This window comes from Crocodylus siamensis, chromosome 8 (genome assembly GCF_052110815.1).
Source record: "Crocodylus siamensis isolate JL-2025a chromosome 8, ASM5211081v1, whole genome shotgun sequence".
Classification (NCBI taxonomy): domain Eukaryota; kingdom Metazoa; phylum Chordata; order Crocodylia; family Crocodylidae; genus Crocodylus; species Crocodylus siamensis.
Genome location: NC_143402.1, coordinates 54,922,856 through 55,065,496, shown reverse-complemented (window position 1 = coordinate 55,065,496; position 142,641 = coordinate 54,922,856). Strand labels below are relative to the sequence as shown.

Sequence of the window (142,641 nt, the reverse complement as noted above, 5' to 3'; positions counted from 1 at the left end):
GATGACACTGACTGGCTCCTGGGACCCGGTTCCCCCCTGGCGCGCTCGTCCGAGCCGCTCCCGCGGCCGGTGCCCCTGCTCGGACCCGGGCGACGGGCTCTCGCCGGGCCCTGCCCACGGGCCGACCGCGCTCTCGTGCCTACAGCGCGGCCCCCGAGGGAAATCGGGGAACAGGAGGATCCAGGGCCCAGGCCTCCGCCCCGGACAGAGCCCTTGGGGGAAGCAGCGGCAGAGCCGCGCTGCCTGCGGGCACGGCCGGAACGGCCCCGTCGGGCGCGGGCACAGTCAAGCCCGGGGCTGCGGGGGCGCTGCCCTCAGGCCTGGGGGAGCGCGGGCAGCCGCCATCTTGGGCCCCTCACCGCCACCGCCACCCTCACCCTCACCTGAGTAGCTCATGATGGCGGCACCGCACCCACACCCTCTCCCCACCACGACCTCCTGCACCAGACGCTAACGGCGTCGCACCAGCCCCGCCTCCCAACCGCATTGGCCGCCAGGGCACGCCCCCTCTTGCTCGCCATTGGTGGCTGGGCCAGCTCGCCCCGCCCTCCCGAGTCCTCTGCCCTCGACCCCCGGGGATGAGACTTCTGCAGGTGTTCGTGCTTTGTTGGAGGAGAGCGGCCGTCAATCAAGGCCGCTCTGGCTTTCCATAGGAAGCGGCGTCCATCCGTCTAAAGTTCCCCCCCCCCATGCCAATGGCGGAACGGGATGTCAATAAGACCAGGTTTGATGTCTATTGGTTGAAATAAGGATCGCTAACCTCAATCCTGGAGACAGGAGAGGCTATTGGCCGATGAGTCTGTCAATTATGTAGTGGGTGTCGCCAGCACTCTCTTGCCTTCTGATTGGTCAAAAGGGACTAGGTGGTTCCCAACGGCTTGGCGGAACCATCGGCGTCAACGCCGTACTTACCTACGGCAGTGCAGCAGGGCCATAGTTGAAAAGCCGCTGGTGTAGGCGCCCCTGGAGGCAGGAGGAGGCGGGTCCGCTGCCCCACCCTGCTGGCTCGCCATTGGCTGCGGGTCCGGCTGCCGAGATCCCAGGCTCGGCCCCGACCCCAGCTCCCCGGGGGTCACCATAGCAACGGCGCAGCCGTAAAGCGAACCCGTGTTCGAGGGGCTCCTGCGCGCCAGATCGTCATGGCAACGCCCAGGCGTCGTCAACCTCTCGATTCGAGGACGAGCCCCCGGCACTCAGGAGGGAGCTACAGGGGGCAGGCTGCAGTCGGGGTTGTGCTGCTAGTACTCCTCTCTGGCTAGGGGGCCAGGCAAAGTGAGGCAAGGCAAGGCGCTGCTAGAGCATCCCTGGCCCCGTGCGGGTGGCAGTAGAGACAGCAGCGTTGGGGACACACCTAGGGCAGGGGAGCTCAGGCACCGGCCTGCGGAGCCCCGTGGTCCAACTGTTAGAAATATTATTAGAAACGCATAATGAATAGAGTGTTGTTAGAACTGCACAGTTTGCATCTCGAACCTGATAAGAAGCAACACCACCAAGGATATTCCTCCCCCCCTTTTGGCCAATTTGCTAGTTTTTCTTATACTAAATCACTCTCTACCCCACACTCCCCCTGACAATTCACATACAGATTACAGAAGCTGGAATTCAACTGACTGTGTCCTTGAAAGGGGGCGGGATTTCAACTCTTGGTGACCTAGAGAGCTTTCTGAGCGTGCGCAATTAGCTGATGCATATATGCCTATCCGCCCCGCATGCTTAAGTAGTTAATTATAATACACATGTGACGGATGAAGTGACATAATCACATATATGTTTGTATGAACCAGAAATGAGCTGTAAGAGTTCCTGTTTTTGCACACGTGCCCAGGAGAGATAGTATATAGTGCCTGCTGCGGGTTTCCTCGGCGGCGGAGCAATCTGAGATTTTCTATCTCTGCTCTGACCCTATTTGCAAATACACCTTTTGTGCTGCTAATAGTGTGTGCCTGAGAATTATTATTATTTGCGAGCCTCCAAAAGAAACAAACCGCAATTTTTGCATCATAACCATGAGGCTACCCACAGGTCTGGAAGCCTCCTCCTGCCCCTGGGTCAGAGACAGGCAGTAGGGGACAACAGGGCCAGATCCTGCCTGGCAGCGCTGGGGCTGGGCAGTTGGCCTGATCCCACACAGGTTGGTATGTGGGACCAGGACCCAATTCAGCATGCATGGGATTGGGCCCATCCCCTATGCACCAGTCCACGCCCACAGTGGATCCAGCCCACAGAGCCACCCCACAACAACCACTCATTCCATAGAGCAACAAGGTTAGGCACCGCTCGCTTAGATGTTGGACAGCCCCAAGTTGGAGGGTGAGGCAGCGTCATTCACCGTATTAACCTGAAGCCAAGGAGAGGGTACAGTTACGCCTTAGAGACTAACCAAAGTAGGTAGATAGATACGTATATCTATGGCAGCTCTGCATGTGCTTGGTCAGAAGCCGAGCACATGGCAAGCAGCAGCAAGCACTGTACTTAAAGATCCACCTGGATCCAGTCCAGAGCTCCTGGGGTGATACAAAGGTGGGGGAGGGGGAGGCACAGCCCAGGGCCAAGGTACTACTCTCCCTTGTCCCAGCCTGCAGCTTCAGGGAGGGCAGGGGCAGCTCCCTCACGTCTGAGGGGATGTTTGGAGGAGGAAAGAGGCAAGAGGGGTGCCACTGAGGGTGGCTCTGTCAGCCACCAGTTTGGACCCCACCCCAATCTCTGACACAGACAGCCAGGTCTCTGTGCCGAAACAGTGGATGATATCCAAGGAGCCAGTGCTCTAACAGCCCACACGAGAGGAGGAAAGACTCTCCCTCCTTCCCCCCAGGCTCTGCTCTCCAGTCCTTGGTACCCCCTGCCCATGGGCAGATCTAGCATTTTGAAGAGGGGGGTGCAGATGGTAACATGCATCACCACATGGAACACAACACATCACATTTTTTCCAGCTAAATGAAACTAGAAGCTTTACTAGTACATTAAAGGCCTAGGGTTATATGACTCAGTTTAAGTTTGAAGCAAAAAACAAATATAACTTCTTTGGAAACAGTTAAAAATAGTCTGCAAGACTGTAATATAAGAGCTTTGTGATCAGGAACAGCTACAGACTGCAAAATTGCAAAACGAAAGCTAGCTTGATTGGCGGAATATCAAGGCCATTAAAAAGGAAGAGAAGGTCATTAACGTGTGGAATGAAGAGTTTCAAAGGGATCAGGTAGATGATCATGATCCATGAAGTCAAGCAACAAATTCAGCACTTCCTGACTAGAAATGCTGCTGCCACTTCCAGGCCATTCATTTTAAGCTTTGGGTGGAGCAGCTGCACCAGTGCACTCACCCTGAATCAACCCGTGCCCCACCAGTCCAGGGCACCAAAATTCTTAGTTACGCCACTTGGAAGTGGCACCATTTGGTAAGTGCTGTTCAGAGACGCATAGAACAGCCCCTTATGGCCTTGAAACCTGGAATGAGGAATGGCCAGGCTCAGACTTTCAGAATTCACAAGGAATATAAAAACAATAAACTTGGGAAAGTTCTAGTGTTCAAGCCTCTGGGGAGCGAGGCTGCGTTTCCCAGCTGCTCTCTGCAAGCCACAAAGGCTGTTTAAAAATAATCACACCAAGATTCTCACAAAATAACATGGTTCTAGGAGTTGGGACTTTAAGCAGAACAGTAAAGGCAGGGAGATGCACAGTAAACATGGCAGGACTTTGCACCATGCTCTGATTCCACTGGAACTCTACTGAGGGGAAGCAGAAGGAGAGGATGCTGTACTCACTGGAAATCCACTGGCTGTGCTGAGGGGAAGCAGAAGGAGAGGATGCTGTACCCAGGTCACCAGAATTGAGTGGAAGAACAGATCTGAAAAGTAAATACCTAGGACCCAAGAAAGGGAGGAATTACAGGCCCCAGGATAAATTGCATTGGCACTGCACTGCTTGTTCTTTAATCGGCATCTACATACCCACCACCCTTCACCACCTTTGACAGCCTCAGGATTCCTGACCCTTAACACATTGCTACACCACAGTGCCCCTGTTTATTCCCTCACCGTACCTGTCCTGCATCACTCTTGGAAGTGCCACAGGGGTGTCAACATTTTTTTGGCATGGGACAACCCCAGCTGCCTTGAATTTGTCTCTAGTAAGAAAAGAAGCTGAAATTTACACCAAAGAACCTGCATATACACCAAAGAACAAGCCTACTCCTACTCACATGCTGTATCTTCAAGGTCAAAGTTAACTAACAGCCTTGATAAAACCCACAAAGGATCTGGCTAATTCCATGCACAGTAAGCCCTTCAGGCTCTTGCTTTTGCAATGCCATGCTTTTGTACATTGACTCAAAGGCCCCGTGATGCCAGGATGTATGATGATGATCATTAAGTGTTGATGATGCATCACCTAGAGGGTCCATGTGAGGTCAGCCCTGGTCCTGTCCCCGCCCCCGGGTTCATACCAGAGGGTTGGTCTTAACTGGGATGGGAGGTATTTTTGATAGACAATATCCACACTTGAAAGCTGTACTGTAAGCCCTCAATACTCACTACAAGGCCAAGCTGAAGCCTGTGGGAACACTGTGAATGTTAGAAAGCTTCAATACCACAACTTCACATCTCAGCCAGGGCACACCTAGAAGGAAAGAGATGTCTGCACATCTGCTTTGCAATGGATTTGAAGAATTGGCCTGACCTCTCAACCTTCTTAGACTCCAATCCGTCCCCATTAGCTTCCATGCCCCACCTCTGAAAATGCCAGTTCTTTGCCTTCGCTTTTTTTTCCTGGACTATGGAAAAATACTAGAACAATCCTGTTACAAAAAACTCAGACTCCAGCAGGTCCAAATGTCTGTGACACTGGATTCCTACTCAAAAAATCTGGGTTGATCTAGTCTAGTGAGTCGTGTAGGTGTTTGCATGCCTAATGCAGCATTACTGTACAGCACCTTTACAGGCATGACACCCTCCTTGCGAATCATAGCCTTCACTACTCCATGCCATGGGAGCAAGTCTCCTGCCACACATGCTCCTGTCCACACTGTGTTACAGCTGGAATGTGTGGGAAGCACAGGAGGGGCAAGAATTGGGCAGACTGATTCCTGGAAGTACAGGATAGTCTTTCTAGGAAACGCAACCACTACATCTTTCATTCTAGTCTTAAGAAGGCCCCAGGACACATGGGGACAGGTCTGCAAATTCAGCCCAGGTTGGCTGGGACTTGGAACTGTGCATGTTTCTAAAGCGTATGTCAAAGTAGCTTTGCTCACATCTCCTGAGGTCCCAAGAAGAACTTTTATGGGACCACAGATGAAGAACCAAAATCAATCCCAGCAGGATGCAGACAAACACACCCAGAGCTGTTGTTATAAGATGGGACTCTAGGCTGCATGGGTAAGACAGAGTAGGTTTTATTTCAGATGGAATGAGATCGTAATACCACAGGAAATGGGATATTAAAGACCAATACAAGCAACCAGAGTAGGAAGAGCAAGATCTGGGCATCAAGACTGTTGCATGCCAACTCAATATTGTCCCACTTCTTCCTGTGATTCATCAGCCTCTTAAAGCAATAGCTTGTGATGTGTGGTCTGACCTAGTGGTTACAGCCAAACCACATGTGTGGTCAGACGTGTGGTCTGACCTAGTGGTTACAGCCAAACCATGGGCTGAATCAGGGGCAGGAATCAGAGAGCAAGTTACCAGATACAGAAGGAAATCCAGAGACAAGTCCAAAATGCAGGCCAGGTGACCAGAGACAGATACCAGGTTGCCACATCCAAGGGGAAATCCAAAAAGCCAGAGTCCAGGAACAGAGCTGAGCAGGAGGACAAAGCCAGGAGTACAGGATCAGAGAGGCTTACCAGAGCAGTCCTTCAGAGGAACTGTTAGCTGGAGTCTGCTCCCACAGCTGGAACTGAACGGGGACCCTGCTCTCCCAGCAGCCAACCAGGAGTCCTTACCAGTGGTCAGCTGGAATCATTAGCTGGGTTAGAGCTACCAGCCAGGGCCCCAGGCAGGTGTGGCCTACTAGGGAATTACCCCAGGCTGGGCTGCCTGTTAGGGCTTCTGACATAGCTAAACATGAGACTGAAAGGGAGTGGGGAGCAGGGGAAAAAAGAGTAAGAGATCCGCTAGTAGGAAACAAAGAGCCTGTGCCCCTCCCCTCTTTGGGTGTGTAGAGGTTCAGCCTGTCCATGGAGCGTTATATAGAATCATAGAAAATAAGGGTTGGAAGGGACCTCAGGGGGTCATCTAGTCCAACCCCTGCTCCAAGCAGGACCATCTCCAACTAGATCATCCAGCCAAGGCTTTGTCTACCTGGATATTGAAGCCTTCAAGGATGGAGACTCCACAACCTCTCTGGGTAACCTGTTCCAGTGGCTTACTACCCTCCTGGTAAGAAAGTTTTTTCTAATATCTAACCTAATTTTCCTTTTCTACAACTTGAGACCATTGCTCTTTGTTCTGTCATCTACCACCACTGAGAACAGTCTAGTGTCCCTTCAGTCTGCTAATGCCCAATGAACTTTGTCACACAGGAGGCCAGGGAAGCACATATGACTTGCCAAGACCTCCATGAAGGCCCAGTAAGGTACAAGTCACTGCAGGACAGGCACTCTTTTAACAAGCACTTGGGAATTTGTTACCTTGATGGACGGACCTTGCTGCTGCTACAGATCTGGGTTCTCTACCTTTGCTGCAGTTCCACGCATCTTAAGTCCTGTTGGCTTGTCTGGGCATCCTCTGAACTAAACGCCATCGCTAGCAAATGGAAAAAGGAAAAGAACCTCACTGAAATCCATCTCCATTGGGGGTAGGAGAAAAGACCTGCTGCCAGTGCTTTCGTCCATTGAAACTGGATGGCCACATATGCACGCATGCACGCACGCACACGTCTTTGAGCTGCATATAGGGCAATTAGTGTCTCCTGCCACATGGGGGTGACTTTGGGGAACTTTACAGCTCCAGGACCAGCAAAGCACCTAGACCCTTGTTTTACAGCGTTGGCTATAATGTCACCTGCCTCACTGACATGCAGGAAAGAACTACTCTAAGCACAGAGGCCAGCCACTGGCTAGCAAAGTAGGCCACATCATGTCACTTTTGCCCAGTATAAGCTGAACACCAGCCCTGGAGGGGGCTGGTCAAATGGCATGTGGGGCAGGTCCTTCTACCAGGAATCCCTGCAGGCAACTCAAGAACCGACTTCCCTGCAGTCACAGACCTCCTGCTCCCAGAGCTGCTGCTCTAGAGCACCCGGTACAGCCCAAACCAATCCTGTGGTAGGGCCTCTCATGGGCCAACGCTCCAGGGCATGCTAGGGTGGTACAGTACAACACCGCCACCTGGTGGCAGCCTCCATAACCATAATGGGCAAGGATGACTCAGTTACCCCTGAAGCTGAAAACAGATCTTGCCTTTGTACCACAATAAAAATTTCTATGGCAGCACAAAGGCCAAGGACACAGACCTTCATGCCCCTTGTCATACCATAAATGCCCAGAATTTGTGGGCATGACATTTGTGGTATAAGTTTGTTCTGCTATTTTTCAGTGGACATCTGTTTGCTTCATAGTAGGAGAGCGCAGGCAACCCAGACCTGCCCATGCTCTCCAGCTGACTCCAGCCAGGTGCTCCTGGGTCTTCAGGAGCCCAATCCTGCATACCCTGGGAATTCCCAGTCCTGGGGTGTGCAGGATCAGAGCGCTGAAGTGTCTGCTTTTGGGTTCCCCCATTTGCAGAGGTTCTTCCTGGGAAGCCCCACAGCAGGGGATTCCCTGGGCGCAGGAATCACATTGTTGCACCCTGACTTTGGGCATGCCCCTGCAGGTAGGGAAACATGGGATTTCCCCATTTGGAGTGATGTGCCCTATGTCAGATTCTCCAGAAGTGCATTGCTGCAAGCAGGAAAAATTTGCCCCCTCCCCTCATTTGCAGAGGAGCACCCTAAGTGCTGTCCTGCAGGACTGGGACTCAGCTGCTCCCAGGAGGCAGGGGCCTGACCCTGCAAGACAATGGGTGGCAACTGCTTTGCCCAGTGAAGCTTCATTTGGCAACATCTATTTATAACCTGAAAGTTGCCAGTTTTACCTCAATACTTGTATGACCCAAAATAACAAGCCCTGCGTAAGAGCCATCTGCAGACTTTGAAACAGCAGTTTCTCTTTAAACTATGTAATATTTAAACTAGCAATTCTATCACAGAATATTTTCTCCTACTGCCCACTCTCCCCGCCCCCCATGAATCAGTTTGAATCCCAAGCATTTCTTCACTGGCACTGACTGTTACTGGATTCTTTAAGGGTTGTATAGAGAGTCACCTTTGCTTCCCCTGGATGACCCACTGGTTAAACACCCAAACCAATGAGAGCAGGGTTCAGCCCATGCTTCAATTCCATGCTACGCCAGGCAGGGACACTCTAGTTGTTTGACGTTGGTATGTCCCTAAGGCCTTAATCCATTTTGGGTGCTACTACAACATTAATCCTTATGGAGGATAAACAAATCTTGTCAAAACACTGATCCTGCTACAAGGGGTTGGTGATATCTGCTCACAGAACTGTTTCAGTGGAACAGCAGCATTCTCTTTTGGTCCAGCATCCCTGACAGTCCCTAGCCCTTCCTTTGGATAGTTAGTCCTCACTACCTGCTCCCCCACATTACTCCAGACAGAACTTGTGTCCACTGCCCCTTTCTGTCCACCACTCATCCCATCCAAAAGAAGGTCAAAAGAGCTAGGGTTATTTCATCTGGAGAAGAGAAGGCTGCAGGGTCCCCCAAATCCCTAGCCTGGGAACAGCTAATTTCTGACTGCGGGCCCACTGGACAAGCACACAGTTTAAAAAGGCCTGCCAAAGGAAAAAAGCCCCAGACAGGCTCCAGCAGCGGCATGAGGCACGTGAGTGCAAGCCCGCTGTGCCCTGCTCCTCCAAAGCCCCCCAGTGACCCCCAACTGCCGTGGAGCACCCCCGTCAACCCCCAGCAGCAGTCGGAGGTAAACGGGGCCCATGGTGGGAGGGACCCTAGCCCCTGCCTAGCCACGGGGAGGTGGCTAAGCCAGAGCTGAAGAGGGTCTTGCCCCGCCCCAGCCCGCCACGGGACCGGAGCCTTGTGAACAGGCTGCACAAACAGGTGCGCTTGTCTGCCCGGTGCGTGAGTTAGTGCAGAGTTTGCACAGGAGGGCCCAAGGCCCCGACTGTAAGCCCCCTTATAGTTTCATAGTTAGTAAGGTCGGAAGGGACCTGAGCAGATCATCAAGTCCGACCCCCTGCCATGGCAGGAAAGAGCGCTGGGGTCAAATGACCCCAACAAGGTGATTGTCAAGCCTTGTCTTAAAGACCCCCAGGGTAGGAGCCAGCACCACTTCGCTTGGAAGTTGGTTCCAGATCCTAGCCGCCCTGACAGTGCAGTAGCGCCTCCTGATGTCTAGTCTGAATCTACCCTCTGACTGTTATTTCTAGTCATTCCAGGTAGTGCTCGGGGGAACAGGGACTCCCCCAGTGCCTGCTGGTCCCCTCTGACTAGTTTGTAACAGGCCACAAGATCCCCCCTCAGCCTTCTCTTGTGGAGGCTGAACAGGTTCAGGTCCCGTAGCCTCTCCTTGTAGGACCTGCCCTCCTGCCCCCTGATCATGCAAGTGGCCTCCTCTGGACCCTCTCCATGTTGTCCACATCCCTCCTGAAGTGCGGCGCCCAGAACTGGACGCAATACTCCAGCTGTGGCCCGACCAGTGCCGCATATAGCGGGAGGATCACCTCCTGGACCTGCTTGAGATGCATCTGTGGATGCATGCCAAGGTACGGCTGGCCTTCCTGACTGCATCCCCACGCTGCCGGCCCATGTTCATCTTGGCAACAATAATGACTCCAAGATCCTTTTCTGCCTCTGCACTGACTAGAAGGGAGTTCCCCAGCCTGTAGGTATGGTGCTGGTTCTTCCTCCCCTCCTTCCTTCCAGCACCTTGCACTTGTCAGTGCTGAATCCCATCCTGTTCTCATCTGCTCACCCCTGTAACCTGTCTAGGTCTGATCGCAGCCTATTCCTCCCTTCTAGTGTGCCCACATCCCCCCACATCTTAGTGTCATCAGCAAATTTGAACAGGGTGCTTTTTACCCCCTTGTCCAAGTCACTGATGAAGATGTTGAACAGCGCGGGCCCGAGGACCGAGCCCTGGGGGACCCCACTGCACACATCCCTCCAGGTGGGATAAGAACCGTCCACCATCACTCTCTGGGTCCGGCCCTTCAGCCAGTTAGTGACCCATCTGACTGTATAGGTATCGATGCCACAGTCTCCTAGTTTTCTGGTGAGAACGGGGTGAGAGACAGTGTCGAGGGCCTTCCTAAAGTCTAGAAAGACTACACCCACTGTTACCTGGTCATAGAAGGGCACCAGGTTGGTCTGACAGGACCTGCCTGTAATGAACCTGTGTTGGTTGCCCCTAAGCATAACCTCCCCTGCTGGCCCCTCGTGGACATGTGCCAGGATAATTCTCTCAAAAACCTTGCCCAGGATCAAGGTAAGACTAACTGGCCTATAGTTTCCCAGGTCCTCCATCCTCCCTTTTTTTGAAAATGGGAACCACATTAGCATAGGCATTCCCAACCATAGCCGGCCCACCAGTGGCATGCCACGGATGGGCACATGCCGCACCCGAGGGTCCCCTTGGGACCTGTGGCCTCCCCCTCTTGCACCTCAGAGGTCTCCACCCAGACGAGCCCATGGTTCCATGCAGATGGAGCTTCTGGCTCTCGGCTGCGGGGGCTGCCTGTCCCTTTTTCAGGCTCAGGGGCCCAGGAGCATGGCCACCTCCCCTTGTGCAGTCTGCTCCCTTTTGGGGTCTCTGGCACACCAGCTGGAGGAGCTCCAGGCTGCAGTCCAGAGACTGCATGCCATCAAGGACTGTGAGCAGGAGATCGACTCTTACTGCCAGGCCCTTCTCCCCTGGGAGACGGAGGGTAGACCAGTCTCCCTCCAGGACAAGGGAAGACTCGAGGACCTCCCATTCTGTCCAGCCAAGGGGTTGGACCAAGATAGCCAAGGGCCCCAAGGCCTGCCGCACCAAGGTCCCTGCCCCGCTGGAGCTTTGCAACAGGTACTAACCTCTTGCAGCCCCAGCAGAGCCTGCTGAGTTGCCAGCTCCCGTAGGTAACACCTTCAGCTGCCTGCCACCCCATGTCAGGGAGCTGGGGGATCCCTAGCAACTCAAGGGCAGTGGGGGGTAGTCTTCACCTGCCCACAACCACATTCTTCCACTGCTCTTCCTGCACTCCCAACGCGGGAGTGCATCAGCCACCAGAGCTTGCCATTTTCCAGCCCACTGACCACTACCCCATGCTCCTTATCCATGTGGGCACAAATGACATGGCATGAAGCGCTCCCAGTGGGGTCATAAGGCACTACAGGGATTTGAGAGCAGGGCTTCAGGGGTTGGGAGCGCAGGTGGTGTTCTCTTTGATCCTCCCAGTCTTGGGCTACGGGCTGAGGAGGGAGAGGAGGATTGAGGTAGTGAACAAAAGACTGCAGCGCTGGTGTCATCGGGAAGGCTTTGGCTTCCATGACCACAGTCCGTTCTTTGGTGAGCGAGGCAGCAAGCTGCTGGGAAGAGAGGGCCTCCACCTCTCTCTGCTAGGGAGTAGGCTTTTCCCAGCCCAACTAGCTGACCTGCTCTACTGGGCTTTAAACTAAGCCCGCTAGGGGACAGGAGGACTACTGCCACTGCTGGCCTGCTGAGCAACCCTTGCAAAGCCAGCAGGCCAAGGCACTTAAGGGAGCCCACCCCTGCCCCAGCCCTGGTACAGTCTGTGGGCAAAGCAAAGGCCCCCAAAGGGACACTTGCCTGCCTGTACACAAATGCCAGGAGCTTGGGGAATAAACAGGAGGAACTCGTCCTCCTGCTAAATGCAAATGATTACAATGTCATAGGGATAATGGAGACCTGGTGGGACTCTGCCCATGACTGGACAATGGGTAGATGGCTATACCCTGTACAGGAGAGATCACGTGGACAGAAGGGGTGGGGTTGTAGCTCTCTCTGTCGAGGAAAGCTACACGTCCCTGCAAGTCGATATTGGCACCCAGGATGGACTTGAGACTTTCTGGGTTAAAACCTGTGGGAAGATGGCACAGGGGACATTATGGTGGGAGTCTACTACAAACCCCCTACCCAGGATCAAGACCTTGACCAGGAGTTTGCCAGGGAATTGGCTGAGGCCGCACGCCCCCGATGCATGGTTGTCATGGGAGACTTCAACTACCCTGACATCTCGTGGGGAGAGCGCTTGGCCAAATTCGAACAATTGTAAAGCTTTCTCATGTGTGAATGAGATCTGACACAAGAAGTCTGTGGGCCAATGAGAGGTAAAGCACTGCTCGACCTGGTAGTGGCAACCTGGGATGACCTAATCAGCAACCTAATGATCAAAGGGAAGCTGGGTGGAGTGGAAGCAGTGGAAGAATGTGGTTGTGGGCAGGTGAAGACCCCTCTCTCCCCCCTCTCCCCCACAAGTTGCTAGGGATCCCCATGTCAAGGAGCTGGGGGCGACAGGCAGCTGAGGGTGGGAGGGAAGCAGAGGAAGCAGGACTGTCCGTGTCAGCTCCTGTACAGTAAGATGGAGGACTGAGGGGCTGGCAGGGGAGGGTTTCCCAGTGTGGAGTTAGAGCCTCACTTCTTTGGGGTTGATGAACCCACAACCCTGCATGGGGCAGAGACTGCCTGGGAGCCATGTGTTAGGTGTCTGAGCAGTAGCAGTCTTAGGGGAGGGCAAACTGGGCAACCGCCTGGGGCCTCACTTTCTAAAAATAAAAATTAATGATACTGAATATTTGTATTATCAATATTGTATTAAGATACTTTCATTAGGATAGCCAAAATGAAATCGAAATCGAACATGTCCGACTTGCTTATAGGTCATCAAAAATAAGCCTCTAAGGGACCTTCAGAGTGGAGGGATGCCTGGCAGGTGTGCATGGTGGGCCATGGCTGGGCCACTTGCTAACATGGGGGTTAGAGTGAGCACAGATGCAGGGAGAGACTGGGATCAGAGAGCCATGAGCCCCCCCGTCACCGTCTGCTGGCAGCCACAAGCCTAAAACAGGATCCAATGCCAATTCCCAGGCACAGCAGTCCCCCAGGAGCGCTGGCCCTGCCCTCACGAATGGCTTCTGAGCCAGCTGGATTTGGCTGCTCACCTGCATGGGGCCCATTTGGGGTCTCTCCTATAGAGTGGTGAAGCTGAAGGACATTGCTTCTTCTTCTGTTCCTACCACAAGGGTCATCTCCAGGTTGGGCCACAGGACTTCTGTTCACAAGAAAGAGCTGTCAAACATGCATGTCCATGGCCCTAGGAACACTTCAGGATAGAAGCCTTCCCCCTCCCCGTATTGGTCAGAGCTGAGCCAGGGCACAGACTTCCTCCTCTTTCACCTGCCACATCTTGATGTCAAGAGTCAGTAGATTTGGGAGGCTGCCTTCAGATACCATGAGTTTGGCTTTCAGTGCCTCTCCCCATCCCCCCCCCATCATTAGGATGCCAGTGATGAGTGTATCTGGAGCAGGGCTCTCACTTTTGCCTGGGCTCCCTGGTCCAATCTCTCTCTCACTCATCTGGACCTGCTAGACCTTCCAGGTGGCAGCTTCTCTCCCTAGCCTTTATCCCCAGCTGCCTATCAGGTCCCCTCCCCTGACACAGCTTTATCTGGGTCTTAGTTCCCCACAATATTGAGTGGCTCCAAGGCACTTTCCCCACTACCCCTTCTATTTCTGGTCACCTTGTTCATAGCCTCAGCCTCACCTGTGCCTGAGCATCAGGCCCTGGGTATCAGACACAGGCTTCTCTAGGCCTCCTCCTGATGTCCATCCCAGAACAGTTACCATTTGGGGCACCTACCCCTCCAGGCCCTTACACCCATGCCTAAACCTTGGTCTTCTCAACCTAGCTCATTCTCTTCTGCCCCTTTGCAGAGCTCAAAACGCAGAGTGCCCCAGGCACCCTGCTATGTGGACTCCAAACCTTCCATACAGCCACAACCCAGTCCTCTGGTGTAACACAAACCCCAAACAGCAACAGAAACAAAAGTCCTACCTTCTCTCCCCATGTAGCATCTGCAGAGCACATTTTTGGTATTAGGATCTGAGTCTTGAACCTCTGATTAGGGCTTATATGGCCTTTTCTCCTGCCCTGCCTTACTGCTATTAAGACCCAGCTGCTGCTTGTCCATCTTCAGCTACCAAGCGTCCTACTGTTTGCAACCTAAAGCCCCAGTAGCAGAAGGTGCAGGTTGCATAGCTCTTTGCAGCTGGTCTCCTTGCAAGCTGCACTTGCTCTGAGGAACAGAGGAACAATCCGCACAAGGCCACTTTTCTCAGCACAGTGCTGACCTGCCCTGCAAACCGAGAACAAGCTCTCACTCTAAGACTGGTGAGGTCCATCTGTGCTAGTCAGTGACTGCTCTGGCTCACCAAGCTTGACAGCCAGCTATCTACCATGTAAATACCACGATTCACTGATAGGTGAAGGAGCCTTCTTATACCACACCATTACAGGAGTGTGACCTGTTACAGCAGTTCTTGCACAGGCTGTTGAGCCCAAATGGGTTTGTACAAGGCTTCCAGCACATGTTAGCTACAAAAGCCCCATCTTGCCTTGCTGTCTGTGACCTCCAGACAGAGGGAAAAGCCTTAGGGGAAGGAGAGGGCAGCAGGAGGCTGAGGCCTGCAGAGACGGCATCAGGAACCACTAACACAAGGATTTTAGGCCAGCTGTTCTTAACACTTTCAGGCTCCAGGCCCTCTCAGAAATCACCAGCTCCTGGCCACACCACGGCCCTGCTCCAGCTCATGTGAGCGTGCCCTGTCTCCCAACAGCCTGGAGGCATCCGGGGCCCAGGTTTTTTAGTGGGGTTGAGCAACCACAGGCAGAGGAAGTCTTTGAACCTGGGTCTCTTTGTGCCCTGGGCCAGGGGTCAGCAGGCTTTCCAGAAGGCAGGCATGGCCAAGGAGCCTAGCTCTGCCAATCCAGTGGCTCCATGGGCCATGGGTTACTAAACTCTGCTCTGGACAACTGCTCCAGCCACTGAAGGCAGGCCTTCAGGATGGTGTTGCTTCCAGCCCCTTTGTAAAGGGACTGCAACTCTGCCACAGCACAACCGGAGTAGGCAGGAGCTTGACTCCAACCCAGAGGTGGGGCTTCAGGCCCCCAGTCCGGATTGTGCCCTCCGGACTGGGCAGCTTCCTGCTGGGTGTGCTACTTGGCAGGTGCCCTGCTCCCCAGCCTGGCACAGCTGCAGGTGGGTCCCTGCTCCCTCTTAGTGGTCTGTAGGAACAGAGTCAAAGTCAAGGCCCTATGCTGCCAAACCCTAGACCCTGTACTCCCCCTGCAGCTTTGGGGAGATGGGAACAGAGGGACGACCTGTGTGCTGCCCTGTGGGGCAGCTGGGGATGAGTTTATAGTGAAAGGAACAGGAACCCACTGAGCTGCATCTGGAGCATGGGGCCACACTGTGCACCTCGGGGCCGGCTGTAGGGCCTGGACTGTGCACCATCTGTCCCATGTGCTCCCAATCCCTGGTGCTGCAGCCAGGACTCATACACAGAGCAAGGGGTGGGGTGTGGGGTGAGCCTGGCAGCTCTGTGCTCAGAGCTGATCTGAGCCATGGAGGACACAAAGCTTGAGTCTCTCTACCCTCCACCCATCCTCCAGCTGGTGCCCAGGATTGGGTGTTGCAATAGCACCTCAGGCAGCCACATGCTGCCTTTTGCATGCACCCCCCCCAGCATCATCTGCATCATCATCACTAATTACCTGTGCTGAGCTCTGTTCCAGGCCCAACCTGCCCCCCAGGCTGCTTCCAGTCCCAGCTGCTCCCCCCCCGCTAGGTCTTTGCACCAAGAACTTTCTCCCAGGGCCCAGGGGGCATGGGCAACTTTGCCTGGGGCAGGGGTCCCAGTGCCCTACCCAGCAGTTGTATCATTGGCCCCCATTCACAGCCATGTTGAGGGCAGCTGTTTGCAGGATCAGCTAAATACCCCTCTGGGCACTGCAGCCTGTGCCACGGGACTGGCACAGCTCCAACCCCCAAGCTGGCCCAGTGGGGCCTGGGCCAACAATCCTGCCTCAGTATGCAAGGTGTTTCAGTTGCTAAGACCGCCTGTTTCTCCCCTCTAGCGCAGAAGTAGCAAACAGGCTGGCATAGTGCAGACAGGGCTGATCCCCCTGGAACCAGGGCAGCATAAGGTGACCTTAGGGTAGTAGGTCTCAACATTTTCAGACTGCAGACCTCTCTTCATAGACCCATGGCCCTCTCAGGAAATGCCAGCTCTTACTTTTTGCTTGTTTTCTGACTGTGTAAATGCACCGGAACCTTTCTTTCATTGCAGAGAGCTCAAGTGAACCCTGGTGAGGCAGGATGGGGTTGGCACCCTGGGTTCTTAACTGAAATCTCTGGATTGATCTTGTGAAGTGTGTTTGCTCACCTCATGGTGTGTGGCACTCTGGGACAGATCTCAAGGCACCCCAGGAGCCATGACAACCCCTAGTTGAGAATCACTGCTGTAAGAGGTCCTTTCCAACCCTATTTTCCTAAAATCCCATGTGATCCCTGGAGATGGGTCATTTGCAGGAGTCCTCTAGCCAGACAATCCTCTCCGGATCCATCCAGCAGGGCTTCTTGCCCCATTAACATGAACGTTTCAGCTGCCAGAGCACGGCCAGCACCTGGGCATTGCCAAACATTGTGCACAGATGCCTGGCTTGACTCCCAAAACAAGTGCTCTATCCTCATCTTAGTTATGGCCTGCAAGTGGCAGGCCCTAATCTGTGTGGCTGGGAGGGAGCTTCCCTGCAGCGGGGACAGCTCCCCCCCCATGCAGATAGGGGCTTATCCTGGCAGCAGTTGTGGCACTCTCTGCTGCTTGAGATGAGTAGGAGCAAGTTACTCCTGATCCGGGTCTACACATGTGCTTCAGCACATTAGTTAATGTGTGGTTTTTCTAGTACCTGTATGTATTGGTACTAGCCAACAGTGCATTAGACTAACTGAATGCGTAGTAACTGACATGCATGTGTAGACAGTGATGCTTTACTGCACATTAGTCAAATGCACAGTAAAGTGCCCTGTGTAGATGCACTTAGTGTCTCTGTGCTGCTGTTCCTCAATGCTTCTATTGCAGCAAAGAAAAAAGGAAAATCAGCTTCTCTGCTTAAGACATACCCCAGTTTTGAAAACATGATATTTTGAGGTGGGGGAAGTGTGCATGGTATGAGGGAATATGGTAACCGCCAGAGTCAAGCTAAAACCAACACAGAATTGATGTGCCAGCATCACACTTTGATACTCCCAACCCAGTACCAGCAGCTCTCCCTGCCCAACCCTCCAGGCTCCCCACCCCTTGCCAGTCACTCCCTGTCTGGTCCCCCATGCAGGCCCACTGAAGCATGCACATGGAAAGCCAGGTGATGCACAGAACAGATGGAGCTGGCTGACAGTGTTGGTAACGGAGCCCAAAACATTTCCTTCCAGACTTCTAGAGCCCCTGCCCCCGAAGCCAGGTCAGCAGAACTCTGAGTCTGTCCCAGACACAGGGACACCAGGGGCCATGTGCAGCTGCTCAGCAGAACAGGAGCAATTGCCACATTCCCCTGTGCTGTGAGCAGTGACATGGAAAGAGCAGTGAGGCAAAGCCACATCTGAGCTGGGCCCCTTCAGCATGCTTCTGTGTGTATGCAGAGTGCAGTCACTGCCCAGCCAGGGGTCTGGGCCCAACTCCAGGAGGCTTGTGAGTAGGGGTATGGGATTGGGGTGAGGAGGAGACAGGAGGCTATGGAAAGGGGCTCAAGGTCTGCAGGGGGTGGTGCAGGGTGGCATGGGCATGGCTGTGTGCCTGGGGGCAAGAGCAGCTGCCATGTTATGAGGGCACAATGGCAGCAGGGCCTGACCCTGGTCCTTGGAGGTTGGTGAGAGGGGACCTAGACTCTTCTGGGCAATTGCCCCTCCCTGCTTCTGGCACAGGCCGTGGTCTGGATGTCAGCTTCTCAGCTGTCTTGGGACTGGCTGCAGAGGCACAGAGCAGGGAGGTGAGTACTGCCCAGAGCCAGGCACAGCTGCTGAGCCCTAGGGAATCCTAGCCTTTGGCTCTGGAACAGCCTTTGGCAGCAGTCTGCACCTTCTCCTACCTCCAGCTGCCACCAGAGGGGGCAGGGAGCCTACTCTGCTCCTAGCTAGCTGTCTCAGCAGGCCCTATATCCTCTCACCCTGGCTTTGCTCCCCACACCCCTCCTGGGGCAGTGAGTGGCTGCAAGTGTGTTCCTGTGGCACCTCTGGAGATTGACTGTGGAAGCAGAGCACTCAGCGCCAGCTCTAGCACCCCTGCCCTAGCACCGCGGCTCCACTCCAGCTGGGATGTTCTCCTGGCTCAGGGGGAGGGGGCTGGAGGCAAGGCACTTAAACCCTTGCCTGTCCCATGAGACATGCTCATCAGGCCCCTGCAGGCTCCTGGTGTGTGGGGGAGAGGGGGAGCAGCTGGGATCAGGGCTGCAGCACTGGTGGGGGTAGAGGAACAGCAACAGGAACCCAGTCACAAACTTCCAGCATGGCCTGGGAAGGAGGGGTGATGAGATGAGTGGTGTCCTGACTACAGTGGGCCAGAAACTCCACAGGAGACAAAATAGCAAGGCAGCTCTGGGGCCTGGGACCTGGCTGGCAAAAGGAGACACAAAAGGACCTTGGAGGACAGTCTTAAAGGGGGACACAGCTCCCAGGTACGAAGCTGGCCTGTCAACAAGCTTGGCTGACTGGGCACAGCTGGGCCTTAAGGAGAGCAAGAGTCCTGGGGATGTGGATTTAGCTCAGTCTGCGCCACTACAGACTGAGGCAGAGATGCCTTACAGTGGGCGGCTAAAGGCAGAAAGTCTTGGAGCTTTGGTGGAACCTGGGAACCAGGAGCATGGGTAGGACATGAAGCAGGTTGTTAGGCACACACAGGGTTTCTGGACAGGCCCTTCGTTCCCCTCCCTTCACTTGCCCACAGTACATACCTGTCTGTGCTGCTCCATGACAGCTTCACACCCTGCTGCTCCCTCCCCAGGTGCAAGGGCAGATGATTCCTGAGCTCAGAGCATCTCAAGCTGTTCCACCCCCACCTTCCTTCACAGAGGCTCTTGCTGGCTCTGGGTCTGCACCAGGCAGCTGGTGCATCTGCAAAGGCAGAGCTAGGATTCATGGCCTGGTTCCAGCCAGCAAATGCTGGGGTGGAGACAGCTTGGCCTCTGGTCCAAGGTCACTGGCTGTGCAGTGGGGGGGCAGCCCAGGCTGGGACCAGCTGCACTACGGGCCAGGGGTGGCTTGAACCCCCCAAGGAGGCCTCATGTTGGCATGGCAGCCGTCCCACTTCCCATCCCCGCCCCCAGGACACCCCTCTGCTCTCAGACCCAACCAAGCCAGCACCAGCACCAGCACCAGCATCAGCACCAGCACAGCTGTCTGAGCCCTGTGGCCCTAGTGTCCACATCTAGCACAGAGCCACAGCTTCCAGCCAGTTGCTGTAGGAAAGAATGAGCCTTCTGCAGCCCAGCTGCTCAGAGCCCAGGGGTGGTACCAAGATGAACCATGTGGCTTGTGAACCCTGCCTGGGACCTCTGGAGGGCTCCACTCCCTCATGGTACTTTGGGGAACAGGGTCAGGTGTTAATGAGATGGGGATGGCACTGCCAGAGCCCCTCTGCCTGAGCAGAAAGGACAAGGACAGCTTTAGGGAGCAGCAACAAGGGGATGGTAGGGTGCAGCAAGGACAAGACCATGGCCCCTGCAACAGGTGCCAAGCTGAGACCAAGCTACCCCAATGCAGGAGGCATCTCAGGCCCTTAGTGTGCTGGCACCACGCAGCACCCAAGAAAATGGTGTGCATGAAGCTAAGGAGCCCCAGGACCACCCACCCACACTGGGTCGGGGGGGGGAGGAGGAAAACACAAGCAACTTTTGACACATTTCTAATGCACCAGGGGTTTCTGCCATGGGACATGTGTCCAGCTCTTACGGCACTTGGGCTGGAGTATACCATGGCTGTGGTGGCCACCTTTTAGGGAGCTGCAGGGAGTAGTGGCTTTGTTTTTCTGCAGGGAAGGGAGGTACATAGAAGAGAAGGGTAGAGCACTGGAGCAGAGATAAGCAGGGGCCGACACTCCAACCTCAACACCCCGCCCCCCCAAATTTTTCTCCCCCTCTTAGCAGAGCAAAGGGAGAGGGGTCAGGCAGGAGAACCCAGGTCTGGCAGTGGCAGGGCCCCAGCAGCAGCTCTCCTTCCTGGTGTGGATGGGAGGTGCAAGGGCAGGAGAGGAGCACTGTGGGATTCTGGAGGACCCAGACATCCCATCCCCATGTAGGTGTAAATGTGTCCAGCCAGCCCTCTGAAACCTTTCAGCTATTACTGTCTGTCCCTGCATGCACCTTCCCCCCTCCTCACACTTTTTACTCTGGCGTGCACCCTTCTGGACATGGCAGTAGCTTAGGGCATCAGTTTTGCTTATGTCCATGCCGCACCCCCAGCAGGAAGTACCCTGGCTTGAGTCTCAGCCTTTGCCCATCAGAGGAAGAGCCCAGGAAGAAACCATGGGCCTCTGCCAGCATGTTGCTGGCCTGCTCCCTGAAAGATAGACGTGGACCAGCTCAGCCCCAAGAGGAGGCTGGGAACAGGCCTGGGCCCTGGGGAAGCTGTGGGAGGTGGACACAGCATCATTAGCTTTGGGCCATGGATAGCATGGGCTTCTCTTTGCTCCGTGTTGATGGGTCAGTGAGGAACATCACCACTGGCTGGGCTGTGCACTCAGGATGACATCATCCCCAGCCCCCATAGCTAACCACAGGCAGGCACAGCCCTCCCTTGGGTGTCTACTCACCAGCCTCTGGGCCCTTCAGTGGAGAAGCAGAACTCCTGGTCACAGTATGTTTCTGATCTGCAGCCACTCCACATGTTCCTAATGGTGCAATTCCTGGAAAATACCTATAGGGATGTGGAAAGAGGACTCCCCTGCTGCCCCACCATGGGAGCAAAGAGGTCACGAATCTCCCTTGGGAACTCTTCTTGGATTATTCCAGACAGAGCCTCAAGCCTCCCCAGCCCAGGCTTTTCAGGACAAACCAGCCCCTTTTTCCTGTGTTTGAGACTGGCTGGGACACAGGCAAGCACTCAGAGACACCAGGGGTTTGTTTTCAGAAGAGAAGTTTAATCTAATTTACATATTCCTAGGTACATTAATAACCAGAATAGGCCCAATGAAAAAAGTTAAAAGGTAAATTCCCTCCAAGCTCTGCTCAGCTTGGGACTCCAAATAAAAATGGATGCTTGTTGTTTCTACACAAAACTAGAGTTAAAAAATTTGAGGTTCTATGCAGCTAGACATAAAAAGCAACTGCGAGTGTGGCCGCAAGGGGAGCCCAGGCTGTGTTGCATGGGGGCCAGATGCTCCCACTGCTGCCATGGGGGGAAGCCAAGTTGGCAGGAGACGTGTTAGTAGCACCGGATGCCTCCCCAGAGACTCCTGCGCTCACCATCACGCCACCTGGAGCTGAGCCAACTCTGTATGCACCTGATGCTGGTCAGGAGCCTCCGTGCCTGGCCTGAGAGGCTGCACGGCAGAGACCTTGAGACATGCCATGACCCATGGCAAAGTGAGGGTGGAAAGAGGGGTGCACCCTGTGCCAGCTATGGCACCCTCTGTAATGGTGCGCGAGCTGGGTGGGACAACACATGGACGCCGAGGGGGCGGGGGAGGGAGGATGAACGGACGCAGACGGGCAGAGCAATGAACCCATGACTTGCCGTTTAATGTGTGTGATAGGGGAGGTGGGGGTGCCATTGGGGGTGCGGGGGAGAGGAACATGCAGCGCAACCCGGTAAGAACGGACTCCGACATCTACACGGACTACACGTGTTGCCTACGCAATCGAATATACAGGAACCCGCGGCCACATACACAATCCAGTGGCAGCAGCCGGCAGTGTCGCCCTCCAGCCCACCCTCCGTGCTGGCCCCATGCTCACGGCCTGGGCCCAAGCCTGAGCCTGAGCGGCCCGCGGGGCAGACACACTGCCCTCGCTGGAGCTGCAGAGTCTTTGGACTAACTGGTGTTCATGATGGGGAGAGAAGCCCCCTCCCCATGGCTCAGGGACAAGTCCCCTGGGTGGGGGCGCAGCCCAGTGCTTCCCAGGGATCCTCTAGGGTCCTGTCTCTGAGCTGAGGGCTGCACCCCGGACTGCTCTGTTCCATGTAGTGCTTGAGGCTGGCTCCCCTGCTCTTGGTGAGTCGTTCTGGGGGAGCTGGGCCTTGGGGGCTGCTGAGCCCAGTGCTCAGAGGGCAGCTGCCCCTCTCCGGGAGTGACTGCAGCAGCGGTGTTGTGCTGGCTCCGGGGCAAGCGTCTGCATCCAAAAGGGGGCAGCAGGCAGTGCTCCCGGAAGGGCTCCGTCACTGAGCCTCGGCCACAGCCTGGGCCTCGGGTGCCACGGCCTCGCTGCGCAGGGGATCAACTTTGGAGAAATTCATTTCCAGGATGTGGCGCTGGAGATGCCGCACCCACTCCTCCTGGATGGAGAGCGGGCCCTGGAACTCCACCTCGCAGAACCTGCCCAGGAGAGGCCAGCGCATGAACCCCCGGCTCGGACTGCCGCGGGCGCCGGCTGCTGTGGCTCCGGCGGGGCCCCGCAGTGCTGGGCACTGCACAAACACAAGAGAGACAACCCCAGCCCCGGAGGGCTCGATCTCACGGTGCAGACATAGGAGGGGGGGCAGGGAGTGAGAGGGGCTGGCCTCACCAAGCCAGGCTGGGGGGTGACCAACATGGCAGCAGCACCCACGGGCTGCCAGAAGGTGGCTGAACCTGGGCATGAGCTGGAGGCACAAACAGCCCTTTTGAGAGCCAAACTCAGGCCAGAGTAGGGGACAGAGGTGCTGAATGAAGCCAGGCCTGAAGCAGGCCTGGAGTTCTGTGCAGCTTGTTTCACAGGACATGTAGGGGTTCAAGAACACCCTGCTGGTCAAGGGGTGATGGGGGGGGAGGGGTTCCTCATGCACTGGGCAGGGGCGCCACTGGAAGGAGTGCAGACCCCTCCAGGGAAAGGGACTGGGGACTCTGGCCAGGGTCCCATGGCCTGGGTGGGGTAAGTCAGCATCTCCCCTACCCCCACCAGACAAACCTGCACTTGAGGGTGTACATGTTGCCCACAAACTTCACCAGGGACGTCTGCGGTGGCCGGGGTACCAGTGAGGGCACTGGCCGCATGCGGGGTGGGGGCTGGCGCGCCTCTTCCATCTTCTGCTGGAAGTCACCGGCCTCCTCCTCACGGGATGCTGGGGCCTCCGGGGGCCGGGCCTGTCTCCGTTCAAACTCTAGGGTGGAAGAGGAAAATTCAGACCTGGGTGGCACAGTGAGATGTGCCCCACAGGACCATTGCAGGCCTAGTTTGACCCCCCGCCACGTTGCCCTGCCTCCTGGGGGCCTGACTAGCTGCATAGGGCCATACAACCAACCGATCTCCCTTCCATGCCTGCAGGAACACATGACTGTGCAGCTGACTGCTCAGAGAGGGAGGGGGGTGGGATGAATAGAGGCTTGCCTTGGAGGAGCTTGCAGTCTGTCTGTGGTCTCCCCCCCACCTCATTCCCATACTGCTAGAGAGAAGGGTCCAGGGTTGAGCCCCCAGCCTGGCTTGGCCTGGCCTGCCCGGGGTAGCTCTGACTCACTGTTGATGTTCTGGCGCTGGTGCTCTTCCACCTTGACCAGGGACAGGGGTGAGGTGATCATGGGCCGTTCACTGGCACCACCCCCATCCAGCAGCTTCCCAGGCTCGCCGTGCACCAACTCGCTTGCCAGGCTTTTGCCCACCAGGGCCATTCCACCAGGCTGCAAGCTGAGGGGTAGGCGCTTGGCTGTGACTTCCTGCTCCCGGGCATGGGAGGCATTGCGAAATTTCTTGGTGAAGGGGCGACCACCCTGGATGTAGCTGCGGTAGGCGCCGGCTTTCTGTGGCCGGTGCTTGATCCACTCGCTCAGGGTCTCAATGGGCGAGCCATTCACGCACCACTCGGTCACACCAAACTGGCGCAGATGGGCTCGGGCATGGCTGGCCAGTGCCTTGCGGTTCTCAAAGTAGAGCCCACAGAGCTCACAGCAGGCTTCACTGGCTGCGGGGAGGGGGGGAGACAAACAAGATGAGAGCTCACAGGGATGGGGCGGGGTGGCAAGGGGGGGACTTCCCCCTTCCCACCTGTCCTTCCCTCCCTGCCCCAGGCTATGGGGCACTACAGTAGCCTTGGAGCCTGACTACCCAACCCCAACCCCTGGAGTCCCTGTGGGATCAGTGGTCTGCATCCAGCTGGAGAGACCCACCCCCCATGAGGACACGGCAGGCTTTGGGCACCTGCTGGCTGCTCTGCAGGGCATGCACCACTACCTGGGACACCCAGCATCACAAACTGTGCTCACTTGGCGTCAACAGACTGCTTTGCTTAGGCTGCAGAGAGCTCTGGGATCCAGGTTGGGCAGGGAGGAGACTGAGTCCAGCCCAGATGTTCAGGCTGGTCCCTTTCACATAACCACAGTTAAAGTCAGGCAGGCAGAGCCCTCTGGAGATCGCATCTAATCCAACCCCCTGCCTGATGCAGGATCAGCCCCATCCAAACCATCCAATGCAAATTCTTCTCTCACCTACTACTGAAACTACACAGTCAACACTACTACACAACCACAAGGCAGAGCACCCACACCTGCCACAGGTAAAGCAGGGGAAGCAAGGGCTGCCAGTGCCCTGCTGTGAGGGTTACTAAAATATGCCTGAGAGATGCCAGGCAAAGGCCACACTCCTTGCAACAAAGGAAGGCAAAAACCACCCCCAGTCCATATTGGTTTGACAATGGATTAAAATTTCCTCTTGACCCCCACCACCCCCTCCAATGCGATGTTCAATCTGACCCTAAGTGGAGAGGCACGACTCTAACCAGGAATCTTTGGGGTTGAGTCCCAGCAGGAACACTCAGCCCAGTGACCATTCCCAGCCTGGGCTGCAGCTAACACCCAGTGCCTCTGAGGGAGACTCCTTCCCAGCAGCAACAGCCCCAGTGCCCTCTAGCATTTGGCTGCAGCCAGCCAGCCAGTTCTCTCTGGGGTATGGCCTGATTCCTCTGGACTCTCCACCACCCCCACTATGGACAGTGCCCAGTGTTGTAGCTGGGGCCTCAGCCCAGATCCCCAACACCCCCATCCCCACTTACATGTGTGCGCAGGCTTGTCGTGGACAGACTTGGTCTTGAAGGGCAGCTCAGTCTGGATGTAGGCCTTCTGCTTCATCTCCGTGTGCCCACCCAGACGGTCGTCTTGCAGGGGCCGCTTGGTGGGAAGCGGTGTCAGGAAGCCACCTGGGGACTTGCTGGTGAGCGGCGTGAGCGAGAGCTCACGACCCAGGCTGGAGCCACCTGGGCCAGGCTTCCCTGGTCGCCCACCCAGCGGAGACAGTGCCATGGCGTGCAGAACCTTCCCAGGGGACTTGGGGTCAATCCCATCCTCACCCAGCAGCTTGGGGGGCTCAATGCTGGAGGCATGTGGCTCCTTCTTGATGATGCACGGCTTGGACTTCTTCTTGAGGATCTCACGGAGGGTGTCAATAGGGGAACCATTGACAGACCACTCGGTCACTCCCATCTGCCGTAGGTGGGACCGGGCATGGCTGGACAGGCCCTTGCGGTTCTCAAAGAACTCGCCACAGAACTCACAGCGGATGTCCCGCACAGGGTCAGCTCGTGAAGCTGTTGGGAGTGGAGAGTGGTATCAGTGGAAGGAGACTGTGCCCTATGACTGGGCATGTCCCTTCGCCATCCCACACACACAGAGAGCAGGTAGAGCAAGGGTGGGTAAGCTTGCAGCTACAGACCCCCAGAAAGCAGGGAGGCACCTGGGCTCTCAACTACATCTGCTAAATGGAGACAGATGCCAACACCTGCCCTTCTCCAGCCTGCCCCAAGGACTCCTGAAGAATGTCACCGATGCTGTCCCAACCCTCCCCCGCAAACCAGGTAAGTACAGTCCCCAAAGAGAAAAGCCGTTTGACCAAAAGATCTCCTGGCCTTTGGGCCATGCTCCACCCCAGCCGTAGGTAGACACCAGGATTCCTGTCACCCAGGGCCTTCCTTTAGTATGACAGCTCCCTACTTTCCCACCACAGGTCCTGTCAGGACAGGAATCTCTACCATCAGTGCAGGCAGGGCGGCTGCTGGTGGCACTTACAAAGGTTCAAGGGAGACATCTCGTCCCGCGGGGACCAGGCCCGGTCAGAAGGATGGTGCTCGCTGTGGAGGCCACCTGATAGCATCTCCCGCTTGATCTCCACCCGCATGTGGTCCTGCTTCAGCTTCTTCTGCAAGGAGGTTGGGGAGAGCCCAGGGAACATCTTCCTGGCAGTTGGGGGTGGGGAGGAGGTAGGCGACTGTCCCATGGGACTCCCTGGCTGCTGGACCTTCTTGGAGAGGGTGGCCACATGCAGGTCCCCAGGACCACGTGGCTCCAGTGACCCCATGCCCAGGATGGCCTTGGCCATGGCTTTCTGCCCTGGTGCAAGTGTGTTGGAAGCACCACTCCGGGGCTGACCCCTGCGCTTGAGGATCTCGCGCAGGGTGTCAATAGGGGAACCGTTGACGTACCACTCGGTCACCCCCATCTGCCGCAGATGGGACCGGGCATGGCTAGACAGGCCCTTGCGGTTCTCGAAGTACTCGCCACAGAACTCACACCGGATGTCCCGCACAGGCTCTGCCCCCGAGGCTGAAACAAGGAGGGGAGAGGTGGGTTACCTTGGCATGACACAATGCTGGGGTGTCAGCAAGAATGTCCCCTAACACATGGCACAGGTTTGAGACTCTGTACAATAGTAAAGATACCCCAGAGAGAAAAAGAAGACTCAGGTCATCGATGGATGCCTGGGCAGCACAACAGATGCTGGGGATGGCCATGAGGGAGGGAAGCAGCTACTCTGTGAACATCCAGAATAGGCACAAATGCCAGAGGTTTCCTTTGCTGGCTCTTGCAGGCAGGTGGCCTGGGATGAGGTAGTTGCCTTGGTGTCTCTGGGTGTATCCTGGAGGGAGCATTCCCTACCCCAGGCTGCTGAGGCATGTGCCTGTAGGCTGAGTTCCCCATAGGGACAGGGACCTGCAAGGATACGCACACATGCCCCTTCAAGTCTCCTCCCTGTCAACCCCAAACAGTCTTCCCTGGCAGCTCAGTAGCACATGCCCCTGCCATGCCAGTTGGCAGCACTCTGTACACTAGAGGCTGAGCATACCCTGACTAATCCATGTGCTAGGTACTCAGCCTTTGGCACCCCTCACCCCCAAGCTCCTGCATCTGCGGTGTTCCTGCCTGTGGAGTGCTTCAGGAAGCCCTGGTTTTCAGCATGTGCTGGAGTGGATGGAGGATTTGCACAAAACATAACATGTCTGCCACCATAGGAAGCCACGGGCTGAGCCATGCAGTCTCCTGCAGTGAATGCTTAGCAGTGAATGAGTGCAAGTCAACAGGCTGTCAGGGTGGGAGCTGGGCAATACAATATTGCCAGCTCAGAGGAGAGAGAGTGCACGGCGGAGCTGGACCTGGTACTTGGCCCTCCCTGCCTGAGGGGAAAGGAGCAACCCCCAGATGTGTGCCCTTAGGTACAGTACGACGGCAGCTTGACCCCCTCCCGGAGTGAGCTCCAGCCCCCTGAATGCTGGCTTGACAGCAAGGATGATGGAGCTTGGTCCCCTGTGGCGAGCTCAGATGAACGCATGCAGCACTGGGCAGCAGGGGCTGGGCCCTGAGAAGCAGTGATAATGCCCTAGAAAGAGCAGAAACTGCCATACCCTGAACTGTCCTGAAAGGGAGTGACTTAACCAGCCATGGATCTACCCGGGAGCATCTCACGACCCACTGGGCTTGAATGCAGAGTACTCTAGTGGGTATCTAAGACTACATGGGGCAGGAGAGGGCCTGGACTGCAGTGGGAAGGCCGCACACGTGCCCTGCCAAGGACAGGCCAAGAGCAGCACACTAGGAGCCAGCCATGAGAACCAGGAAAGGTGATGCTTATAGGGAGGAAAGGCAGGCCACCAGTAGAGTACATTTCAGTTCCTGCCTAACAGAAGTCTCCACTGGGTACAGGACAGGGCTTGGACTCTGGGCTTCACAAAACAAGGACTGGGAGGGGGAGTAGGAGTGGGGAGAGAGGAGGCTGTGTTGAGAGGGAACCTACAAAGGTTGAGTGGAGACATCCCAGCATCTGAAGCCCAGTAGGCGGTGGAGGAAAGGTGCTGTTTCCTGTGCAGGCTGGCCCCGGCTGACAGCCTGTGGGCTTGTGGCTTCAGTTTCTTGGCTGGTGGAGGGGAGTGAGGTGGAAGCCTGGATGGCTCTCTGCCCAGGGGCCGTGGTGGCGGTGGTGGTTTCACGCCTGCTGTGGGCGCTGCAGCAGCTGAGCTCTTTGGGCTGGGTCTGGGGGAGGCCCCCAGCTCTCCTAACGCCTTTCTCTCACTAGGGAGGAGAGAGGACAGACGGCTTTTGAAGTCTTCGCTTTGGATGAGGTCATTTAACACGTCAATGGGGGATCCTTTTGCATCAGGGTCGGTCACGCCGAGGTGTCTCAGGTGGGCTCTAGCGTGACTCGACAAGCCCTTTCTGGTTTCAAACCAGGCACCACATAACTGGCAGTCAAGGTCTCTGCCCGAGTCACTATCTACAGCTGCGAAAAGAAAACACATTCATCACAACATGGACGGGCACTGGGGCGCATGGCTGTGGAGCACCGGGGATGGCCCTGCCCGGACCTCGCCTGGGCCGTCTCTCCACCCTAGCGTAAGAGTTAGGAATGTGCTGGCCGAGGGCCATGCTTCTGCCGCTGCCCACAGGGCTATGTTGGGACTCCACTGGAAACCTGCCACCTTGGGGCTTCACACTTGCAACATCTCCATGGAACACGCTACAAATCTCTCTAAACTGCTGCAATAAAATCAGTGGCCAGGGGAACAACACCTAATAATCTGACCACTGGCTCCTCTGTTCCTGACCAGCTGCAGCTACGCAGTCCTTCCCACTGCCATCGACGGCCTGGGCCTAGTGCCTGACACCCCTTGAATGCTGGAGCTTTGAAGTGTCAGAGGGCCATAGGCAACTGTAGCTGCCCCCTCCAGGGTTGCCATTGTTCGAGTCTCACCTAGTTGCAGGCCAGAAATGGCAGAAAGAGAATCAGACTGAAGGGATCTTAAGGGCTGGTGATTTGTGACAAGACAGGATGACTCGTGGACCTCTTGCACTGAGAACTTGGCTATCCCCAGTCCTAGCTGTTTAAAAGGGTGCTCATTTGAGCCTGCAAGGGCCAACTGCAGCAAGCTCTGAAACATCATTCCGTCTCCTCCCCTGGCCCCTGCAGCAGAGGAGGACTTGGATCAATTCAGAACACCCCCTGCTTTATATAAAGTGATTTTGACCAAGGGAGTTGGCGTCCCCTTCCACAACGTCACCCCACAACAGGCCCCACAGGGTTAGGCACGGCTGAGGCTTTTCAGAAGCCCTGGAAAGCCTGTTCACTACTGGCTGACAGCAAGGACAGGGAAGTCAGTGCTGGACACAGGCAGCACAGTGCACAAGCCAGGTCCATGCACATCTGTGCAGAAGGCCCACCTCATGCAGCTGTGGTGGCAAGACCTCTTCCATGCAAATCTAGCAGCATCAAGCAGGCAGGATGTCGCAGCAATAGCCAAACTGTGGGCACATGACTGGGTATCCACAGGCCAGACAAACATCCGCTTGCCCAGCTGGCTTCTACAGCCTCAAGGAAGAGCCATGCGCAGCTACTGATCTCGGCTGGAGGCCAGCACACACTGCAGCTGCTTTGGCGACTTGGACAACTGGTCTAGGCTCAGTCCTTGTCAGTAGTGCAGACAGACAAGGAAGGGCAGTGGTGCAAGGAACTGAGGGTGGGAATTGGTCAGAGACACAGCAATCAGACACTTGGTTTTCCTAGCAGTTATTTTACAGCCTCTTTCCTGCCTGTGTAGGAGCAGCAGAATTGGCTGCCTCTACCCCTGCCGAGCCAGATGGGGTCAAGGCACCTCTGCATTAGGGTGGAACAGACCCCATAAGGTACTGTTAAGGGTGAAGGCATGAGGAGGGTGGTGGAAGAACTGAGTGGAATGTGGATGTTAGACCATTCAGAACAGCTGCGCAGGCCACAAAGCCTCCCCTGCTGGCGTCTGCTTAGCTGGTGGGATGGGGAGCCGTGAAAGTCCAGATGCAAACAGATGAGACTTGGCACATCAATGCAGACAAACTGACTGTGCTCTTACTGGCTGGCACAGCCTAGGGCAGGGGCCAAAGAGCCCAAGCAGACTGCTCAGGGCTTGCAGATTGCCTCAGACCAGACCTGCCTTTGGGGAATAGGGTGGCTGGGACAGCAGTCCTGCTACTACTGCTGGCCTCAACAAAGCAAAGCAAGGTTGTGCAAGAAGCAACGTATGAAGGAAGACTGAAATTGAGATGGAAAAGCAACGGAGCTAAGGCACCTGGGCTGACACACCCTCCGAACATGCTGCTAGGCTGGCACAGGAGAGCTTCATGAAGTGGAGGGTGTAAGGGGCTGAGAAGGTACCTGGCTGGGGCCCCTGGGGCCAATATCAGTTCCTGCGATAGGCTGCACTGGACTCCTTGGTCAGGGCCAGGCAGAGCTGAAGTCTCCCTCAGACTCAGTGTGCTGCGCCGCGTCATGCTGGACTAACTCTTTCACAGATCCCTGGGCTCCGAGTGTGTGCAGAGCAGGAGTCTAGCAAGCTGCAGGGCTAGTTCAGACCTGGATGGTTTAATGCCCCGTCACGTTGGCTGGTGTCTCCCAAAGGGCTCCGGGCTTCCCATAAGAGGCGGGGCACTGAGGGGACAGGGATGTGCTGAAAGCTGACATGCGGCATGCTGCAGGATGATTCGCTTGGAAAAAGGTAGGGGTGCGTTGGTGGCAGGACTCCTCAGGCCCAGAACAGAAGCACTCAGGCAGGTGGCTGCATAGGTGCCTTGCAACCATGAAGCCCTGAGGAGATGGTGTGCTCTGCTCCCCCAACTGTAACAACTGCAAGATCCAGCTTTACTAAGACCGCTTCAGAGAGGACAGGAGAGGAGTCCACACTAAACCAAGCAGAGGTGAATCCCTTCCCCTATGAGCTATGACCACATGCACCAGAGGCAGGGAGGGATTCACACAGCTGTGAATGAGACAGGCACCCCCAACCCAAGTCTGCAGGTCTCTGCCCCCCACATTGGTTTGCAAGGCAAGGATGCTGACAGCCAGGTGAGAGAAACAGTCGCTCTGGGTCCTCCCCCACCCAGGGAAAAGTACTAGCAGATCCCTGATTGCACCCTCCCATCCAGGATGGGGTACAGGGCTTCTGGCTGATTCATGCCAGGGGCCATGATGGTATGCTCAGCAAGGCCAAGCAAAATAGGCTGCCCAACCCACCAGCAGCTGTGCCACAGTCAGCAAGGGTGCCTACAGCCCCAGGTCCCTGCCCCAAGCCCAGGGGGAAATGACAAAGGCAAAGGGACTCACTCAGATTCAGGGGCCCTTCGTCCTCAGGCTGCGGCCACTGTGCTTTTGGGGAGCTCTGCAGGGGGCTCAGAGGCAGCTTGTGGGGCTTGTCCTCGGGGTTCTTCAGAGGAGGAGATCCCGAGAGCGAGGGAGGCACCTTCTTGAGGATGGGGGAGCCCGGCTGCGAGAGGTTTTTCGAGGAGAAACCCGGTGGGGACTTGATGGCCTTGTTGATGGGGGCATCGGGCGGGCGCTCGCCCACCTTGCTGAGAGCCAGAAGTGCAGGCCGTGGGGAGCCAGCTGTCCCCTCCTTGGGGGAGCTGGACTTCTTCCCAAGCGTTGGGGACATGGGGCTGCCGTCGGGCTTGCCCTTCTGCTTCATCAGTTCGTAGAGCAGGTCAATGGGGGCACCGCTGCTCTCTGACTCAGCCACACCAAGCTGGCGCAGGTGGGAGCGGGCATGGCTGGACAGGCCCTTGCGGGTCTCGAAACAGGCGCCACAGACCTCGCACGTTGTGAGGTTTTGGGCTGCAAAGAGGAGCAGGTGTCAGAGGGGGTGGGGCTCACACCAGGTGCCTGCACTGTCCAGAACCTGCAGGCAGGCAGCCACCCCCACAGCACTGTGCCAGCTGCTCTAGCCACCCCACCCCTCCCTGCCATCTTAGCCACCTCCCTTCTGGATGGCAAAGCATCGTCCTGCAGGCTCCCTGGGGCAAGGGACTACTCCACTGATTGTTAGAGCCCCCCTCCCCACCACTAGGGCTTCTGGATGCCCCTGCAGCAACCAGCAGGGAGCAGAGAAGAAGTTGCAGAAGAGAGGTGCTGCATGTCAGGCCCAAGGCAACAAAGAGATATGGCAGCAAAAGGCCAAAGTTTGAGATCTGTGCAGGAACAGCAGAGCTGGTGCCCCTGCAATCAGCTGCTTCTTTGCTGTGTGGCCTGACCTGCTGGGGGGTGGGAGTGTGCACAATGTCTGTGACTCTCTCTTTACACCTGTTGCTCAGTTATACTTCCAGCTGCTCAGCACAGGCTCTTGGGCACTACTTCCAGACACAACAAAGTCCCCTCTGAAACTGGGATGCAGATACTTCTGAGGAGAAGAGTGAATCTGCAAGCCCCACAGGCACTGCCTGAGGCACCAGCACAGTGCCCCATAGCCATGTCTAGGCCTATCTTCAATGTCTGGTAAGTGTCTAGTATGCAGTGGGTGTTGCCAGAACCCATCCTCTTTCCTTAAAATTTCAAGTCTTTCCACCTCACTCCCTGGCCTGCTGTTCCTGTCACCCTAAAGAGCTGGCTCGGGGGGGCATGGCTTTGGCAAAAACAATTGCCCATCGAGAACAAAATGGTTATTAAAAAAAAAAATCACATGAATTTAAGAATAATAGAACTCTCATGGGGTCCCTTCCAGCCCTAAACTTCTGTGAATCTGAACTGGAGTCCTCCATGGTTCTTGGGAGAAAGACTTCCTTCTACAGGAAAAAGTGCCAGCTGTGGTGGGAAGACACTCACTTTTGGAGTCCTGGGGGTCTGGCTTGCTTCCCGGTGGTTCAGGAGACAGCTTGGTCCCTATTCGGTTTGAAGGCTGATCCAGCTGACCGGGGGTAGCACTCTTCTTTGGAAGGGGTGGCAAGCCCAACTCAACTGCCACCATCTCATCCTCCTCAGAGGCCATGACTGCCAAGAGAAGGGAACACTGTAAATAGTGAAGTGTTAACAAAACTCACTCAACAGAAACCTGAATAAAGGTTAAGCCGCTCTGCCTGCCATCAAAACGCCCTAAAAGTTATTCATTAGCTTCCTGTTACCAAGACTGAAGAATGGAAGTGACAAAAGCCTCCCGGCTCCTGCCAGCTACTCATGGGAACAGAGGAAGCTTTACAGGTAAGAGATGTTGTTGGGCAAATCTGGCTGTCATCAACAGACCAAGAACCATGGGCTCACACATGCATTGGATGGGATCACATTACCAGTCACCACTGCACTGGGATGTAAAGGATTCTTCTGGAAGCTGCCCGCTCTCTCAGCAGCATACAGTCCACCCTCACCCCCTCCCAGCCCCATCCCGTTTCATAGTGCTGTTTCTGTAGGAGTAGCTCTGGACACGGTCCAGACCTACACTGGGCTTGGCACTGGGCAGACAGCCCAGCCAGCCCCTACCCATCTATTTGTTGCCAGCGAGGTAAGAATATACACATCACTGACATAACAGCATTTTATGAACTAGTACGACTTGTCACAGACCTTAGAAATTACAGTCCTGTCAGCACTTCATAAGGATCAAAGAATTAATAACCTCATCAACAGGGCTTGCTAACATGACAGGGATACTGATAGTCAGAGCAATGGGTACTGCCCTCTGCGGTGGTTGTAAGACTAAATGGATAAAGGCAACAGAACTGACAAGAGACCTTAGGGAAGGGCAAGGGCAAGGGCTAGCGATACTGCTTTGGGGAAGCAGATCATTTATTTAGGCTGTTTTCCATCCAGGTGTTTCATTTCCAATGCAAGCCTGCTGGAGAAAAAAAAAGCTGCTTTCTCTTTTCTCAGTGGCTGTACAGGACAGGACTGGAAGCAATGGCCTCAAGCTGCAGCAGGGTAAATTCAGGCTGGAGAACAGGAAGAACTTTCTGACTGTAAGAGTGGTCAAGCACTGCATAAACAGTCTTCAAATACCTGAAGGGCAATTACAGAAAGAACTGAGATGTGCTTTTCTCTGTGGGTGAAGGGGACAGAACTAGGAGCAAAGGCTGCAAACTGTACCAAAGGGAATTTAAATGGGAGATTAGGAGGAACGTTCAGACAGGGACAATGGTCACACACTGGACAGAAGACAGACACTGGGCTGGCATGGTTTAGTCAGCAATGATCCTGCCCTGAGCAAGGGGTAGGACTAGTCTAGTGTTTCTCAACTGTTTTTGTACCAGGACCCATTTGTAAACACGGACAGCTAGTCCCAACCCACTGCCCCCTGTCCCCAGTGCATGCGGCAGGGGTGGTGTACCAGGTACGGGGGTGTACATGGGGCATGAAGGTGTGTGTGGTACATGGGGTGCCCCCAAGCAGACCTTTGCAAGCTGGAACTCTGCCAGCCTACAAGGGAAAAGCCAGTTTCCTGTGTTTTTCTCTTTTAAAGGAGAATCCATTTTTTAAAAGTTTGTTTGTGACCCTTTCATGTATTCTCACCATCCACGGGTTGAGAAACACTGGACTAGACTTCACAAGGTCCCTTCAGATCCTATGATCTTAGGGGCACAACTAAGATGACTGCTGAGAAAATGGATAAAAAGCAGCAATAAGCTTTGAGGAGCCTATAGACAGTGTCACCACGCTAAGATCACTGGGCTCCACGGAAAACATTAGAGATAGGATGAGTAAAAGGAACAGCTAAGACAAAGATGGATTTGGGCAACTTGTACAACCCACGCGTTACTCTGCCTAGTTCCTGGACTTGTCACCTGCTCAGCAGCCGTTTAAAAAAGAGGCAAATACAAGCTAAAGCAGGCAGGTGCCCCTACGGCTCAGGCTACACCCAGCAGAACGCACCGCCACTCACACCCACGCCGCCAGGAACCAGTTACCAAGGAAGCTGCTGTCTCCCCTGCTGCGAAAAGAAAGGGGGATCCCAACGGGCGCCTTCACGCTGGGGAGATGCAGCTCCCTCTGGAGGGTCTCAAACGGCCGGCGGAAGGGGGGGAGGGGGGATTCAAACGCCCGAGGCCTTCTCAGAGCCACCCGGCGCCAGTTTGGGGGGGGGGGGGTAATCACCTCAGCTCCCCCCCGAGCAAACTCGGACCTCAGGCCGGAGCCGGGACCCTGCCGCCTGCAGGCACCCGCCGGCCCCAGCCACTTCTGGGGCACGGATTGGACTGGAAAGCCGGGGCTGCCCCGGATGTCCGGGCTAGTCGGAGCCCCACAGGGTGACGCCGCGCCCGGGGTGGGGCTGGGGCCCAACGAGGGGGTACCTCTCGCCTCCCACAGTCCAAGCCAAGGCCGCCACCCCGGCGCTAAAGTACCTCCGGGGGCCCTTCTGCCTGCTCCTGGCGACGGGGCGGCAAGGCCAGGCCCGTCGCGAAACGATGCGGGGGCAGGCCCCGGGGGCACCGAGCCTGTCACAGCGGGGGGGAGGGGCACCGGCCTGGGCCGAGGCCGCCCCGCGGCAGCCAGTGCCGGGGCCAGGGGGCCGGGGAAGGGCTCACCAGGCTCGGGCGCGGCGTCCGGCTCGGGCTCTCCGGCCCCGCCCCGCGGTCGCGGCGGCGCCGCCGCTTTTGTCCCCCTGGGCGGCGCGGAGGTGGAGGCCGCCATCTTGGCTCCGGCGCACGCGGAGCGGCAGCTAGGCCGTGCAGCCGAGCGCCGAGGCGCCGGGCCTAGGCCTAGGGCTGGGCTGGGCCGGGCCCCTCCCAGGGGGCACAGCCGAGCGCCGAGGCGTCTGAGCGAGAGGCGCTGCCGCGCGACAGGAAAGGCGGCGGCCGGGCGGGGGTGCGCGCCGCCAGGCAGGAGTAGACGAGCCGCTGCGCCGCGGGCACAGGCCGCCACAGTGGCGCGCCGAGCGATTGCCGGCCGGGGCCGGCCAGGCGGGAGCAGCAGAGGCCGTCTTCTCCTGGACAGGCAGAAGCAGGGGAGTTCCGAGCCATAGAGCCAAGGACCTCCTCCCCTCCCCTCCCCAGTGGTCTGGGGCCTGCCAAGGATAGGGCAGGGCAGGGGCAGGGGCAGAGGAAGATGGATGGGGGGAAGGGGTGGGCATTAGCAGGACCCTCGCACCCCCCACATGCCAGCTTGCAGGGCTGTCCTACCTGGGGCTGGCTCCTGTGGGGCCCCTCTAGCATGCTCAGCTCCTTTGGCTACTCCCGGTACCTCCTTGAGGGGTGACAGGGGCTGCTCCTCCCCTGCTGGGCAGCCCCCTGCCTGGTCTGTCACAGCCATCCTTGCTGCCAACATCCTCCCCTGGCAGTCTAGGCAGCTGCCCCCAAAGCCCCAGTGCCGGAGGGCAGACAGCCCAGCTGAGCTCCCGGCACTGGGAGAGTGACAGGCAGCATCACATCTGTCCCCGTCTGCTGTGCCAACAGCAGGGACATGGAGTTGACAGGTGCTCTCACAGCAGTGAGAGCACGGCTTTACACCACACATCTGTCAGTCAGACTGTGATAGCAGGGGCAACCAACACCTGCCTGGCCTGAGCACTGCCTGCCCACAGCCCAGAGTTGAGACCTGCTGCCTGTGCAGAGCATGGCAGGGAAGAGACTCCAGTGCACTGGAGCGATATGAACCTGGCATGCCAGTACCTGCACCACTTGTCTGGGCCAGCACTCAGACTCAGGGACAGGCCTGCTTCCTGGACTATTGCTTTAGGAAGCCATGCTGGCATCTGTCTCCAGAACACAAACCCTTCTGCCAGCCAGTCATGGGAGCAAGATCTGGGGCAGTCTCCAGCTTAAAACCCTACTGTGGAACAGAGGAGTCAGAGTAGCCTTAGGGCCAGTATTGCTTCCTGTGTTCCAGTTCTTTTCAAATGTTTTTGGCTGTGCATCCATTTACATGCAAAATATTGTTGCTGGTTCCCCCTACACTCAAGGCATTTACGCACGTTCACTCCTTAGAAGAGCATTGACACCAACGTCAATGCAACGCCTTTAGTCGCTGTGCATTGACCAATCAGAAGCTCCACCACCATTAGTAACATTAGGCCCCACGTAACCTATTTGAAAATCCAGGACCCAGGGCAAGCAAGGTGGAAGCAGGTGTGGGAAATATAAAAACCTACAGACAGGAAAAACACCATGCTGAAAGCAAAGGTATTTTGAGACAGGAAACAGCTGATGATGAGAGCTGCTTAAGATCTGCACTTGTAAACAGGCACAGCCTGCTAAGTAATGCTTCAAAGGTGGCCAGTTCCTAAAGAAATATTTACAGGCACCTTGACTTGCAGCAGCAACCCAAGACAGCACTCCATAACTCCAGAGCTTGCTTCAGACCCAGATGCTAGCCATGCACCTCTCATCAACATAGACTGCACCTTCACTGGACAAAACAACACATTATAACACCTGAGGTTCATTTACGTGCCATCCAACCAATGTCAGATACACCCTCACTTACTGACCGTGCCCCTTTGCTGTCTATTTTGGATGGATGGGGTGATCCCTACATGTAAGAATGAATAAACACTGATATGACATCAATTTCAGAAAGACACACAAGCCTGGATCAGAACATGAACTGCCCTGGACACTCCACTGTTGACCTTAAGGTGATTGTTCTTAGACAACAAGAAAAAAGAACTTGAACGGGAAATTGCAGAACAAGAAATCATTCACAGACTGGATTGTGTTAAGTACCATGTAAACCAAGACTATAGATTCTTATCCCCTTACCTGGATAAAGCCCTGTGTCCCTCTGTGGGTTAACTGCTTTATTTTTCTCCTACCCACCTTGCCTCTCCTAGTAGTGCCCCCTTCCCCATCCGTTGTATTCTAATCACTGCTTTCTATTTAGAAGCTCTGCTTCCTGCAGTCTCTTCCCAGTAGCTGAGAAAGTAAGCAAATGCTTTTGAAAGCTTACGCTACACATTTCTGATTTAGTTAGTCCAGGGATCACAAAGATGCAGCCCACAGGCTGGATCCAGCCCACAAAATCCTACCATCTGACCCACAGTGCTGCCCTTGAGGCTTGGACTGAACCTGCGTGCTACATGCTCCTGTGTAGCTGGTGTTTAGAGCTGGTCCGTGGGCCTGATCCATCCCACCAACTGGCCCTGCAGTACTTACCCAGCCTGCAGGTGCTGATGAGGTTGATACCCCTGTGTTACTCTGTGAAGTGCAAATCTACCCTGCTTTCCACCTAATACAAATTGTCTGAGTCACTTTAAGGCCACAGTCCTTATACTCAACGACAACTTCAACTAACAGGCCTGGAACAAAAATTCATAACCTTAATGGACACTAAACACCATGGAATAAACAGAGACACTGGTTTCTTGATTCACTGTAATCTAACTGGTGTTTCTTCTAATCTCTCTGGTACTTCACAGGTAATAACAGCTCCTTTCTCTTCTGAATGGTTGTGTTCTTTTACATAATGAGGTGATCTCTTGCTTTGAAGTTACTTCTGATAACTTCTTGCTCCTTTTTACAGCTCTCCTTTTCTGTAAGTGCCTGTTTTACATATAGGGTTAAATACAAGCCAGTGTTTTATCTGGTACTTATCTTAGGCTGCTCCTGCTTCTTTCCCAGACCTCAGGAAGGCAGTTTATGTCCCAAAACTTGTCCAACATCTCTTCCAGCTATAGGGTTGGTCTAATAAAAGGTATCACACCAAAGGCCCCTTGCTTCTCACACAGGTCAGTTCAAGGTATGTGCTACCTACAGTGTGGCAAGGAGGACTTGCTGATGTCTTGCTGTTAATAAGACACCCGCAGCTAACCTAGGCTGAACAGCAGCCATTGAGATGGGCCTAAAAGAGAGGAAGTTCAGATGGTGCTGGGGGAAATCCCCTGACTGAAGTACAAACTGAAAGAGGGGGGCATGCCTTGCACCAGCTCAGCCTGGGAACACCAGTCATACTGCAACCCAAAGGGGAAAAGGCCAGAACAAGACTTCTTAGAGGCCCCTGTTGGATACTGTAAACCCCCAAATAACTTTCTAAAAAGAAGGGAACTGAGGCCACGAGACAGTGGAAGTGTTTCCTTTTAGTTTGCAGGATATCACAGGCAGAATGTACCACAGGGATAACAATCCTGCTGCAGCAAATGGAAGCTAATGCAGCAAAATCATGCCAAGAGACATGCCTGCCAGGCCAGCCCCAACCCCAATTCTTAAAGCACATGTTTGATAAAGAACAAACCAAGAAATGCCAAGTCCTTCCTATCCGTGCAGTGGCAGGATGCTGGCAGTGCTCTCATCCCCCTGATTTACCTGGGGCATGCGGGTGTTCTTCATGCTTTCAAACACTATGGCTGGTAGTTGTGGATCAGGGTTTGTCCTGCAGTTTTAAGAATAGGTTAGACAAATGCTTGTCTCGGATGGCTGAGGAATGATCCTGTGTCAAGTGGGGCTGGAATAGATGCAACTCCTAAGGTGCCTTCCAGCCCCATTTTTCTATGATTCTATGAAAAACCAGAGGCAAGGCTAAAATGCTGCAACCAAGACCCAGTATCAGAATGTGGGTCACTCCTCAGTAAGGTAAAACAGCAGGGGGGCAAACCCATGTCTGCCCTGTCTCAGGTGGGCAAGTTGTTTACAAGGGTCTTAGAACATGCTGTGGGCAAAATCTGCAGATGCACAGAAGCACTATTCTGAGATCTGAAGCAAGATGTGTGAGGAAAGGCTGAATGAACCGAGTTTACTTACAGAGAAGAGAAGACTGAGGGGGGATTTGGTAACAGTCTTCAAACACCTTTAGGATGATTACAGAGAAGATGGAGATGGGCTTTTCTTTGACCATGACAAGACTAGATAGAAGCAATGGCCTAAACCTGCAGCAAGGAAAATTTAGGTCGGAGATTAGGAAGACGTGTTTCATCAGGAGGGTTTTCAAGAACTGAAACAGGCTAGCCAGAAGTTTTCAAGAGCAGGTTAGACAGGCACTTAGCCCAGATAACTTAGTCAGGGATGATCCTGCCTTGAGCAGGACACTGGACTAGATGACCTCATGAGGTCCCTTCCAGTCCTACTTTCCTATGATCCTAGGAGCCAGTTCTCTATCTCATCTTCTCTACTATGGCGATTTTAAGATGTTTCCAAACTGACAGCCATACTAGCAGGTACCAACAGCTTTGCAATGGGGTACCACTGTAGCTAGGTGGTGACAACAGGACACCTGTGGTGGGCTGGTCCAGATGGCTTTCAGGTTCTGTCACCAGGTGTATCCAAACACAGATATGCAGCCAGTGAACAAATGGGTACACAAGATAACTGCAGGACCTTGGTTTCTGGCCAGTGACATACCATGGACTTCTTACAAACCATGAACAGCTGCAATGGTTTGGAGAAAGCTCCCTTTAGATGTTAGTGGCTGCTGCTGTATTTGAAACTTTAGATCTGCCAATGTCTGCAAGCCTCCAGAAGGTTAGGATCATACAGAAGCCTGTATCTAGGTTTGAAGGAATAGCCTGAAGCTTCAGCCAAGAGGCTAAAGCTGATTAAAGGAGATGACAGTGCAGTTTTCTAGCTGGAAACTATCCAAGTTATTGGGGTCCCACATCCAGCTGGACTCTGCAGTCCAGACAGGCAGAAAGGGCCTGTCCGGTCACCTAGGGCCATATTGCTGTCCCAGTCCTTGACTGGAAAGGTTTACTGGGGAGCATGGCCAAGGGGGACTCACCAGGTGCTGGGAGCCTGCCAGAATGCCCAAGGGTTGGTTCAGCACAGGGCCTGGTCCACAACACACAGGGCAAAGCTTATACCATTCCACAACACCCTGTCAGGCAAGCTCAGCCACCCAGATCATCATCCTACAAGCCTTGGAGAACAGCACTAGCCCTCTATGAAAGGAAACAACATACCAATTGAGGAACCACCAGCTATTCTCCAAGACATGCACCAATACTTCCCACTGCACTCCAGTGTCACAGGCCCCTCTTCCTTATTCTGGCCCCCAGAAGAAACCATTCCTGTCAGCAAGGCACAAGGTGCCACCACTGCCCATGACAGAAGGGACCAGCAAGGCAACGGCAAAGCAAATGCTACTCCATCAGACCCCTACCTGCTACCTGTAGCCACAAGCCATTCCCCATGCTCCTATGTCAGTCTGTGCAGTATGTCCTGATTAGTTGATTATAGGTCTGTGCTTTGAAAGAAGGCCACCAGCCTGTGTCAAAGCTCTATCCCACCTGGCCTTGCTAGAAAGGGTGCAGGGATGTATGCAATTCCAGGATTTCACTGTGTGACTTCAGCCAGCAGCTGGTCTGAACTGAAACAAGAAGACCAAGCCCTGACATCACTGAGAGCAAGAGAGTTACTGGGGAGGAAAGGTGCACGTGGCATCTCCTGATGGTTCCAACTGATCCAAACTGCATCTGATCTCCAGGGGGCCATATTCTCACTACCATCCTGGTTAGACCGGCCCCATAATGAAAAGAACCCATCTGTCCCATCTAATACCAAGCCCTCTAGCGTTCAAAGACTAGGAGTCAAACCCCACAAGATCAGCAAGTGATTAACTGCAGCAGTGTTTCCCCAGTGTGTTTGCTTCCTGCCTCTCATATGCTTTAAGGCCAGAAAGGGCCAATTCTCACTGGCATGACAACCTGGGCTGCACAGGTCAGGAAACTTCACCCTGAGGCTCCTGCATCTGGCTAGAGAGCACCTTTTCTGAGCATGCTCAGGCTGAGGCGGATGGAGACTCTACTCAGCTGGTCCACGGCTGAAGATGATCAACTGTTAAAACATTATCTCTGTTCCTTCCTCGTCATCTGAATTTACCTAGCTTCAGCTTCCAGCCATTGGAACACTTTCTGCCCTTCTCTGCCAGGTTACAAAGGCACTCTACTGTCTGAAGTCTTCTCATGAAGATACTTAGAGGAACAAAAAGCTCTTTACCTTCCCAAGTAGAATCTCTCCAAAGCACTTCTAGGACCACAGTGCCCCAGCACCTCCCATCTTTAGGGGATGCTCCAAACACTTGATGGGACAGAGCAGGGCAGGGTGGTTATCTCCATTGGACAGATAGGGATTGAGACCTTGCCCAAGGTTGCACATGGAATCTGTCAAAGCAGAGAGAGGAAGCCGGTCTATCGTGTCCTCACCACAGCACCAACCCTTCCCCTTGGTGCATGTCAATTCAAAGTGAAGGCACAGAAAGGCCTCAAAGAAAGGTTCCCTACTCCTGTCTGGTTTCCTAAACACTGAGACACTTTTGAGTCACTCCTATTTAAAGAATGACAGGAGACAGCCATCTTTACTAAGGGTGGCTTCCCCACCCCTAGCAAAGGCTGTAGGGAAATGGAGGCCATCTTGACAGTGGGCAGCCCATGGCTTTTCCTCAAGTGCAAGAGACAGGAGGCAGGCCAGCCATTTTGAGAAAGGGCACAAATTAATCAGGAATGTGCAGAGCTCAGGAGGGTGCGACAAAGCTGTCAGAATGCACTCTGTCAGGAGCTGGCAGCTCTGCAGTCTTGTGCCTTTCGCGAGCCGATGAAGCAAGCAAACCCACAACCCAGGGCTACAAGATATGAAAGCTGGTAGCTTACATGGGTGCCCGCAATTTGCTGTTAAATCTTTAGCAAAGGCTTAATACTGACTATTTCAATGGAAAAGCTATGGAGGAGGGCATAAGGGTGTACACACTGCTGCTCTATGTCCATGGCAGTTAGCAAAACAGGAGGGGGCTTGGGGAGAGGACCAAGCAGAACCTCTGAAGAGCCTTGTGTAAGAGCAGGAACACGTTCCATGCCCTGGTGAAGTCCCTTGTTCTGTGGCCAGGGAAAGCCATGTTTTTTGTAGTTCTTTCATAGTGTCATAGTATCACAGTGCTTAGGGTCGGAAGGGACCTAAGCAGATCATCAAGTCTGACCCCCTGCCCCGGGCAGGAACAAGTGCCGGGGTCATAACACCCCAGCCAAATATCTCTCCAGCCTCCTCTTCAAGACCCCTGAGGTTGGGGGGAGCACCACCTCACTTGGGAGTCCATTCCAGAGCCTGGCAGCCCTAACTGTAAAGTAATGTCTCCTGAGGTCTCCTTTCCCTCCATCCTGTTAGCAGCAAGCACCAAGGCACCTGTCCAGATCTACAGCATCCACTGCTTATGCAGTGGAATATGGCACACTGGATCTGGCAAGCATTCAGTTCAACACAGAGCGTTGCACTTCGGGTCTCTGAAGTCTCCTATCAGGTCTAGCTGCAAGGATCCAGGAGAACTGAAATGCTGGGAACTGCAGACTGTCAGCCCTGTTGCTTCATTCAAAATGAAAACACTGCATACTGGGACCTGTGCACCTTAAGAGCACCAGTCTTAAGCAGCAATCCTGAACAACAATACAAGGAGACCAGCTGCATTCTAGTCCAGCTGATGGCAATTGGAGGTGGCTCCAGGGTACACTTAAAGCAAAGGTGCCCTTCCCTAGGCTGGATGTTTTTGCATTTCAGGGAAAGGAGAGAAGCAGGAACAGTTATCTTCTAGAAATTAGAAATGACTAATGCAAAGCACTGAAGCTGTTCACGAAGTGAGTGATGACAGGGAGTAGTTTAGGAGTGATCTGTTAGATGCTCCCAAAACCTCCAGAACTCTGCAATCACAAGAGCCTCCTTTGGTTAAAATAATCTCCATCAGGAGCAGGAGTGAAGGAAGCATTAATATTGCATAAAATGATGGGGAAAGGGAGACGCTGACAGAAAGGAGTCCAAATTATCAGGTTAGAAGTGAAGGCAGCTACTAAGGGAAGCTAAAGAGATCAGTCAAAAATTTTGGTCAGTGGGGCACTTTGTTAAGTGTATCAGGACAAATGATCTCTTATCAATAACATATGTTTGATAGTAAACAGGCATGGTAAAAATCACAATTCAGGGGTCAGGACAATTCAGTAAATATTTGTGTTCTACCTTCGGAAGGACGCAGGTATATATTTGTATCTAACCATGATACAAGCCTTCTGGCTTTATCAATAACTAAGGGTCAAAACCAGGAACTAAGCTTTTTAAATCTCCAGACATGGATAACTTGTCTTTGAGAGCATTCAGAGCAATTGCTGAGGAGCTTTCAGACCCATTTATGTTGGTTTCTAACCAATCACAGGATACTAAGGAAGTTCCAGAATGCTGGAAAAAAACCATTGGTGTGATGGCAATAATAAAGGAGGATAAATTCAACGACTTGGAAACTACAGGCTTGTCAGACTGATGTCGGTCCTGGGCAAAAACCATGGAAAGACTGGTCTGGGATGAAACTGGTAGAGCAAACACCCAACACAAAGCAATCAAAATAGACCAGTGATTCTCCACCAAGTCTGTGAGATCATTTTAAGGGCGCTGCAAGGTGCTATGCAATATTCATAGATTTATAGATTGTAAGGCCGGAAGGAACCTTGGAAGATCATCGGGTCCAGCCCTCTGCACCAAGCAGGAAAGATAACGGGGTCAGGTGACCACAGCAAGGTGGCCGTCCAGTCTCCACTTCAAGATCCCCATGGTAGGTGACTGCACCACCTCTGAAGCAAGCTTATTCCACAGTCTGGACACCCTAACTGTGAAGTTTTTCCTAATGTTGAGCCTGAATCCATCTTCCAGGAGTTTGTGGCCATTACTCCTGGTTTTCCCCTCAGGTGTCCTGGTAAACAGTTGCTCACTGAGCCCTTAATGTAATCCCCTAGCAGGTTAACACAGTTAGGTGTGCAAACATCTACACATGATTCACAAGAGCATTCCAGAGGTTTCCTCGAAGAATCCTTAGTGTCAAAAATGCTTTGTCCTGTTGCGGTCTTTTACAGTTCTTTGCAACAGCATAATTGCTCTAGTATTTTCCTGTAATCAAAAAATAAATGAAAGCTCAGAGATGGCATTTTCCAAAGGGGACCCGAGACTAATGAGAGGGGTCTTTAATCAAAAAAGTTTGAGTGCCACTAAAATAGACTGGGGGAGAGAATAAGTCTCAACAAGCACGCCTGATTTTTGTTGACAAACATAACTGCATCAATATAATATACTCACAACTCCCATGAGTCATTTAGCTTATGCACTCCAACATGGCATTCTGATAAAAATTAGCACTGGACCTAAAAATACGGAGCCCAAAACTGCACACATTACTCTAGATGAATCCTGAGCAGAGATGCGCTATCACCTCCTGTATCTTGCACCTAATGCTTTTATTGATGCATACTACAACTGCATTTGCCTTTTGTGCAGCTGCGCCACACTGCAGACTTACCGAGTCCTCAGTCTACCAAGATGCCCAGATCATCCCACTATCATCCAGCCAGGGGTTGCCCATTTTGTATTTGTGTTTGATTATTCTTCCTGAGGTGTAGCACCTTGAATTTGCCAGCATTTTTCATAGAATCACAGAGAAGTGGGGCAGCAAGGAACCTTCATATCATCTAATCCAATCCCCTGCCTGAGGCAGGATCATTCCTATCCAAACCATTGCATACAAAACCATTTTCTAACATATTAGCAAACCTACAGTCAACCCAGACACAACTCAAGGCATAATACCCTAATCTGTTACAGGGAAAGCAGGGGGACCATGGTGGCCAAAGTCATGCTAGTGCAAAGGCAACAGCTTTAGAGATCCCAAGCAGAGACTATGCCCCTGCTACAGAGGAAGGCAAAGACTGCCACAGCCCATACCAGTCTGGCCGTAAGATAAAATGCCCTCCTAACCCCAAATGCTGAGCAGAGAGGCAAGACCTTCTGGCCAGGAACCTCTGGGCTTGAGTCCCAGCAGGAGCCCTGGCACAGTCCAGTCACAATCCCCAGCCTTGGCTGGGGTTAATACTCAATGCCTCTGAGAAAGATGAAAGTCAAACATCAACCCCATTGCCATGTTATGGAAAATATCAAGGAGAATTCAAGATGGTAGTGTAACTGCTGGCTATGGGATCAGGGAGCCCACTACTAGATGGTCTAACCCAAGCGTGTCAAACTCACCCTGTACTCCAGGCTGGATCTGAATGGTGCGGTCCTGGTAGGCTGGATCTTCAAGGCAAGGCCAGAAGCGGAGGTGGCAAGGCCAGAAGCGTAAGCAGTAGCCGAGTCAGGGGCAGCAGCAGCAGCTGCAGCTGCAGCAGTGGAACAAATGGCTTCAGGGCAAACAGTGGCTGGCCATGTAGAAACAGGGTAAGTGGGGCTGAACTGACACAGGCCTTGCTCTGCTGCCAATGGCCATGACCAACAGGGCCCCAGATTCTGTGGCAGACCCGGTTTCCAAATTCGCTGGCCCATGAGGGCCCTGCAAGCTGGATGAAGCAGCTACCATGAGCAAGATCTGGCCTGTGGGCTGTACACTGAACACCTCTGGTCCAACACATCACAAGATTACTACAGCCCTTGTGTTCATACCTGAAGTGATCAAGAAAGACTACTAAAGAGTCAAAAAAGAGCTGCAGGAAAGAGCTGTGGTCTGAAAAACCTGCCCTCTAGTGAAGGACCAAAAGTAGCACAGTCTAATTAGCTTATCAAGCAGATGGTTCAGTGCTCCTGACAGTTATCTGTAGAGGGAGACTTCTGACAGAAAACTATCCTTCAGTTTAGCAACTCAGCTAAGGGCTGAGACAAACTCAGACTAGGAATAAAATGCAAAAACTTTCTTTTTTTTTTAAAACAGTGAAGCAATTAACTACTAGAACAACTGAGGGCAGGCTGGGGACTTTCCACCACTTGCTGTCCCCTGCTTGGAGCCACTAGGAGTGCAGGCCTCCCCATGATCACCAGTTAACAACAGAAGGCTCATCATATTACTATCACCTCCAAGACCTCCAGCCAATGGCAGGAGGAGAGCTTTAGTATACACTGGGAAACAGGGAACCAAGAAGCTGCATTAGATTCAATTCCATCTCCTTAGTTTTTGTAGGCCATGGAGGAAAGTGCATTGCCTGGGACCAGACTGCAAGCTAATGGGCTCTTTGTGGCTGGTGCCAAATCCCAGAGCTGCTGGGTGTTGGGAGTCCAAGTCAGTGGGAGGAGGTTTCAGAGGGGGGTGGCACCATTGACAGAGGAGACAGCTGCCTCCTCTCATTCAGGGCTGCCATATGTGTATACTGGCCATGAAAGGTCACTGCACACCATGTACCAGGAGAAGCTGGCATAGCAGTGCAGCTTGATGACTCGCTACACTCAGGATTAGCTTTCGGGTCCTCACAGAGGATAGGACATGGGCTCAGGGAGAGAAGGAGCAGAAAATGTTCCACTGCACATGAGGTATGGGAAACTGGGGGCAGAAAACAGCAACACACCAGCCAGAAGGTCTCACAAGAGTAGGCAAGCTGGGCCATGGCTAAGCCCGAACCTGCCCTCCAGGGTGAAGTGTGTGCTGGAGCTCAATCATGGACGCATGAGGGCAGCTAAGGAGTGTCCTATCCAATCTTAGTGCCCTGGGGACACTGCTGCATACCTGATTACACTGCTGCACACCTGATGGACCCAGCTCTGATTCAACAGGATGAGCTGGGGAAGCAGCTGGTTGCTGCAGCTGTAGAGAGCACACAGGTAAAGTCACACAGCAGGACAAGAGAGCCTGACACCAAGACTGCAGGCACAGCCTGAATGGGAGGAGGCTTAAGAGAGACCTGGGAGGAATCAGCTCGGATTGGGCAGAGAGCCAGGGCAGAGCCATCATGGAAAATGGTGGAGGCAGGTCAGTGTGGAGCCTTTGGAGAGAGGAGGCAGGGTTGCACGCACGCACACACCAGGGGGTGCCAAGACTTGTTCTTTTCAGGCTGACACTCCAAAGCCTGCAGAAGTGGGTCACCAAAGAACTCCCCCTCACAAGGCTGAGAGACCCTCGACACAGGCTCCAGAGAAGCGGGCACACAGGGGGCTGGGGCAGGCACACACAGGACTGACGCTCCTTCAGCACAACAGGCAGGTGAGCCATTGGCGGAACCATGCTGAGAGTGCGCTAGCTGGAACAGGCCAGGACCCCCCACGGAGCCCAGTCAGAAACCCAGCAAGCAGAACAATGCTGAGAAAACATCCAGCTGTGGCAGCAGAATGGGACCCATGTCTGGCACCTCCCACAGGTGTGCATCACTTGCACTCCACAGGTGGTGCCAAAAAGGAAATCTGTGCACCTGCCTGGAGCCAGGGTCAGCACTTCACGTTCCAGCCAAGGGCGACTTTCGCTCTCTCCCACTTTTACCAGCTATAATCAGGGTCTCTTGCATATTATCCCACTCACCTTTTAGATCTTAAAAACAATAGGGCAGCCCCAGCTTAGCTCTGAAAAGGCACATGCTGCTGCAGAAGGTCCTTTTGCCTGGGCTGGTGCTGACATGCAGAAAGCAGGTTCAGCCTGGTGCAAGACTCTCTTCACCTAAGGACTTTCTCTGCACAGCACAGGTACTTCCTCCAAGCCCTCACTCCAGAGCATGATCAGCTCAATCTGGAACAGCTGCCACATTTTCTCCTGCACACAGTTCTTTTTGCTGCTTGCCAGAAGCAGGGGCAGAATCCCACTTGGCTGCCTCTGCACTGACTATCCAAGCTGGCCACAGGCTTACAGAATGGTATAAATGCCCACTGGTTCCTGCTGGAGCACTGCAGGTCAGGGCACTACCCAGGAGAGTGGTGCTGGGGTGTTGCAGCCTGGGGGCAGCATGACACTTGCTTCCTCCTCTTCCTCATGATGAGCATCCTGGATTGTTTATATGAGGGCAGATCAGGAAGGTGTCAGCATTTGTCTCTGACACAACCAGTGAAGTCTCCAGAGCTGCAGCTGGGCTGTTCCTTGCATTCAGAGTCCATAAAGAAGGTGTAGAAATGGCTGCTCAATGGAAGGGGGAAGGGGGAGTGGGGGGAGGAATACAGAGCGAGTCTGTGCAGAACTGCAGCCTGCTCAGCTAGAGTGGTCCCCAGGACAGAGCAGGGAGAACAGCCTGGACTGGGAGGGCCACAGATCGTGAGCAAATGGAAAGGATGAGCCCTAGGTGGCTGAGCTGCCCTCCGCAGACCCAGCAGCAGCAGAGCGTGTGTTCCTCCAGCTCCTTTCATCCTCAAAGTGCTTTATGAGCCGTGAGCAGAGATCCTGTTGCCTAGCACCCCAGCACAGTCCTGCCAGGTGGAACAGGGCACAATAGGGAAGCACAGGCTACAATGGCTGCTTGAAAGTCAATCAGGAAAAAGAATCTGGGAGGCTGAATGATTCCTCAGCTGCAATCCACCCAGGATGCTTGGGCTGCCATCCCGCGGGGGGAGGGTCTAGTCACCTCCCACAGCATAGAGCTGCCTTCAGAGCCATGGGCAGTGCCCCAGAACCCATCCTGGATGCAGCTTTGCATCCTTCCATCCACATACCGACTCTCGCTGTGATCATCTCTTGGATCCAAGGGGCAGAGGACTGACGGAGGATTTGGACATCCACTCTCCTCTTTCATTTTTGTTAAGTGACTGATAAGCAGCCTATATTCCAAGGCTGGAAGAGAGACTGTTGCTCTGGCTTCCTTCACAGCACCAGCCAGTGAATTCCACCCCACATCAACCTGCATCCCTTCTGGTTGGGCTGGCATAGAGCTCCGGACAGCTGGTTCCTTCTCAGTGATATTCCCTCTATTGCCATGTGTCCATCATGCCAACAAGCCAGAGAGAGGGTAGGAGAGCTCAGAAAAACCTTTGCTCCATAAAGGCCAAGTCTCCTCCAGAATCTGTGGCTGTCGGTGGATATCCTGGTTACAGCATCTCAGCCATATCAAAAATAGAAAACATAGCCATATTTATTCCATTAGGCAAGATCTTTGTGGCCTACAAGCCTCTCTTGCCAGGTGAAGTGAGGCTCACCTGGGATGGCAGAACGTTTAATAGAAAAGCAAAACCAGATCCCCAGGGTGGAGAGGGTAGAGCAGAGCTGAGCTGAGCCCTCTCCACCCAGTGCTGCTTCCTCCTGATCAGACTCTGTAACAGCTGACACTGTCGCAGCAGCAGCAAATTCACATGCAAGTGAAAGGACCATTAATGAAATGCTAAACAAAATGCACATCTTTCCATCTGCTCCTGAAGCAAAGAGCTGCAGGCTCTGGCAAATGGAGCACATTCCAGAAACACAAGCCCTGTCACTAGGCTGAATTTGAGGGCCTGGCAGCAAGCTTTTCTTAGCTATTAAGTGCTCTGAGAGTGACACCAGAAAGGATTTGGCAGTTTCACAATCAGCACCTTGGACTGGACAGGAAGGAAGCAGGAAGCGGTTGTGGGAGATCTGAGTGCAGGTGCTAATGCTCTGACAGTAGCCCAGAGGCAAGCTGAGCGCATCGCGGGTAGTCAGCTCTATGGTTCCCACAGCAACTGCAACTCCCAAGAGGCCACACAAGTTCGTAGTTAGAAGTAGAGGAGGGGCCTTCTTCTAATCCTGACTGCCACCAATTCGGGGACATTTGGTAAATCACCTCACCACTCCATGCCCCACCCGCTTAACAGTTGCCTCAGAGCGCTAAAGTCAGCCACATTACGGGCAGAAGTTCAACAGTACATAGCGTGATACAGCACACTGCCTATACAAGGGAGCAGCTGCAGAAAGCACTGAATTTGCTGGCTTTGGGGGTATAAAAGCAACAACAATGATTCCCAGCCAAGGTGCTATTGTACCCTGGGGTGCCAAGAGCTCTTTTTAAGGGTGCCATGCAGTAGTTGTGCAATATTAGCACGGTTAGGGGTGCAAACACCTACACAGGATCCACAAGAAATCCAATTTCAAATAGAAATCCAAAGTGTCAAAACCATTTTACCCTACTGTGGTCTGCCTGTGTTCCTTGCAACCAAAGAATTGCTCTAGTATTTTTCTGTAATCAAAAAAAGCAAGTGAAAGGAAAAAGCTGGCATTTTCCAAGAGAACCTTTGGGTCTAATGAAGGGGGCCTGGAATCTAAAAAGGGTTGAGAACCACTAAGCTACACACTGCAGTGTTCTTTTAGCTTGTTTTGCCTGGACAAAATGACTTATCAATTGAGGAATTAGTTTAAAGTAGCAATTGGGGGGAAGACAGACATACAGGAGCTGTGTAGCCAGGTGAAGGGTTTACTCAACACCCCAAGCCCTGGAAGCAGGACTCAAGGTTGCAAAAAAAGCTTTCTTTTCAGTGGCACCTAAACCCCAATCTGGAAATCTGGTCTATACTCCTTTCTGGGACACGGAACAATCCCAAGGGAACATCATAAATGGGAAAGCACACAGGAGTTAATTTAATTTCTCTCTAAACCAGCTTGACTGAAACACACGTGCGCAATTGCTTTTGCTCTTGACCTCGTCCTATTAGCATTTAATTGTTATGAGTATAGACAACTGTTAATAGCTCAGCTTAATTACAACCCGGTTCCTGCAAGTGTACTCTGTGCACAAGATTTAACCAAGAGGAAAGTTGGACAAGTCTGTTATTCCATTACTAAAAATCACCCGAGACCGAACCAGTTCCGACGCAGTGCGCTGAGCATCTAGGAGGAGCTATTTAAAAATTAATTTAGCCCCAAACTAATTACAAGATTTACTCAAATTCTCAGGGCACAATTTCCATATGCAAAGAGCGAGTACCATGACTCAGGGAAAATGAGCTGCTCCTTTGCAGAACCCAGGGGATATCTTCTTGATTTCAGGGCCTCGCTCACCCTGAACCCTGGAATGGAGTGGGGTTGTGCTAGTTATTGTACTGGTTTGGGGACCACAGCCTGGCCCTATTTTTAGCTTCCCAGATTAACTCATTTTCCTGAGACACCCCTCCCCCAGCACACTACTGGTGTGGAGAGAACACAGAAGAAAGCTGGTGACATTTAAATCCAAGAGATGGATTTTAGAGGATTTTCCACACTCCTGCTCTGGTTTCAGAGCAACTGGGCCTGCCATTGGATTTTGCTGGCGGTCATATCACTTCACGCTCACTCTCTATTGACCGTGGCTGTGCGGGAGCCAACAATCTGATCAGGGTTTAAATAAGAAATGAAAAAGGAGGAGATTCTGTTCCACACGGCCTCTCACCCTGCCCTAATCACTGGGGGGATCCTGGTGCTGTCCAAGACAGGGAGACACTTCTGCACTGATTCTTCCTGATGAACACCTGAGTGCAGTTTTCTTTCAGTGCTTTGTAAAATTGGCTTTTTGGTAGCTTCTGATACCTGCAAGGGGAATTGAATGGACTGTCCCCAGCATGTGAAGGTCCCATGGGCTTTTTAACTTGTCCTGATTATAGCAGCAGCTTTCCTGAGCAAAGCTTGAATTTTATGCTCTAAGTAGAAGGTGCTTCAGCAGGCACAGAGCATGATATAGCCAAGTTGCTGGGAAGGCAGGAGATGCAACTTTCTGCAGAAAGACCCATGCCTAATCATTGAGTCAGGCTGACCTGGGCCATGACAAACTGGCAGCACCGAAGCAGCACAAAGCAAATGGGAGACTGAAAGCTTGGTCATTTCTTCTGGATGCTGCTGTCCTCTGCAGTTGTTTCCCCTGAATAAAAGGGCAGAGGGTGGGTGATGTTCTCAGGGGTGCTGTACTCCATGGGAAAGACCCCAACAGGCATACAAAGTAAAACCAAGTCCACAGATAGAGGCACTGGGCCTGGGCCACATGCTGAAGGGTAGTTTGTAAGGACAAAGGCTATGTTGGCAGCCAATCCACTCCTCTGACCAGGACACATGGGCTGTTATCCTTCCTATGCCTGCTTGCCCTAACAAGGGTGGCTTGTATGTGGGAATGGGATCCTAAATCCAAGCAGCGCGCAGCCCATTTCTCTGAAGCCTCTCCTTGTCAAGGATGATCAGCTTCTGCTGCACCACTCTGCTGACTGCAGCACATTCCATTCTTTATACTTATTAATTTCAGGCCACAGGTACAAAGGGGCAGGGGTACCAAGTTCCCAAAAAGAACACCATGGACTTGTGGTGAAGTTGAAGCCAGCACCTCTACAGGCTTTCACCAGGCACGTGGCTAAGCCACTATGTTAGCCAGAAACACCAACATTTCTAAGTCCCCCAAACTACTTAAAAGCATGCATTTGATGTCCTTCTTGGCACTGTTTGTGATAAGCTGGTGGCTGGGATCTGAGCAGCAATAAGGCACAGGCACCAGACAGGCATCTTCACCTTGATTTAACTTGCCATGTCAGTGTTTCATACAGCTCATCAATATTCATTATCACTGTCATTATCAAGCATCCTCCAAATACAGAAAGGAACCATGGAGCAGGTCTAGCAAGCTCTCAGTATTTTAACTAAACACAGATTCATGCAGCAGCAGCAAGGACTGGCCAGCATAGCATTCCAGGGACTACAACACCTCTCTTTCCTTCTATATCAAGGAGCACCAGGATGGTTTGGCACAACAGAAGCTGTCTCACACAGTTTGATGATATCACTTCCTTAGTGTGCGAGGTGTTCTGCAGTCCTTGAAGAAATGGAGGGTCACTGTTTGCTTCATTATGCAGCAGCCTTTGGAGAAGCTGGGGCAGGGGGAGATTCTCACTCTGCTTTATTCTCTGCATTTCAAGGCTCTTCCTGGGCCACAGCAGTTTCCTGGGAATGCAACACTGTTTTGTGCGCTGGGGTTGGTGGAAAAATGGCCTGTGTGCTGCTTGTGGCTGCCTCTGTTCCAGAACTGATGCGTGCATGTAAACAAAGCAAGTTACACATAGGACAGATCCAGGCCCAGTTGCACTGATTTCTCCCCTGCTAGAAAGCTGGCTGGCAAGGCCCCAGAATTCCATAGAGGGCAGAATATGGTGTCCAAAGAAGGGGTCATGGTACACTCAGCTCCTGTACTGAGGGGCACAGGAAAGTGGCTGGGGCAAGCTATCCACAGCCCGCATCTACTCCATGCGACAAAGAAAGAAAGGCGGCTTTGGTGTTTGAGGCCCCAGACTGAGGCTAGGGAGATCTGGGTTCAACTCCTGGCTCTGCACGGACTCCCAGAAAGCCCACAGACATGTCACTCAGAGTTACTGCACCTCAGTTCCCCCAAGTGTAAAAACAGGGGTGACAATCATTGCCAGGTATATCAGGAGGATAAATGGGCAAGGAAAAGGAAGAGAAGGATAGTGCTGCCTTTCAGATGGGGGTACTAGAAGGGGAAGGCACGTGCCTGGATCTGAGGGGCAGCCCAAGAGAAGCTGTCATTCCCTCCCTCCCCTCCGAGCCAGGATTAAAGTTAGCATGCACAGCCCTGCTAATGCTCTAGCCCTTCCCTACATTCAGCTCCAGTCCCACATTCCTTGGTCATCAACCCATAGCACTGAACTGAGTTTGTTTTTCAAATGGGGTGCGACCAAGCTCCTGTGACTGAAGCCCATGAAGCAGAGCCAGTCTACAGCACATGGGGTGCTGTATGGTGTTAGTTATAGGCCCATCCCCCAGAGCTGGAGTGTCTCTAGGGAGGACAGGCAGCAAAAAGGTGACTATGCAGCTCCCTGGCCAGGGACCACGTCTTTGTGTAGCAGAGAACTCTGCTGGTGTGTTACCAATGGAAGAGATACTGGAGGCACTGGACAAGTTCCAATGGCTGCAAAGTTGCCCTCCCCTTACCCTCAGCCAGGCTCTGCCCAGTGAGGAACAAACACGGCCAAGTCACCCTCCAGGGCTGCAGGCACCAGTCAGTGACAGATGTAGCACTCCCAGGCAGAAGCCTGGTTGTTTTAACAGCAAAAACAAAACGAAACAGGAAAACCCCTTCCCCTTCAGGCACAGCTGGCAGCCCACAGGAGCTGTCCTAAAGGTGGCCGCGCTAAAGAGAAAGCTGGGTCTTATCTCCTGTTCTGCCATCATAGCTCTGCTCGCCTGCGACAGCCAGTGTCAGGTTTCACTGGCACAGTACAGGCTGCGTGAAAGGTGAGATGGAGGAACAAGGCACCGTTAGAGACTAACAAGGGGCCCATCCTGTTGCCCTTGCTTATGCTAAGCAGACTCCTCTGCCCACTGGATGGGAGGGGGAACCTGGCCCTAGACTAAGAGAGCAGACCCTGGGCTCTCAGGCGAGCTCAGGAGAATCTTACCGTCTCTGTAGGACTGCAGGGATTCATCTCCCCAGGAAGGCGGGAACGGAGACAGTGGCGACCGGGGAATGCTGCACTCGGACATGGGCGTCATGCTCTTGCGGGGTCCAAATCCATGTGCCTCCCTCTCGCAGCTCGGGGACGATGGCTCCACTCCTGCTGCAGCCTGCAGCATGGGGTGCTCAGAGGAATTGGCCAGCAGCTCCTTCAGGATGTTGATGGGCGAGATGGTGAGCTCCCAGTTGGTGATGCCAAAGTCCCGTAGGTGGGCTCGGGCATGGCTGGACAGCCCTGCCCGCGTGTCGAAGCCAGCCCCACAGAACTCACAGCGCATGAGGCTGAAAGTGCTTGGGTCAAAGTTGGCCACTGTGAAAAGGAGGACAAACATTCTGTCACAGATGCGCAGGGGTGCTGACAACAGCTAGTAGACACATGCAGGCACAGGCAGCCTCCAAGAGGGCTGTACCACACGTGGCAGCAAACCCCACAGCTGGTCAGGCTGGGACATGGCTTGCATGCAGGTATACATTGGCCTAGTAGCATGACAATGGGTTCCAAAATTCAGGCCAGATCCTGGAGCATACGTACCCATCCTCCGGAGGGAGGAAGAAGAGCACCCCACCATTATTAAAAGAAAAAACAAAGCCTCACAAAATGAATACATACTACCTTTTTTCTTCTTCTTTTGGAAGGAAAACTTTTGCTCAATAGCTTTCACTTCTTCTGCAGAGATGAAGTGGCGGACATTGTAGCTCACCCCCACCCTGTTGAGATGGCCCCTCACGTGGTTGGCAAGGCCAATGCCATTGTGAAACCTATCAGGGCAGTATGGGCATTTCCGCTCCTCATTCTTCAGCATGGATGAGTCGGCATCCAGGAGGTCATCCAGCTCCAAGGAGCCTTCCAGAGGGGAGTCCAGCAGCAGCACATCCAAGGGCATGGCCTCATCCATCACGAACTCCCGGGAAGGTGCAGCCGCCACTGCAACTCTCTTCTTGAACAGCTTGCCTCTGGGCCGCTTTATGGCCCGCGGATGCAGGCTCATCTCCTCAAGAAGCACGATGGGGACCATCCTCCGCAACTGGTGCTGCTGTTCCTCTGAGGCAATCAAGGGATCCGTGGCTTTCAAGGCATCTCGGAAAGTCCTCTTGAGGTCCAAGGCCGCCTGAGGAACAGTGAAGGGCTTGAAGCTTCTGCCTTCAGTTACAACCAGCTCGGCTGGTACTGAAACATCCTCCTCCATGCTGTCAGCACTGTTGGCCAATGCCCACTTATGCCGGAGCTCCTCCAGACTCACTGGGGGGCTCCGGCCACAGTCCCCTTCTCCCTCAAGGTGGGATGCTGTGCTTTTTTTTTTCATTTGCTGCAGGGCAAACTGTGAGTAGGCTTTTGCTGAGGTAAGGGTGGATACCCCCAAGCCCTTGTGTGAGGTGGTATAGGGAGCAGCTTTCCTAGCATGAAAGCCTGATGTTGGGAAGTCCTTTTTATTTGCACCATTGCTTTTATCGAGTCTCTGGAGGCCTGAGCCAAAGCCATGGGCAGGGTCATAGTGAGAAATACTCTCACGATGGGGCTGGGAAAAAAGCCTCTCTGCTTTGCCAAAGTAATCAGTCTCCAAGAACCGGCCTGGCCTGGCTGGGCTGTAGGCATCCCTGCTTGTGCCAGGCTGGTTGGAATCTTCCTCAAACACCTCTGTGTCCCAGGGAAGATGGGAATGGGCATATTTCATGTGCTCTTTGAGGATATTTTCATTGGGGGCTGGGAAACTGCAAAGCATGCAGGTGCTGAGGCCTTTGCTGCTGCTGTGGGGCTGTAGTTGCACCTGGAGAGGGGAGGGCTCACTGGGTTTGAAGTGTTTGTAGAGGCCTTGCATGGAGCTGTCCCGCATTTCCCCACTGCTGGTGCTTCCAAACAGACTCATGCTCTTCACACCTTGGTCTTTCCTCTCCTTGACATGCATCTTGGCGTGTTGGACAAAGATTTTGGAGGAATTAGTGCCGAAAATGCACTTGGGGCACTGGAGCCGGGCGTCTCGGCCTTCATCAGGGAACTCATTGAGTTTCTGGATTTCCTCAATGATCTTTTCCCGGGACTCCTGGTGGAGCCTCTTGTGCTGCTCAAGTGAGGCGAGGTCCCCAAATGCCCATCCACATTCATTGCAGCACAGTTGGCACTGGCTGCCCAGTGCATCTCGGTCTTGGTCCCGACCCAGTCCCCGGTTGTGCTGCAGCATATGATCCATCAGGTGCTCCTTCTTCTTGAAGTAGATGCTGCATTCGATGCATGTGTACACAGTGGGGTCCTCCTCTGGGCCCAACTCATCCTTCCCCTGCTCCTCCAGAAGGACGCTGCACACATATGGCCGCATCTCAATGTCATAAGAGCTGCAGGGCGTTGGCTCAAGGGACATCAGAGGGATCCGCTCCACAGAGTCCTCAGCATTCACTGTCCATGACTGCTTGCTCATAGCCATGTCAGCACTGATCTGTAGGCTTGGCTTTTGCAATGTCCATTCTTGTGAGCTCAGAGGGCTCAGCTCACTCAAGTCCGAGTCCACAGCCAGCCCCTTCCTGTGTGAGGATGTACTCTCCATTGCTTTTGATTTGCCTAAGATGGGGTTCAGGGCTTTCCTGAACACTGGCAGAGTCAGCGGAGGTGGCACCTCACGCACGGCCTGCCCCCGGATGGATACGTTGGCTGCTACCTCGGTCGGCTTGCTCACGTCTTTATAATGAGGGCTCGGGCTCTCACTGGGCCTGGAGAGCCAGTCAAACCTCTGGATGCCCTTCTTGGGTTTCTCTAAGTGCTCTTTGCTGAAGGCTTCGAGTTGCTTTGGTTCATTTTTCAGATACTTTTCCTCTCCACTTGCAGGCTGCACTTCATCACATGCTGGGAGAGTTTCTGCTGTTGTCTTGCTCAGAAGCAAGTCCTCTGAGTCGCTGTCCAGCTGAGTGGCATCCATTTGCGCAGTATTTACAAGTTTGGACTCCACTGCCAGTGCAGGCTCCTTTGGGTGCAAGGGATTGATGTCCGGCAGGTCCTTGGAGCTCACCGCACACTTCAAGCTGGAGAGTCTTTCTAAAGTGCTTTCTTCGCGCGTGTCGCTGCCTTGGGTCTCTAGTGCAGAGCACTCCCAGGCCACACTGCCTGATACAGTCATGCTGTGCAGCTCGGCCGGACCCCGGGAATCCGTTCGGTAAAACCCTTTCTTGAACTCAAGGCGTTCCTCGTTCTTGGGGCTGCAAAGGAGTTTGGATATTTGTTAGCTGGGGAACAGGCTGACACAGTGCACTTGGTCTACAAAAGACATGTTGTGTCATTTATGAACATTTCCAGGGCAGGAGGGAATCCCCTAGTCTGCATCCCACAGACTCATCCCACTCCCAACATGCTGCCCTGTGTGAACCAAGGCTGAGCAGTTAATTGCAGAGGACAGAAAGGACCAACCAAGCAACCCCATCACACTGCCCTCATGCTGGTACATGCAGGGTGAAACTACTCTAGGCTGGATTCACTGTCTCTACCCCTGCAGCTGCAGCAGCCTCCCCCACAGCAAGGCCAAAGCCTGCTCTTAGGCTGGCCTCCTTGCTCAAGAGTGACACAACAGGCAGCTGAGCATTTCCATCACCACCTTGCACACTCCTGCATTGGCCCCCTCTAAAGTCTCCTCTCCTGGCCTGTAGAACACAGCGCGTGTTGACAGGTTTATCACCTGGACACGGCTGTTTGCCATTGCCTGATGATCTCTTTTATTGCTGGCCAAATGGGAATGAGCCACTGAGGCTTTCCAAGCTGTTCAAGCTGAACTACGTAGGCATATGCCCTATGCCTACATAGCTGAAGCCTGAACAGCTGAACTGCAAAGCACAGACCTGCAGAACCCAACAAAAAGACTCTGGATCCAGAAGCAAGAGCTTCTCTGGTGGCCAGCTGAAAGGGAAGCCCTCCTAGCTGGCTGCTTTCTTTTCTTTGGGCTAGGAAATTGGGATACACTGTGAATGTACTGTTTGTCCTCCGCTTTCAGCAGTCTGCACAGAGAACCCAAGCCAGGAGGAGCAGTGACCAGAGCCATAGGTGACTCCTGGCAGGGGACATTAGAGCCTGCATTGCTCACAGATGGTACCAGGAGTCTGCAGCTGGTGTTATGGAAGGGCTGAACTTGCCCTTGGGGCTGGAAACTTTTCACTGCCAATATGGTTCCTGCTATGAAGAGGCAGGAGAAGGCCAGCTGACTTGGGGGACGAGGGTTGGAAGAGGAGCTGGGAAATCAGGCCTAGTAGCATTTCCAACCCTAGGGCCAAATGGAGGTAGCAAATCAAAACAAGAGAGTACCAAAGGGCACCATACATTGGCCACACCAAGTTCTGCTCCCCTCTGCCAGGGACCTGGGGCCAGCTGGTTGGCCTTTCACACTGTCTGCAAAGCTGAGGATAAGAAGGCTACCCCGTTTTGTAGAATACTTAGAGGAGTGCACAGTGTGGTGGTGCTATTAGCTTGGCAGAGCAAAAGGCAGGCTGTTTGGCCCCGGGCCTGATCAAGAAGGAGCACTACAGGCCGAAAGGGACAGTGATGACAACTCCTCCACAAAGGAATGACGCCACAGATAGCCTTCTCCTCACACAGCGAGGGGGAAATTGGCAGCTTCTGGTCCCTTCCAGCCCAATAGTGAGAGGCAACCCAGGGACAGCCATGCAAACTCAAGGCCTCTGCTCAGCCATGTGGCAAGGCCAGGCTCCCTTGCATGGTAGGGTCCAGTTTTAAGCCCCACAGCCCTCTGGGTCCTCAGCCTCTGTTGTGAGTGCGGTGAGGACTAAGGCCAAGACCCACCCATGCCATTCACATCAGCCACCAGCCACTGAGGGTCTTTGCTTTCACTGCAAACCCTGAATCCTATTCGTGGCCACTCCAGCTGCCCCCACTCCTCCCATCCCAAAACTTGCCCCATGAAAGGTCATGGACTAGGATTTCTGCTTATGCTCGACAGTCAGCAAACTCCGGTGCCTCCAGTTCCCAGGTGAACAGAGACACTGAAACTCAGAGCAGCTGCTCCTTCAGGTCCACGTTATCCCACAGGTCAAGCTATGCTAGAGGAAGAACAAAGCTCCGTTGTTGGGCAAGACAGCACGGCTGCCAATCTCCCCTGGATTCCCACACTGCAGAGGCCTTCTCCTTTTAAATACACTAAAAGCAGTGTTTGATGGACCCCAAATTGGAGAAAGGGGAAGGCAAAACTCAACCTTGATCTCTGTCCTCCAATGCTCCTGGCTTCTACCCAAGTGAAACAACTACACCCTAGAAGATGGGCTTTTCCCAGCCTAAGGTGCCATGCCAAGGACACAGGATCACCAGGTACACAGCAAAGCCTACATAGGTTATTTAGAATGACCTGCTGAAGAAACTCCCCATCCCTGATCCCACTCTAAACCTGTCAGAGTGTGCTGGGCATCCTGGGGGCTTGCTGAAGCAGGTAAGAGGGAGATGAAAGTCAAGACTGATCTGCCCAGCCCAGAAGGAGCACAGCTCCACACCAGGACAGGGCACAAAGATACCCCACTCTATCAGGCTGATACTAGACAATGCTGCTCTGCTCCGACCCACAGTTGCTCCTCAGATGTCCCTCTGCTATCCCTAAAGTGCTCGTGCCAATGCAAGCCTCCTGGGAGAGAATGATTGTAGCAAACCCAGACCCTGCCCCTGTCATTCCAACAGCATGGGAAAGTGAGTGGCATACACCTGGGCTCAGACAGCACTGCTAGGGGGACAGCCTGTGTGTGTAGGTAGATGCAAGGGAGGGACATGGGCTGATGTGGGAGTAGGTTTGGAGAGACATGGGCTGCTCCAAGAGCTACATGAAAACACACCATGGTGCAGGCCTGGCTAGGGCCCCAGGTTGGATCTACAGTCAAGGCCTGACCTGCTAGACCAACAGGACAGAGTGAAATGCCCCAAATGCCTGTCAGCGAAGAATGTGGGGAAGCTCCTCTGAGCAGCCCCAGCTGGTCCCAAGGCAGTGGGGGTAGGGAAAGGATGTCCTGCAAAGTCCTCTGTAGTCACTGGGCATGCATCTCCATGGGATGCATGCCCTACAGGGCAGCAGCAGGGCCTCGATGCAGGGGTGATGAGTTTACTGTGCAGACAAGGCCTTTGACTAGAGGGGGAGGAAGGAGGTTGTACTCTGAACCCGACCAGGCCAGACACTGTGGGCAAAATGGACCTGCCCATAGCATGGGCAATACCAGGCTCCGACCTTTAGCACTTACCAGAGGTCGTTCCTGTGGGCCGTGGTCGGGACAGCACCGCAGAGGGCTGGGCCAGGCTCGTCTGCAAGAGACAGAAGGAAAGTGCCACAGTCAGTGCTGGGGCCGGGCTCCTCGATGGCAATGTGCACAAGCCTCATTCGCATTGGGAAGCTTTCCCAGCACCCCCCTCCCCTTCCTGCAGCTGGGTTGGGATTACTGCAGGATTTCCAACCCATACTTAAGAGGGTTTAATCCTGTGCACCAGCGACTCGACGCATAATCGTTCCTGCAGCTAAGCAGTTTAGCGTGAAATCGCACAGGCCTCCTTGCCTGGCTACCCCTTCACCTTTTCTCTGGTGAGATGCCCAGCATAGGTCAAGAGCCAAGGAACCTGGAATGGTTGCAAGAACCTCCCCACATAGGAGCAATCTCCCCTGGGGCACGAGGGGACAGGAGCTGTGAGGATTTTGTTTACTTGGGGATGTACACCTCATACCATCAGGCTGACACGACCTGCTCTTGGCCTGCAGATGTGTGGCAGGGCTGCTGCACTGTGGCGAGGGCCACTTCCCATCTGCATGACCTGAGCCCAGTTTCAAGACACTGGCCTGGCTTGTGGCCTGGGCAGTGCCACAGGATGATGCATTGTTGGTCAAGCAGCATGGAGGCACACGAACCCTCTGCCAGACCATGGCAGGCAGCACTGGGTGAGAGCACTGGAAACAGGATCTGAAGCATGCCCCCATGCTGTGCTTCTGGGGGCTCATGATCTGCTTCCCCAGACCTTGCTGACAACTCCAGCATGCCCTCCAGCTACAGATAGCACCTCTGCTCCTGAAATGGGACCCTCACCACAAACAGAAGTGCAACTATGACAGCACAGTGCAGTGGAAAGGCTGACAGTGGCAGAACTCCAGATCACAGAATATTCAGGTGGGTGGGGACCTCTGAGGATCACATCTAGTCCAACCCCTGCTCAAAGCAAGATCCTCCCTATCCAAACTATCCCACGTGAGTCTTTGTCTAACCTATTCCTAAAACTACACAACTAGAAGGGCCATTGCCCAATGACACTAAAAGCCCTCAAACCTGCCCCCAGTAAAGCAGGAGAATGAGGGCTGGATGTGTCCTGGTGCTGCAAGGCTTATTAAATGCACTCAAGAGACCCCAGGTAGAGGCCACATTCCCCTACTACACAGAAAGGCAAAACCCCTGGTTTGCATCAATTTGCCCATGGGGTAAAATTTCTTCCTGACCCAAATGTGGCAATGGGTCTGACACTGAGTGGAGAGGCAAGACTGCCCAGTCAGGAATCTCTGCATTTAAGTCCCAGCAGGAGCACTGGCACAGCCCAGTCACAATCCCCAGCACTGCTGAGAAAAGTGAAAAGCCCTGACACATGTAGCAACGGGAGGGGAAAAAATTCCCTCCTGGCCCCACATGGCTACCCAGAAAGCCCAGAAGCCTGGGAAAACCAAACACCCTCTACTGTGCTCTGCAACCTGGGGACTGAAGGACTCCGCACATCACATGTCCTTTGAACAAGAGAGCCTTCAAAAAAACAAGGGGGCCTCGTAACATGGCCTCTGCTTCTGGTGTCGTCTGCTCCAGCCCGTGAAAGTTATGTGGTCACAAATGCACGCACCCTCTCCTACATCCCTGTGGGCTATTCTCTCTTCCCAGGTGAAGAGTACAGACACTGAGTGATATGCTCAAAGCCACATGAAGTCTGTGGCAGATAAGGAAACTACTAGGGCTGCCAGAGGTGTAGGGTAGAGCTCAACCCATGGCACTGTCCTTCCATGTCCCAAATACCATCACCACACTAGTAAGAGTAGCTCCCTTTCCCGAGGACCTCTCACCATTGGTCCCATGCCTACAAACTCAGGGGCTGTCAAGAGGAGGGCCTCAGCTGATCTGACCTATCAAACCAGGGTAGGTCTAAATCAAGGTGTTGCTTAAAGCAGTGGCAGTGGCTGCAGCAGCCTGTCTACACTAGAGCCCCCAGCACAGTCCCACCAGTGCCAACAAGTCAGGATTAGCAACACAGAGGTGGTTTTAAAAAGTCAGCAGCACTAGCGCAGCATGGCTGGGCCCCTCTGAGCTAGAACACATAAGCACTGAGTGCCCAGGGTCCAGGTGGGCTTCAGTCCCCAGTACTGAAACCCATGCAGCACACTGCCCACAGGACCTCGCGATAGCTCAGACTGCCTACCCAGGCTGCACTCACGCCTCCCAACATAGCACCATCTTAGGGAGTCCAAACCTACACAACTGCCAGGCTCCAGGGACTGCTGCAAACACTATGGGAGAGCTGCCAGGTGGGGGCATCCCCTGGGGCAGAAGTGCGAGTCCCTCATGTGCAGGCTCTGCCAGCCAAAACTCACCTCAAGCATAGAGGGCATGGGGACGCTGAGCAGCAGCTCATGGAAGCTAGGCGTCCTGTGCAGTGTCAGGCACCCTGCCAGGCAGCCACGCTCCATGCCTGTCAAACAGCAGAGGTCCCTTGGGCCTCGTCACAGGAAACAAGCACCTCACAACCCTGCTTCAGCGGTCGTCACCTTGGGCCGCAGACTTCTCAGCAGTGAGAGCCAGCTCTGAGCCAGGAAACCAGCTGTGTTTTTGGGCCAGCCAAATCCAAAACAGAAGCATGAGCTCTCTGTGGGGCCAGCGTGGCCACTGGGGTTGCCCTCACCGGGCTACATGGTCACAGAACTGTTCACAGAGCTGCAAGAGCACAGCTAACCCAGGGAATAGATGAGGCAGAACTGATCATACAAGGGAGCTGGGATGGCACGAATGAGAGATCCTTTAATACTTAGCCCTAAAGCCAAGTTACAGAGTGAGCGAGGGAATGGGATGCTGCCAGGACTGGCAGAGACATGACGAGCTCCTGGGGAATGTGGCTCAGCTCTGTAATGCACTCTGAACCATTGATGGCATCAAAACTCCTTCTTCCCCTCCTGTGGACCTGGACAAAGTGCACTGCCCAGCCTCAGGCTTGCAGGTCTGAAGGACCTGGCATTTGTCTCACAAGCTGACGATTCAACTGACTGTGCTGTGAAAGCAAATGAATGGAAGCCCCCTAGCAAAGGCAGGATCTGGAACAGGAGACAAAAGCATGGACAGGATGCTTATGTGGTAAACACTGGGGAAACTGGCTGACGCCCAGGTAATTTGGGGTTCCCATATCCTCTGGGCAGCTGTCAAAACCTCAGCTAACACAGCATTCTGCCTGAGATTTAGTAACATCTGCCAGAGAAGGCCCGATTCCAATTCTGCTCACACCAATACAACTCCAAAGCAGGTCCCAGGATGGTTACTGAGAGTGCCCTGGTTTTTCTCCACTTTGTGAGCAGAATCTGGCCTGAAAGCGTGGCAGCAAAGGAGGACTGCTTCCAGGCTCCAGGGGCCCATTAGGTGCTAGACTCTTTCCTGGACAGGAATGATGAGGTTGCAATGTCAAGGCTCAGAGGTCATGGCAGGTGGCAGCGTTCGTTCAGGAACCAGAGTCACCACCAAGCCTGGCCTGGAGTGCTTGAGGGAGGGGAGAGAAGCTTCAGCCTTTTATATTTAATGCTCCAAAAATGTTAGCTTTCATAGGTTTCCAGAAGTCCTAGGAGATGGGGGCTCAGGAGCAAGGCGTGGCAGGACAAGGAGCAGAGAGCATAGGCAGGCGAGGAGGACAGCGACAGAGGTGGTTTCCAGGAGCTCTTTTGTTCTCAGTAGCTCCAGCATGACTCCTATTTTTAGCAACTGTCTCCTTTGGAGGAAAACATGCTGTGATTTATCTTCCTCCTGATGAGCACGTAGCTGCACTGCCTGCAAATCCTGGTTTCTTGGAAACAGCCAGAGATGAGAGTTGAATGCCTTGGCCTTTGCAGGCTCAGATTTACCCACTATGGTAATCCAGTAATAACTTCTTCTCTGTACCTCTGGATAGCAGCAAGGATTATTCTGGGACAATCTGAGAGCAGACGTTATGAGCTCCGCTTCAAAGCAGCAGAAACTCTTGTGTTCAAGCAGCTGGAACACCCGAGAGGCAGAACACTGGTGCTGGCCTCTGTCACTCTGCCTCATTGCCTGAAACATGTTAAGGTGCCTGGGATGTAGAGATGCTTTCAAAATCAACATCCCACGTAAGCTCACACACGAAGTGGCTGCCAAAACTCAGCTTTGGCAGGACAAACTTTCTCCGAGGAGCCATCACCTGGGAGACAGACACTCTGAGGGGGGTGACTTACCTGCCAAGTTTCAAGGTCAGGAAACCAAGAAACACCAGCTGAAAGATCTGCGGCTCATCAAGAAAAGCCACTACATCCTGGACCACAGTAAATAAAAGTGACCTGAATACTGAAGAGGCATTGATAACGCATCACGGGCATGCAGCTTCTGCTTATCTGTTTAACCTACCCTCAAGGAGAGAACCCCACATGGAGAATCATTCACATACATCTCCTGGGAATGAGGAAGTCTGCAGAGCAAGGGGAGAAAGGGCAGTGGGGCCTGTGAAATATTCAGCACAAGCTACTACGGAGTGCCTGTACTACCCTAGCACCAGAGCCTACAATCTATTTTGGAAGGTGCTTGCTACAGAGCTGTTTAGCTGTGAAGGGGATACACCATTGCCAACAACACAATTCCTCCACAGAATCCAAGAGCAGAGGAAAAATTCTGCAAAAAGGAAAAAAAAAGAAAAAGAAAAAAAGGATACCAGTCTCCTCAGAAAGCATGTGCTAATTACAGAGGCCTCTCTAGAGAGCGCGGTGGGTACAAGTATAAGGAAAAGCTCTTAAATGGATTTTGGGACAAAGAAAGTGCATTGGTGCATAAAACTCGCTGTTCTTACTGTATCGACCCAGAGACACTGCACAGCACATCAAGCTGGAACTCACAACTTCCACTGGAAGGGAAATGTTGATGGGCTCCACTTTGATTTAGTTCCAGAGCAAAGATATCCTGGAACACTTCTCACTAGATGGAATTTCCGAATAAAAAAAGGTTCTGGAGAATTTTCCAGTCACAATTTTGAAATGTTGCTTTGAATTTTGTTGGACATTTCTACCTTAGTTTCCAACACGTCAGTAATAAAAACACCAGCAGCTGATGCAGTTTCTGTTCTACAACAAGCTTGATCTGCCAAGGCCAAGTATGTCAAAGTCCTTTACAGGGACCACCCATGCCAAAAGAAGCGTACTATGCACTCTCAGTGCCACGTCACAATAGCAGTTAATAATGTCTCCTGCCCAAGCTGCCACAGGTTGGCTTTGCATTTCATTATTTCAGAAATAAAACGAAGTTTTGATATTTTAACAAATCTGTCCTATGACATGCAATACAAATAGCCCTACATAACATGCAGCACTGCTATGTGTCGTGAAATACACACGGAACTATAAAAATTAAAATGCCCATCAAATAAAATACAAATTATGTTTAAACATTTTGAAATGAAATTTTTGTTCCATAGCACGTTTTCCATTTGGGGAAATCTCTATTATATCTCTGGTATTCTGACAAATCTGCTGCAGTTTTGATTAAAGCTTTCTAACCCTGCTAGCCAGGAGTTGTTTAGGCTGGTCAAAGGAGGAGTAAAGGATTGGAGTTTAGGACAGAACATTTAAGTTAGATATTAGGAAAATTATTTTCTAAATGGTGAAGGCTTATCCACAACAGAATGGTTTCTCCAAGGGGCTTGGTAAAACATGTTACTCGAGGCAGCTGAAACTGGATTGGCAAAGCTCAGGAGGAAAGTATACAGGACAACTCTTCAGCAGCCAAGGAAGGGAACTGATGATGTTCTACAGCTATTCCTTCCCTAACCTCTACAAGCCTTACACTCAGAGTTGCACTGCTCTGAGTGACTCCTGCCCAGGGAACCCAACAATGAACACACTACCTGCTGAGAGGTTTCTGACTTTCTCAGAGGTGTGTAAGATAAATTCAGGCACAGAAAAGACAGATATGACTCAGCAGCCCCACAAAAGCGCAGAGAAACCCATACAGGAAGAACAGTGTCCAACCATTCTAGGAATGGACTTAGCAGAGGGGCAAGGCACTGTCCTGTCTTCTAAGTAAGGGAAGATGCAGCCCAGAATGATTTAGCAGGATTGGAATTCAAAACAAAATTGTTTGCAGGCAGTTAACCTAGGACACTTCATTTATGAGCCAAGGTACTGGCTTGTAATGATGTCCTCTGATGTCATTACATCATGGGAACCAGCCTGGAGAGCTCCAACAGGACAGTCCACCTTTTGGAGAACAATTGGTGACCTAGTCAAGCAGAGCAACATGTCAACTCAGGAGTGGGCTGTCTGCTAGAAAAAGTGAGTGTGCCAGCCCACAGGCACAGCCCACTGTGTCCCAATGAAGTGAACATCACTTTAGCTACCACAAAACCCACTGCTGCTTTTGTAAGCCAGAGCGCCATGTTACACTGATCACACTTTCTTGGATGTCCATCTGACCCCTCAGTTCCATGGTATCTGCTCACCATACAACCTTTAAATGTCTTTGTCCTCAATGCCCTCTGGATATGGGGGAAGATAAACTGTCCTTTTTATCAACGGGAGCAGAGAAGCTGAGGCATTTCCAAGGTATGCAGGGAGTCTGGAAGAGCAGGGGCTTAAATCCAGATCACCCAGCTCACAAGCTAGTGGCCAAAAACCTGCGCTCTCCAGCAGCAGAATGCTAGGCAGATACTAGTTCCTCCTGCATACTGAAGACATTGCCAGAGGGAAGGAACACCAGCCAGGCCCTGCACTAAATGAGGAAGATGTCTAGTGAAGCGACTGATTTACTGAGAAGCGGCTGACAGAGAGCAAACGCTAGGTGAGCAGAGAAACCCGCAGACAATTGTTTGTGCAGTCGTAAAGGCAGCAGCCAGATCTGTCTGCAACAGCAATCACATCCACAGAGCTCCACGGGGAATCAGTGCTGCGGTGTGTCGGGCTGGGCTCGTGCTGGAAGTGCAAATGACGGCATTTAGTACCAAGCCTGCTGTCAGCGCTCAAGAAGACGACGGATCTCGGCTATGACCCGGTCAGGCACTCCCTGGGTTCTCACACAGGCCCCTTGCCTTGGGTTGCATTCATGTTGGATCCCCTGGGCTGAACACGGGCAATGGAATACCCACAAACCCCACAGGTTGCCGGAAGTGCTCTTGGCATGTCAGCTGGTGGCCATTGATCTCCTGGCCCAACGAACCTAAACGGCACTCAACTTTCACAAGACTGAGGCAAGGGTGTCACAGATCTACTACGTGGAGGAGTCCCATCATCCAGCCCCAGTATTTCCCCTGGGTCTGGAGCAGACCCACACATCACACACCATGCATGCCAGCACAGCTCCATGTGCCAGGGTCAGAATAATAGCCACAAATGGTGCTTGGCTCTAGCACATAGCACCACTACCCCTCCTTCAGGACATGCACCAATCATGGTGCCTGTCCTTGGTCTGGGACTCATGCTGCATGTGGCACTTCCCTCCCTGCCCTTTCCACTCCCCCCACAACTAGCTGCTCCAGAGCAGGTGCTGCATGACCTCTTGACAGTCCTGGACCAGCTGGAGTGGGCACTATGTGTAGTGCGCCTCCCGGACTGGCCTTGCATAGGCACCATGTGTGATACAGTCCTGGACTGGCCAGATTGAGCGCGTGTGCCTGGATCTGGAATGTAGGAGGTCTGTGGGCCTGAACCAGGCCATGTGGCTAGGCCCGCACAATTCATCTGGCCCATGGACTGGCCCTACACTGCTTATGAGGCCTGTGGAGCCAGATAAGTTTGATACCCCTGACTAGGGAGAAACAGGTAAAGGCACCAAGAGGTTAAAGCCAATACTTACAAGAACTTCTAGTTTTATGTTCCCAGTCTGGCATACCAGAACTTGAGCCTTTTGGCTGGGAACAGCTGGAATCAGGAAGGCAAATAGGGGGAATAGAAAGGGACTGGTCAGGCCCCAGCTTCCTTTACTTCCACACTGAAGATTAGTAGATTCTCCAAAATTTGAACCTAAATAAATTCTTCAAAAGGACAGGGAAAAAAATGTAGCTTTCACTTCTAATTGGATGCCCCTGCCCCCTGGGCTGCCATCAGCTCTTCCTTCTGGAAGAGGAAGAGGCCTAGACCCCAGCCCCTGCAGTAACTGAAGCTATGGCATCTCTGACACACAGTGATGGTATGAGCCTCAAAGTCTGGGCAAAACTTGGGTTTGGGTAAATTAAGTTCTTCCCAGCTGCACTTCCTGCCCCACATGGCCAGAGAATGCAATTAGATGCTGTACTCCTCTTGCACTTCCTGTCCTAAAAGCTGCTGAAACAGCTGCTGCACTCAACTTGAAGGATGGTTGCATTTTGGTACCAGGTAAAGGGATTCAATCCAGGCTCTCATGCTGACAGCCAATGCTGTGGCCAAAGAGCCTGCAGTTATCAGGACTGTTAAACCCCCAACCACAACTCCACACTCCTCAACAGCAAGATTAGCAAAAGCTGAGCTCATCATCAAGTTGTGCAAGCTTGCCAAGGCCGTACTGAAACAAGATTAGCGAAAGCTGAGCTTATCAACTAATTGCACAAGCTTGCCAAGGCCTTGTTGAAACTTTGCAATGACTAAGGTTAAAGTAAAAACGTTAATCCTCTAGTCAGGTAGAAACAGATGCAACAAGACGTCACTTTGTTTGGGCATGAGTGAAGCATAACTAGTCTTAAACCAGTAGGCATAGGGAAATTATCATAAAGCATGATTATGCATTAGATTAGCTAAGTTAAAATAATAAAAGGTAAGGGCAGTCAGACATCTTCAAGACAGCTGAGGTGACATGCTATCCCATGGAGCCTGATGGTTCATCAATGCTCCTTGGATAACACATCTGCTTCGCAAGGTAACTTGCCCATTGTTCGTTAGTAAATTGTGTTCTTTTTTAATAAACGTGTTTTACAGAGTGAAATTTGTCTCTCCTTGCATGTCTCGGCACTGGCCATGCCTTAAACGCAACTGTTCAGGCAACATCACCGAGATACTCAAACCTTCTCATAAGCAAAAAACAACGGTGTATTCCACCCCTCCTCTCAACTCCTAAACACTCATTTCGCTGCTGCTGCTGGCCAAGGCAAGCATACATTTTGTTGGTACTGCTGAATTCAGAAGAACAGGCATGCAGGACATGACTGCCAAAGTATTCAGATAAAGGAGGAGTTTTTGCTTTTTTCTCTGGAAGCAGCAAGGCTTGGGGTAATCTTTCTTTTGAGTCTGATTGAGAACAAGGCCCTGGTCAGGCCCAATTTTCTGGTCATCTGCAAATGGAAGCAACAGTGGTTGGTCTCCACTGTTCAGAGCAGATTGCCAAGAATAGCAAGTGTAACCTGGGAAGCTCCTGAGGTCAAAGTGACAGGTCTGTCAAAAAGAGAGTTCTTCTGTGGTAGAGGAGGTTTTCAAACCCCTCCTCTTGGCATCATCTCAAGTCACACCTGGGTTCAGCTTCATCCCAGTGCCAATTCCAGGGACTGAACAAGCCAGGGAATGGTGCCACTTACATCTGACATTTGGGTTTGCAGGGCTGGTGCTACCCTGTACTTCTGGCTCTCCCTGGGCCAGGTCACTCACTCTTTGGAGGGAACTCTCCAAGTAGCAGAGATTACGGGAGAGCCCCAAGTCATTGGCCCCCAACCCCTGCCCCTCAATGATGTAGGGGGGGGGGAGTCTTGAGCAGTATCAGGATATGAGGGCATTTCCATCTGTGCCACAGTAAAGGGACAGGGCAAAAGGTGTTGGCAACCACCAGCATGGAGAAATGCAGGGACAATAGCCAGAAGTGTGAACCTGTTTTCTTTCCATCTGGACAGCCCCAGGTCCCTTCCAGAAGCTATATCCCAGCCACAGCATAAGGATAGATTCAGCAGGTGTGAGGTAGCAGTGAAGCAGTATTAGGAGGCCAAGAGCTCCATGGACATGTGTTCTGAACTGGAACAACTGTCCAGTCACCAACATATGTTCCCGCTTCACTCTGCATAACCTCCGTGAGAAGAAAGTGAACAGTTGGGTGATAAGGCATGCCAAAACAGACATCCAGACTGGAGGGCACCCACCGCTTGAGAAGGTAATGCTTTCTGAACATGGGAGAGAATTGGTTCTGAGTATTCAGGGGAACGGAACTCCAGTTTTAAAGCCACCCTTTCCTGAGCAATGCCCATGACTGGCTCAGGGAAGGAGCCTGGGGAGAAGCAGGCTGCTACAGGACCATGCAGGTCAGATGGAGGCTCCATGCAGAAGAAACCTTTAGGGCTAGGAAGTTTAATGACCAAACTGCTCTGTGCCATAGCATGGGACAGCACTGCTGAGGTGAGAAGCACACCAAGAATCAGGTTTTCTAGACACACATGAGCTGCAGTATCCAAGCTCAAGTTAGCAAGGACAGGGCAGCCACAGTGTTATTCTCTTGTGGGAACACCTCATTTGGACCAAGGTTCTTCTCCCTCCTTTCTGCCAAGGGGCAAGATGTCTTGGAGGACACTGGGGAGTAGCAGAGCAGGCCTGTAACCAACACTGTCCTGAACCGTCCCCCAAGATGGTAGGCTGTACCAGGGCAGGAAGAGTTCTCCTGCCTTCTTCAACAATTCTCACCAGGCCCGTCTTCTCCAGTCTCCTCCCTCCAAACCCTAACCCATCCAGCACTGACCTTGCTTCTCCTACACTGCCTAGGGTTCATACTCTCTCCTTTCCTTGGGACTCCTGCCTGGGGCCCCATTCCTTGGTACAGCCAGTCAGCATCCCCATTTGTGTGCATGCAGCAATGCAACAGACCCCTGCTGCACTTTAGTCTTTCCAGATTCTGCATTTGCCACTCTAATTCCTCCTTTCAGGTGGTACACTGCAGAAGCAGATGCCGCCCCGAAGAGCAAGTGGCAGGGTTCACAGAGAGCAACCATGTCCCCACTCAGCCCTGGCACTACCAAGATGTGCTGTCAGCACAGAGGTTGCATAACAGGCTCTCCACCCACTGCCCACATAGCAGTCATGCTCTCTTCGGACTCCATAGGGTAAGGACACTCTAGGATTCCAACACAATGTTCTGAAAAGGAGGCAGACCTTCCCCCTTGATATGGGGATCAGGATTGGCCCTGCCAGGATACTGTACAGTGAAGAACTGTAACCTGGCCCCTTGTCTATATCCTGAGGGATACCCAGCATGGGTTTGTTGCAGGTAGGTCTTGCTTGACCAATCTAATTTCTTTTTACAACCAGGTGACCCATCACCTGGACAGGCGGTCTGGTATCCCATGATGACCTCTTGGCAAAACTGGCTAACTGCAGGCTTGACCTCACCATGATCCGCTGGCTGGGGAATTGGCTCCACAGTAGGACCCAGAGGGTGGTGGTTGACAGAAGCCAATCATCTTGGTGTGTGGTCACCTGTGGTGTCCCTCAAGGCTCTGTCCTAGGGCCTATACTGTTTAACATCTTCATCAATGATGTGGACATTTGTGTCAGAAGCAGACTGGCCAAGTTCGCTGATGACACCAAAAACTCTGGGATAAAACATCCACACCTGAGGACAGGAGGGTGATCCAGGCAGATCTTGACAGGCTCATGAAATGGGCAGATGAGAACCTGATGGTGTTCAACACCAAAAAATGCAAGGTTCTCCACCTTGGGAGGAAAAACCTGCAGCATGCTTATAGGCTCGGCAGTGCTATGCTGGTTAGCACCAGAGACGAAAGGGACTTGGGGGGTCATGACTGACCACAAGATGAACATGAGCCTTCAATGTGATGCTGCGGGTAGTAAAGCAAGCAAAACTCTGGCTTGCATCCATAGATCCTTGTCAAGCAAATCCTGGGATGTCATTCTCCCATTGTACTTGGCAGCTGGAGTACTGCTTCCAGTTTTGGGCTCTACAATTCAAAAAGGATGTGGAGATGCTTGAGAGTGTGCAGAAGAGAGCCACGCATGATCAGAGGTCAGGAAAACAGACCTTATGATGAGAGGCTGAGAGCCATGGGGCTCTTCAGCCTAGAAAAGTGCAGGCTCAGGGGTGATCTGGTGGCCACCTATAAGTTTATCTGGGTGCTCATCAGGACCTGGGGGAACGTCTGTTCACCAGAGGGCCTCAAGGGATGACAAGATCAAATGGTCACAAACTCCACTGCGACCAATTCAGGCTGGACATAAGGAAGAACTTCTTTACTGTCCGAGCCCCCAAGGTTTGGAATAGGCTGCCACCAGAGGCGGTTCAAGCACCCACTTTGAACACCTTCAAGACACATTTGGATGCTTATTTTGCTGGGATCCTATGATCCCTTCTGACTTCCTACCCATGGGGCCAGGGGTTGGACTCGACAATCCTCTGGGGTCCCTTCCAGCCCAAATGTCTATGAAGTCTATGAAGTCCACTCGATCCATCTCTGCAGCTGTGTCAGAATCCTGGATTTCCTGCAAAAAGTCTGGGGATCCTGGTAGCATACCAGGTGCTTCTTGGGCTGGCTGTCCATCCCAGCTGGAGCAATTCTTCACATCTGTGCCAGGTGGGGGGAGTAGGGGGAAAATTCCTATGATCCAGACCTGTCTCTGTCTCTTCCTGTGCTTTACTGTACTGCACCTTCATCCCCATTCTGTTCTGCTGCTACTGGCAGTGCCCCATTGTCTGTGCCAGCTGTTCTATATTTCAGCTACATGTTATGGCATGTGTGCGACCATCTGCTGGCTGCCATCTCTTCTTCTCCCCAGACAGACACCAGAACATGCCAGGTAACCTCAGGCCAGCTGGAAGCATGCTTGGAGGAGGCTCTCCTCTGACAGACCAGTCGAAAATCAACCACGTGAGTCTTCCAGCACTGCCCAGCAACCAGGGACAGGCATGTTCAAGGGCCACTGCACTCTTGGAAGGGAACTTGTTATGTAGTGATGAGAGCAGAGGGTGGCAACCATTGGCGCGACTCCACTTCAGGCCTCTCGATATCCACATCCGTGGGTCAGGCTCAGTTTTCAGTGTCAAGACCTCAGCATGGATCACTGCAAAACTGTTTCTGGCCCCATGAGATCTTTAACTCGCCCCCTGCCCAAGGCTGCTCAAAATGTGCTGTATCTTGAGTATGAGCAATGCCATGCACTCATGTTGTGATGCACACTATCTGCCACAGTGATTCTCAACCAAAGGGGTCTAGGGATCTTTTTAAGAGTGCCATGCAATATTAGTGCTGTTAAGTGTCCAAATGCCTCCCCTGTGATTCACAAGATAAACCCAGAGTTCCCGAGCATTCCAGACGTTCAGCCCTGCGGTGGTATTTCAGAGTTCTTTGCAACAGAAGAATTGCTCCAGTATTTTGCTGGGATTAAAAAACAAACAAAAAAACCCCCAAATTAATACAAAGAGCTGGCATTTTCTGAGCATGGCCTACAGTCTACTGAGGTTGAGAACAACTGAACTACCTCAATCCCAGGCTCTCTTGAGCAAGAGGACTGTTCCTTGTAGGCAGGGCTGGCTACCAAAAGCTGAGCTCACTCATTCTGTGACTGCTTGCATTAAATGCTCTCACACCTCAGCCACCGGGCCTCCCAGGAAGTTGTCTCATCCGGGCCTGTGCAGCACAAACCAACTCAGTTAGTCCCCAGCCTGACCACAGGTGAAGAGCTTCAGCCCCACCACATCCGGGGCAGAGAGGAGCTGAGAGCTGCGACAGCCATTGACCTTGACTTTGGAAAGCCACCGTGCTGGTGACACTTATGAAATCTGTTGCGAGCTCCCTTCAAGACACCCTCTTTCAGAGCCTGTTGCAAGCCAGGGACAGGTTCTTGGCCTCCTATTGCAGGACTGAGCATGAATCTGTAGTTGTCTTCTCACCAGGGCCGGACGCTGGAGAGTTTTTTCTGCAGGAAAGCCGGCTCTGGGGTGCCAAGTAAGTGGGGAGGGAAGAGCAGCACTTCTCTTCTCCCAACCAGCCTGACATTTAGATGCAAGCAGCCCCATGAACCCAGACACCTCATCTGAAGTCTCACCATGGGAAGCAGCAGCAGCAGCAGCTGCTGAGGATCTATGAAGCAGGTCCTTGTGTACCAGCAGCCGGAGCCTTTCCAAGGCTGGTGGATCTGAGGCTGGCAGGCTCAGTTCAACATCAAGGGAAAGACGGGCAAATCCTCTTAGTCCTTCACCTATCCACTCTCCTGGCTCCAGCTGCCGCCTTCAGCTCCTCTCTCACAGTCCCTCTTCTCCCCCAGAAGCCACAGGTGGTTTGACACTGGTGCCTGCAGCTTCAAGAATGGTTTACGATGGTCTGATGACATTCTTTTGAGCCAGAAAAAGTCTCCTTGGATCCATACAGCACCCTGCAGCACTCAGCATGAGGAGGTCCAACCCCAATCCTCACTCCTTCTAAGTTAGGGATCATCTCTGTGCGTCCAGAGCATGCTTGGTGCAACAGGGAGCGTCTATAACATAGCAGCAGCCCATGCCCTCCGGTCCATTCCCAAGCACCCTTTCTTGCCACAGTGCCCTCTCCCTGTAAAGGCCACTCCAAGGTCATCTCCAATGGCCAGAGACCCAGGTCTTGAGAGCAGCTTCTGGGGACATCCCAGAAAGTCTCATCACATGCTTCTTGGTCTAGGGCAGGCCTGTAGGCACAGGGAGCGGGGCTTGCCAGGAACAGCAGGGCTGGGACATGTCACCATTTCCCTGCAAACAGCCCCAGAGAGCTCCAAATCCCTCCAACTCCAGAAACCAGCTCTGGGTCCACACAGCCCAGCACAAGTCTGCATGCCAGTTTAGACTGGCCTGGAAGTGAACCCAGAGCCTACTGGCAAGTGAGCTTATGCCTCCCAACTGATGATTTTCTTGGGAGTGGAGACTGTGGTTTGCATGTCAAACAGTAGCCTCCTCTGCTCTCTGCTGCCCCTAGACATCACAGGACTCCAGTCCCCCATTTCCTTTCATACAGCACATGCAATTACTGCTTAGTCACCTTACATGCACTTTGAGAGACCCAGTTCTCAACGAGCTCTGCCAACACTTTCTCCCTTCCTCCAGTGCTTGGGATTCAGACTGGGAGGCAAGAGGTTTGCATCTGATCTGCCCCAATGCACTTGCCATGAGAAGTTGCTATCCCAGGACAGACCACTTGTTCCACATGCCAACCCCTGCCATGCCAGGACGGTGCTAGCTCCATGGCCCCACATCCTACTGTGTGCAGAACAATGGACGGGTCCCCTCTAGCCCTTACTCCACATCACCAGCTTGGTGCCATTCTGTCTTTGCCATCAGACCCTTGTTCTCCTTTGAGTCCTCAGAGCACTTATGAAGGCAACGGCTTCTCAGGAAGTGGTCTCTGCAAACGATGGCGGGGGTGGCAGAGGCACAGCTGCAGAATAGGGAGCGAGGGGAGCGCTGAATGAACACTGGCTTGTCCACATGTCTGGAGGGCTCCAGGGCTCATGCCAATGGCCTTGCACTTGTAATCAGCATTAGCATGACACAGGGTCTTGCCAGACACCTCCATTCATTCTCTGGTAGCCAGGTCATGTGCTAATGATGGCCAGCAGGCCACTGCCCCAGTCAGTGAACTGGAACATCCTGGGCTAAATTCCCTGCAGGCAAGCGACCTTCCCACAGGACTCAGCTTCTCACTGGATGTGGCGTCAGCGGCTCACACTGACTTTGCTATCGCCAAAGGTCATACTCTAGTATTCCCAGTTTCTCCCACCAGTCAGCCTTCTGCTTGTGGCTGGGTCCCAGCTGTCCTCCTGCCTCTCTGACCCACCAAGCCAAGGCATGCTCTCTCCAATAGACCAAGACCGTGGTAGCACTCAATGGTGTGGATGGATCCGTGCTTATTGCACATCTGTAATGACACCTGTCTAACAAGCAGCATTGTACTGACTCCCTGCAGCCTGATCCCCTATGTAACAGTCCTTGATTCCCTGAAAGGTCTGCAGGGGTCTTACCCATTCCCACAGTGCCCCTTCCTCCCAATGGCTCACAAATAGCTCTTTTCCTGCTCCATATGGGCTACACTAGGGAAGGGATGTTGCACTGCTGCAATCCCTCAACGCAGACCTCAGAGGCTTGGCATGTGCTGGGCCATTTACAATCTCTTACTGAACGTATCTCTCCCCTTCCATCCCTGGGGGCTCTGGCGATGTGACAGAACGAGCAACATCCTATCCAAATGGGAGCTGCTGGAATATTCCATCCCCAAAGCATGGGCTGGCCCGCATCTCCCTGCAGGGATCCTGCTACAGTTTGCTGAATGGAAACAGAAGACCGTCTTCCTCCACTGTTTATTCTTAATGTGTTGACCAAGCGCTTGCAGGAGTCTGGCCAGAGCCCTCCCACGGGACACTGCTACTGTGGGCACAGCTAGAGGCTTAGCGTGCGGCCTGCACTGGAGCAAAAGCCTAAGCAAACATGATGCCTGTTGGCACGCTTACATGAGCTAGTGTTCAAGCTGCCCTAGTTAGCAGGGATCAGGAAGCTCTGTGTACTCCTGGAAGACAGCTACATAGGAAGCATGACACATCTCTGGATATTGGCCCGGCTCCCTGCAATGTTTATGGTCAGTGAAATCTGCCATGATTTCATAGGACTCAAATAAACATCTGGATGAAGGATTCTACTGAGGCTAAACTGGACGTGATCCTCTTCTGAGGGCTGCAGATTAAGAGCACGGATATCTATGTCAGCAGTTCTCAACCTTTTAAGACACAAGGCCCCCCTTGGAAAATGCCAGCTCTGAGCTTTCAGTTTTTCCTTTCCTTTCCTTTTTTTTCCCCTTTAACTCTGTTAAAACAATAGAGTGATTCTTCTATTGCAGCAAGCTCAGAAAGACCACAACAGGTCAGAATGTTTTGACACCATGGTTTCCTACTCAAAACCTCTGAGTTTATCTTGTGAAGCACGTATAGGTGTTTGCACACCTGACAGGTGGTAATACTTTCCATGAACTTCACAGCACACTTAAAAAGACCTCATGACACCCTGGCTGAGGATGACCCATGTCTTCCTCATGGTCCCCAAGAGTAGACATGCACACAAGCAGATAAGATACACACCCCAGAGCACTCAGAGATTCCCAGAGCTGCATGGTGCCTTATGTACACAGAGCTGGGAAGGAGCAAGCAGGGGATCAGAATAAGAAGAGATGGAGAAGCAGAATCTCAGGGACAGCAATGGTATCCTGCAAAGAGGCAGCAGGGTGCTGTGTGAAATTGTAAGACCCAGAAGGGCTGGTCTGTGGAGGAAGCTGGGTGGTGTGAACCTGTGTCACCAATCAGAGGACAGACCCATTGCAGCTGGGGCTGGAGACACCCAAGCACTAGCGTGAGGCTGCTGAGGTGTTCCTGGCAGGTCCGTTGGTTCCCTGTCATGTTTGTACCTGAACCCTTCCCAGTTTTTAACAAGTTCCTCCTCCCAGTTGCATTCTCATCTTCAGATTTACAGATGGGAAAACAGGCACAAAGCAGCGCCAAGTGACTTGCCAAGGCCAAGCAGGATGTCTGGGGAAAAGCAGGGAGTTGCATTCAGGCATCCTGAGTTCCAGGCCAGTGACTGAACCGCAGGCCTCAGGACCGGATGTACAGTCACCCTCAGTGTCTTCTCCTAGGCAGAGGCAGAGGGAAGCACCGGCAGATGCCTCAGGTTGTTGGCAGTGCTAGGAGAGGACCAATTTTCTGCATGAAGGAAAGCACCATGGCTGCAAGGGGAAGCAGGGTGAAGAGAACCCTCCGAGATGGGTCCTGTTTTCCAGGGCTGCAAAGGAAACGGGGCACAAGCTGCATCATGGAGGGAACACTAAGACCCCCTCCAAACTCCTGAGGCTGCTGTAGAAGCTGCCTTGTCTGCACATAACCATTCCCTCCAGTTCTGCACCAGGAGCCAAGCTGCCCAGCCAGCTTTAATACACTTCCCAGGCTTCGTCTGCACTTGATGTTTTCCTTTAGGTCGATCTAGGTTTGCATTTTTGGCCCCCGTCACTGGAACCCATGAGCCCTCAGCTTCGCAGCCAGAGGAACTTCCTGTCCAATCTCCTACCACATCTCAAGGAAATCTCTCAGAAGACGACGCAACTGATCAGTCTCCTCAGAACTTTCTTCCCAAGATTCTTGGGGCCAGGTTTTCAGCTCTTTTATTAACTGGGCCTCTCACGCTCCAACTGGAGGAATTACAGCCGTAATTCTGCCCCTGCTATTTAGGCCACTCACATTTATATCACTGCCTGTTCCTGAAAATTGGGACAGAGAACTAAATGGCCCAAATTGTGAGCATTAAATTGTTCCCAGACAGAGATCAGAGAGGAAAATCCTGTCCCTTTATTTACCAGTCACAGAAAGCAGCCCTCCTCTGGCAAAAAAATCACTGTCGCTGGAAAGGGAGGCAATGCCATTTATAATGAAGAAGATAATGCAGAGTATTCAGGCAGTCTTCTAACATGTCATGCATCCAAAACTAAACCCAGCAGTCAATACAACATTAAGGCTGAAGAATTGGGCTTTCCAGGCTTCAGGAAAGGAAATGAAGGCAGAAAGGTTAAACCTTAACTCCATCCTCTTGTGCTTCTGCCTTGAAATACATAGCACAGTTCCCGGCTGGTATAAGCCACAGTTTTACAGAGGTAGATTGTACCAAGCCAATACCGTATCTTTGATGAGAGTGCTGATTTTCTAGACAACAGAAGGGATTTCAGTAAAGTGTATGACATGCTGTCACGAAGGAGATGATTACGTAAGCTAGGAGGGATGACGATTAGCGCAAGGTTGCAAGGTGGGTAAGGCTCTCGTGAAAGAGGACATGATCGCAGACTGAAGTGTGAAAGACTGCAAGAGTGGACCTAGGAGCTCCTCAAGAACTGGAAATGTTAAATGGTCTCAAGACAAACCTTTATGACCTTGGCACCAAAATGCAGGAGCATGCAAATAAAATTGGCCAATATTACAAAGCTGGGAAGCATCATCAACACAGAAGTGGGAAGAGCAGCATATCACACTGGAAACAGATAAGATGGTCTTGAGGACCAGGATATTTGAAATGGGCTGAAATTCAGCATTACAGAATGCAAGGTCATGCACTTGAGGATGAATGACAGAAATTGCTGCTCTAAACTGGAGGCTCATCCGCTGGAAACAACAAAGGAAGACAGGGGCCTTGGTGTGCAAATTAATCAGTGGGTGATGACAAATCACCATCAAGAAGTGGCCATGAAACAGCAAACACCATGTATCAGGCAAGGAATGTCCAATGAAGACAGAGAAGCGCTGATGTCAATGGATGAGGCAATGGTGAGACCTCATCAGAAATGGCGTGTATCGCTCTAATCATTTGCATTCAGGAAAAATCAACTCAAACTGCAACAGGTGCAGACCAGGGCTAGCAGGATGCTGGAGAGAGGAAAACCCATCTTGTGAAAGGAGGCTAAGAGCTTGGCTTACTTACTGTAGCAAAACAATGGCTCGGGGGGATAGGGCTGCTCTTTATAACTGTACTGGGGTAAGCACCAGGGAGGGAGATGAGCTATTTACACTGAGAAATGACATTGGCACAAGAACAAATGGTTATTGCTGGTCATGGATGAATCCTGGCTGGGTACCAGAAGGTGGTTCTTAACCGTCAGAGCAGTGAGGTTCTGGAATAGCTTTGTCATCTGAGCAGCAGGCATAAAAAAACCCCAAACAAACAAACAAACAATCTTAACTGGATTTTCCAATGGATCAAATTCAGGTGTTGAGGGTGGTGATAAGCCTGCTGGCTGTGATGGCAGAGACTGGACCCCAAGGTTAGTAGGTCCTTTCTACTCCCACACCTGCATAAAAAAAAATCCCAATGATGATCTAAGCCACTTTGGTAAGTTTTGAAGGATGGCTCATAAGGGCTGTGCCCCTGAAGATGGTGACATACCAGTCTGAGGTACAAGCAGCATCAGCACAGGTACTCCTCAGACTAGGCTTAAAGCTTGGAATCTCAAAGATCCCAGCAGTTCCAGGCTCCATGCAAACTCAGCTGGGATAGCCCCAGGTCAGACTCATCACACTCTCACTGCGGATTCAGGCAGGACCTAAGTTCTGGTACAAGAAACTAGCTAGATCACTGGCACTCATCCCATTCATGTGCCTGGACCTGGGTGGCCAGGACCCAAGAACACAATATGCAGTGCTCCCCATCCTCCCTGTAAGCCCCTCATCATTGAATAGTCTGGGCCTAACTGGGCTCCATGGCACTTGATTACTGTAGGTTCCAGGCTGCTTCACATTGCCCTCACCCCTGGGAGGACATTGCCAATTGGGAGACTGAGATTTATTCTCCAAATCCTCCACCACCATCTGGCTCAATCTGGCCTGATTGTATCCTACCCCTCTCACCCCAGAGGCCTTTCCCAGACCCCAGCACCAACCCCTGAAATGGGGTTGGCTTTGAAGCCCAAACCTTTTTCAGTCAACTCTATCCTGGGGCAGATTCAGAGGCAAGGGCCCATGATGTATGGGAGGTGGAAACTGTTCTTCATCAACATCTGTGTGCAACTGCCAGAAAAAAAAAATTCAGAGCTCCTAGGTTCAATGACCAACAGCCCATGACTGACAACCTTGCTGTTCATGGCATCAGTGGCATATATTGTCACCTGGTTGTCCCTGCACCCAGAGATCAGCCATCCTTTTGCCATCACATGACAGAACCAAACCTTTCAAAATGTCCGCCAGGAACTCAGTGTCCCTCTGTCTAGAAGACCAGGTCCCATTTTTGCCATTGCCAAAGTGATCAACACCACTGAAGGAGGAACAGGGAATTACAATTAAAAAAAAATCCAAGTATCGCTGAAAGTGGCCATCTCACTCCTTTAGACTCCTCCAAAAGCCTTCCTGCATAAGGTACCTTTGCCCTAGAGTCTTCGACATACACAGTGAATTGTTCCAGTTACAAGTCAACCTTTACTCCTCTAAAACAGGGGTGTCATACTCTTATGAGTTGCTTGGTCGCATCCAAACCATAGGGTTTCTTGCAGTCTGAGCCCACCAGCCCATCTCTGGTAGTGGGATGGACGGTGGCAATGCCAGCATGAACCTGTGTGTGCTAACTGCACTGATGTAGTCTTGTAGCTGGGAGCCACTGTATCAGCCATCACCACTCATTGCTATGCCATGGCTGAAACATGTCCCCAACAGAAATCATGAACCAGAAACACAGTGGTGGGGCCACCAGCACTCAGGGAGTTAATGCTGCCACTGCTATTCAACCTGGAAATTTGGCAGGTCCAGCAATGGTGGTATTATTGGCTCCACTGATGAATTTCCCGCCTTATAGGCTGGATACAGAGGTGGGTCTTCTGGACAGTAAGAAGCCTCACAGGCCATGTTTGACACCCTTGCTTTAAAAGAACCATAAAAAGTCACACTCAGCACACATGCAGGGAGGGACCTGTAATTGCATCCCTGACAGTCTTGACTTCTGTCCTCATAATATTTCTGTGCATTCAACAAACACACCAAACAAGACGTTTTTTCCAGCATGGTTCTTATTATTTTTAGTTCGTCTAACCCTTTGGGATCGTTTCCTTGGTTACTGGGTTTTCCTGTGGGATCTTGCAAGGGCAAGAGCAGTTCAAGGACTGTATCTGGAGTGATCAACTGATGTTCATGTCAAAAAACTGCTTTTCCTAAAGCTGAACCTGAAAATTTTCAGTCAACTTTCAACAGAAACAACACGGTATTCACCAGCTACTTTCCTGTCACCATAATTGAAAGACATTACTCATGCCTTCATCCCCCCACTAACCTATACTTCAGATATTTTCAAATGTTTCTGGCCATATACCCCTTCAGCTACAAAATGTTGCTGCTTGTACTCCCTACACTTGACATGTGTCTATACATTTATTCCTTAGGAAGAGAGTCAACATTGATGTTAATGTACTGCAAAGCTCCCATTGCCACTATTAAAATTCAAGCATGTATCTCTTGGCAAAGTGCTGCATACCCCCAGGGGTATGTGTACCTTGGTTTGAAAAACCAGTACTACAGACTGTAGCAGGACTGTTCAAGTTCTGAGTAGCTGGGTTCCATGGACTCCCCAGGCGCATGGGCTACATGGACTTCCTGGACCCCTGCAGGCTGCATTGCTCCATCTCTAGGGATAAAAGGAGGGCAGAAAGCAGAAGCCAGAGGTGGGAGGGGGAGCCCAGAGACCCCAGGAGAGAAGGAACAGTAAGGGGAGTGGTGGCCCGGCACAAGCCTCAAGTTAACTCTTCTGGGCAATAAGCTGGGGCACATTACAGCTGGCTGCAGTGTTTCTGGCACCGTGCCTTGGTTTTGTGTGGGATGGTTTGAAGTCACGTTCTTGGAGATTCCTTGGGTATGTGGTGGACCGTGATTTCAGGTCACTGAACCAGACGGTCCCAGAGGGTCTCTCTCCAGGGTTGTTCCTAAATTCCAATGGACTGGGAAATGGAATCTGTGCAAACACCACCTGCCCTTGCCCAGATCAAGGTGACTAATTTCCTGGGGTCTCGAGCTGGAGGGAGGAGTCCCTGGAAATTCTACTGCAGACTGGAGACGAGTTACTTCAGCAGTTCCTTCTCTTGGCATTAACAAACTTGGCAGTTACCTTGTGCATGCTCCGTCAGAGAGTGCAACACATGGCAGGAACTTTCCTCATCACCATTGGACGTAAGGACGTTTGCCATCCCAAGTGTTTGCAAAACTCGTACTTGCACTTGCTCCCTACCACAAGCCTTTGTTTTTCTTGACCAGTCTTCCCACCCACAGAGTGCCTACTTGTTGGCATGTTTCTCTGATGATGCAACAACAACAAGGCTTCTTGAATTTATTCCAGGGTGATTGTTAAGAAAACTTTTACCTCTTCTGGAAAATAATTAATCAACTTCACCAGGGAGAGGAGGGGCTGATTTCTTCCACCCACCACCTTTTAATAAGATTCATGTGATATGTGGCAGAATGTTCCTCACCAGCAGAGGATGCATCACTGTCCCATGAAAGAACTTTTCTGTTCAAGGTGCTTGAATGCCATCCAAGCTCAGCTGCAAGGTCATCATGTTTCTCAATCAAGTTTCCGTCAGGTTCCCGCAGCGCATGGGCGGCTCTGATAAAAGTGGCCTGTGTTCTACCAGCAATGAAAGCAGCAGATTTGACTTCCTCCCCCTTTCTGCTCCAGGTTTTTCTGACTTTCCTAGCAGCCTTCTGCCTCATCAGTTACTGTATCCTGTCAGCACGTTCAGGGCCTGACTTGGCACCATTTAAATCCCTCCTGTCTGACCAACAACTTCAGCGGGAGCCCTTGGGAACTTGCATGCTGCCTTGCCTCCACTCGTATTTGAGGCATCAGCTGGCAAGAGAGACTCCCTCAGGTCACTTTGGATCTCATCTGCCCTGTCTCGCTGTGCTGTGCCTCAGGGGATGCCCCCTGGGATCCTCTGCTCAGGACGGCTGGTTGCTGTCAAGGCTAATAAAGCTGTCCTCCCTGCAATCAGGGAAACCTGCTCTCTGCCACCAAATAGCCCAGCAGCACTCTCTGAATGCTTACAAGTAACCCAGACCCTGCGCGCGTGCGGGAACGCTGCGGCACTCAGCCAAGCTGCATGCAGATCTCATTAGTTCTGACGCCTGGCTGGGCAAGACTCTCTCCCTACAGATTTGGCCAGGCTGAGCCAGAATATGGGATTAGCTCTATGGCTCTAATCTAGGCTATTTGTTCTGTGCTGGCAGTGCAAAGGTGCTAGGCAGCTGGTGTAATCCTCCAGCTAGGAGACCCCTTGGCTGGCACGAACCTGATGTAACCAGGTCCTGGAGGTTGGGCAAGCCAGTGGTCTGGCCAGAGGCTGCTGTGCTCCATAGCAGCCTGCTGCCTGCAATGACTGTCAAGGCAGTTGCTGGCTGGCACAGGTTTATGGCAGATCAGGGACAGGGCAACAAGGCAGGCTCTCAATTAGCAGAGTAGCTCCTTGGCAGCTCTTTTAAACTACTGGCTATGGCCAGTAGGTCATTGAGTCTTGAGGAGGCTACATCTCAGAAGAGCAGAGGCTATTGTTTTGGCATTGGTTTTACCTAGGAAACAAAACCAAACCACCACTATTCCAAGTACAGTCTCAACTATCCTAAGAAGTAAGCAGGACTAAGATCCTGACTGAGTAGGAAGAGTGGAAACCACTGAAACATGCCTTTAACTTCAAAGCTCAGTTAGTTTGACCCTGAAGCAGTTGGAATACAATGCAATAGCAATGTTCTCAGACTGCTTATGACTTTTGGCTACCCATGGGTTTTAACATTCCCTCCAGCTTGCAGAAGGAGGAATCCTGATCTCCACAGATCCTCCCACTTCTCCTGTGGACTCCAGTTAACTCCACTGGAGATGAAATTATGACAGTGGCTTCAGAATCAAGAACAACTTGAGTTTAGCACTTAACACATAGGCCACATCTCTCCGTTATATATGAAAAACAGAGTACAACTCCCTCAGCAAGCTACAGTGCTTACTCTCAAAGAGCACAGAGACATTTTCAGAGTATTCACAATTAAATCTACTAAACAGTTTAAATTATTTAAAGTGGCTCCTTAAAGAAATATAGCACCTGGCGTCACATTTTTCAATCTCGAATGATCTCAGTAATGAGGATCATAGACTGACTAGATTTCCAAACATTTAAACCCATTAAATTCTGTATGCAGCCTATGTCTTCTGCAATATTCTCTGGGTCAATGGTCAGTTTGGGCCTGCTAGTCTTCCTAAGCAAAAGTTTTTCCTTCAGGGAAAGCTAACAAATGACATTTCCCACAGAGGCTGCCAGGAAGAACTGCCCTGTTTCAAAACCTCTACCAGCTCCCACCATTCCCAGTAGAAGTGCAGCTTTGCTGCCCATAAGAAAGATGGCAGCTGTTGTGCCATCAGGTCTTACCTTTAAAGCACGACAGTAGAGGCAGTTTTGAAGGCTGCATCTCTGTAGATCAGCCAAAATCCACTCTCTGCTATTCTGAACTCTCCCATGATGTTCTCCAAAGCAGGACATTTCTCTTGAACCTTGGCTGACCAAAGAGCTTTCCTCTATGGCCAGGCTGCCCAGCTGAGTGGTTGGGGACCACATGCCTCTCCTGCTGCACCATATGCTCAGTGCCTCCCCCTCCACTGCACTGAGCCTCTCTCTCCTACCATGGGTTGCCTGCCATGTTGTGCCTCTCAGATGCCACAGGCCATCTAGTACTGCAATTGTAGTAGTACTGCAGCTGCACCACTCCACCCTGAGGCACAGAAAGGGAAGCCAGAGAGAGAGAGTAAGCCTGGAGATGCCAACTGGTTGTGTAGCTGGAGCAATGGGGCAAGGACAGGGGGTGGAAAATGGCAGACGGGTGGAACGCAGGACACAACCCTGCTTGTTGGGGCTTGATGTTTTAAAGAATACTCAGACTACTGCACCAGCTCTACTCGTCACGGAGAACAGGAAGGAGAGTGCAGTGGGGCAAGCAGGGGGAGGTGGGAAGTTCAAGGAGGAGAAAGCAAGAGGGAGAGGGAACAATCACCCACATGTGCACAGAGGACAATGAGAGGGAGGAAGGGGAAGCTAGGCTGCTGCAGGCATTGTTCTGGTGAGACAAAACATTTACAAGACCAGAGTGATGAGCCAGTACTCACAAGGTGGTGGTTGCTTTAAATTTAATTTGAGACAACACACACTTGAATGCCTCATCGCACATACAGGGTTTTGGCACAGTGTCATGACAGGACAGAGCTAAGGCATCCAGACAACCTTACATGTGCGTCTCTCAGTCAACCATGTGTGCATTTCATTTACCTTCATGAACTCTTGACTCTCCAGGCTTTAGTGACCATATTCCAACATTTCTCCAAAATTTCTGTTGCTCAGTTTTAACGTTGCCTCAATTTTAACATGCTTCATTATGTCCAGACCCAGACAAAGAACTAAGCATTTTATCTTCACTGGAAACAAAGAACAGCATCAACAAAACCTAGGACACATTATTCCAAGACAGTCTTTAGCTAGAACTAGTCAAGTCTTGTGTCAATCTGTTTTGCTCCTCCCTACTGAGCAACTCTTCCTACTTGCATCATGTTCCCAAATCCTTGCAAAAAGCGTGGGGGTTTTCCCAGTTGAGCTTTCTGGTCGTTAACATTTCAGAGAGAGGCTGTGTTTTCCAGAACAACTGCACACTAATTTACACAAGCAGGTACAAATGGGTTGAGAATCTATTTCTAGACTTCCTTGCTGCCACCTCTATATCTAGCCTCCTCTTTTTATATGAGCTGGGCAGAATAGATTCACACAAGCCCCAGAGGCACTTGGCCCAACTACTCAGTGCATCCCCAACTCTGACAGGGAAAGAAGTTCTGACCTTTGTTCAATGTGGGGAACCATAATGCAAACAGTCCAGAACCTCCTGGGGTGGGAATAACATGCCAGGTTGAGTGCAACAAAGAGACAGTGACTTGAGACACAACGTAATGACAACAAGATTTATATGCAGGGGAAGGAAGGAAAGATAAGAACCTTACTATTTCAGGGACCCAAGACTGGAAGAGGCCTCTGGGTGCAGTTCCTTGTATTTGCAGGCAATCGCACATCCTACAAATGCTGCACTCCAACCCCTTACACCTGACGACTGCAGAGTCCATTACCAACCAACCAGCACCCCGAAACAGGAGGATGAGGCCACTGCCAAGATAGAGAAGCCATCCATTAACATATGCTCAGCAGAAAACCGAAAGAGGATCTTCACCCCATCCTACAAAGGGTCCGATCTGGAAGAAAACAATGCTTCTAAACACCCAACCTGGAAGTCAGTTTGACCTAAGTGGAAGGAACAAGTGTCTCTAGAAAGGTACCTGAGAAGTTTCTAAGTACTGCAAGGAGAAGAGGAGCATGCAGTCAAAAGTCTCTTCTTCAGCTGTGTGCCCCATGCTTCAGGGGAACAAAAAAAAAGACAGAAACCAAATAAAACATTCAGGAAGGAAAACAATTCCTTTCTTCCCCTAGAGGTGATCAGCAGAAGCCCTGATGCACAGGAGTACTGGGCATCCCCCACACAGAAAAAGAAGATATCATAGAAATAGCACTGGACTGTGATACACCTTGTTCCTCTTGAGAAACATTTGTTAGAAAAAGCTCTTTTTCAGTGGCTGCTGTTTATTCAACAAACACTATAAAGCTCAGTTGGTGCTGCTTTGTCATGACAATCGAATTATTCAAAGTTTGAGGGACTCTTTGCAGAATGCAACACCTCAGGTAGGCAGAGAGCAATGCCGCAGTCAAGATTTTTAAAGGGAAACTTTAGTTTTATGACACAAATCAGTTTGCAAAGGTGCAGGGGGCTGGACTCGATCTCCTGAGGTCCCTTCCAGCCCTGATGTCTATGAAATCTATGTATGAATAAGTCCATTCTTGTGTCGTAGGCATCAGCTTGCTGATGCAGAAGACATAAAGACAGCTTCCTACAAGCCCAAACCTACAGTGGATCAGGAACTCTATTGAGGGTTGTCTGCCCTTCAGACCTGGGTCACCGATGGTCCAGGGAAGCACATCTGGTCTAGACCAATGGTCTGATCCAGCATGACAAGTCCTACAACTTCACTCCGAGTTTTACACCCAGCCGTAAGTAGCAGGCATGGCCCCTTTCCTGCCCACAAGCACCTTCCTCCAACGGCTTCCTGAGAGGAATGGAGCAATTGTGCAATGCTGGCGAGAGCCCCATGACAGTCCTCTGGGTGAGGGGTGGGTACATCCTAGAGGGAACAGTGGACAGCACGGAGGCAGTGCAGAAGCTTTGCCCGGAGTGCTCCCAGCAGCTTATTTTTAAATCGTGTCCAGGTTGGCCTCAACAGCAGCATGAAGCGTATGTACTGCTCTTGGGTAGCTGGGCAGAGACTATTTATAGATGTTGCAAGACTGGCATAGCAGGTGTTCAGTGAGCCCAGACAATTGCCACCAGCAGGCAGATAAAAACTTCCACTTGCAGGAAACACTGGGACCTTCTTGGCTACAGAAAAACCGGATGCAGCCTGATAACCAACAGGAAGAGACTGACTGGGACAGCAGGCTAAACCATTCTCTGCCCAGCACAGAATTGGGCAAAATGCCCAATACACCTCTGTGTTGACAAGGCTTGGCACAAGAAGACTATCAGGGGCTGCACGCTTTGATTGGTGACACATTCAAGGACTGTGTCGCATGTCTCCTTCCTACACCAGCAAGAGCTGGGAAGACTATAGAAAGAAACCATACTGCTGACAACCAGCTCTCAAAAACCTGCACTTGCTTAAACAAAGGGCGCTTGGGGACCCCCACATCAGTCGTCAATCTGGTCAGTCACGTAACCAGGACCCCGACCACTCTGTCAGACATCCTCTGGTACTTTTTGCAACACTGCAGATATTATTTCTATTGTGGCCAAAACCCTACTAAGCTGCCAGTCCTTATTTTTATCCATAATCTAGACTGGGGTCAGCACTATTTTCCAGCAGTAGGACAGAAGGACCCAGCTCATGTCAAAGGAGGGCTGGTGCCAGGACCTGGCCACTCCCACTGCTTCTCTGCCACCCAGCCACAATGAGGAGCAAAGTCCCCTGCTTCCAAATGCCACCAAAGCCCCCAGCCACTGCAGCCTGGATCCAATGGCTCCACAGGCCTGCTAGCCTCTAGTCCAGGCAACATCAAAATCTTTACTAATATAAAGTTCATATGTAACAAAGCTTGGCTGGATAGCAAATAAGGCAGGGTTGATACTTGTATGGAGTGATATGAAGTGTCTGCTTAAATGGTCACAATGCACTGCAATACGTTTAAAATACAGTCAAATGCAGGATAGCCTCTGGGAACAGAGAGGCAGGTGGTCCCTACAGACTGGGAGGCTACCTTGGAGATCAACCACTTCAAGGATGCCTTATGGCAGAGATCAGCTACTTATGGCCCATGGGCAGAATTGGGCCTGACAAGCAATGGCATCAGCCTGTAGAGCTGAGATGTTAAGAGCAATTTGGCAGTAGTGAGAAACACTGCAGTAGGACAGGCGACAGGGACCCACCCCAGTGTCAACCTAAAGACATGTTCCCCTTTGCTCCACTGCTCTGTGCAGTCCAAGGTGCTGTCTGCTGTTGCCTCAGCCCTCCCTGCTCTCTCACACATCCCCTTACTGCTTCCATCACAGCCAAATTTCTGACCTTGCTGACAAAGGCAGAACAAGATCCAGTGGCTGGAAGCGGAAGTGAGATAAACTTAACCTTGAACTCAGATGATTTACCAGCTGTAATTAAACACTGAGCGGCTCACACTTAGGGGGTGGATTCCCCATCACCTGGAGTCCCCCATGCAAGATTGGATGGCACTGCAATGGCAGGCTGCAATCCAGCACTGGGGAGAAATTCTTGGCCCTGTGCAGGGGGCAGGATGCCAACTGGATGGTTCAGCTGGCCACTGGAATCTGGATCTACTATCCAGCTTCTTTGTCCCCTTCTTTGTGGGCGTTGAACAGAACAGGATTGCTTGGTTTGTCCTCAACATGCTTGTAGCCATGGCAATTATGCATCAGGACAACAATGCATGAAAGCCTGTGCTATATACATATATCTATATGACATATTATAATCTGCCTGACATCTGACTCCCCAGGTACTTCTCCACTATTCATCCCACCCTTCTCTCCCCCCCACCCAGCCTGTCTTTCACCCACTGACTCCTCAATTAACATCTTCACTGACTGCCTATCTTGTATGCATACCAGTCCAGCCTCTGGCTTCTTTACTTTTCATTCCATCCAGGAAGGGCATACACCAACTGCTGAAACTTCCTTAGCCTAAGGATTTTTGAGCCTGAAAGCTTGCTTAAAAATTGTTTTCCAGCTATTTAAGTTGGTCTAATAAAAGATATCAGATTCACCCAAAGAACCTTGTCTACCTGTGTCCTTAGACCAACACAGCTACAACCTACACCCCTGTGCTATATATACACACGCATCTACTTTGGTTAGTCTATAAAGTGCAAGTCTACCCCACCTTCTACTTTACTTTAAACTACCCTCCAACACTTTCATCGCAACAACTCCCTGCCATGGTGAGGCCTTGGTCACTGCCAGTCCCTGGGTGCCCCTGTTCTCTGTGCCTCTGTACAGGCTCCTATATCTCTGGGCTGGACAGAGGGGTGTCTGCAGGACATTCATAGATTCATAGGTTGTTAGTGGCTGGAAGGGACTTTGTAGATCATCGGGTCCAGTCCCCCTGCACTAGGCAGGAAAAGACAATTGGGGTCACGTGACCCCAGCAAGGTGATCGTCCAATTTCCTTTTGAAGATTTCCATGGTAGGTGACTGCACCACCACTGGAGGGAGCTTATTCCACAGTCTGGACACCCTGATTGTGAAGGAGTTTTTCCAGGAATTGAGCCTGAAGCGGCTTCCAGGAGTTTGTATCCATTATTCCTGGTCTTCCCCAAGGGTGCCCTGGTGAACAGCTGTTCACCAAGTTCTTGATGTACTCCACTGATATAGCGGTAAGTTGCTACCAAATCTCCTCGCAGTCTTCTCTTCTGTAGGCTGAAGAGCCCCAAGTCCCTCAGCCTCTCTTTGTATGGCTTGTCTTGCAAGTCCCTGATGATACAGGTGGCTCTTCTCTGGACCCTCTCAAGTTTTTCACCTCTTTGTTGAAATGCGGCACCCAGAAATGGACGCAGTACTCCAGCTGTGGTCTTGCTAGTGGGGAGTACAGTGGGAGTATCACTTCCTTAAGTTTTGCATAAGATGCAACGGTTAATGCATGCTAGCATGTTGTTTTCCCTGCTGGCCACTGCATCGCACTGCTGGCTCATGTTCATGCAATGGTCGATCACTACCCCTAGGTCTCTTTTGGCCGTGGTGCAAGTCAAATTGTTGCCACCAAACCTGTAGGTATGTTGGGGACTGTTTGTCCCCAGATGGAGCACCTTACACTTCTGAGTGTTGAATTTTATTTGGTTCTGGTCTGCCCAGCTCTTCAGTCTGTCCACATCTTCCTGCATCTGCAACTTATCTTCTGGCATGACCACGCTCCCCCATAACATGGTGTTGTCCACAAACTTGGCCAGCAAGCTTTTCACACCCACCTCCAAATCATTAATAAAGATGCTGAAAAGCACTGGTCCAAGCACAGCCCCTTGAGGGACACCACTGGCCACTTCCCACCAGGACGACACAGATCCACTCACTAGGACTCTCTGGGTCCTACCATGCAGCTGGTTTTCCACCCACTGAACTGTTGGGCAGTTAAGCCCACAATCTTCCAATTTTTCCACAAGGATATTGTGGTATACTAGATCAAAAGCCTTTTGGAAGTCTAAGTATATAATGCTGACCTTCCCTCCCATGTCCAGGTGGTGAGAGACCTGTTCGTAGAAGGAGATGAGATTGGTAAGGCAAGACCTACCCATGATGAAGCCATGCTGGCTGCCGTTCAGAATCTTACCCTCAATGAGCATATCGCACATAGATTCTTAATGAGTTTTCCCAGGATTTTCCCTGGGATGGAGGTTAGGCTGTCTGGCCTATAGTTGCCCAGGTCCTCCCTCTTCCCCTTCTTGAAGATGGGCACAATGTTGGCCCTTTTCCAGTCCTCAGGGATCTCCCCTGTGTGCCATGATTTCTGAAAGAGTTTTGCCAGGGGTTCTGCAATGACTTCAGCCAGCTCCATCAGCACTCTCGGGTAAAGTCCATCTGGTCATGCTGACTTATAAATGTGTAGCCTTTCTAGTTGGTTTTGCACCAGCTCAGCGTCCACAGTAGAAAGGCTATCATTCCCACCATGCCTCCTGTGATCCTTATCTCACTCATCTTTCCCCTGGGTCTAGTGAAATACTGGACCAAAGAGAGCATTCAGGAGTTCATTTTTTTCCTGAGTGTTCATTACCAGCTGTCCCGAGATGTTAAGCAGGGGTTCCACATTTCCATTTGTTTTCCTTCTGCTCCCTACATACCTAAAGAAGGATTTCTTATTGTCCTTGACTCCCTTGACTAACTTAAACTTGGAAAAGATGGTCAAGAAGGGCATCCCTAACAGACTAGCTGAAGGCAATATCCTGAGGGATACCCAGCATGGGTTTGTTGAGGGTAGGTCTTGCTTGACCAATCTCATTTCTTTTTATGACCAGGTGACCCATCACCTGGACAAAGGGGAAGAGATCAATGTCATATACCTTGACTTTAAAAAAGCCTTTGATCTGGTATCCCACAATCACTTCTTGGTTAAACTGGCTAACTGCAGCCTTGACATCACCACAATCCGCTGGCTGGGGTACTGGCTCCGTGGTAGGACCCAGAGAGTGGTGGTCGACGGGAGCCAATCAGCTTGGTGTGCTGTGACCAGTGGGGTCCCACAAGGCTCTGTCCTATGGCCTATACTGTTTAACATCTACATCAGTGATGTGGACCTTGGTGTCAGAAGCAGACTGGCCAAGTTTGCCGATGACACCAAACTCTGGGGTAAAGCATCCACACCTGAGGACAGGAGGGTGATCCAGGTGGATCTGGGCAGACGAGAACCTGATGGCGTTCAACACCAAAAAATGCAAGGTTCTCCACCTTGGGAGGAAAAACCTGTATCATGCATATAGGCTCGATAGTGCTACGCTGGTTAGCTCTACAGATGAAAGGGACTTGGGGGTCATGGTTGACCACAAGATGAACATGAGCCTTCAGTGCGATGCTGCGGCTAGTAAAGCGAGCAAAACGCTGGCTTGCATCCATAGATGCTTCTCAAGTAGATCCCAGGATGTCATTCTCCCCTTGCACTCGGCCTTGGTGAGGCTGCAGCTGGAGTACTGCGTCCAGTTTTGGGCTCCACAATTCAAAAAGGATGTGGAGAAGCTTGAGAGGAAAGCCACGTGCATGATCAGAGGTCAGGAAAACAGACCTTATGATGAGGCTGAGAGCAATGGGGCTATTCAGCCTGGAAAAGCGGAGGCTCATGGGTGATCAGGTGGCCACCTAAGCTTATCAGGGGTGCTCATCAGGATCTGGGGGAACGACTGTTCACCAGAGCCCCCCAAGGGATGACAAGATTGAACAGTTACAAACTCCACTGTGACCAATTCAGGCTGGACATAAGAAAGAACGTCTTCACTGTCTGAGCCCCCTAGGTTTGGAACAGACTGCCACCTGAGGCAGTTTAAGCACCCACTTTGAACGCCTTCAAAACACATTTGGATGCTTATCTTGCTGGGATCCTATGATCCCTGCTGACTTCTTGCCCCTGGGGCAGGGGGCTGGACTTGATGATCCTCTGGGGTCCCTTCCAGCCTAAATGTCTATGAAATCTATGAAACTCAGTCACTGCTGTAGCTTTCCTAATCTTTTCCCTGAAAGTGTGGACCACTGTTGTACAGGAAGACTGTCCCTAGCTTCTCCTGTGTGTAAGCCTCTTTTTTTCTTTTTCCAAGAGGACCACAATGTCCCTATTGAGCCAGGAGAGCTTGCTAGCCCTTCTGCTACCTTTCCTCTACATGGGAACAGTTCTTTTGTGCTTCGAGGATAGTGTCTTTGAGGAACGACCACTCTTCATGCACCCCGTTTGCCTTCCACCCCTGGTTCCGCATCACCTTCCCTACTAATGCCCCGAGCCTGTTGAAGTCAGCATTTTTGAAGTCCAGGACTTCAATCCTGCTAGTTGATTTGTTAACCTTGTGGCAGACAGTGAACTTGATGAGCTCATGGTCACTGTCACCCAGGCTACCCTCTATGTTCAAGCCTGTGCCATGCAGGAGGTTAGGCTAGATTGGTGGTGTTACTCAACAGGGCTCCCAGCTGAATCCAGACCACAGGGCTCTTCATGGGCTGGACTGGGATCTGACAGCAGCATGGGAATTAAAAGGCAACCGTTGCTTACACCCCCACATATTCCCAAAGGGATTCTGTAGTTCTGCCAGGTTAGGCAGCAGGCCAAACCTCACTCACCTCACTCCCGAATTTCCAGCACTCTCTAGGAATCTCATGGGCTGAATGAAAGGTCTCTGCAGACTAGATCCAGCCCACAGGCCATTGCTTTGATACCCCTAGGGTTGGTTAGGCAAGTCCATGATCCCTCTCAGCCTTAAGGTCAACAAACATCAGACATTAACCCTTTCCCCAGCCCCAAGATTTCAAATGAAAATGCTCTCCTCCACCTCCTCCCTTATACTGGTTGCTTTAATGGTAACGTGCAAGCCATTGCTGCTTCTCCACACCAGAGACAGCTGCATTTGCAGTGCATCATCATGAATGGTACACACAGGCTTTTAGGAAATTTAAAAATCCTTCAGGAGGAAAGGCACTTCATAAATGATACTCGTACCAGACTATGGATGCTGGGAAGCTCACTCTCATTCACAAAAAATTCAAACATATACCTATTTTCAAACACTAAGATGACCTGACACCAGTTGCATCCATTCTGTCATTTTTACATTAGGATAAAAGCAGCAGCAAACGTTATTTGACTCTAGATCACTTTCACTCATAAGCAATTGTAAAAACTGTTCCTGATATTCAGTCGAAAATAAAACCCAGACACTAAAACACCCACCATCTCAGAACAATGTCTTAAGCTTAACAAAAAAAGTGTACGTGAGTGAAGGGAGACAGATGCTCTGACAAAACACCATGAATCCTAGAGTTCCCAAAGCACTTTGCTTCCAGAGCAGCCAACAGTGGGGTGGAGCAGGAGATCCATCCTGTAGCTGCTATGTTAGCATGGCATGGATTATCTTGTTCTTTGCATGCCTCTTTACAGCCACACTAATATTTATTTGAACACAGTCAGAGCAACACTGGGAATGAACACCATTGCACATTTGTGGCCAGGCTAATCTGCCAGGGTAAACAGGGGCTTTTCCATTTGTTTCAAGAGTTATGCCAATTTATACTTGCTGAGATGCTGGCCCACTGCACCATAAATACATTACTTGACTGTCTAGTCCATGATACTAAGTGCATGCATAACTGGTGGGACATTTAAGGTTTCTGTTTGCAGACTAGGTGTTCAGGGTCATAACCTTGATGTCACAGGACTGCAGGTCTTGCACTCGCCCCTTGACTTTCTTTCTGTTAGGCGCTGGGCTGGTGTCTGCTACTTTGCCCTAGGAAACCCATGCAAAATGGGCATGAAGGGACAGGGAATCACACTGGCCCACAATCTGGTCTGCCTCTGTGCAAACAGGCTGGACGAGGCAAAGAGCAAGTAGAAACCATACATTTCTTTTGGTTTAAGAAATGGAAGCTGAAGCTGCCTTTGAGTCCACTACAAACCATCACCTGTGACAGCTGCAGGCTTCAGAGATAAATTTGGAAGCCTTTACCTTCCCAGGACCAGGGGACTGACCAGGAGCCTGGATGGATATCCACTGCAGAGACACACAGCTTGCCTGTAAGGATGTAGCATGGATGTCCTGAATGGTACAGAACTCCAGATTGCTTCTCACTGTTAGTTAACTACATCCCATGGGTCAGGAGCCTCGCCACTCCTGCTGTGGCCTACAGCATGCTGCAGGGCATGGGTTGGCAACCTATGGCTTGCAGGCTGGATCAAATCAAAGGGATTGTAGCCAACCCACTGGCCAGGACAGCAATAGTGATTTGGCACCGGGGAAAATGGGTTGGCAACATTTGGTGACAGAAGAATTCATGGGATAGGGCGGCATGTGGCAGGACACAGCAGCAGGGACCAGGTTACAGGCAGCCCACTTTAGACAATTCAGCTGCTGTTACCCAAAATTTGCTGACCTCTGCTGTGATGTTTCAGGTCTGGGCCTTGCAGCCATGATTCTGGGGATTCCTTGAATTAATGGCTGCCTGAATGCACATGTGACCGGATTACAAGACAATAGGGGCCTTTTCCAGTTCAACGCTCCAGGCATTTCATTGGTAATAATAAGAGGCCCGGCAGACAGTCTAAGGAACCAGAGACACCACCAACTGGGGTGTGGGCTTTCTCAACCCCTAGAGCTATGCAGAACCAGGTCCTCCCTAAATCAGACCCTCATACTACAGGATCTGCTGTTGCAATGGGTGCAACTTAGTGTGCAGATGCTCTCTATCTATTTAAACGTGGCTAATGGGGGGGTACAATCTAAACAGATGAAAAATAAGTTCACCTGCAGGGCAGGGATTCACTCACAAGGTTGCTATAGTTTTAATGAAACTGGTACAACACCAGGCTGCTAGATAAATCAAGGCACCCATCTGTTAGGATGACAGTAACTGCACTCTGGATTTCTATGCTGAACTGCTACAGGGTTATACACATTCACAAGAGGTCGACAGCCAAATCTGAAATCAGAAGGCTCCACTGCACAATGCAAAAGCGAAGGGTTACAACCCTGGTGGCTCCCTATACAAGACCTAGACAGCGGGGTTGCTCACTGCTTTAAGGAATCTTAAGGTCAGCTGAGAGCAACTTCCTTAAGTACCATGAATAAGCCAAGTTTGCTTGGCAAAAACAAACTGGGGGTTGTTCTCAGCAGTCACCCCTCAGCTCTTGAACTCCTTGAGGCCCATCAGATCATGAGCCTGGATGTCTGTCGGAAGCGCTGCAAGGCCTTCCTATTTGGGCAGTTACTCAGCAAAGCAAGATAGGCCAGGATATTGTTTGGGAGGTTTCTGCTTTAGGTTTTCTCCTGTTTTAGAAAACAGGAAAATGCTTACAAGTTATTCTGTTCTTCTGTAAGCTTCCCCAAGTCTCTGTCAGGAATGGTAGCAGGTAAATCAAATAAAAAAATGAATATTTCCACAATTTTACAAACTTCTCTTCCTCATTGATAAGCAGATGAAGGGGGATATTGATTAACATGTGCAGGGATTTCTTTTGTTCTTCTCAAATTTAACCTGCCTGCTTCTCCTCCCCCACCACAAGGACACCTTCTGCAGGGGTTCAGTTTTCCTTTTTCAGAGTTGGAACAAATTTAAGAAGTAGAATCCACATCAGATAACAACCAGAACAAGAAGTTCCAGGACAGATGCTTTCTGAGACAATTGCCGAGGGGAGACGTGGGGTTGTAATGGGCAGAGAGACATAATCTTAAGATACAGATGTCACCATTACAAATCGTCTTGCATTTTCTCCAGTTTCATTAGAGAACATGGAGAGGAGCCCTAATGGAATATTTCCAGGGGAAGCGATGCTGTAATGTGTCATGATTGCCAGGCGTCTAGGAGAGCAGAGAATGAGAGGCCCGATTAGATATTCCATTTGGTGACAAGGACACAGGGGGAGGGGAAGACACAGACACCTTTCCTACATCAGGAAGATGGTGCAAGTGGTCTGTGTCTGTAAGAGACCCAGACAGCTGAGAGATCAGTCAGGATGATCCATCCACAACTCTATCCATAGCTGAAGCAGATTCACCTGGGGCCTGTGCTCCTAAGGAACTGAGCCCTGAGACTGGAGATGAAGAGCATAACCCAGCCTGGCCCCTGGTTGACCTCGGCATTCTTTCTAGCAGGCTCTGATGTGGGGACAGCTCCTTCTGCAGGGCAGGATTCTTGCTCTTCTGGCACAGCTAGCCTGAAGCTAGGAAGCCCTTGAAGCTCAAGGGAGAGGACAAGCAAGGGTAGGGCATTCTTACTCCCTAAAACCAGGGCTTGGCATCTCAGAGATTGGGAGCCAGGTCCTGGAGCTGAGGGAGCACAGATGTCTCCTATGCAGGAGGTAGAAGCCTAGCATAGCACCGTGACTGTGGGAGCTCAGACCGGGTCACACATGAAGCTCCCCATGGGCTGATGGGAAAACAAGAGGAAAGCTGTTGGTGCTCAGGAACAGGTACCGGGTGGGTGATAGCAGGTGGTGACCCTCCCACAACTCAGCAACAGCCACAATGAGGCTTCCACGCAAAGCCACAGACCCAGGCACATCATCTCATTGGCCCAAGCTTCCTGCAGAGAGAATGGTTACAGTGGGGGAAAGAGGGCCTGCTGGCTCTAGCTCAAGACTTAGGAGAGCCATGGTCAAGACCATTCCCTGCCACGCACCTCTTGTGCAACCTTGTGTAAGTCCTGTTGATGCTCTGTGCTCCAGTTCCCCCCCTGTCAAACAGGGATCACAGGGGTCCTCCGCCCTCCTGCCAAGAAACCCAAGGCAGAGCTTGTCTTTGCAGAAGTCAGCACTCTCTCAGAGCATGGAGCAAAGTCTCACAGGATCCAAAAACCGCCGAGTGCCAGGCATGAGCCTTCGGCTGCACCTCGCTAACTGAGGCAGTATTGAAAACCCGCATATGATTTCCCTTCCTTGAATGGACAGAGACTCAGCCATGAGGTGCCAGCCACATCATTCTCACGCCAGGGTGAGGAGCTCAGCATGCAGCCTTACGGAGAACAGCCCGGAGGGATAGCAAGAATGGTTCTTCTCCAGCTTGGGAGCAAAGCAAGTGAAGAGAGAATGGAAGTTCTCATCCTTCTCCGAATGACAAGAAAAGGGGTGAGAGACTGAGGATGAGGCTAGAACCCCACAGGAAAGAAGCCCTGGGCCAAGGGATCTACTCGGTCCTGAAGCAGAATCCTGTGCTGATGGCAGAAGGCAGGCCAGCTCCTGCAGCTCAGGTGGGAAGCTCCTCCGCTTTATCAGCTGACTTCTAACAGGCACTGGGGGCCATTCCAGAAGCCCCTTCCCCCGCGATTCGCCTTATCTAGCATCCCAGAGACTGAGGAGGAACAGCTCACATCTATAAATCAGGACATTTCTCAAGTCACCTGTGTTTTAAGGTTAGCCCTTTGTCCAACTGCTCCTTGTGCTGCAAAGCAAAAAACTGTCTGCTCTCAGCGTCAGAGCACCGGCACAGAGCACTCCAGGCAAGCTCACCCTGGCACGCTCCTGAGCCCAGCCTACAGCTGCTCTCTTTCCAAGCCAGCCTTGGCTCACCAAGGGAGGGAATCCTGGCAGGCAGCAGGGCTCTGGCTGCGGTAGCCATTGCCTCAGCCCATGGAAAGCTGCTGAGGGAGGCACCTTAGGTGAAGCCGAGCAAGCAAACGAGCAGGCAGGAGGAGGAGACTAGGCGTACAGCTGCGGCATTCCCATGTACATGCTCCCAAAGCAGCCTGGGAGGGGACAGGCCAACAGCAGGTCCCCTCTCATCAGCAGCTTGGCCACTTGACTTTGCAGCCACACAGTGCAATGATGAGAAGGAAGGCAAACACACCCGGGCCTCCTCTTTCATTCTCTCTTCCAGGCTGCTGCCAGCTCAAGTGGGCTCTTGAGTTTCATTCCAGCAGCAAAGGAAAGCAACTCCTGTCCCCAGATGACTGAGCACAAGTGCTGAGGGGGCATGGAGGGGATCTCTGCAGCCCTATGGAGAAGGCAGAAGAGCTTGCCTTTGAAGGCAGGCACTCTGGGAAGCCCTTGACAGGGTGAGAGGGAGAGGGAGAGGGAGAGAGAGAGAGAGAGAGAGAAGCAAAGATCCTCCTGCCACCAAGACAGCGCTGCTGGCAAGGCACAAGAGAAGAGGGGGAACAAAAGGCAGGAGAAAGGAGACGACAAAGAGGTGAAATAAAGGCTGAAAGCAGGCTCCTGCCACAGTCCCTGGCACTGCTGCCTGCACCGGTGGTTCTAAAAATACCTTGGAAAGGTAGGAAACTCCTCCTGCCCTTTTTTTTAAAAAGCCTCTGACTTTACAAACGGGCTCAGGGGTTTCACAACCTGCTTCTTGTGGATGATGGGTTTCCAAATACTGAAGAGGAGGTGGTCCCCCCTGGATTGCAGTAGGATGAATAGTATTATCAATATTACCCCAGCCCCTTAGCGCTCTGGCATGGACCAAGGCCCCGGGGTGCAGGTGCTGTACAAACACTGAACAGAATGCAAGCCCCTTCCCACAGAGATGGTGCATACACGCCCTGCCAGCTGAGTCCATGAGACCTGTCTGGGAGGGTTCTAGCTGGGCTGCTAGGAACACATGGGATGACTTCTGTACAGTAGTCACAGCACATTCGATGCTATTCTGATCTTCCTGAATAAGTCAAGTAACATGGCCACACACCAGCATTAGCAAGAGGGGGGAAAAAACCAAAAACAAACAAAAAACCCCCCACATAAGTAAGATGATCCCACCCTCAGCTCACAATCAGGCAATGCCCAGGACACCAGATCTCCCCTGAGGTTTCAACAGTTACCTTGAGGCCAGAGGGAATGTTTCGGCCTCCCCAAAGCTAACAGTAGCTGAAGTCATGATTATCTGAACAGCCGGATGTCCAACACACCGAGCCATGGGGCAGGGAAGAGCAGACAAGGGGTGTCCAACTCGCTCAGTACAGAGAGCTAGGTTGTACTGTTAATTATGCCCCAGGCTCAGATTAGACACCCCAGAGCTCTCCCATGGTTAGCAGAAAAAACCTGCAAAGAGCCCAAGGCAGACAGTGACTGCACAGTAGATGTTAAACTTACAGCCATGATTTTTGCACACATCCTCACCCATGACAAAAGCAATAGTTTTACGAGTGAAATGACATGATGGAGCTGCCTGGAGGGGAGTGGGCCAAAGCCCCAGGATGTTCCTTTCCACCCCCTAGCCCTGTGACAGCAGACACTAAAGTCCAGAGCTGTTTGTGCCCCTGGCATATATAGCAACCCAATCTGCACATAGCACTGCCATAACCAACTCCATATCTAGTGTGAAACCTTGCACCTACGTTCCATCAAACCTGGCTCTTCAGACATCAGACTTGTCTCACCCTTGACATAGGCGAGATTCATTCACACACCCATGGCACATATCCATGGCCCTCCACCCAGGATCTCTTGAGTATACATTGACAACATTTTGGTAGCAGAACATTGGCTACCGTGGTCCCCCTGCTTTACCTGTAGCAGGTTAGGGTGTTATGTCTGTGTCATGTCAGGGTTGAGGGTAGTCTTATGTAGGGTTTACATTATGGTTTATATCGGATGGTTTGGATGGGGCTGATCCTACCTCAGGCAGGGGGTTGGACAAGATGACCTCTGGAGGTCCCTTCCAGCTTAATTTTTCTATGATTCTATGCATGTGATAGCTGGTGCAGGAAGAGAACTCCGACCCGGTCACATGGGAAAGATTTTTCACAAGCTCTAGGCTACAAGCTCCAGGCCCTACCTTGCCATTACTTTGTACACATGGACAGCTGCTGTGCTGAATCTCTGGGGGAGCCTTGGGGGCAACAATAAGATAGAGCAAACCCAGCTATATGAGGTTTGAAATACGGGTGCACTGATAGAGATTTTTTGGGCTGATACTGATTACCAATTTTTAAGGAGCCACATTGGCCAATACCAATCCAAACCCGATATGCAGCCAGTAAGCTTGGAGTCCAGTGTTGGGCCTGTAAGTCTGGTGTGGGAGAAGGGGTGTTCGGGAGGCCGATCAAGGCCCCTGCGGTAAGGGAAGGAGCGGGGCTGAGGCAGGCACTGCTGAGCCAGGGTGGGGCAGGATGCAGGACGGAGCTGTGAGTGGCTCATCCAGAGGGCATGGGGAGTGGCTCCCACCCTGCATGCACCCCAGGAGGGCATGGGGGGGCATGCGTCCCCGGATCTGCATGGGGTGAGGACGGGCTGCTGCTGTGGACTTGGGCCAAGGTGGTGCTGGGCTTGGAGTGGGCAGCGGCAGCACTGGGGGGGGGGGGAGGGGCTGCAGCCACCCCAAAATTTGCCATAGCCCCCCTCCCCCCCATAGTTCTCCTCCCAGTGCTGCCACCGCCTGCCCCAAGCACGGCCTGACCCAGTTCTTGCCAGGAACAGCCCAGCGCAGCCCCCAGCGGCAGATCTGGGGGCACACACCCTCCATGCCCTCCCAGGGTGTGCACAGGGTGGGAGCCACCCTCACTATGCCCCCCAGACATGCCACTCATGGCTCTGTCCTGTGCCATACCCTGCCCCACCCTGGCTGAGCAGCACCTGCCCCAACCTCACTCCCTCCCTCACCACAGGGGTCTCAATCTGCCACACCCCATGCCCCTTCCCTGCCTTCCCCCAACACCAGATTTACCAGCCAGATGCTTGTCTCTAAGTTGCTGGGCTGCACTCCTGGACCTGAGCATACTGCAGCTGTGTGCATGCACGGGGCATTTATCAGCTACATTAAATCAGCTGCATGAGGCAAAAAAAGCCCACTTCTGATACTTCAAATTTTCCCTATGTTGGTATCAATCCGATATGGGACCAATGTATCAGTGCACCTCTAGTTTGAAAGGATGGAGAGGTGAGGTAAAACCAATCAAGATGTGGCTGCTGCTGTATATGTGGAGAACAGCAACAGTCCCTGCATTTAAGAAAGGAAGAGAAAGCAAGGAGCCTGCATCATCCAAGAGGAGAATTAGAGTGTGGCTTGCCCAGTCCAGTGACATGAAGGCAGGAAACAAGGTGGTTTCTAACCTTCAGAGCAGTGAGGTCTGGAGTAGCAGGGACATACACACCTGGCTATTAGTCAGATGGAGCTTGCTCCCTCTCCAGAAGGGAGAGCAAACTCTCACTCCCATCAAGTACTGCCTCCTATGTCAGCAGATTATGAGTGCCTCTCTGGACATGCACACGGCTGAAGGCAAAGAACACAGTAGAACAGGGCTATCACACTCAACCAGTCCTGTGAACCAGATGTTTTTTGTGGGGCCAGACACAGAGCAAAGACAAGTCAGCTGGCCTGTGGGGCTGCCACAGCGGCCAGAAATTTGGCAGTGGCAGCATTAAATTGCCATGGCCCCAGGAACTACGGCAGTTGCCAGTCTTCCCACCACCAACCTTCCAGTTCCATGGGCAACCCTGAGGCCAGATGATAAAGCTCCACACTTGGATCCAGCCTAGGGAAATTTAGCAGGAACAGGGTGAACAGTGGCAGCATTAATTGCCCTAGCTCTAGAATCCATGACCATTAATGCTGCCACCACTCAGTTTCTGGCTCTATGGGGAGCCCCCTGAGCCAAATGACATGGCTCTGCAGGCTGGATCCAGGCCACATGCCAGATCTTTGACATTCCTGCACTAAATGATCTAAGCATGTGAGGAAGCATGTTCTCTGAGCAAGGGAAACTTGTCACTTCCCATGCAGACGAAATAGATATGAGTGGAACGTGCTCTTGGATGTGAGGAGAACAGTGGACATGATATACCTTAGATTGTATCAAAAGCCTTGCTAAAGTTATCTCAATGTACTTCCTTAGCTTGCCTGTAAGAACAGGTTGGATGAATGGACCATAAGGTGGATAGAAAACTGGCTGGATTGTCAGGCTCAACAGGTAGTGATCAATGGCTCGATATCTAGTTAGCAGCTGATGTCAAGTGGAGTACCCTGGGGGTTGGACCTGGGGCCGGTTTTGTTCAATATCTCTATCCATGATCTGGAAGACAGGATGGAGTGCACCCTCAGCAAATTCACGGATAACAGCAAGCTGGAGGGAATATTAGATATTCTGGAGTGTAGGGCTAGGATTCAGCAACACTGATGCACTGGACCAAAAGAAATCTCATGAGGTTCAACAAGGACAAGTGCAAAGTCCTGCATGTAGGACAGAACAATCCCATGCACCAGTACAGGCTGGGGGCTGACTGGCTGGGCAGCAGCTCTGCAGAAAAAGACCTGGGGGTTACAGTGGACAATAAGGTAGATATAAGTCAACAGTGTACAGTGTAAGGTGGATATAAGTCAACAGTGCTGAGAAGAAGGCTAATGGCATACTAGGCTGCATTAGTAGGAGTTGCCAGCAGATCTAGGAAAGTGATTCTTCCCCTCTATTCAGCACTGGCGAGGCCACATGTGGAGAACTGTGTCCAATTTTGGGCCCCCCACTACAGAAAGGATGTGGACAAGTTGGAGAGAGTCCACCAGAGGGCAATGAAAATGGTTAGGGGGCTGGGGCATGTGACTTGTGATGGTAGGCCGAGGGAACCGAGCTTATTTCATCTAGAGAAGAGAAGACTGAGTGGGGATTTAATAGTAGCCTTCAACCACCTGAAGGGTTCCAAAGAGGATGGAGCTAAACTGTTCTCAGTGGTGGCAGATGGCAGAATAATCAGCAACAGTCTTAAGTTGCAGTGAGGGTAGTTTAGGTTAGATATGAGGAAGAACTTTCTCACTAAGAGGGAAGTAAAGCAGTGGAACAGGTGACCCAGAGAAGTGGTGGAATCTTCAAAGTCTTGGCTGGGATGATCTAGTTGGGGATGGTCCTGCTTTAAGCAGGGGGTTGAACTAGATGACTGCCAGAGGTCCTTTCCAACCCTAATTATCTATGCTCCCCTGGACTGAGCAGGAAGGCGATAAGCTAATAAAGATCATAAAATTAAACATTATATCATTAGATCATAAACATTAGGTGGGAAGCAGCAATCCCCAGCAGCTAGCATGGGTGTGTTGAGAACCAATCCTGCCAAACTAACCTGATTCCTTCTTGGACAAGGGGCCTGGTTTGATGGGTAAGATGAAAGCAATGGACACAGACCCATAAACTGTCTTCATAATCCAGCTGGAGAAAAATGGGCTAGCTAAAGTTCCCATTAGGTGGAAACTTAATTGGTTGAATAAATGCAAGCAAAGAATAATTAAACCTGGATCAATATCAGACTGGCAGAAGGTCTAAGGTGGCAGTCTCCCAGGGGTCTGCTCTGGGTCCAGGGCTGTTTAACACTGTGATTAATGCAGTGGCTTCCAATCTTTCTTAGATCTTAGGCCCCCCTCAAAAAAAATGCCAGTTCTTAACGTCTACCTGTGTCTTTACTATGGAAAAATAATAGAGCAATTCTTCGGAGGCTAAGAACTCAGAAAGACCACAACAGGGCAGGATTTTTTTGACACCGTGGATTCCTGTCGGAAATCTCTGGGTTGATCACGTGACTCACGTGTAGTGTGTCTGCACACCTAACAGTCCTAATATTGTGCAGCACCTTGCACCCTTAAAAGGATCTTGTAGCACCCCAGGATGCTGGACACCTGGTTGAGAATCGCTGTATTTATGACTTGGACTAGCGCAAAAGCCCATAAAAAATGACGGGCAAAAATAGGCTACTTGTTATAGGGTATTATCCACTGTGTCTTTACCAGCTTGTGGTGTTCTGCCTGGTCTTCTTCTATACAATGGGTATCCATCAACATTTCCAAGTGTCTCCTCTCTAAACTCCTTTAAATATTTCTTCAGACACTGATGCTTTTCATACATGGTGTATTTGGATTCGATCCTCCATATAGTCCGTGAATCATACAACTTCTCACAATGATCTTTGCTCAAAAGACAATGCACTGTTGTACGATCAAATTTTTTTTAAAAGTTCTGGTGATACTCATTGTTCTGTTTTGTCATCAAATCCTGCAAATACTCTGGAAACAGTCTTCTTGGAGGCAGAATCACTTTACCCTTATGACAACAACTCTGGAATTGGCCATCTGACGGTCTTTCAGCTTGAAAGTTTAAAGAGTTACAAAATTGGCACACCACACTCACCAATCCACAACGATGTTCCTCAATATCATCTTCAGTGAATCTATTGTTGTCTACTCTTTCAACCTGTATTCTGTTGTCTCTGCAAAGCCTTTGCCTTTCCAGTGCACCTCTTGCACAACGTTCTCTTTACTCATTCGTTGTTCAGTCTTACTCTTGCCGTTCTTTCTGCACTGAGTTGTCGTCTATTCTCTGATCACCCATTCTCTCTGTGAACCCTTTGCCTTTCCATTGCATCTGTTCTATGACAACCCCTCTGCTCATTTGTTTCGCTTGGTCTTAGTCTTGCCATTCTTTCTTCATTCAATTGCTGTTCTCTGCTTCACATCGGTAAAGGTGTTACAGGTTAAAGTAAAGGTGTTAAGGAACAGTTTTTGCTCAGATACCGAGAGTACATCATTACTAATTGAAATCAATCACTAAAAGTCCAGAAAAGTGAGCGCAAATATGGTTATTTCAGCGTGACAGACAAAATGACAAAGAAACAAATGAAGCAAATTACTATAGAGGATGGCAAGGTAGAAAGAGTACACTGATCAAACTTCAAAAATGACAAAACAGGGAGCGGTTTCAAGCAAATACTTGAGAGGATAAAATAGAAATCCAAAGGATTTTTATCCAAAGGATTCTCCAGGTTTGATGTACTGGAGAACTGGGCTGGCCCACAAAACAAAATTCAGTGAAAGGTCCTAGACCAAGGATGGGCAATTATTTTGACTGGAGGGCCACTTAATGAGTTTTAGTGTCCTCTAGAGAGCCACACTTCTCTCTGAGAACCTGCCTGGTACTGTAGCATGCCCCAATCCCCACCCTGACCTGGAACATGCTGGGTGCCTCTGCTGTTTATGTTACCACCTACCCAGCATGGCAAGAGCAGCCCCAGGCAGGCACTGGCATCAGCTGTAGATGTGGTCAGCAGGTTCCAGCTGGGGACCAGGGCATTTGCCCGAAGCCACAGATGATGCCACTGCATTAGTGCTAGGTGGAAGCAGCCCCACTTGTTCACCTGCCCAGTGCAGCAGAAACAGCCCCACATGCCCAGTGGGGCTGGAACCAGAATCACTGGCCACTCGCAGGCTGGATCCCATGAGTTCACGGCAACCCATCCATGGGCCAGACACAATCAATTGGAGGGTCAGATCTGGCCTGTGGGCCATGTTTTGCCCACCTCTGTCCTAGACCTGGGAAAGAAACTACCACACCTATACAAAGCATAGTAAAATTGGCTCAGCAGTAGTGTTGTTTAAAATGATCTGGAATGAGGGTGGACCACAAACTCTACATGAGTCCTCTATGGGATCATATTGCAAGGAAAGTGAATACAATACAAAACAACATCAACAGAAGTAGCATATGCAAGACCTGGAAGGTGACAGTACCATTCTCTCTAGTCTTGGCAAGGCCTCAGCTGGAAAACTGTGTCTAGTTTCAAGCACCACCTTGTAAGAAAGGGAGAGAAACTGGAGAGGATCCAGAAGTGAGTGACAAGGATGATACAAGGGCTGGAATGCAGCCACATGAAGAAAGGGGGCAAGAACCAGGTGTGGCTGTCTGAAGAGGAGACTGAGGGGAAATGTGACAGCAGTTTTCAAATAGCTGAACTTGTTCCCCCCTTGTCTTGGAAGACAGGACAAGAGGCAACGGTTTTAGATGATAGCAGAACTGATTGAGATTTAACCCCAGAAAAAGCTTCCTACGTGTAAGAAGTGGGGGAGCTATTCAGGGAAACTGTGAAATCTCCTTCCCTAGAGGTTTCCAAGCAGAGGCTGGATGGGCATCTGTCTGAGACTGTTCAGGAAGCACAAGTCCACACAGGGGGCTGGACTAGCCAACCCCAGAAGTTCCCTTCCACTTTACGGTTCCATGATTTCAGGAGTGATCAATGCCCAAACAGAAGGTCCTATAAGAAAAGCCCTTCAATACTGTTTCCATAATCACATCATACTGCACCTTCACCTTCCAGGACTGAGTACCAGGCAAACAGGTCAGTGACTGCCCCCGGGGAGCTAGGAACAGTTGAGCAAGAGTAAGACTCACTTGTTCATGGCCTGCGCATGACCACACCCCAAGCTATCTGCAGCCATGGGGTAGGAATGCCATGTGCCTGGGCTAAGACAGGAGCACTGCAGCTAAGGAAGCCTTACTATGGCCTAGAAGAAGACAGCCAAAGAGTGTTTTGAGACTCCTGTTTTGAGACCTTTTAAGACTCCTACAAGTTTATACCCCAAGCTGCACAGAGCTGGGACTCCAACAGCTGAACCTGACTAGGCTGCATGGTGTCCAGAAAGCTGCCTCATACTCTGGAGAGGGGAATGCATACCAACACTAAGAACAGCCCAGAACCAGGGCAAGCCAAAACAAGAAGAGGGATAGTACAGAGAAAGGGGCAAAAGGAGATCGCTGTGACATTATTTCCTGAAATCCTCACCACAGCAAAGCCACTGCCACTCACACAACTGTGGCACCTGAGCTACTTCCAGGCCATAGGGTCCCATTTATGCTCTGGGCCCCTCATATCACCCTTCAGAAGGGCCACTCCACCTTACTCCTCGAAAGGGGAGAAGACCCCTAAGGGTGATCCCAGCATGCGGCAAGGCATCCTGAGAAGTGCCACATGGCGCAGAGACCATCTGAATGCACAAGGTGCAACCACAGAAGTCGGCAAGGAACGGGGTGGAATGAGGTGGCAAGAAGTTGAGTAACTGGCATCAGGCTAATCCAGCCCCTTGGAAATCCCTGTTCCTAAAGAGCCCTTCTCACTCCAATCTGTACAGCTGTCTGCAACACATAGTGCAAGGCAAACCCAGGCCTGTGGTCATGTGACTCTCCATTTAAACTAGCGATGTCTCGGTCACAGGTCATCACTCCCTGACATCTACAGGAGTGATGCCACAGGTAGGATCTGCATTGAGCCTTGCAGCTAGAGTGCCTGATCACTACTCCCATGGCCCTTACCGCTCCCCCCCCAAAGCTGCCAGAACTAACACTAGCCTGAGCTGTGCACCACACAATTTCACAACATCTCCCAACCCCAGCTCCACTTCCTTATCTCCTCCCCCGACTCCTGCTCACCCCCAGGGGCCAGATGTCACTGCTACCAGCTCTTTCTCCAAAGACTTCTGGATGGGACTTGCTGCTTCCACTTATTCGACAGCCCAAAAGGGCTGCTGAGAACAACTGGGGCGGGTGGAGAAGGTCTTCATCCACAATCTCATAGGGCCAGGACGGTTCCCCCAGCAGACACGGTGCCAAAGCAAAAGCTTTTGCAGTCTCTTCCCGCCTCGCCCCACTTGCCTGCACTGGTCCTGGAGCTAGCTCCTCAGTGTTGAGCTCTCCGTCTCTCTTGGTTTGGGGCAGGCTGACCACGCCCCACAGACAGACAAAGACAGTGACTGAACTGAGAATGTAAATCCCCAAGCGGGGCTTGGACTAAGGGACTAGGTGCATTTATTGTAACAGGAGTGCAGGCTTCTTAATGTGGTTTAAGATGTGTGATGGGAAGTTTATGATAGAGGGTATAGATATATTATTTTTAAAAAAACCAAACAAAAAAACCCCAACATTGGAGCCACGTGGACTTTGGCGTGCACTGCTCTCTCTGGCAGACCTGGAGCAGCCAGCCAGAAGGGAACTACAGGTTGGGCTTTCTTGCCAGCTCTGGGCCCCCTGGCATACTCCTGCCCTGCATGCAAGCCAGCAGGACCTCGTTGCTCACAGACATGGGTTTTGTTGGGCCACACCATGAAGGTTCAGCTGCTGTCCTGTTTGGTTCCAGTTTTGGGAACTGGAACCCTACAAGGCTGAGAGGCTGCTGGCTAGTCAAGAACTTGCCCAAGTTCTTCTTTGGCAAGTAGTTTGGAGCAGGGGCATATAACTAGTAAGGTTTGAGAGCTGCTGTCTCTCGCTCCCCTACTGTGGCTGCTGCCACTGTTACCACTGATGGATTTGGAGGGGAGAAAAGTATTGCTGCAGAGCAACACTTCAGGAACAGAGGAATGCACACAGCAGGACAGAAAAAGGGGACACGTGAAGGAGGATGGGACTGGGAGCTCTTCCTCTAAGTCAGTGCCCGGGTCTTGTGCCCTAGTCAAGAATACAAGAGTACACCACCAACCTGTGTTGCTGTCTGGGTTATCACACATTAGCCATTGATTAATGCCCTGCTTCTCTCCATAACGCAAGGGGGAGATCACAGTGCTGAGACAGGATGCAGCAGAGATGTTACATTACAGCTTAGTTTGCTGAGGTTAATTGCTGTAGGGCATGGCATGACCAATACCCAAAGAATAGGAGTTAACTGCATGCTGGGAGCAAATGCAGGCTGAGCCCCAGCCTATCTGCACTATGTGACTCCGGTGCTATCCTGATTTCCACCACAGGCTCCAAACACTGCACTGGCAGCAAGATCTCCCTTGGCTGTAGTGTGCCCCAGGACTCCTATAGCCAGGGAGGATTCCTAGCAAACCCTTCTGTTAAAGGGATGTCACTTCACACATCACCATTCCTTTCAGGGAGAAGACCAACAGCAGTCAGCTACCGGCACTGCTGCACAGAAACTGAAAGGCTCTGTTGGTGACTAAAACTCCTCCATGTGGACAGAAGGGGACAGGTGATTTGATGGTTTAGTGCAGGTCCCAACTGTGCAGATTTGTGCTCTCACGCATGTACCTAGTCCCTGTTACCCTAGTATCCAAGTGCTCCATGGTCTTTTAGGCCTTTACCCTCCTGACCACAACTCTGGGGGACTGCATAGTGCTACTGGTCCATCTCAGATAGACCTATCAGGGTAAGGGCAGCAGCTCAGCATTTCCACATGGGGACAGGACCAGCCCAGGAGTCACAACTGCACTGAGAGCACACTCCTGTGAAGGGAAAGGAGGGTAGAGCTGGGCCAGGCCAGGCCAGACCAGACCCAACTGCTGGCAGTGGCAGTGAACAGCAAGGGTCCATGGCTGCATGCCAGGAGACTCTCCTGCTCCTGTGTCTGAGGAGACAGTGGAGTCATTTTGGAGAAGGGGCTCTCCCCAGGGTGGGATGCCAAAGAGGGCAGGCAGAAAGACCGGGACATACCCCTCCCACCCCAGGTCTCCTCTCCTCCTTGTTCTGGCTTTCATTGCTTCCTGATGATGATAAAACCAAGCTTTATTCCCAATATTGTGAGGGGTGTTAAAGGAATATTTAATTTCCCAAAATGGCAGAGCTCTACCAGAAAACCTAGCATACAAGTGGATCTCCATCTAGTCTGAGGGGTGCACCCTGGCCTGGAAGATGCCCACATGACATCGGAGTCAACAGACATTGGGAACCCATGTCTCTCTGAGGATCTTGACACAACTGATTGGCCCAAGGCCATCCTGGGAGTCAGTAGTTGATCAGGGAATGCAACCCAGGTCTCTGGACCTTGAGCCACTGCATCACCCTTGTACTCCAGGAGACATGGCTTTCCTCATGGCCCTACTGTGACCAGTTCAAGGACATGCCCAGGTCACCTTGGAATTGTTCTGTGACCAGTGACCACCACCCTGGAGGTAGCTTTCAGCTCCACCTTCTAATGGGAATGCTACACCCATGTCGGGTCATTCCGGATGGAACAATGAGGCTGCTCCCAGCAAGGCCACTGGCTCTGACCAGTGAGGATGCCTGGAGCCAGCTGGGTGGGGTTGGAGCACAGACAGAGTCTGTCTGCTCAGAATGTGACAGGCCCCTTTGGCACAGGATGGGGTTTTAATGCCAGGAACAGAAGACCTAGATGGAGCATGCAGAAGGACTCTTCAGGCCAGGACCCGTTCTCACAGAAGGAGCAAGGTTAGACTCGGCCAGCCATGCCCAGGGCTTCAGCAGTTCCCACGGACTGGCAATCCACTGGTGGTTTTTAAGAGCAAAGCAGTACAAAAATTAAATGTTCCTTTCCCAACCCTGGGTGTCCTGGTTTCACTGCCCCTAGGGCCCTGAAGGATGGAACTAAGCTGAGAGCCTGCTCAGCCCTGTCAATGCTGGGAGCTGCATCACAGCAGCTGTGGTTCAGGAGAGGCCTGGCATAAGACACAGGAGGGAGTCAGACACAAGGGCTGCATCTGGAGAGTGCAGACACCCAGGGCTCGAGGCAGGGACTGGGGCCAGACCCATCATAACAGGATCTTCCACATCAGAAGCGCAATTGCCGAGTCTGCCAGAAACAGAGCTGGGCACAGCATTTAAAACCAACACAATGCTGCCTATGATCCTTTTCATTAAAGGGCACAGGAAAGAGTCAGTCATGCTCGTTGTTTCCATGACACCTTCCATTCCCCAAACACTCCGTTCCATCCGGTTCCCCTGTTCAGCTACAGGCGATGCCTTTTCCAACCACGTGCCTCGGTCCTCCCTTGGGCACTTTCTCCGCTTGACATGGTCCTTTTGACGTAGCAAGGAACGCAGAACTGGGGACGGTCCCCCCCCCGCCCACTACAGGTCTGCTAATGGAGAACAGGTCTCACATATGCATCTCCAGATCTGAGGCAAAGGAGGTTCAGGCCAGGTCTGTGCTGTTCCACACCTGTATGAGTTCTAGCTAGGGCGTGCGATTCAAATTGTACCAGAACAACCCCAAATATGGGTGCAGTTGCAGCCAGAAGAAAAGGGTCCTGTACCCTTCTCACATGGAACAGGCTGTGTCAACACTAGACGGGTTGCACCACTTCAGAGCTATCCCAGTACTGTATAGATAAGCCATGCTATATTGTACCAGCTGTGTGCAGACCAGGCCTTCCCAAAGGATCCCTGCCTACCGTTTACATGTCTCTATTCTCCCACTCAACCCTTGCTTTGAGTTGCTTGTTAGAGAGCAGCATCCCTTGGCTTTGCTTCCAAGCCACAACGTCATTTGGCTTCAGCACTGATCACACTTGGCCCTTGCCCATTTCTCTAAGCTCTCCAGGTCATAAGAGCATCAGAAGTGCCAGACTGAGTCAGACCAGTGATCATCTAGCTCATTATCCCATCTCTGACAATGGTAAGTAGTAGATGCTTCAGAGGGACAGCATATGAACAGCACATATCTAGAGTAATCCAACCCTTCTCATACCTTCCCTGGCACATACCATCATCAGTGTAAGGATGCCAGAGGAGACATCCCTGGATTGTTCTGTTTAATAGCTATCAATGGACTTGTCCTCCACGAACCTGTCTAACCCCATTTTGAACCTGGCTATGCTATCTGCCTCTATAACCTCCTGTGTTGATGAGTTCCACAAGTTAACTATGAACTGTGTAAGAAAAGTCTTTCTGTTTGTTTCCTTTACACCTGCCTCCTCCTAGTCTCAGTGGGTGCTTTTGTCCCTGTATTCTGGGACTTGGCGAATAACAGTTCCCTGGTCACTTGGTCCACATCTTTCCCTATTTTACAAGACCTGTACCATATTCTGCAATTGCCTTGCCCATGCCACCTCACTTCTCCTTTTCCAGATGAAGATTCTGAGCCTTGTCGGTTTTTCCTGGAATGGCAGCTGCTCTATGCCCTGATCATCTCCTACTGTTCCACATTGCTCTCTCCTCCCAGTTGGAAGCAGCAACTGATGTCAATATACAGCCCCTGCACACAGACCCTAATAATCAAACCCAAAAGGTGCTTTGTAGAGCTCCATGGCACCTCAGAAGGAGCTCCTTTGGCAGCTGTAGGAGGAAGGGAAGGACAAGGTCTTTCTAACAAGCAACAAATGCACAAGGGATGCCCGGCAATAATGTACCCAGAGAGTGTTCCCACTTGCTGCGGCACTTGGAGATTTTGAGCAAAGCAGAGGTTGGCACTACCTCTGCCGGCCTAACAGCCCAACCATCCCCTCCAGAATTCCTTGCTTAAAAGCCCAGAGGGACCGAGGCAATTACCATGCTGGGCAGATGAAGATGGTCTGTACTTGCCACTGCTCAAGGGAACTGCAATACTTGTTTTCACACCCAGTCCTATGCACTCACACACATCTGTACCAGTTTCAACTTAAACCCCACAAACAGACAACTCCCACAGCACAGTGCTCCCACTTGGCTTTTCCAGTGATTTAACCAATGGGGAAAAATAACAGCCCAACTGTTGCACAAGGTCAGCTCAAGAAGCAGAGACCAAGCCTTAGGCACATTCTAGTTCCTTCTGCACAGCCAAAAGCCACTAGCCCAGCCTACCACTCCTGGCATTATTGAAGGATGCAGGCTGAGTCGATTGGAACAACCCCTGTGAGTCCAACTGTGGCCACTTAAAAAGGTTTAAGGCATCTTTATTACTACACATGCTCAGCAAAGACTTCCTGCCTTCCCAGCATGGTTCCTCTTCAGAGCTCATCACTGTTCCCCAGCTGCTGGCAATTCCCCTGTTCAGTTGTTTGCTGGAGTGCTAATGAGCCTGCTGTTTCTTCAACACCCCGGCATGCAGCTCATCAGTGCCAGCACTCTCAGTGGGTTTATCTTGGTGGATCTAAGTAGGTTAAAGCATCCTCTGTCAGGGCACATGCCTGGACCTTATGATCCTGCAGCATCCCAAGTGCATGTGGGGACAAAGCAGAGGCATGCGCAGCATGGGCAACTCTCACTATGGCCAGTGCAAACCCAGATACCCCAGTGCTGTGCAAAGGAGACCAAGCTCAGAGAGGCATTGGTGACTCAGTGGGAGAGGCCTGTCCAAAAGCAAAATCAGTGCACAAGCCCAGGACACCAAAAAAGCCATAATCTATGAGAGATCCAAGGCCAAGGGCCTGACTGCTTGTGGTCCCAGGCAGCCAGCAGCCCTTTGTCAGGGAAGGAAAGTCAGCCCCAAGATCCCCAACACATTCCAGACAGAGATGTTGCATCTCCCAATGCTGTCCTTCCCATTTTGCTTGGACAAGGAGTCCCTCTTCTCTTCTTGCCCTCGAGTGCTATGCAGCCAGAAATAGAAATGAGCCAAAACAACTGCGCACCAGAATGAACGCACACTGGAAATCTATCAAAGACAGGAATACCCAATTACCTGTGGGGGCCCATTTCTCACAAGAAAACCACTCTCTCTCTCCGATCTCTCAGTCCTGATCCTCAAAGAAAACTTACAAAACACTTCCCAGAGATGAGCCTATGAACTGCACTTCATCAACCTCCTGGATACTAAAAATCATGGACTAAATATAGACATTGGATTTAATGACACATTATAACCTGCCTGACAGCTGACTTCCCAGGTACTTCTACACCATTCATCCGCTCTCTCTCCTCCCCACCCAGCCAGTCTCTCACCCATTGACTCCTCAATCTACATTTTCACTGACTGCCTGTCAGCCTCTGGCTTTTTTTACTTTTCATTCCATCCAGGAAGAGCACGCATCAACTGCTGAAACTTGATGAAGGGTTTCTGAACCCAAAAGCTTGCTTAAGAACTGTTCTCTACCTATTTAGTTGGTCTCATAAAAGATATCAGATTCACCCAAAGATCCTTGTCTACGCAGCCAGAAAGGCACTAAGCAGCAGCTCTGGGTTTCCTGGGTTTCGGTGAGCAGGGATGCCACCATATCCACAGGCCCACAGACTTCACTGAGCACTGACCAGGCACTGAGCAGTTTCACTCAGCACTGACCAGGGAATGAGACTTGGGCCTCGCGTTCACAAAGCACTTAGGGAAGTGCTAGAGGAATATAAAATTGCTCCAAACTTTGCCAGTCCTCTTCCACAAGCCAATCCTTACATGGGCCAAGTCAGCAGCCTCCACCCTGGATTTTTACTCTCCATGTGGTTGCTTATTTCCAAAGCAGCACAAAGGATGTCAGAGTCTAAGAGCATGGTTCAGTAGGTCTCAACACTTTTAGACTCAGAAAACGCTAACTCTCAGCTTTCACTCGTTTCTCAACTGAGGAAAAGTAGAGCAATTCTTCTGTGGCAAAGAACTTGGACAAACGACAACAGGCCAGAAAGGAATCCATTGTGTAAAAACCCAATTTGAAATCTGTGAGTTTATCTTGTGAATGGTGTGGGTGTTTGCACATCTGACAGTACTAATACTGTGCGGCAACCTTCAAAGGATCTGATGGCACCCCAGTTGAGTGTCACTGACATGGGCAAGTGAATTACAGTGCATTGAAAGAAGACAGGGACCTCCTACAGAGCAGCTGACCTTAGGTAACTGGTCTTCTGCCCACTCTTACCCTATGGGCAGTAAATGCTAAATGGAGACAGCTTCATTTCATTTCGGTGGGAAATAAATCACTGCACGTTATTACCACAGAGTAAGAGCAGACATGTCAGCTGCTCTGTGGTAAGTCTAGCCCTTTTTTAAACATGCTTGTTTCTTCATCCTCTGAGTGCCACCTTTGGCACTCCCCCTATCTCCACCTGCTCAGGATAAGCAGCGTGGAGGGCATCCTGGGCTCAGCAGAACCACCCTGCTCCAGGTGTTCAAGCAGTGAATCGCCTGCTCTAACCAAACACACACTGTGCTGCTCAGACAGGCACAACTGCATTGGGGAGAACAAGCTTTCACGAGCAGCTGAAGTCGGAAATTCAGCAGCTGTGATGGCCTTTTAGACAATACTGCAACCTACTAGCTTAACAGGAGGGCATTAATACTGCAAGTAACCTGAGACAGAGACCAGACCAGCACAAGAGACCAGGTAGCAATGGTCTGCTGAATCTTTATCATGAGGTAGGTCCAGATCTCATGTTGATAAGGGTCAGGGCGAGTCCCAAAAACATGCCCTGCCCTGAGTTTTCCATCCTAATTGAGTGAAAGCGAAGCCCCTTTTATCCAAAAGCACCTGACTGCATCCAGCACTGAGTGCGCTCAACTCCTGCTAAAGCCAAAGGATGCTCGCTCCAAACCTCAATGGAACCAAGAGCCTTCAAGATTGAGGCCCTTTGTTCTGAGCAGATGACATATTTTGGCTTTGCCCAACAATATCAGGATTTGGTGGCCAAAAACACTGGTGGCCAAAAACACTCAAATGCATCAGATGCTGTGGAGAGGTCGGAGGGGGAGAGAAGGCAGGACGGGGAGGATCCATAACCGCTTGAAACAAAGACAAGGCTGGAAGGTACAAGCAACCCTGCAGAGAGAAGCACCCATGGTTCTGCCCTTCCTTGCACCTCAGGTCTGGAGTGGACACACTGCAGGGCTGCCATAGAGCAGGGAGACATGACTGAGGCCAAGCCACGTGGTGACAAGCCCATAACCGGATACCCTGCTGGAACTGTACGTAGGCAGTGCCTTCCATCTCCATCTGCACCCAGGGCCCACACACAACAAAGGCTGCATTTAAGTTATGCTTACAGGGATTCCTCAGTGGGAATGGGTCAGGCTGAGCTGTCCTGGCTCCAGGGACCACACTGTGTTGAAGACAAGGTGTCTGAAGGTAGCAGTTTCAGTTACCTCCGGGAGGCAGGGACTTTGTACAGCACCTAGTACAGGGGTCCTGGCACAGGCCTGAAGCCCTTGAGTACTACCACAATCTGAATCATAAGGCAAGCAAGCTGGCAGAGGTCTGGGCTGGGAAGTAAGAGTGGATGGTTCAGCACAGACCAGCTGCGGGTGCTGCTCAGGCCCAGATCAGCCACAGTGCTCAATGCCAGGCAGGATGGACTTTATGTACAAAGTGGGAGGAACTGGAAAGAGGCAATAGTGCATGGATGCCGGGGCTGACCACATGGAACTATGGCACAGGACCAGACCACACACCAGGGAAGCGACTGCTGAAATGCAGGGAGCCAAGGACTTAATCGCACACCAGAACATCCTCTCTGAGCATTTTCATCAAAGCACCCAGTCAGTGGCACCCATACCAAGGGGACGCTGGAGATGAAGGCACCAGAAAGGAAAGGGGGACCCATTACCACCACAGCCCCCCATCCCCCATGAATAAACCCAATGACAGCAGAGAACAGGAGCAGCCGCCCCCCCCAGAGCTGAACGTGGCCTGAAAGGAATCCCACCATGTCGCCATCTTGCAGGCAAGTTGAGACATGAGTGTGCCACTCCCAGGCATGCCAGTAAGGGCTGTGCCCAGCCTCCCTGTCCAGCCGGGCCTCAGAGATGGAGCCTTTAAAAACAAGGATCAAGGCAAGACACCAACTGTGACTGGATTTGGCACCTGCTTGTCTGGCCCTTGAGGGCCTACCCTCAGTTAAGAGATGTCAAAAGACAAACAGAGCCGTCTTGACCTGACCAGACCAGTCCCTGACCCTCACCTGGAAGGAAAAGACAGTCAGACTGCAAGGCATGGCATCACCCATCTCCCTGTTGTGGTGGCACTGGATGTAGGTCACACACTGGGAGCAGGGGCAGAGTCTCCTGGGCTAGTGTCACACTTGTCCATGTTGCCTGTAAATCCACCTGGTGCCCATAACCTTGCTGACAAGGACCAGACAGGAAGCCAGTCAGTGCAAAAAGCTCTTGAGCGTCCATTCCAGACCCCTTCTGGCTGAAAACAAAGCTCTGGATGCCCACTGTGTCCAGGCTGGCTGTGGCCCCCCAAGGCACAGGTGTGCAAAAAGACTGGCAGAGGAACACTGCTGCAGCAGAGGGAAACACAGATGACATCAGGTCTGAGCCCTCAAAAGGGTGAGATCCTATCCTGCCCACCCCACCCCACCGTGGATGACTAGGCCCAAAAGGCTACAATGTTGGATTTCATCTCCTTGGGGAGATTTCCTGATAAGTTGTTAAAGATGAGACCAACATCAGCACTAATGAGCTAGACATTAACAAGGGAACTTGGGTGGACCAGCTTTGAAGAGTCAGGAGCAGACGTGGGAATGAGCTGTAGAGGAAGATAACAGGACAGAGCCTTCAAAAGTGAGCGGGATGGGCTGGCGCAAGGGTAGGCATAGGGACAAAAGTGCAGATGAGAGGGGAGCTACCTCCCTGGCATCTGGAAATTGGAGAAAATGCCATGTGGGAAGGGGCCTCATAGATCACCGAGTCCTCCCCTGACCACAGTGGCAGGCACCACACACCCCCTACATCAGGTACTTGCCCTCCCCCACTCCCTGCACCAGGGCACACCATATATCCACAACCCAGCAGAGCACCAAGAACTCTCATGCACTTGACATGGGTTCATGTATAGCACCCTTTTCTCTGGCTGCCACTACCAGAGGAAAAAAAAAAAACCACACACCCCCAGCTAGGAACCCAGGGCAGGGAGGGGTAACACACCCAGATGTCAGTTTCGATTTTAAAATGCTTGATCTGGTGCCAGGCTATACCAGCAAACAAATTTGCTGCGTTGCCCATCTCCCTGGAGAACATCTGTCCAAATTTTTTTGGACACTTTCTTTAAGAAAGCAGGCAAGACTCCAGAAAAGCCAAGACTCCTGAGAAGACTCCAGCCAAGAACCCTTCAAAAAGTCCAGCAAAGTCACCAGAGTGCCCCAAGGGATGACAAGATCGAATGGTCACAAACTCCGCCGTGACCGTTTCAGGCTGGACACAAGGAAGAACTTCTTTACTGTCCGAGCCCCCAAGGTTTGGAATAGCCTGCCGCCAGAAGCGGTTCAAGCATCCACTTTGAAGGTCTTCAAGACACATTTGGATACTTATCTTGTTGGGATCCTATGATCCCTGCTGACTTGCTGCCCCTGGGGCAGGGGGCTGGACTCAATGATCCTCCGGGGTCCCTTCTAGCCCGAATGTCTATGAAATCTATTAGCTAGCTCCTTTCCCAGGGATAGATCTGCTTTACTCAGTTCTTCACGGGGAACCAGATGGAGGAGAGGAAACACTGCACAGAGAGTGGCACCCAGAGCATGGCGTCCCCCAGCCAGAGGCCATGCCGAGCCCATGAGCTGTAGGTCAGGGAAGGAGGCAGCCATGCTGAATTCTACAGTATGTCCACCTGCCAGCAAAGATCCCCTGAGCCACATGAGACCAGCAAGGTCATGCAGCCCAGCACAGGACTGTACCATGAGCTGACACACAGCACTCCACAGAACAGCTGAACTGAGACTAACACCTGTAACACGGCACCCAGTCAAGGGTCCCCAGAGTCACCAAATGTTGTTGGAGCCCCAGGAGCCAGCTGGCACCAGCAGCAGCTCTGAACAAGGAGTCTAGCAGGCAGATTGCCGGGGGTGCATGGAGCTTCAGCATGTCTGACATCTGTCTGAAGTGCTGAATATTGAGATAATTACCTGCTACTGGAAGCCCAAAGTGAGCATGCTCCCAGGTCTCTATTCCAGTCGGCTTTATCAAGCCAGGACAGTCATTCTGCATCTGCTCTTCCCTTCTCCCACACTCTCAATGGGGAAAGACCTCAGCCAAAGGAAGGAACCCAGGGTCATCCCAGTCCAGCCCTTGATGCTGCCTGTCAGCACTCCCCACACCCTGGGAAAAGCCCCGTCCAGGACCACCAGGAGTGGAAAAGCAAAGCAGCTGCAGGAGAGCAGCTGCTCTTCACCCACAGCAACCAATGCAATGCCATAAGGAGCTGTTGGTGGAACAGAGCTTGTACCACTAGATGCCTTGGGGGACAGGTTTGGCTAGGAGGACTGTGACCAAATGGGTCTGGAGTCAAGTTACCAGGCCCCTTGTAGTCAGGGGTTGAAAGGAACAACAAGAGAGGTTCCTGCCTTTCCCTCCACACCAGCAAGGAGCAGGGCCACAGTCCCATGGGAGGAGAGGCCTAGACCATCCCATCATCAACGTTGGGAAAGACAGTGGGGGGGAGGAAGAAAAGGGCCCTGCTCCAGACCTTGCTCATTTTCAGGTGGGCAGAAGTGCTGATGAACATGAAGTCCCTCCCTCACTCCATTCCCCTCTAATGGCTGCAGTCTCTCTCTCTCCCCAGCCCAGATCAGACAAGCATCTGACCATCCTCTCCCATGGATGGTGCCAGAGCACCAGGACTCAGCAGGCACCAAGTGACAACTGTCCCCATGTGGCAAAGCAAAGCAACCCCAACACAAGCTTCGCCACATCCTGCGAGGCTCCAAACAGCACCCCCCTTGTCCATCCCCTGTGCAGATCCCAGGTGACACCAGGACACCTGCAGAACCAGGGGCATGCTGCAATGCAACCTCACACTGTGCTCATCTTTAAACAACACCTGACCATCGCTGCCATGGAGGCTCTAAGCCTCCCTCCCCACTGCCTGGGAGGCGGCACTGTGCACTGTCCGGCCTGTCCCGCACAAAACATACCTGCCACCTTGCGTGCTTCCAGAGCGACATCAGGCTCCTGGTGGGACAGGGGTGAGAAGTAGTCTGGGTTGTCTTGCAGGCTGCATCTGTTGGTGCCAGCAGGCCCCTTCGTGTCCTGGCTCATGACCAGCCGGCTCTCCGGAGCATAGAAGGCAGGCTTTTGGAGCTCAGTCCTGCCTTCCCCAGATAGCGCTGTGCTCTCCAGAGGCGTTCTCGCATCGTCGATAAATGTGGCTCTTTGCTCTTCCCCTTGGGGGCACTCTTGGGCAGCAAAGCTCTCTTTGCTTGGCTCTGAGGTCATCAACATGGCCCTTCCTCCATCACCCAGGTGTGTTCTCAGCTGCTCCGTGGGAGGAGGAGGGACAGCCTTCTCCATTCCTCCCCTGATTCCAGTGTCACTTCTGACAGCTGAGCATCAGGACCTGCATGTGGCCACTGCCACTGGGACCTACAATGAGAGGGAAAGGCAGAGTCAGAGCATGGCAAGGCCATGGCCACTGCTGACGTTCCACAGCCTCAAGCCACCCAAGAGCAGCAGTTCCTACCGCACCCTGCGACACAGCAGCCTCTCCAGCCACAGCCCATTGAGGACAACTGCTCTACAATGGGTCCACCTGCCAGCCAGAATCCCTCTGTGGGCTCAGTCACCTGCACTGAGGCTGCTTGGGTTCATGTTCCTAGAGCTACAGGATCCTGCAGAATAGCTTTACCTGAACTTACTGGAAATCATGGCTCCTCCAACCAATCTCACTGCCAAGCTCTTGAGTTACTCAAGTCTGGGGACACCACAAGGAGCGGTGGAAGGGCTGGGGAGTAGGGAAGAACAGTGTCACTTGCAGTAAAGCCCTGGGGCAGTGCCAGGTGTGTCACCGTTGGAGTTGAACATGTTTTACAAGGCTTCTTGTTCTTCCACAGGCCCCGAGCGAGCACAGAACAAGGGAACAGGCTGACAAACTAAGGCAGGTCAGGACAAGGGGGCAGGGAGAAGCTTTCAATGCCCCACCTCCCCTTGCACCAACAGCCTCGCTGCCTTGGGAGCAACACATACTGCCCACACCACAGTCCCCATCATGTTGCATTGACAGACCAGAGACTCCTGACCTTCAGAGCTATCCACAGCCAGGGACCATTTAGCCACATGAACCCACCACTGAAGAAGCTCATGCTCCCCAGCAACACTGCCCTTCCTGCCACCAGCTCTACCACAGCTACCCTGGTGGGGGCTGACCACACAGGGATGGCCACCACTCTTGGAAGGCTCTGGGGACCGCAGCCAGCTCCTGAACCCATTCCAATGGCAGCAGAGAGTCAGTGCTACCTCTGAGGAGCAAGATGCAAAGTGGAAGGATGCCCAGAAGAAAGGGCACTGTGCAGGGAACCAGCAGGCACTTCAAGGCCTCTGCTGGCATTCACAGCCACTGTGCAGCACATTAGTCATAATCACATGGCCCGAGGGGCTCACTGTCCTAGAGAGCTGCATGCATGAGGGAATGAGTCTCAACTGCTCTGGCAATTGGGAAAACAAGCAGAATTGAGGCCTTGGCTAGCATACTGCTAGAAGGCTGGTGCATGACCACTGTGATTGGGACAACAGTGATGATGACTGCCCCCCTTTGAGCATGGTGGACCCAGAGCCATCCAGCCAGCTCCCTTCCCTCCCAGGGGCAGCTGGATCCCATCGCCTCATCAGAATTGGCCAGACAGCAAAAAGAACAGAGAGGGTCCAAGCTGAGTCCACAGGAAAAGCAGTGACACAGCAACAAGCCACTAGCAGGGGTGAGCTGAAGCATACCCAAGAGCTGGGGAGGTGTGATGCCTGCCCTTCATCACTCTGAGCTGACCAGGCTAGAAACAAGCACATCCAGATCAAGGATGAACAAGAGATAGTGGCAGCAGAATGCTCCAGTGAGCAAGAGAAGGCGGTACACGAGGAAAGAAAATGAGGGAGCTAAATATACTCTGTCAAGGAAGAAGACCAGTGAGGGAGATGAGCTGAGTCTATAAATACCTTCAAGGTAACAATGTAAACGAAGAGTGGGATTTATCTGCTGTCTCACAAGAGGCTGTTCCCATACAACAAGCAATAGCCTGGGGCCAAGGAGGGCCTTTGCTCCAGCAGTACATTCTCACCAGGCAGAGACAGCTTCCAACCATGCAGTGTCAGGGAACAGGGGACCTGGCAACCACCTGTCCTTGGTCGTCAGAACTAGAGTCCAGCCGTTACATCCATGCCAATTTTGGAGCTCCCTGGAGATGGCTTATGCTGAAGGATGCCCGTCAGGGAGAAGCAGCCAATACAGCCACTGTCCAGGAACCTGAAGATGCCATCTCCTCCTGCTCTCCAGCACAGCTGTGCTCACAGCAAAAGGCAGTACACTGGGAGCATCAGGTGTTTCCCTGCCCCAGCCAGTGCCACCCATGAAGCCAGGGGCATTGGGTAAACCTGCTCCTGCCTCGTCAAGCCACAGAAGTCTCCACGTGTGGCGGCCTCCTCTGTAGCCATTCCGTTCTTCCAGCTGGCACCTAACTGGTGCGCAGCTCCCTCCAGCAGTGTCAGGAGCCTGGACTCCCCTTCCTCGTTCTGCCCTGGCTTGCATGCAGACTTGAAGGGAGCTCTCTGGCTTCACTGGGATCCATCCCCAGGCCCAGCTGTAGCTCCTTGTGTAGGGAGGAGCAAGGACCTGCTGGAGCATCTTCCTAGAATCGTTCTGGTTCCTGCTGGGCTCTGGCCAAATGAATCCCTGGCTGAGCTATTTTTAGCATTTTAAGATTTAGATGCATCCCTTGGGAATACATATAATCTCCAAGAGCCCCCCCAGCCAGTCTCCCACTCATGGCATGCACCTAATGTCTCAAAGCCATGACAGGCCCTGCCTGCTCGTGGGAGTTCTACAGGGCTCCCTACCCTGCCAAGAGGGAGGTGCAGGGCACAAGACACCTCTGATGCCATCACTGACAGATGGCAGAGGGTGTTCCATTCCTTCTACCCAGGTATCACCTTTCCTTTCTGTGTCTGCTGAGAACAACTGAATGTGGGGGTGCTATGTGGGGACCGGTGCATGAACAGCTGTGTCACCAGGACAGCCCTAGCATCTGCTTGCAAAAGCTGCTGCCCAGAGAGGGAGGTCACCGTTCTGCTCCAGCAGAGCCCCTTCCAAGAAACTGCCACCCCAGCAGTGAGAACCAAGGCTCTCCAGGTTTTACTCCAGACACATGTCCCTTCTGCCTGGCCTGACCACTGACAAGCTTTATGGGGCGTGACGGTATCACATGGAGTGACCAAGACTCCAGGTAAGTCTACAAACACCCGCTGTGGAACATGGAGCCAGAGCAATAAAATAAATGCTCCTGAGTTTTAAAGCCCTTTGCATACGTTAACCAATCACACAGTGACCAATTATACCCTTCACTCACCCCATAACAGCACCACAGATCTGATCTCAGAAGACTCCTGGACTCTCCACCAGCTCTGTCATCACTCAGACTCTTGTCCAAGTTAGCATCTAGAGCAGTGATTTCCCACCTTTTTCATTTATAGACCCCCTAAAAATTTCAAATGGAGCTGCAGATCCATTTGGAAATTTTGAATGGAGCTGCAGACCCCTTTGACAGGTAAATGTGGGTATTCACACACTTTTGATTGATTATAGTCATCTTTTGTGGACCCCTTAGACATAGTCTGCAGACCTCCAGGGGTCTGCAGACCACAGATTGAAAAACCATTGCTCTAGAGCCAGCAACACCTACCATGCTCTGTGTACCACAAGCCGCGGGAGGGAAGTGGCTGGGAAAGGGACAGCCTGCTGGGGGCTGAAGCAGGGGTCAGCAGGGCAAGAAGAGTTCAGAGCACTGTGCTCCTAGAGGTTGGGGATGGGGATGGGGCACTGGGAGAGCTGTGTTTCAAGACCTGTCTGGCTCCAGAGTCAGAGTCAGAGAGAGGGATAGAGGCAGGACACAATCTATGCAGCCAAAAGGTACCATAGCAGATCCCATGAGGTTGTGAGTGCAAGGATGGGCTGGGTGAGGATGCATCCAAATCAGCCTTGTCAAGCGTGGGTCTGTGAGATGAGAAACCCCAAGGGCCCTTACAGTCACACAAGCAGCAGGCTTCGAAAGGCAACTCCTCCTCTGATGGGAACAGCTGGCAAAGGCACAGCTCACAGGCTAGGGTGTCTTGCTGTAAGAACCCCAGCATAGGCAGTCTGGCCTAGCAGGTAGGCCACAAGGGGAGGGCTAGAAACAGGGGTTAGGGGACCAAGAGCCCCACAGCGAGGAGGAAGGAGCTGAAGTTTGAGTTACCAAATCCAGAGGACAATTCCAAAGGCCAAGACAAGGTTCTGGAGTCAGGGGCCAAACTATTAAAGCCAAGCCAAGTTCCCAAAAGCCAGAATCTGGCTCTGCTTCTGAACAGGATCAGATACCAAAGAGCACAAGATCCAGGGAGACTTCCCAGGGCCCTGCAAGGAAAACCACTGGCTGGATTGCAGCCTGCTGCCAACAGGTGAATTTAAGTGGTTGCTGGAGATTGTAACCTCTCCAATCAGGAAGCCCTAACAGTGACCAGCTGGTTCATCGGCCTGGGTGGGGTTGCCAGTTAAAGCCTCTGGAAGGTCTGGCCAGCTGGTGAATCAGTCAGGGCTGGGGGGCCCTGACATGGGAACTCGGTGCTGGAACCCAGCAAGTTTCCCTGGGTGGCTGGGGGCTTTGGAATCCGACAAAGGCAAAACGAGAGCCAGAATCCCAAGCCACAGCCATGGCAGGACTGCTGCTGCTGTTGTACAGGCTTCAGTGATGAAGAATGTACCGGCACCCTGGGCTTGCTGCACAAAACCCAGCCTATACCTCCTGTTCACAGGGGCATTCTGTCCCAGCCTGCAGGTACCAGTTGGAGACAGGTGTCCTCAGTAACATCCAGATGTCATCCCCCTCAGCTCCATCTGAAAACACTCAGACAGCCCCAGGCCCAGCAGAAGCAGGTGCATCCCTAGCAGAGCAAGTGTGCACCACTGGCCCCCAGCTGGATTTGAGTCTTGGGCAATGACCCTGTAGCCTATAAAACAAGCAAAGCCTTGCAGGCCCTAAAAGCATGTGAGAGGATGGAGAAGCATTGACAGCAGTAGGGTATGGGAATGCCTGATGATGCAGCAGCCTGGCTGACCGTGGGGGCAGGAAGCAGGAACAAACAGAGGCAGGAACCCCATGATAGGGCCCTGGCCCCCAGTTGGAGTGACAGCTCCAGGCTCACCCAGCTTCCCTTGCCAGCTCCTCCCAGCGTGGGGTGGGTTCTCCCCTCAGGAAGCCAGCATGTGATGCAGTCCTATGACAGCACCGTGCCTAGCACACCCCACAGGCCACCTGCTCACTTCCAACCAGCTGGCAAGGAAGACCCGCAGGCTCTGCCAAGCCCCAGCTGTGAAGAGGTGGCGGATCTGGCTTCATACTAGCTCCAAGGGACAGGGCTGGAGGTTGCCCCTGGCAGGGGGTGCAGCCAGCCCTTGAGGCCACAGATGGATACCACACAAACTATGAGCTGAGACCAGGAGCAGGGCCTTCTAATCCACTGCAATTGCTTCAAGTTGGCAAGGGCAACCGGCCCTCATCTCTCTTCCAATGACACTGACAATGCTCCCCCCCACCCCGCAACGCCTCTGGACAACCTGGGAGCCTGCCAACAAGGCCTGCCCTGCCCTGGACCTGCCACCAGGGACAGATCACTTTTCCAGGCAGCATCTGGGACCCGGGCACAGCTATTTCTGTGTTTCCGTAATGCTTGTGTTTGCTGCTTCATTTCTCAGGAGGCCCCAAGACCCCTGGCAAGGAGCAAATTGGTGCTGTTACACAGAAAGGGACTGCCCAACCCAACCAGACCCCAGGCTGGTTCACAAGGAGGCATGTGGGAGACTTGTTTCCCTTCCCCAGGGACTGTGCAGAAACAAAGCACACCCAGGCATGCCGAACACTGAGCAGTACTACCCCCATACCCTTGTGTAACACACCCTAGACCTCTCTTGTGCTCCTACAGTGTAAGGAGCCCACAGGAGGCAGCAGTGGCCCTAGGGACATCCTTCAGAGCAGCAGGGTTTTGCCCTAGCAGCTCCTGGAGCATATTCAGTGGCCATTCTTGCCAGCAGTCAGCATCCTTGCAGGGAGCCCCCTCCCTGTCTGGGGGCAAAGCACTGTTCAGTGTGAGCCAGGGCTGTGTGACCACTACACAGGAGAGCTGGCAAGCTGAAAATGCCCAACTCAGCAACAGGAACTTGGTAATCAAAAATCACTTGCTCAGCTGCCCAATCCACATAGCACATAACCACCTCAGAAACCACAGGACAGACTTAGTGGGTGTCTTCATCCAGGCCCGTTTGCCACTCACTGCCACCTTGCATTTCACCTGCTCTGGGAACCCCAAAGCAAGAGGCCTCAGAATTGGGCACAGCTGGGTCAGACAAACACATCCTGGGAGCTGAGTGGGAAGCCCCAGGCTTGTCCTTATTCATAATCTCCCATGAGTGGGGCTGGGCTGGGGTAGCTGTGGCAGAACAAACCCATTTACTTTGCACATCTGTGCAAAGACCCAGTGATGCAGGCCAGCCCTAATCCACACTAGTTCAGTGGCTAGACAAAATCAACAGGGTTGCCTGGAGGTTTGGGGCCTAGGATTCCCATGGAAGCCCTTTGCATCCTGCTCCTGCCAACGTCCAGGCTCAATGCAGGCCACTGGAGAGAGGCACTCAGCCAGCCCAGGGAAGAGCAGCACTGTGAGCTCCCCACCGCTGGTCCCAGCAAAGGCTCCAGTGGCCCTCAAGTCAGGGAGGGCCATTCTGGTTTTGCTAGCAAAGGCGCTGCGTGCTTTCTTTCCTGCGCTGCCTTGCCAGAAGCTCTCCATAGAAACAAGTTGACAAGGAGTGTCCCTATTTTTCCCTCCTTCAACACCTGCTCAGTTGTTTTCAAACCAGGAGGCTGCAGGGCAGGAAAGAACATTAGATGGGCCCATCTCCATCTGCCCGCAGCAATGTGATCCCAGCATGGCTCCTTGAAGTGTGATGGCTGACCTGTATTCCTTTGAGATAGGAGAGACCAGGAACCCATCACTTGGCTCCGCCAAGCTTGCTCACTCTCATGTCCATTAAAGGCAAACTTGACATTTAAGAAGTCTTTCTCTTCTCAGAGTCTCACTGCTACTGCCCCAACCCCAGGCACAGACACACACCTGCCCTACTACCCCAGGTTGGTGCACACCCCTTCCGTGATACGTAGCAGCAGCAATCCTCCCCCTACCCAATTTATCCCACAGAATGGGGACAACTGAAATGCTACCATGGTCAACTACTAGCCACTGACTTTCTCCCAAAAGCCAGGAACACTGCTACCTTCCTAGAAGGGTGGTAATGCCCAAACCATCTGCGCTGAGCGGCTCCAGGCTTCCCCATATCTAGTCCCTCCTTCAGACTCCAGGTTCTCTGCAAGAGCATCCACAGGTAGAAGCACCGCAGGGAAAGGACAAGGAGGGAAAAAACAGGAGTGGCTCACAGGCCAGATCCTGCAGCAGGACTGGCCTGGCCAGTCACCTCCAGGAGGCACAGATGGAGCCAGAGCCACCAGTCAGGGGGATGGGTGGGGGATGGGCTGTGGGGTGGCAAGTGCTTGGAGAAAGAGCAGGTGGCAAGGAAGAGGCAACAGGGGCACAGGGGAGATGCCTGAGGCCTCAGCTTGTGAAATGGGATAAAGCATTTACTCCATCAGCCCCGGCACTTCCACGAGATCCTGAAGACCTGCCCCATGTCACAGGCAAGCTCATGTTGCTCGATCAAGACAGCTACCCAATAGAGGTGCATCAATATACTGGCTGCCCATTGGATTGGTACCGATAAAAGGGGAAATGACAATTGGCTATCGGCTTTTTTTGGCCATTGTAGCCGGTAATGTTTACCAATAATTATGCCTTCTGGCCAGGGCCCTGGACACCTGGATACTCTCTCCCATGCAGGGCCAGGGCCCTGGATGCCTGGGTTCCCTCAGGAAAACAGCTGGTTTCCCCTTGCAGGCAGGCAGCACTCTATTCTGCAAGAGGTCCTGCTTGGTGCTGCTGGGAACGAGACACAGGGGGCACCACGTGCACGTGTGCAGCCATACATATGTACGCAGTCAGGAATATAGCCCAGCAGTGTGGAGAGCAGTTCCCTGCAGGTAACTGTATGGAGAAAGGGATTTGGGGGGGTGGGGGTGAGGGGTGTTGATTAAAGCTCCCATGGTGAAGCAGGGAGGTAGGGCAGGAACAGGGGCTGGGAACTCTGCCCAGCCAGGGCAGTGATGGGACCTGAGGCCAGGGCAGGATGGAGCCACGGGCAGCTTGTCCATAGGTGGTGTGTGTGTGTGGGGGGGACCCCTGCCACTGCGTGCACCCCGGGGGAGACAGGTGCTCTCCAAGATTTGTGCATGGGGTAGATGTGGGCAGCTCACTGTAGGCTCTCTACTTTGCTACCTTTCCCTCAGGAGCTCCATAGAAGCCACATGCTCCCTGCCTACCCAGCAGCAGTGGGAGGGTAGGGTTGAGTTGTGCCCCCCCGCACTTCTGGGCAGGCAGGGGGCACACAACTGGCACAGGGCCCCAGTGCAAAGGCAGCAGAGTGGAGAGCTTTGGGCCCACAGCAGGCAGCCTGCGTCTGCCCTCATCTCACTCAGCTCTGCTCCGATTAAAAGCATTCCCATGCTTAAAAATAGTGCTGGCAGTGCTTGAACTAAAGTTCATTTGACAAGCTTTAGTTCAAGTGCCCCTGCTGCCATTTTTAAGTGCCAGGACACTAATGCATGTGATGCAGAAGGCTGCTGCAGCATGCTCCCTCCCTCAAAAAAAAAGTTTATGTCAGTACTTTAAAATTTTAAAGTAAATCTGTTATTGGATCAGCATCAGCTGATATGGTTAATAATCAGCTATCAGTATTGGCCAAGAAAATCTTTATTGTGTACCCATATTACTCAGACAGAGGGCACCTGTGAGACAAGGGGGATGGTTGGAGAGTTATGGTGCACGCTGGCTGGCCCAGCAAGGGATGTGTCACCGGGATCACTTAAACTAAGGCTGTCCAACTGGTGGCCTATGGGACAATTTGCAGCCTCCAGGTCCCCACATTGCTCCAGCTGCACCAGCAGTTGGGTCTCTGTGCTCCCCCTCCAACTTCTGACTTCTATTTCTTCCCTGCCCTTGCCCCAGGGGGTAGCACAGCCCAGCCCATAGTGCCAAGGGAGCCCACAGCCCAAGTTGGCACAATGCAGCATTGGGGGTGGGGGTGGGGAGGAGCAGGGGAAAACACTTACACACACAGTACAGTTAGAGAGGGGCAGAGATGTATGTGGCACAGACAGGGGGTGGGCCCTGTGGCTCATGCTGGCATGTCCCATGCAATACGCAGCCCCCACCCACTTGGAAGTGGATTTAAACCTACTTTAAACCATGCAACCTCAATGGTTGCTACAGGCAAAGCCATTCTATGGGTGCAAACAAAGACAGTGGTTCTGGCATCGCATCAAGTGGGAATTCACATGGAGACTGAAAATTCCCAGAGCAATCCCCCTCTTCATGGGAAAGTAATGTGGGGCTGGGGTGAAGCTAAGAGAGGCTCCCTGAAGATTCCCATCCTTTGAGGAACCACTGATGATCAGTTAGATGCCTCCCAAGGACCTGAATGGCAGGAAATGTCCCCTAAAGCCTCACTAATAAGAGCATTTAGCAGAGGAAGGGGGCTTTCTTCTCCCAGAGCTGGAAGGGGAGAGGCATGTGCCCCCGAGGGAGGCCTTCCTTCTCTGCTGCTTGTGTGGCGGTGGCTCCAAGGCTAGGGTGGCTGGGGAATTCAGCACTGAGTGCTTGGCTACAAGGGGCTGTGCTTATCTGAGCTGTGCTGGTGTTAGCATCTTCAGGGAATTTGGCTCCAGGGTTTTCCATGATGAAGAACTTACTGAAGGATTTGACAGGGGAGATTCCCCTTCCCAAGCCTTCGGCCTGCAGCAGAATCAGCAGCAATACAAGGCTCCAGAGCCACCTCCAGGGTTAGGATCACACAGCATTTCATGTGACATGCTGGCCTTCATCTCCATAGAGGGTTGGCACACCAGGCACATTACCCAAGCAGCCATCCCAGAGGCCCTTCTGGTCCCAGGCACACCAGCGGGCCTGTTCTTCAGAGCAGGCTGGTGGGATCATGATGGGGTATAACCACATATAGCTCTGCATCATTGCAAGTCATTGGGTTTTTCCAGCTGTTCCCCACTTGCCCTCATCACAAAAAACCCCCCCTGGCTCTTGGGTAGCAGAAGCCAGGTTGAAAACATCACTCATGTGTAAGTGAGGCCCATTTCCATGGAGAAGCCAGAGTGATGGCACAGAAACAAGCCTGCAGCTCCTATATCAGGATGTACCCAGAATCCAAGGACTATTTGACTGCCAACATCCTTCACTCCTTTGCTGCCAGGTGCCAGTAGCAGGACAGCATGGGATACGTGGACAACCCGTGTGGTATTCACATATTCTTGCTGCAAGTGACTACTGGGATAGGAACAAGGCATCAAAGCCTCTTTCCCCAAGTAGCAAGCTGCCCAGGAACAGGGGCCTTGCTTGGTATGAAGCCCAGTGCAGCCTCCCATGGCAGTGTCTGCAATCCTCCCCTCCCAGCTGCCAGGCTGTCTCTTCCTGCCAACCCAGCGTGCCCCTGGGCAGGCAGGGCTAGGTTTCCAGTGCTGGAATCCAACATGTGCAAAGGATCAGCAGTCAAGAGCCTGCCTACATGAGAGGGGAATTTCCCCATGAACAACGCGGGATCTGCAGGAGGGGAGCAGGCCCCAGACAGCTCCAAGTGCACTTACTGGTAGCCCCTCCTTGAAGTACTGTCAATGTGCCTGCTGCCCCAGCTCTCCAATTCCATCACATCTCTTTGTCCCAGGCCATCAACAACTGTCACTTCAGGCATTTCACCAGCACAACCCACTACCTCACCCCTGCTCCAAGCACCACAGCCTCGCATGCACTCCACCTAGAAGCCTCTCTAGTCGCTCCTCTCTGGAGGGAACAAGCAGGCACAGACCCCCAGGCTCCTAACAGCCAAGGACAGGGAAGCTGTAGCACTCTTGTGCCAATCCAAGAGATGCCCAGACACCACATGGGTGGCCAGGGCATAGAAAGCACTGCCAATCCACCCCCGGCTCCAGACAGTCAGCCCACAGGGGGACTCCCTCTGTGCACAGCCACACTGTGACTACCAGCACCACCTGTCAGAGTGAGGGCACAAGCACTAGTCCTCACGGGGTCCCAGTGCCGAGGCATGGCACCACTTGAACTGCGTCTGCTGGCTCACCACCCAGACAGAGCCAGGCCAGCGCAGCAGAGGAAAGTGCCGGGGTGCCAGACGCAAGGCATTATGCCCCATGGGCCAGCCCCGCTGTATGCGAGGCATTTCTACTCCGTGCCTCACAGCAACATCTCAGGAGCATGTTGTAGCAGCACTGGGCACTGCTCAGACCTGGCCCTACCTGCCTGTCACACTCCCAGGCTGCTGGCCCTTTGCAACAGGTGGAGGTTAGGCCCTGGCGGCCACAAGGCCAGCTGTGCTGCCTCCCTCTTGCCGAGCACAGCACCTGCCCCCCAGGTGCTGAAGCTCCCTGGGCACCAGCACCATCGTCCTGCCCAGCTCCAGCCCCCAGCACCTGCTGCTCCCTGCCCAGGCGCCGCATCCTGCCAGCCCAGCTCCCGGCGCGGCTGACACACGGGCACCTGGATCCCTGCCCCACAGCATCCTCCGCTCCCCACGTGGATGTGGGGTTCCAGCCCCCTTCAACCGCTTCTTCCCCAGGAGCCTGGGTCCACACCCCACCGCATCCTCCAGCTGCCAGACACTGCCCACCGCTGCCCTGCCCTGCCCCCCCAGGGCCCCGTCCTGCCGCAGCCTCGGCCGCTTGCCCCCCCCCGCCGGCGACCCAGCCCCGCCCCCACCCCGGCGCCCGGGTCTTCGCCCCGCTGCATCCTCCGCCCGGACACCTGGGACCCTGCCTCCCGCCCCGGCCCCAGCACCCGGCCCCCGCATCCCTGCACGGCCCGGCCCGGCCGCACCGCGGGTTCAGCACCCCGGACGGGGCCGGGCCGCGCTTTGTCTCCCCGCGGGCACTCACCGGTGGGGCTGGGTCGCCTTCGCCGCCGCCTCCCCGGGGACGCGGGGGCCGGGCCGGGCCGGCGGGCTCCTCAGCGGCCCCGCGGCAGCCGCCGCCCCCTGCCCGGCTCCGGCCTCCACAGCAGCCGCCGGCGCGCGGGGGACATGGCCCCTTTAAATCCCCCCTCCCTCTCCGGGGCCCGGCCAGTCCCGCGGCTGCCGCTGCCTGCGCCGCTCCGGCCGCTCCCCCGCCCCCCTGCCCGCGGCGGGGCCCGAACACGTCACCGGCAGCGCGACGGCGGCGCCGCCGCCGACATCTTGGACGAGGCAAGTGCCAGGGCCGCGGCCCGGCCTCCTGCTCCCCGGCGCCGCCATCTTGGGAGAGGCACGGGAGGCATTTTCCCAATCTCCGGCGCCTTGAGATGACATCGAAATCCCAACCGCCATCTTAGGAGAGGCACGGGAGGCACTTCTCTTCCCTCCCCGCGGCGTCTTCAGATGACGCAACAATCCCGCCGCCATTTTGAGAGAGGCACGGTAGCGCTGTACCGCGATGACGTAAGAGCAGCGCGACAGCCCTCGCGTCGCCGCCATCTTAAAGGAGGGTGGGGGTGGGCAAGTGATTGTTAACCGGGGACTTAGAGGTCCTCGCAAGGAGGTCCTGAACAGGGTAAACATGCAAGACCGGAGATAACTAATGGGAAACCGCAGTGCCCATGGCGCTCGGCTTGGCAGGAGCCCTTGGCAGTGAAAAAGTCACTCTGTCTTTCCCGTGATCCAAACATCAGGGAAAAGACAGAGCTCACATCTCCCACGGTTTGCATCTGAGAGCCACGGGGCTGGAGCCAGGGGTCCTGCGGCCCCTGCCCTTCCTGCACCCCAGGAAGCCAACAGGCTAAGCCTGGGGTAGGCCAGGCCTGTGGGTGCCACTGCTCCTGCCCTCAAGCATCTTGCACCTAAGCTCAACAGTCCTGGTCTGTGCAGCTGCCCCTTGTAGGGAAGCCACTCCATCACCCTGCTGGTCATGCCAGACCTCGGCCACCATCACAAGCCTACTTTAGCCACCATGTGATGCAGGCACCCCCCCACGCTCACCAGGACTTTCCGCTGTGTCCAGTAAGCAGCAGCACTGTGCTTGTCTTGCCCTGGTTGCGTGACCTGGCCACATCTGCCTCTCCTTCCTGCTCTGCCCTGTGGACTGGCTAGGATTTGTTTGTGTAAGGCTAGCCAGAGAGACTGACCCAGTGCATCAGGAGTGAAACTAAACACAGGCCAGATGCAAGGAACACAGCCTGTTGTCTTTTACCAGCCCACCCAGAGGGCCTCATACAGGGAATCTCAAGTCCCAAGGGTTTGGGAATTTGACATCTGTAGGTAGTCCGTCCAGGGAGCCTATGAAGGCAATGGAACGTGTGGGTTCCCAGGTTCCTCTGCCGACATATCTCACATACGAACAACACCAATGAAATGCTCATGTGGGGGGAGGGGAGGAATGGGGTGATGCTGTTGAGCAGGTGCAAATCAAGAAGGGCCCAAACTAATCACCCAGAGAGCTCCAGGGGAAAGCAACTTGAAGCTGAAGACAAGGACTTAAAATGGAAACTACTGGGGAGCCTTTGCTACTTCTCGCACCCTGGCTGCCAGGCACAGCCATCACCTCATCTTCCACCAGCCCTGGGGTGGACAAAGCTGCTGCTGGAGGCTGCACAATGCCCTTATGCAGCTTAGTTTGGAAAGTGCTTCTGGCTCCCCAAAGGCAATTCACTGGAGCTGGAAAGGGGCAAGGCAGTAGGGTTCCCTCCTGAAGCTTTTGAAGGAAGTCTGGGAACTTTAGTAGCCACAGTGGACATCCCCAGAGCAGTGGCGCTTCTCTGCACTAGCCAGTCTGCCGCATGGCACCTGAGACGGAGCTTGGCCCAGCAGTGACCCCAGAGCTCCTCGCTGAACCATGAGCATTGCCTACTGCTCCCTTGGCAGCAAATCCAGTGAGGAGCCCAGCTGGCTTGGAGGGGACTGGCAACCCAGTTCCCTGCCAACCCCAGGCCTCCTGCTCCTACTACAGTGGGACACTGAGGTCAGTGCTAGCCCCATAACCACAGAGCCCAATGAACCACCCTGCTCCCTGCAGCCAGCCTTCCCGCATGGGATCTGGGGCTGAGCCCTCATTCCTGAGAGGAGCGCGCCCCCTTCTGAGCATTGCCCTGCATTGCAGATCTGCCTCCCCAAGCAGCAGAAAGTCAGGTACCGTCTCCCCTGCGCCCTCCAAACCCAGTGGCAAAGTTCCCAGATGTTGGTTGTGCTGGTGGCCTGCCCTAGAAGTCTGACACACGTGCACCAGGCCCCTAAAGCCCAGGATTGATCTAAATGCCTTGAGATAATTGATTCCCTAAATGATGGCACTCTTTGGGTCTGTCCCACTTTCTCTGCTTGTAGAGGAAGCTGCTGGCCTGACAAGCTCTGCATGATGCCACTTGCGTGCCCCCAAATGACTGCTAGCCCCCACCACTCAATGCCTTGCAGCCATGACCCTCTCCCTGCACCCCTCCATCCATGCGCTATTCCCCCCAACCCTTCCTACTACTGCCTCAGCTCCTGGTGCCCCCAACCACTGCCTTCCCCTTTCCCCCTTCCATCCCATTTCCCATCTCTCTGACCTGTGCATTTACCTGCTCCCATCTTTACTGGGAGCAGCCAGGCTTCAGTCCCACTGGGGAGAGCTGGTGCCATCTTGGACGCGCTACAGAGGATATAGAGATGGGAGGCCATCTAAGCCCAGACTGCCCCTGGGAAGTGTTGGTGACCAGTGAGTGTTGCAGATCTGCATCTGGGCCCCCCAGAGGACAAGCTACCGCAGGAGGATGGGCAGGGTCTGGTACCCCAGAGATGCAGCAGGCTCCTCACACAGCCCCTGCTGTGGTTCAGTCTGAATTACAAGGATTGGGGTGTGAGAGAAGTGGATGGTGAAAGACCATTTCAAGGGAGCTGAAATGCACAGGCCAATGATAAAGTTAGATAAACTTTCTTGGGTCTCACCTGAGGAAGAACGTCTAGCGCATTGAGAGACCTGAGGAAGAACGTCTTGCATTCAAAAGCTTGTCTGACTTTATGCCAAGCACATAGTTGATCCAATATAAAAGATCACCCTAAGAAATCTGTGTCTGATGTATCATTTCTGGACCGTTATGGCCACATTTCCCCTACACTACCACTAGGCCAGTGATAACACCCAGTGCTAAGAAGGTGACCCTAGAAAATAAAAGTGGTCATAGGTTATGACTCAGTTTCCCTACTCCACTGGCGAAGAGATTGTTGTCTCAGAGGAAGGGGTGGGAATACAGCCATTTGAACCTGAACTGTCTCAAGCTGCTCCACACACAGGCAAAGGGGTGTGAATCTGGAACATGCCTCAACCAAGAAGATGGATTCTGAGAGGCCTAAGACCTTGCCATCCAGTAGCGAGTATTGCCTGAGCAATCATATCCCAATAAATGGGCATATTGTTCAAAGGAACTTGCTTTGGCTTCTCTTGTACTTCGCCAGCTAAAACAGAAGCCACCAGAGATATCCTGATTGTGACAGAATGGAGCTACCATGCTTCCCCCAGGTCCCTGTTCATGCCCCACCAGGTGCACCCTTTTGCACCATCAGGGCCCTGTCCCCCTGCATCTCAGAGGGCTTGGCTGTGGCTGAGGCTGGGGTCCCTCATGGGGGTCCTTGAGTGGCCCAGCACTGAGCTGGGGGACCAAGGAGCTGCCTGCAGGGCACTGCCCCCCCACACTGCATCCCCCTGGTTCCTTGCTGCTTCTACCCCAGAGCTGGGGGACCTGAGTACAGAGCTCCCTCCAGCCTCAGGAGAACCTGCTCCTCTAGCCAGTCACCAGTGGGGGGCTTTCTGCCCCATGCCTCTTCCCTGGGGGTTATGCAGCAGCTCACTGGGCTTGTGGTGTAGGGGAGGGGTTGGGACAGGAGAGGGCTGGGTGTAACTCCAGGCTTTGTTCCACATCCTCTTAGATCTCCACACAGTCCCTAGAGCCAGAAAGACTGGGGTTCTCTGGGCCCCTTAAGAGATAAGTGGGGTGCCTATGGTGGGCTCAACTGGATGCCCCAGCAGCCACCACATGGGAGGGGGCTTCCCCCTGCAGGGCTGGCTTTGGTGTTCAAGTCTGTGAGAGGGCTTAATGCAAGGTACCTACCTGGAGCTAGGGATCCTGGCAGAGCTTGGGTCCAGCTGCTGGGAGTCCTTATCTGAAGCAGCTAATGCCCCGCCCTGTGTTCCTCTGACTGTGAGGCTCTAAGGCTGTGATGCCCAAGTCCTTCTCTGACCCAGCCCTGAACCTCTGGAGTCTCTGTGCTCTGCTCCCCTCTGTGAAATTCACTGGGAGCATAAATGTGTTATGAGTGTTTGGATGTCAGGGGAATGGGTCAAGTGAATGCTGGTGATTAGCAGACAGGTAACCGCCCCCCACTAGAACTTCTGGGTTCTCTGGGTCCAGAAGGGGAGTGATTTGGGGGTGGGGATGGTCCTTGAGGATGCCTGGGTTCTGTGCGCTGCTCAGGCTCCAGGCAGCCTGCTCTTCCTGCTGCTGTCTGTCCTAAAGGCTGAGGCCCCCTTGCAGCCACAGCGTAGATGTCTCCCTCTGCCCTGCACTCCCCCGGGCACCTATTCTGTCACTGAGGCCCCATCTATACATTACAGGGACATGGCCACCCAGCTGCATGTTCATGCAATGTATGGTGTGATAGAAAGAGGAATAAGTTAGAGTTATTCCACAAACTAGGTGTACTAACTTTGTATCTGCTTGCTGTCATGTCATGGGCTGGGAGCCCCATCAGCTGATTGGATCTCCGAGCTGGGAAGAGCCCATGTGTACCCCAGAGCATGGGAGATCTCAGGTGATGCTGGCTTCCAGCTACAGAAGCACATGCCCCCACAGCTGGGGGACTACAGCTGACGCAGTGTCTGAGGTGCAGGAGAGCTTCATCCCGCCTCCCCAAGCTGGGACACTGTATCAGTTGTGGTCTCACAGCCATGGAGGGACATGAAGTAGCACCCCTGTGTCTAGGACACTGTGACAGCTGCAGTCTCCCTGTCATAGGGACCCCTGGGGTATCCCAATGGCTGGGGACCTGGGTTAGCTTGGGGAAGGGGGAGGGGTCCCAGCCTTAGGAGCTTGCTTCTTGCCAGTGCGGGGGGAGTTCAGGATCAGGCTCCCCCTGCACTGGCAATAAGGCATGATGGGATCTGATGTGTGATCCCACAATCATGCCTTTTGCCTTGCACCTGTGGCAAGGCAGGAAGTGCACTTGCCATTGCAGGGGCAGTGTTGTGCGTAAGGGACATGGCCTGGCATGTCCCCAGAGCCCATGGGAAGGGTAACAATGTCTTGGTTGAGGCACAGCCTGGAGATCAGGACATGGCGGGCACCAGTCTTGCCATTTGCACTTCTGGACTCTTCAGAACCTGCAGCTGCCCAAGGTGCCTCTCTGCAGCTGCAGAGCCATCCTGGGCTCTTGTGGCTCAGGACAGCAGGGACATGAGGTAACATGCGGCAGCTCCTGCAATGCTGATGACTTTGAAAGCTTTCTCCAACCTGAATTCTCACCCTGGTGCGACAGCAGGTCTCCTGGTTAGGCTGGAAGCCAGGACTCCTGGGTTCTATCCCTTGGCCTGAAGACTGTTTCATAGTTTCATAGTTTCTAGGGTCGGAAGGGACCTGAGCAGATCATCTAGTCCAACCCCCTGCCATGGGAGGAAAGAGTACTGGGGTCAAACAACAACAGCAAGGTGTTCATCTAACTTCCTCTTAAACACCCCCAGGGTAGGAGCCAGCACCACTTCTCTTGGAAGTTGGTTCCAGATCCTAGCTGCCCTGATGGTGAAGTAGCGCCTCCTGATATCTAGCCTAAATCTACCCTCTGCCAGTTTGTGACCGTTATTCCTGGTCACTCCTGGCGGTGCTCAGGGGAACAGGGACTCCCCCAATGCCTGCTGATCCCCCCTGACTAGTTTATAACAGGCCACAAGATCCCCCCTCAGCTTTCTCTTGTGGAGGCTGAACAGGTTCAGGTCCTGTAGCCTCTCCTCATAGGGCCTGCCCGGCTGCCCCCTGATCATGCGAGTGGCCTCCTCTGGACCCTCTCCATGCCATCCACATCCCTCCTGAAGCACGGCACCCAGAACTGGACGCAGTACTCCAGCTGCGGCCTGACCAGTGCCGCATAGAGGGGGAAGATCACCTCTTTGGACCTGCTCAAGATGCATCTGCGGATGCATGACAAGGTACGGTTGGCCTTCCTGACTGCCTCCCCACACTGCTGGCCCATGTTCATCTTGGAGTCAATGATGACTCCAAGATCCTTTTCCACCTCTGTGCTGATGAGAGGGGAGTTCCCCAACCTGTAGGTATGGTGCCGGTTGTTCCTCCCCAGGTGCATCACCTTGCACTTGTCTCTGTTGAATCCCATCCTATTCTCATCCGCCCACCCCTGTAACCTGTCTAGGTCCGATTGCAGCCTGTTGCTTCCTTCTAGTGTGCACACATCCCCCCACATCTTAATATCATCAGCAAATTTGAACAGGGTGCTTTTTACCCCCTCGTCCAAGTCACTGATGAAGATGTTGAACAGTGCAGGCCCGAGGACCGAGCCCTGGGGGACCCCACTGCCCACATCCCTCCAGGTTGAGAAGGACCCATCCACTACCACCCTCTGGGTGCGGCCCTCCAGCCAGTTGGCGACCATTTGACTGTGTAGGCATCGACACCACAGTCCCTTTGTTTCTTAATGAGAACGGGGTGAGAGACAGTGTCGAAAGCCTTCCAAAAATCCAGGAAGACTATGTCCACTGCTACCCCTGCATCTAACTGGTGACCTGGTGTGTCACAGGATCAAGGAGACGTCCTGTGACTAATGGAGGGTTAAGGAGCTGCCAATCACCAGAGGCAGCTCAGGTGCCTGTTGCTGCAGCAACCAGATAGGTCAGGTGACCAGAAGGGGGCAGGGCCGGGCCTTTATAAACTGCCCAGGCCTGAGCCAGAGAGGTAGTTCTCTTCTGGTAGCTGCAGGAGTGGGAGTTCTGTGGCAGAGCTGAGTGGCCTGAGTTGGTGGTTGCAGCCTTACTGTGCTGACCAGCTGTGATGATGTTGGGGATGAGGATACCCTAAAGGGAGGTAGGGTTGAGAGCCCTTGAGGGGCTTGGAGTTTATGTTATGAGCAAGGAAGCTCTGTGTTGTTTGTGTTGTAGCCAGTTGGCTTGGGTTTCGGTTGTAGTTACCCCAGAAGACCGGGTGAGGCTGTAGGGGTGAGAGGAGGCCTCATGGGGACTCCCCAGCAGCTTGGGGGTTCCCAGTGCCCAGTAGGGGCACAGTGCCACAGCGGGCACAGCACAAGGAGTGCCGGAAAGGCGCTCGCCGAGTGGGGTTGTAGCCCCAGCTGCGAGAGGCGTGCGGCACAGGCCCCAGGGTGGGGCAGCGGGCGCGAGAGGCGTGCGGCACAGGCCCCAGGGTGGGGCAGCGGGCGCGAGAGGCGTGCAGCACAGGGCCCAGGGTGGGGCAGGTTCTGATAATTAGGAACCCGGTAACAGGGGGACTAAAAAGGACCATTGAGGGGTTCCTCAGTATTGGGGACCCCAAGGGCCTAAAGGGCCAGGTAAGGCTTTGGCCGCCTGAGCCCAAGCGGACACCAAAGACTGACCAAACCCAGTAGGGTCGGAGAGGCCAAGTAAGGCTCCGGCCGCCTGAGCCCAATCCGGTATCCACCAGCATTCGGACATTCGAGTGACTAGTCGAGGCTTAGCAAGACAGCCCAGGTGGCGTGATAGCCTCGGGAAGTTTAGAGACCGGCGTCGGGGCGTGGTGAGCTCCAGGGGCGCCAGGGAGTGGACAAACCCGGGGTTGCCAGAGAGGGGCACCAGGGTGGGGCGAGCCCAAGGGGTGCCAGTGAGGGCCGGTTGGAGGACCAGGACAGAATAAACATCCAGGAACAACTGCGAGGCTTGGGGCGTGCTAAAGGGGAGGTAGGAGGCACGCATAGCCCTTAAGGCAAGGGGTGCACAGAGGTACCCCATACGGAGTAGGGGCAGGGACATTCACATCGTTCACCAGGGGGATAAAGGCAGCCTCCCATCCAAACCTATTTATCATCAAAGTTGTGGCGGGCAAGAATCCGAGGGTGCTGAGTCCACCTTGCGTGACGGTAGGGGGCGCTAGGGAGTACACAGCCGCTCCTAGACCCCACTGCCTCACAAATCGTAAAAGGCCACCAGGTTGGTCTGACAGGACCTCCCACTGATGAACCCGTGTTGGTTGCCCCTAAGCATGCAGTCCCCTGCTGGCCCCTCGTGGATGTGTGCCAGAATAACTTTCTCAAACAGCTTGCCTAGGATCGAGGTAAGACTAACTGGCCTATAGTTTCCTGGGTCCTCCTTCCCCTTTTTGAAGATGGGAACCACATTGGCCCTCTTCCAGTCCTCCGGCACCACACCAGAGCACCATGAGTGCTCGTAAAGCCATGCCAGGGGTCCTGCAATGACCTTGGCCAATTCCTTAGGGTGGAGATCATCTGGACCAGCTGACTTGAATACGTCCAGTCCCTCCAGAAGTTCCCTAATTCCTCACTAACCCGTGGCCC

General features: G+C 52.6%; 2 protein-coding genes across 15 annotated transcripts in view; both read right to left on the bottom strand.

Annotated features, from left to right (window-relative positions):
- Nucleotides 1-497, bottom strand: part of AKAP8L (A-kinase anchoring protein 8 like) — a 21,975-nt gene extending 21,478 nt beyond the window's left edge. The window contains exon 1 of one of the 3 annotated variants that reach the window (XM_090060342.1): nt 384-497. In XM_090060342.1, the coding sequence (XP_089916468.1) occupies nt 384-396 (13 nt within the window). In that variant the 5' untranslated portion in view covers nt 397-497. Of the gene's footprint in view, nt 343-383 lie in introns of those variants that run through there. The other 2 variants (XM_090060340.1, XM_090060341.1) reach the window with 2 other exon arrangements.
- Nucleotides 498-21,177: 20,680 nt separating this feature from the next.
- Nucleotides 21,178-134,268, bottom strand: WIZ (WIZ zinc finger). Of its 12 annotated transcripts, XM_090059938.1 has the most exons (14): nt 134,036-134,267; nt 121,883-122,330; nt 61,422-61,482; nt 55,828-58,400; nt 55,162-55,527; nt 33,071-33,235; nt 31,580-32,086; nt 28,247-28,729; nt 26,248-26,781; nt 25,533-25,769; nt 25,239-25,382; nt 23,712-24,152; nt 23,165-23,357; nt 21,178-22,685 (listed from the first exon to the last, which is right to left on the bottom strand). In XM_090059938.1, exons 2-14 carry the CDS (start codon nt 122,256-122,258, stop codon nt 22,511-22,513), a joined length of 6,255 nt encoding a protein of 2,084 aa, XP_089916064.1. In that variant the 5' UTR covers nt 122,259-122,330; nt 134,036-134,267; the 3' UTR covers nt 21,178-22,510. The 12 variants fall into 12 exon arrangements, with proteins under 12 accessions (XP_089916064.1, XP_089916061.1, XP_089916063.1 ...); XM_090059935.1 differs by having other exon boundaries at nt 25,239-25,769; nt 134,036-134,266; XM_090059937.1 differs by having other exon boundaries at nt 21,178-22,593; nt 25,239-25,769; nt 134,036-134,266.
- Nucleotides 134,269-142,641: the final 8,373 nt, after the last annotated feature.

Bases quoted from the DNA above. Each gene is read 5' to 3' on its own strand.
- WIZ (XM_090059935.1), bottom strand. From the start codon at position 122,258: ATGGAGAAGGCTGTCCCTCCTCCTCCCACGGAGCAGCTGAGAACACAC. The intron at 33,236-55,161 runs GTAAGATTCTCC...TTCTCTTGGCAG, and splicing joins CCTGCAGTCCTACAGAGACG to TCATGGCCTCTGAGGAGGAT. The intron at 25,770-26,247 runs GTAAGTGCCACC...CACTCCCAACAG, and splicing joins GATGTCTCCCTTGAACCTTT to CTTCACGAGCTGACCCTGTG.